This window comes from Ictalurus punctatus, chromosome 2, assembly GCF_001660625.3.
Source record: "Ictalurus punctatus breed USDA103 chromosome 2, Coco_2.0, whole genome shotgun sequence".
NCBI classification, from domain to species: domain Eukaryota; kingdom Metazoa; phylum Chordata; class Actinopteri; order Siluriformes; family Ictaluridae; genus Ictalurus; species Ictalurus punctatus.
Genome location: NC_030417.2, coordinates 26,586,498 through 26,730,676, shown reverse-complemented (window position 1 = coordinate 26,730,676; position 144,179 = coordinate 26,586,498). Strand labels below are relative to the sequence as shown.

The following is a 144,179-nucleotide window of genomic DNA, read 5'->3' as shown; positions in this document are numbered from 1 at the left end:
TTTCTGGCAGGACAGCCTCAAAAACTCATGCAATGAATTTGTGCTGTATTCATCACTGAATTTATTATTTACATAATCTGAGAAAAGATACTAAATTGTACCTTTCTTTGTCACTTGAGTGGTTCTCTTAAGGATGCGTGTTGTATGTTTCTGATACTAGGAAATGTAAATATAATGTTTTTTTGTTTTTTTTTAATATTTAGTTTCATAATGGGATGTTAAACATTGCTATACATTTTAATTATAATTGTACCACTCCAAGTTAAAGAGATGTACTAAAGGTACAAAATAAAGAATACCATCTCAGGAATGGTATAGTCAAGCAATTTCTTTTGAGAGTGTACTAGTAGAAGGACATTTAAGCATGTGTGTCGCCATTCCAGATCTTTCTGCTTGGTGTCACATGTCTTCACCATCTCAGACAGGGCATAATTACCTTCTGCCAATATGACAACACCTCCAGTGCCAACTAGGATAGGTCGTTTAGAGGTTGGTCCCATTGCCCAGAACACCACCATGTACACTATTCTCATGTCATTGTTTGCCTTTCACACTGTGCAAATCTGATGCTTTTCAATGCAAACTTGCAATGATGTCCTCACGTGGCCCTCTGTAATACGTATCAGTTGTATTATATTCAGCGTTGGTAAGTTCAGTTCAAAAGTTACTTCAGTTACAACTTCAACAAGTATAGCTCATTGTATTGAGTTCCCCTGCCTTGTACCCAGCATTACTGAGATCCTCTGCGACCCTGACCAGGATAAAGCACCTACTCAAGATGAATGAAATTCTTTGTATTCAGAGTCAGCTTATTCATAATGTTGGAATTACCTCCATGTGGTTCTCACATCAGCACGGTGGTTTAGTGGCTAGCATGTTTGCTTCACACCTCCAGGGTTGGGGATTCAATTTTCACCTCTGCCCTGGGTGCACGGAGTTTGCATGTTATCCCCGTGCTTCGGGGGTTTCCTCAGGGTACTCCGGTTTCCTCCCCCAGTCCCAAGACATGTGTTGTAGGCTGATTTGCATTTACAAAATAGTTTGTAGTGTGAGAATGGCTGTTTGTGTAATTGCGCCCTGCAATGGGGTGGCACCCCATCCAGGGTGTCCCCCTCCACGTGCCCCGGGTTTCCTGGGATAGGCTCCAGGCTCCCCGTGACCCTCTGTAGGATAAGCGGTCCAGAAAATTAATGGATGGATGGATGGATAGTTTTGACTTTTGACGGTCTACTACACCATCTCAACAAAAACATGGGATAGAAAATGCTGTCCACTGTGGTGGTGATGAACAGAAAAGAAAGAGATTTAAATATAAACAATTAAAAAGACTAACATGATGGATAAAGTCTAGTATATTGCCAATATATTATTTCATGAATAGTCATCATTGTAATCATCAAGTTGATCACTTAAATTTTGCCTTACTTTATCAATATGGCTCCATCCTTATTATAAATAGCACTCGCTACTCAGCTCTGCAACTACAACTACGCAACTACATTGTGGAAATGAAGGCGTCCTCTGAAAATCTGCAATGATAGCCAGTTAGAAAACTACGTAGTGGAAGTTATTGGAATTTCTTACTGAGAGGCTGAAGCCAGTACAGTTGAACTAAGGAACACATTGGTGAGTCATGTGACGACCGGCATCTATCTATTTTTATATCTTGCATATTTTATTGTGCTGTTAAAAGTCATCTGTGAATAGTTTGAGTAGAGAGATTTGCTTAACTTTTCTGATGGTCATTTATGAAAGCAAAAAAAAAAAGGGAAAAAATTTTATGATGAAGACCAGGATTTTTCTTTCTGTGCACATTGTTCTTACTGGTTCTTAATTATTTTTTTTCTAGGCTCATTTTTAATGGCTAGTGTTTTTTTTTATTCAAATGAGGACATTGGTATTTGCCTGTTTCTAGGAGAAAGCGGGTTGACAGGCTCTTCATTTATTTCTACACGTTCTCGCTCAGGAGGCTCACCATCATGCTGTAACACTGTTCACATTGCTCTCATTTTTTGTCAGAGTACATTTTGTCCTCGTAATTGGAATGTTCATTTTATTCCCATGGCATACATTAAACTGTCAGAGCCGTACCACACGGCTCCTGATTTATTTATTGACTATTGGAAGACTTCTCCCCTGTCCGGTGAAACCTAGACCTTAGACTCTGCACAGGGATGTGAACAGACTGTCCTTACACTAGCTTTCTACTTGTGTTGCTAGGACCCAATTAATTTCCCCTGCTAACAATGATGCTTTGCTCTTGCTGATTGAGCCCAAATGCATTGTGAGAGATCTCCTACAAGGGCAAGAGAATCTGTCCCCTTCCTGGCAAGTTGGATGATGCATCATGCATCCTAAAGAAGTGAGGGTGCGGTGCAGGAGGAGGGCTGTGACTAATTCCCTCTCTAATGGTGTGATTGAGCAGTGAGAGGTGAAAAGCCTGCACTCAACACTTTGTAAAACGAATGCCAAGCCTGCTTTGGTGTCCCTTAGAGAGTCAAGGACCCTGGAAGTCACCGATGATGCATTAATTCCTATCGATTGGTCGTGGCCTTTCTGCTCTCTGCTGGAGACTAGGATAGGGTGGGCTTTAGTGCTTAATTTATGTGGTGTGTGTGTCCAATGCTGAGCAACACTATGCTTTTAAGGAACTAGATAAACAACGGGTGGTATCTTTTGAAATAACAGCTGAGCTATACAATCAGTTATACAGTAGATATACAACTCTTAAATGTCCTTTGTATCTGTTTTTTTATTTTTTATTTATTTATCTGAATGTAGAAATGCGTTGAATGGGTATCACCTACAAAATAGAGCAGATTGTGATTCATTACCAAAAAAAATAATTTTCCAAATTATGGTTGAATTTGTGTAAGTATTTACTCTCCATGAACCTTTCCACATTTTATAGTGTTACAACCTGGAACTGAAATGGACTTGGGGGTTCGGTAATTGGAATTATATTTACATTTATTAATTTAGCAGACGCTTTTATCCAAAGTGACTTACAAGTGAGCAAATACAAGCAAAATTTCAATGTCACTTTTGTTTTGGTTTAGTTTATTCTTCCGTTTTGTACAGATCCCCCAGTGAAATAACAGAAACTAGCTGTGTGTGTTTGTTTTTTAATCGTTCAATGCAACTAAGTTCCATAAGACAGTTTCTTTTAGAACACAAATCCTAAATTGACTTTAATTAATTGGGGCTGTATGTTTGACCCTGGTTTGGGACGAAGTAGCAGGTTTTCACATGCTAACAACTCTATTCAGTTCCTGGTTATCAGTGCTAGGAGCAGTGTATTTGGGAGTTATCTCTTGTCAGTGTTTCTCGCAACAAAAATCAAGGTTTAAAGAGGACAGGCATTAACCCTGAATTCATGTGGCATAGCGACCGTCTGTCTGTTTCACACTGCACGTTCTAACAATATGATAATGTGCTTTATGTTTATTAAAGCATGGGGACAGTTGATGATGTGCCAGCTGTAATTACAAAGTAATGAGGCAATGAACAGGCAGTATTTGCATCATTTTCCTAGTTATCCATAAATATAATTTTTAGTTGATTTTAAATAAATTTTAAAGTTTAAAAAAAGCGGAAGTGTGGGATTTAAACACATCTTTATGGAGGTAGACTTCACTTATGAGCACAAGATGGCATGTAAAAAAAACAAACAAACAAAAAAAAAACCAGCACAGCAAGGTGCTCACGTTTTACAAGTATCTAATGGACTAGGTGTGGATTAAAACACATGATAAAATAGAACTGTATCTGGAGTGAATTGGCCTTACAATTATTTCCTTAAAAGTCTTTCTAGGAGCTTTGCAACCTTGTTGTCCCAAGACTAATTATCTTCACACTTTAGCTCATTATCCAAACTGGAGTCAATAAGCTTTTGACACAACTATTGCACGCGGCTTGATCTTGTTTTAGAGTGAAAACACTGACGTTTTGTTTTTGTAATGGTTATTTGTTGAAAACTTTAATCTTTTGCTGTTTAAAAAAAAAAAAAAAAAAGATTCTGACCACCTACTCATGATTGTGTAAAATAGTGCAGTCATGAATGGGGGGAAATGGGATCTCTGTGGCTTTGAGCATGGCATGGTTGTTGGTTGTAGACGTGATAGTTTGAGTATTTCAGAAACTCCTCGGATTTTCATACACAACAATCCCTAGAGTTTATGCAAAAAAAAAAAAAAAAAAAACCAGTTAGCTGCTGTATAGAGTGGAAATGTCTTGTTGATAAGAGAGATCAGAGGAGACTGGCCACTCTTGTTTGAGCTGACAGGAAGGGTATGGTAACAACCATGCTGAGCAGAAAAGCATCTCAGAATGCAGAACCTTGAGGCAGATGTTCTACAGCAGCAGAAGTCCATGTCAGATTTTACTGCTATCAGCCAAAAACAGGAATCTGAAGCTACATTGGGCACAGACTCCCCAAAACTGGTCAGTTGAAGATAGGAAAAAGACTAGGCGATGTTTTAGGGGCCACAGTCCAAGTCACTGAGATCATGTTTTCCGTTAATTTAAGCTCTTGAACTCTATCTGCTTGACTGTATTCATTGTGCTGCTGCATCATTGGCTGGTTGGATAATTGCATGAATGAGCAGGTGTACAGGTGTCCCTAATAAAGTAGTTCTTGAGTGTACATATACATATGATAATTACAATGTGTATAACACTGCATAAAAGACAGCCTTTTCAATCTGCGTTTATCTTTCAGCTTTCACCATGATGATAATCCTGGCGCTGATCCGCATCTCAAAGGGCCACGGTGAGGGCCATCCTCAGGTGGCGCAGCTCAGCGGAGTTCCCAACCTCTTTGGCGTGTGCGTGTACTCCTTCATGTGCCAGCACTCGCTGCCCTCGCTGATAACACCCATCTCAGACAAACGGCGGGTGACTGCACTGCTAACGGTGGACTACGTGCTCATCCTGGCCTTCTACAGTCTGCTTTCCTTTACAGCCATCTTCTGCTTCGACAGCTCGCTGCTGCGAGACATGTACACTCTCAACTTCAGCGATAACTGCGACGTGCTGGGTGTGGCCGCCCTCCGCTACTTTTTAGGACTATTCCCTGTCTTCACCCTCAGCACGAACTTCCCTATAATTGCAGTAACGCTGCGCAACAACTGGAAGACACTCTTCCATCGAGATGGAGGCACCTACCCATGGGTAGTGGACCGCATCGTGTTTCCCTTGATTACCTTGGTGCCACCCATTGTGGTAGCTTTTTGTACTCATGATCTAGAGTCTCTTGTGGGCATCACTGGTGCATACGCAGGCACAGGCATTCAGTACATCATTCCTGCTGCCCTCGTGTTCTTTAGTCGGCGCCACCTAGAGCCTGTGTTTGGAAGGGATGTGCAGAATAAGCACCGGTCTCCATTCCGCCACACATTCTGGGTCGTGTTTGTGGTGATCTGGGCTACTTCCTGTCTGATGTTTGTCACAGCTAATATCATTCTGACAGCAGAAAACAAGAACTAAGCAAGCGTTTGACATTTTATCAGTGTTTTCAGTATATATTTTTTCTTTTATACTGTAATTAAAGCCATACAGGTTTTTACAGGATTAATCACTATTTTACACAGTAAGAAGCAACTGGTTTCTGTTTAACTTGGTTGAATATGGAAAGGGAGGTTTTAAGATTGGGTTTAATTCAATGTAAGAATGAATACTTTTGTTGACTAGTCTGTGAGAGGACTTTTTAAAGTCCTTTTGGACTGTAGGTTCGTTTGAGCTTTGATCTGCTTAAGACACTCATTAAGTGGCAGTTCCATTTTCAGCTTTTACAAATCTCAGTCAGGTTTCTGACATCAACACTATTTTATTATTACTTTTCCCCCGTTCATATTTAATATTTTGTTCCTTGTGAGACCATTTTAGTCTTCTTTGGTCACAATTACAAACAAAATGTTAATTATAATGGTCAGGTGTGAAAAAAAATAATAATGCTAATCCTGAGAGTTGGGGTCTCTCTCTTTTTTTATTTATTTTTTTTTTGTTTGTTCCGCCCCATTCCTTTTTTTTTTTTTTTTAAACCAAAACGAAACAGCCACATGCACCTTAGCGTGGGCCGAGAGCTGTGGCAGGAGCAAAGCAAATCAGGGATAATTAGTCTTTCATGGCTGGCATTTTCAGCAATCCTACCTTGTGTGTCCTCAGCGGTGAATCATGATTTGAGTTCTGCAGCATGGCTGAAGGATTTACAGAGAGCTGCAGTTTAGTCTAGACTCCTAAAGCAGACTGCAGAGGCAGTGAGACGCTTCCACGCTCGCTTCGTGTTTATTTACTCTAAACTCAACCTGGGGTTCCTGATTGGAGCCTGTGTGTTTGGGTTCGAGCATGTGTAGAGGATGTGCATAGAGGACTGGGAAAGCTGTCTGCACCTTATGTCTCCAATTTTACTGTGTGGCTTAAGAGTTGTGTCAATTTATCGTTGTACCGCTTGCTTGAATACACAGCAAATCTAAATGTGTAGATGACATCTTTTAATCCTGCCTTGAACAAATTTTGTCTTTATCGTCTTTTTTGTCGTTATCAAATTTCTTATTCGTCCATATTCGCTACTCGTCAAATGTTTGGGGATGTCTTGTTTTTGTTTTTTCTCTTGAGCAATGTTTGATTTTCAGCTATCCTGAAACCCACCTCAGAACTGCATAAGAGATAGTTGGAGAGGAAAGAGGCTTCAATCAGGCTTCTCTGAGAGAAGTTGGATCAAAAGGTTTGAGAGATGCATGCAGTCAGCACTACAGACCTCCGGACTATACTGAAAGAGGCACAGCAGCGCATTCCTTTAAATGAAATGGTTAATCCTTACATTTTGAAGTCATTCCAACCCCTAAACTTTTGATGGGCAGTGGAGGTGGTACCTCAGGATTCCATCAGTTACTGAGCTTGTGTGCAATTACGTGTCGTAGCTGTTAACACATCACCATCTTATTACAGTTCTCATTAACTTTCCTTCCTTCCTTCGACAGCGCTCGATGGACTGATCATAGGGGTCATGTTTGGACCTGTAAAATGACTGCTGCTCTCTGTGAGAGTGCTCTCCTGCTCAAAGAAAAAGGCAAAGCAGCATCAAAAGCATGCTTCGGGTGTTAGACCCGTTGCCTTGAGCTCGTATTAATTCAGCTGAAGATGATTTTTGAAATTGTCCCCTGCACAGTTCGGTTTCTATTATGAAAAGAAGCCGGGACAGACAGGTGTTTTAATATCGCCGTCCTGATAGTGGACTTTCAGGTCAATCTTTGGAGTGCAATAAAAAGGGATTGCAGCTTATAACTCAAACGTTCACATCTAAGTTAACAAGTGAAGTTCATTAACAGATACGTGATGATTAATGCAAAGCATATAAAGGATTGAAGTGAATAAAAATGTGCCTTTCTCCCAGGGTTTTTATCCTCTCTTTCAAGGGATTATATTTGTCTTTGTGTCCTATAAAACCTGTCTGATAAAATGCATGTAAACTAATTAATGTAATAGACAATCGGTGTCTCTTCTAAATAAACTTCTAAATCCCTTCTTTCGAAATGTGTGCTGTTTGTTTATCCTCTCTTTATTTATTTCTGTAATAGCCTATTAAATAAAGATATTTAATTTGCTCGGGAAAGTTCACTGGGGTGCTGCATTTAATCTCGAATGTATTTTGAAACTTGCCAGTAAAGAAGTCAGTGAAGCATGTTGGTGGGCCTGTCTAAGTCTCTGTCTGATATATATATATATATATTATATATATATATATATATATATATATATATATATATATATATATATATATACACACACACACATATCTGTTATAGCTCTTTATCTAATTGATCATTCTATCCCTAATCTAGCACTTGCTATCTCTCTATCAAATCTATATGTCTGATTCATATCTCACTGATCGATCTAATCTCGTTCTAATCTATATATCTCTCTGATCAATATCTCTTTCTAATCTATATCTCAAATATAGCTATAAGCTATATAATATAGCTGTCTAATTCAAATCTAATCTTTATTTGTCTAGCTCAGGGGTGTCAAATCTTATCTGCAAAGGGCCGGTGTGGGTGCAGGTTTTCTTTCCAGTCAAGCAAGAGCCACAACTGACTCCATCTGTTTAATCTCGAGAGCTTGGCTTTCGTTAGACTCTTGGCTGGAATGAAAACCTGCCCCCACACCGGCCCTTTGCGGATAAGATTGGACACCCCTGAGTTAGACAAATATATCTCTAATCTATATCTATCTGTTGATCTAATATAGCAATCTGATCTATAAACGTATATTTACAGAAGTGCTTGAAAGTTTAAATTTTCTGCATTTCAGCATAAATATGACCTGAAACAACATCAGATTTACACACAAGTCCTAAAAGTAGGTAAAGAGAACACAAACATATGAGACAAAAATATTGTACTTTGTCATTTACTTATTGAGGAAAAATATTGTAAAAATTTTACATATCTGTGGCAAAAGTATGTGAACCTTTGCTGTCAGTATCCGGTGTGACCCACTTGTGCAGCAATAACTAAATGTTTTGGTAACTGTTGATCAGTCCTGCACATCGGCTTGGAGGAATTTTAGCCCATTCCTCAGTACAGAACTGCTTCAACTTTGGGATGTTGGTGGGTTTCCTCAAATGAGCTGCTTGCTTCAGGTCCTTTCACAACATTTCTATTGGATTAATTTCAGGACTTTGACTTGGTCATTCCAAAACATTAACTTTATTCTTCTTTAACCATTCTTTGGTAGAGCGACTTGGATCGTTGTCTTCCTGCATGACCCACTTTCTCTTGAGATTCAGTTCATGGACAGATGTCCTGATATATAGTTATATATAGTATAATTCAGAATTCATTGTTCCATCAATGATGTAACAATCCAGAAGTTGTTTGGCCCAGATGCTACAAAAAAGCCACCATGTTTCATACATGGGATAAGGTTCTTATGCTGGAATGCAATGTTTTCCTTTCTCCAAACATAACGCTTCTCATTTAAACCAAAACGTTCTATATTGGTCTCATCCATCCACAAAACATTTTTCTAATAGCCTTCTGGCTTGTCCATGTGATATTTAGGAAAGTGCAAATGACGGCAGTAATGTTCTTTTTTTTGGAGAGCAGTGACTTTCTCCTTGCAACCCTGCCATGCACACCATTATCATTCAGTGTTCTCCTGATGGTGAACTCATGAACGTTAACATCAGCCAATGTGAGAGAAGCCTTTAGTTGCTGAGAAGTTATCCTGGGTTCCTTTGTGACCTCGTGGACTATTACACCTCTTGCTCTTGGAGTGATCTTTGTTCGTTGACCACTCCTGGGGAGGGTAACAATGGTCTTGAATTTCCTCCAGTCTGTCTGACTGTGGATTGGTGGAGGCCAAACTCTTTAGAGATGGTTTTGTAGCCATTTCCAGCCTGATGAGCATCAACAACTCTGTTTCTGAGGTCCTCAGAAATCCCATTTGTTCATGCCATGATATGAAGATCAGACTTTGACAGATCCCTGTTTTTTAAATAAAACAGAGTGCTCACTCACACCTGATTGTCATCCCATTGATTGAAATCACCCGACTCTAATTTCACCTTCAAATTAAGTGCTAATCCTAGAGGTTCACATACTTTTGCCGCTCACAGATATGTAATATTGGATAATTTTCCGTAATAAATAAATGACTGAGTATAATATTTTTTGTCTCATTTGTTTAATTGGGTTCTCTTTGTCTTTGTTTTAGGACTTGTGTGAAAATCCAATGGTGTTTTAGGTCATATTTATGCAGAAATATAGAAAATTATTTTTCACAAATTTTTCAAACACCACTATCTATCTCTAATATATATGCGTCTAATCCGTATCTCAATCTAATATAGCCATTGTCTCTATATGTAATCTATATCTCAATCTAATATAGCCATCTAGTCTCTATATGTAATCTATATCTCAATCTAATATAGTCATCTAGTCTCTGTATGTAATCTATATCTCAATCTAATATAGCCATCGTCTCTATATGTAATCTATATCTCAATCTAATATAGCCATCGTCTCTATATGTAATCTATATGTAATCTATATCTTAATCTAATATAGCCATCATCTCTATATGTAATCTATATCTCAATCTAATATAGCCATCTAGTCTCTGTATGTAATCTGTATCTCAATCTAATATAGCCATCTAGTCTCTATATGTAATCTATATCTCAATCTAATATAGCCATCTAGTCTCTATATGTAATCTATATCTCAATCTAATATAGCCATCTAGTCTCTATATGTAATCTATATCTCAATCTAATATAGGCATCTAGTCTCTATATGTAATCTATATCTCAATCTAATATAGCCATCATCTCTATATGTAATCTATATCTCAATCTAATATAGCCATCTAGTCTCTACATGTAATCTATATCTCAATCTAATATAGCCATCTAGTCTCTATATGTAATCTATATCTCAATCTAATATAGGCATCATCTCTATATGTAATCTATATCTCAATCTAATATAGCCATCGTCTCTATATGTAATCTATATCTCAATCTAATATAGCCATCTAGTCTCTATATGTAATCTATATCTCAATCTAATATAGCCATCGTCTCTATATGTAATCTATATCTCAATCTAATATAGCCATCTAGTCTCTATATGTAATCTATATCTCAATCTAATATAGGCATCATCTCTATATGTAATCTATATCTCAATCTAATATAGCCATCGTCTCTATATGTAATCTATATCTCAATCTAATATAGCCATCTAGTCTCTATATGTAATCTATATCTCAATCTAATATAGCCATCGTCTCTATATGTAATCTATATCTCAATCTAATATAGCCATCTAGTCTCTATATGTAATCTATATCTCAATCTAATATAGGCATCATCTCTATATGTAATCTATATCTCAATCTAATATAGGCATCATCTCTATATGTAATCTATATCTCAATCTAATATAGCCATCTAGTCTCTATATGTAATCTATATCTCAATCTAATATAGGCATCATCTCTATATGTAATCTATATCTCAATCTAATATAGGCATCGTCTCTATATGTAATCTATATCTCAATCTAATATAGGCATCGTCTCTATATGTAATCTATATCTCAATCTAATATAGGCATCGTCTCTATATGTAATCTATATCTCAATCTAATATAGCCATCTAGTCTCTATATGTAATCTATATCTCAATCTAATATAGGCATCGTCTCTATATGTAATCTATATCTCAATCTAATATAGCCATCGTCTCTATATGTAATCTATATCTCAATCTAATATAGCCATCTAGTCTCTATATGTAATCTATATCTCAATCTAATATAGCCATCGTCTCTATATGTAATCTATATCTCAATCTAATATAGCCATCTAGTCTCTATATGTAATCTATATCTCAATCTAATATAGCCATCTAGTCTCTATATGTAATCTATATCTCTCTAGCTAATAAATCTAATACAGCTATCAAATCTATATCTATAACAATCTATCTCTATCTAATCTGTGTCACTCTATCTAATTTATATCTATTTAATCTCCCTCTCTCTCCCTCTCTTTATTTTTATATAACACAACCTCACAATGTGATCATTTGTTCATTTTGTAGGCTTCCTTTTTTGCTGTTGTTGCAAAATCTATATCTACACACCAAAATCATTTTACTACCCACTCAGTTTGAGTATTTTTATAGCATTTTTGAACTATGTTAAATGGCTGTTCAGATCCCATCCGTTCTTTTCATATTTATAACCCTCTGCTGTCTGTGCTCTTAGTCCAAAAGCTGTCTTTTGTCTTTTCCCCCCCTCTCCCCCTCTTCTTCTTCTTTTTTTTTTTTTTTTTTTTTGCATTAAGACATTGCCATCTCCCTTAAGCCTGTTACAAAGCTTCACTTTTTATGACTTCACACATCTTTCTTCTTGTTGTCAACATAAAACTCCCAGCTGAATTCCATTTCCGTCATGTCTGTGGCAGCATAATTTAATTCCCCCTCTGGCCTTTTGTGCATGTGGCTGTGTGTGTGGAGGCTTGTAATTGGAAATTAAAACTTTGTGCTGCTTAATTTATTCACAGCTGATTTAATTTGCTGTGATTTATGCTGTGTTTTGATAGAAGGCCGAATGGGAAGCCAGCACAACCCACATAGTCTTACTGGATTGGACTCTGCTTGTTTAATTGAATAAAATGGTTGTGCTTTTGTGGTTCTTTGTCACACTGTAGTATTCAGTCACATGATACAGTGAAATAAAGCTGCATTTGGGAACGCAGCAGCCGTCTATTGCGCCTCTATCGCTCCCTTTGGTCTACTCAGTTGTGCAGTTTGTCTCAATTAAGATACAAATGCCACAAGGACAAAACAGAGATATTTTACTTTACATGTTTTTGTGCACCATTGAGAACAGTCATTTTGCATACAAAGGGTAGGTAAAGGTCAACAAGACTTGGGGGAAAAATATACTCTGCTATGTTTCCTTTATCAAAGTAATTGACCTCTTAAATGGGCAATTTCTAAAAGGTCATTCTCTTAACACACACCTTCACCTGCTTTAATGCATGTCTTTCTTTTGTCGATTGGATGGGAATGGAATATTGATTTGTAGCTGCTACACAAACGAGATTTAATACAGTACAGCATGTACCCGTAACATTGCTTACTCAGTCAGGACTTTGTAAATGGTGTATGCAGCTCATGTGTCTTCATCATACATGTTGGTCCTTAGAAGCTTAATTTTGAGCTTATTAGTTTCTGAATAATTCATTTTGTTTTACTGATAACTGGGGGGGGCTTATCTTAAAGGCTTATCTTAAAAACCGTGTGGTGACAATGTTTTTATTTTGTGACTTGTCTTTACATGACAAAAAGAAAGAGGCATGACTGTTTGAGACTAATCATCTGTAATGTAATTAGTTTGCCTATACTACCATTACATTCATGAAGGTTTATGAAATATCCACCTGTTATCTTAACTTCATATCAGAGCATGTTGTTTAAAATTGGCAAAATCAACTTGGCAAATCTGCGCTTCTCGTCATTCCAGCCTGCCCCTCAATCGACTACAACCTCACTGTACAGCTCGGCTCAACCACACTCAAGCCAACCAGGAACCTTGGGGTGATTCTTGTTGACAGCTTGACCTTTACAGACCATATTTACAGACCGAACAGTCTACACAGCCACTAGTCCAGGCTCTAGTCATATCACAACTGGACTATTGCAACGCACTATTCTCAGGCCTCCCAGACAGCTCCATCAAACCCCTTCACTTGATTCACAATGAAGCAGCACACCTTGTCTTCAACCAGCCCAAAAGAACCCATGTCACACCCCTCTTCATCTCCCTCCACTGGCTTCCTGTAGCTTCCCGCATCAAATTCAAGGCCTTGATGTTCACGTACAAGACCTGGTCTGGAACAGCACCCTCCTACCTCAACTCTCTCCTGAAGTCTTTCCTTCCCTCACGCAACCTGCAATCAATTAACAACTGACACTTAATAGTGCCTACTCAGCGTGGCTCAAGGTCCCTTTCCAGAACCTTCACACTAACTGTTCCTCAGTGGTGGAATGAACTTCCAACCTCAATCCGGACCACAGAATCTGTCACTATCTTCAAAAAACAGCTAAAGACCCACCTCTTGCATGAACACCTAACTAACCCCTAACCTGCCAACCCCACATTATTTTTAAATAAATAAATAAATAACTCTGGCTCTCACACCTCTATTCTGCACTTTTTGCTTCTCTAGAACTCAATTATAAATCTTGTATGGTAGCACTACTTGTATTGTTCTCCGCTTGATACATCACTTTGCTTGTGTTTCCTCAATTGTAAGTCGCTTTGGATAAAAGTGTCTGCTAAATGAATAAATGTAAATGTATTAGTATATTGTTCCTAATAAAGTGAGTGTATATTGTACTCGGTCTGGGTACAAAAAAAATGAACTGCTACTAAGTTCAAACAAATTTCTTTCAAGGGAAGAATAAAAAAGAAAAACTATAAAAATCTGACAGCCTAACCATAAATCTCTTACTACAGAAAACCTCAAGTCGTCTCGTCACCACGGGAGTTTTGTGAGACAGAAGCCTTTCATAAATCAGTTTGTGCATTTCTTATCAATGCGTTATCAAATTGTGTGTTGCCAAGTATTCAACAGATCATTACTCTAGAATAATAGCAACATTACGAGTTTGATTTAGTGACTAAACCATGTATCTCATAGTTCTGATTGTCAAAGCTGGAGGTTTTACATGCTGGTCTCTGCTGTTTTATCCCTCTGGAGGCCTGTGAGTCTGTACTGTCTGATAACAGCACTGCTGAGGTCAGTAATCTCTACATGCTGAGCTGTGTGCATAAACGGGATGCTTTAATTCTCGTCCCCGGCGGCCACCCATGGCTCCATTAAGGGTGATTTGCGCTGGAGTGAGGGATCAGGGTGGCTCGGGTTTGTCCCATGGGGAGAGTGCTAATAGAGGCAACGCTTGCTCTGGGACCACGTTGCCCTTTTGTGCTGGTACAGGGCCAGTGTTCCATGACCAAACCCCATGCATAAAGGATGATGGACGTGCACTTGATTTTGTCTATTACTTATTACTAAGTTAAGTCCTTTGCACATCAAACCAGAAGCATTTATTTCTTTTGTGTAATAGATAAATACAATTCAATCGGTGTGCAAAAGTGCCTGTCCCCCCAATATTGTTTCTCTGTAAATGAACAATTTTACATCACAGATCGTTGAAAACACTAAGAATACATTCAGGAGTGGCAGTGGTATCTCAGTGGATAATACACTGGACCGCTGAGTGGAAGGTTGCAAGTTCAAATCCCAGCACTGCCACTGCTGGGCCCTTAAGCAAGGCCCTTAACCCTCAACTGCTCCAAATAATTAGATAACTGTAAGTCACTCTGGATAAGGGTGCCTGCCAAATGCAATAAATGTAAAATGAATTGTATAATATTATTCAAGAACTTAAAGCTGCAGTACTGAGCGTTTGCATCTCTATCGCCATCTCTGTTTGATACATAAAATAGCATGTTACTTGCAGAATTTTTGGACCTTTTTTTAAAAAATTGGACTTTGATTTTAAAAATGTCACACTATGGAAATGGACATTTTTGAGACATGTTCCTTATAGTACCATTGGGTTTATTTACATTTTTCATAGCATGATTTTTTTCTCCATCATTTATTCAACTTGTATATGATGGCCTTTAGCCTTCTTTGAGGTCTTGTTCATAGTCTGACTTACTGTTTTGTGACTACTGTTTGCAGCTCTTTTGAGTGCTGTCATTTACTCCATACCTCATGTTCTTTCTGTTTCTCCTACAACTATCTCATATTTATTTCTGGTCACTTGCAGTGCTTGTACTGCTGTCAGCTTTTTTAACAGAAGCTTGCTTAGCTCTACTGAATCTCCTCTGTCAGACTAATGGCACTTTAATTCTGATGGTATTAAAACACACTATGTATTCATTCATTCATCTTCACTAACCTCTTTATCCAGGGTCATAATGAATCTGGAGCCTATCCCAGAAACATCCTGGATGGGACACCAGTCAATCACAGGGTACCATGCATACACACACACACACACACACACGCACTCATTCACACCTACACTATGAGCAACTTAATCCCAATCTTAATCTTAAACCCACCTACTGGTATATTTTTAAAGATGGGAGAAAACCCACAAGGAGTACATGTGAAACCCTGAACAGACAGTGACCCAAGCTCTGGTGCTGTGAGACACCCCAAAACACACTTTTGCCAAACCTGATTACGTTCTTGTTGTTGTACACTAGTCCCACGTGTCCAGCTAGATCACCATGCAACGGTCTAAAATTCTACAAGTTATTCGTCATGTTTACATTGGACTTTAATAGGTTTTCTGAATAGCAGGGTTTGTTCAGTTATTAAATGATCCTTTCACTCAACCTCCTGTTTCTTTAACAGCCAATTCTCGCAGTTCAGACTTTGTGAACAGGGGAGATTATGCACAGATGCATGCTCATGTTGAGCTGTTGGAATTTAATGTGTAAATGAAGTTGGAGGTTGAGGCCAAATTGGTGCTACACTTTAAGAGAGTGCAGCAGAGCAGTTAATCACTCAGTGTTGGTTTGGCACTGACACTGCTGGCAGGCTGGAGATCCTGGCATGGCTTCTCAGTGGATGCTTCTGCTTACAAAATGGCATGTGGAATGTCCCCATTACAGTTTATGAACACATAAACCTTCATGTAAATTTATTTAAGCTTGTCAGCTGAGGAACGGAGTGATGGACATCTGATGTGAACAGTTAAAAAAGAACAATGGTTAATAGATGGAAAAAGAGGTTACAATTTGAGAATCCTTAAAGAACCATGGATAAAACATTGTGAGTCAATCACAGAGATTCAACAGCACCCTCGTAATTTATATGGGAAGTGTATATACTGTGCTAGCTATAAAGCAAATCACACCATGAATGTACAAAAATGGTGACGAAAGCACTAAAGAGGCAGTTTCAAAAGTTCAGGTTTCTAATATTTGTTGGAACAATAAGAGTATCAGGACCACCACAGGGCTTGTGAAAATTTATGCCCAGGTTTCTGCCCCTCTCATCCTTGCTTCAGTGGATGATCTTACCTAGATACTGTAGATTTGCAGCTAAGAACTGCTGCTTTAATCATAAAAACTATCCTGTGCCATCCTTTCAACACATTTAGTACTGTCTGGCTTTATAGTATACAGTTGTAGATGTATGATGATTTATAATCTCACTATCCAGAGTCACCCAGAAAAGGATGGGCTTGTTCTTGAATCTGGTTCATGGTTTATTCCTCTTCCTGTCCCTTGATCAATAGGGATCTAAATCTACATCCGGATTTCTTCTAGCAAAGGTTTGTAAAGTATAGGATACTAAATCCCTCATTTTCAGACTTGGGAAAAGTATAGAAATTCAAGAAATGTTTGGAAAAAGTATGCATGTAATGGATACTGATAATCTGTATGGCAAAATGTATATGGACACCTGACCAATCACACCCTTGTGTTTTTGTTAAACATCCCATTCTAGATTTAGTCCCCTTTGTTATAATAACCTCCACTTTTCTAGGAAGACTTTCCACTAGATTTTGAAGCATGGCTGTGGGGATTTGCTCATTCATCCACAAGAGCATTAGTGAGGTCAGGCACTGATATTGGGTGAGGAGGTCTGGAGCACAGACTGCATTCGAATTCATCCCAAAGTTGTTGAGGTCAGGACTCTATGCAGGCCTCTGGGGATCTTCTACTCCAATCTTGGTAAACCATGTCTTCATGGAGCTCGCAGGGGCATTGCCATGCTGGAACAGCTTTGCCTTAGTTCCAGCAAAGGGAAATTGTATGCTACAGCATACAAAAATATTCTAGACAATTGTGTGTTTTCAACTTTTAAGAAAGAAATGATCAAGAAAACTGAAAACGAACAGTTTGAAAAACTAAACCTCTAAAAAGTCTTGAATAGGTTTCATTTATTTTTCCTGAAATATATTTTCCAGAAATATAATATAATATTATATACATACACAAATATATGTATTTCTGCATGGTGCATTATTACAATTATTACAAGAATACAGTGACAGGCTCGAGGTCTCACTTTTCTCACCTCTCTATCTCTGACATGTGTCTCGTATAATTGTCCTGATGAGGAGGTGAGTAGGTCAGATCTGTCCAAGTGTATCTCATCTCACCTCCACAGTGAAATCATATTGTGATCATCTTGGCACATCTACAAGATCCTAAGCACCTCAGAAGAAATTAAGAAAGACACTCCAATGTTTATGACTGCTTGTAAATGGTCATTTACATTTTAAACATCTTGCTGAAGCTCATGCTTTATCCTAATGTGTAGGAACCAGAAAGAATGACCTAACAGTGACACTCTACTCGGCTTTTAGTGTCTACTCGCATTATCTATAGAAACAACTGTTGGATGAATATTCTCCTGATCTCTGCCAAATATTTGATTTATGTCCATCATTAGCTTAAATCTGGCATTAAAACTAAGTTTCAGTATCTCTTTGCAACAATGTAAAAAATGTGAGATAACAATGAGTGCACACATAGTACAACACCACACCAAAGACAATCGTAAAGTGCACACAGGTCCCATTTGTGTATGTGTGTTGTCCATGAGGTGGAAAATTAGAGAGAAAAAAAATGGGGTCAGGGAAAATGGCCCCCATTAAGAATTCAAATTGCTTGTGGAAAATAACACCTACTGAATCACTCTGTGTTTGTTCTCATGTTGTCATGGCAGAGAGAACAGACTTTGGTTTGTGTGAGATCTTTGATCATTTGTCTTGCCTTGTCATTTTACTGGCCGATGTAAATGTCCTGGAAGAGCTCCACCAGTACTATGTTCAACTCCCCTTTTTGCAATTTTGTTTGGCATTGCTTCCTGTCAGGATGCTCGCAGTAATACACTGATCAAACTTTATGAGGATGTGAGGAGACAACTGCAGAGGTAGTAAAGAAGCAGTTGTGCGGTTTTTATCAGTATATCAGTGTAGAGAGATATATATTTCATTTAATTAGGTGTTAATTAGTAATGTTTCTTTTTAAATAGTGTGTACTGGCTGATAAATATTTCATAGATATGAAAAATTGAATATCAACATCACACCTGCGATACATAAATTTAATATTTTTTAAAAAAATGGTAGCTACATAAGCTGCTTATAGAAAAGCACTTTTTTGGGAAATACTTTATTTTGCGTTACAGTATGTACCCAATACTTAGCAGATAATTATACACATTCCTATAGAATGCCTTTGTATGCTGCAGCATTACAATTTCTCTTCACTGGAACTAAGGGTCCCAAACCTGTTCCAGCAAGACAATGCCCTTGTGCACAAATTAAGATACATGAAGATATGGGGTGACTGTGGCTCAGTTGGTAGAGCGGGTTGTCCGCTAATCGTAGGGTTGGCGGTTCCTGGCCTGCATGACTCCACATGCCGAAGTGTCTGTGGAGACAAGGCAAGACACTGAACCCGATGGCAAGTTAATGCCTTGCAAGGCAGCTCTGCTACCATTGTTGTGTGAGTGTGTGAATGGGTGAATGAGACACAGTGTAAAGCGCTTTGGATAAAAGCGCTATATAAGTGCAGACCATTTACATGGTTGGGGTGGAGTAGAAGAATTCAAGTGGCCTGCACAAAGCCCTGACCTCAATCCCACTAAACACCTTTGGAATGAACTGGAACAATGAATATTGATTTCTTCTGTTTTTGTGTTTCAAATCTAAGATAAAGCAAAGGCAACCAGAGTACAGACAAAATACTGTTTTTAAATGATCATTTTATTTATTGAAGCAAAATATTATCCAATACCAACTTGGCCTGTGTGAAAATATACTTGCCCCTGTAGTTACTAATTTACCGCAAATCTATAAAACTGCATTCATAATGGGGTTCAGCTGGACTAGACACAACCAGGCTGATTACTGCAAACCCTGTTCAATCAAATCAACGCTTAAACAGAACTTTTCCAACAGCATGAAGTTGGTTAAAAGGTTTTACTCAGCAACACACTATGCCAAAATTGAAAGAAATTCCAGAAGTGATGAGGAAGAAATACATCAGTCTGGAAAGGGTTACAAAGCTATTTCAAAAGTTCTGGGACTCAAAAGGACCACAGTGAGGGCCATTATCTCCAAATGGAGAAACTCAGCACAGTAGCGAACTTTCCCAGAAGTGGCCGACCTTCCAACATTCCTCCAAGAGCACAGCAACAACTCACCCAGGAAGACTCAAAAGAACCAAGGACAACATCAAAGCACTTACAGGCCTCTTTTGCATCAATAAAGGTCACTGTTCATGACTCCACTATCAGAAAGATACTGGGCAAAAATGGCAACCATGGACGAGTTGTGAGGCGAAATCCACTGCTAACCCAGAAGAACATTAAGCTCAACTGAATTTTGCCAAAACACACCTTAATGATCCTCAAACCTTTTGGGAGAATGTTCTGTGGATTGATGAGTCCAAAGTGGAACTGTTTGGAAGACAGGGGTCCCGTTACATCTGGCATAAACCAAACACAGAATTCCACAAAAAGAACATCATACCTACAGTCAAGCATGATGGTGGAAGTGTAATGGTGTGGGGATGCTTTGTCTTCAGTCTGTAAGTTGAAACTTAAGCACAACTGGACTATGCAACAAGACAATGATCCAAAGCATTGGAGTAACTCCTAGTTCTAGAAGTAAGTGAAAGACTGATCTCTAGTTATCAGAAGCATTTGGTTGCAGTTATTGCTGCTTAAGGTGGTACAACAGGATTTTAATTAACAGGTGGGTAACAAATAAAAACTATATTGTGTGTTTACTCAGGTTGCCTTTGTTTCATGTTGTATTTTGTTTGAAGATCGAAAACTATTTAGTATGAGATATACACAAAAACAGAAAGAAAAAAAAATTCACAGCACTATATATGCCAAGCACATATGGAAGCAATTGTTCAGCTGTCCAAATACTTTTGGTAATTTTTTACCTTAGTTACCATGTAACTACATTTATAACAATTTTACAGTTAAATTTTAAATAATTATTGCACAGTAGCACCAATTGCTGTTGTAAATACATTTTCATTACATTTATGGCATTTGGTAGATGCCCTTATCCGGCGCGACTTACAGAAGTGCTTTGAAGTCTCTATCAATAAATACATCCCAATACTGGTTCACTATGTCACGGACTAAGAATACCATCAGTTTTAAAACTCTGTTGGGAGGTAATGTAGTGAGAGAAAAAAAGTACAGACAGCAATAATTTTTTAATGAAACATGCTAATTTAATTTCTGTAGAAAAATGTAGGTCTTTAGACACTGTTTACAACCATCAGTGACTCTGCTGTTCAGATATCTTCATACAAGTTCATTCCACCATCTAGGTGCCAGAACAAAGAAGAGTCTTGATGCATGCCTTGCTTGTACCCTGAGAGATGGTGGCACCAGTCTAGCGGTGCTAGAGCTTCGGAGGGAGTACAGTGCAGTGCGGGGGGTGATAACTGATTTGAGGTAAGTGGGTACTGGTCCATTGTTGGCTTTAAATCTGATGCAGGCAGCTACAGGAAGCCAGTGGAGGGAGTGTAGCAATGAGGTGTTGTGTGAGAGCTTAAATACACACAAATTTCACACACTTGAATATCTAACATGCAAATTATGTACCATAAACATTACTCTGAAATACTATACAATGATTAAATGATTACTAAGTTGTTACTCTACTCAAAAATAATGTACTTCCTTTATCTGTTTAATATTGGTGTACCTCATTATTATGTATCTACAAAATAACAACTTGCAATAACAACTTGATATATTTGGATACCGTTAATTTCAATAATTAATAAATTCAATAAAGTTTTTATTAAACAAGGATAGGATGTTTGCTATTTAATGCAGATGTACAATATGTTGGGTGATGCTGGGCCTTAGTATCCTTATACAGTATAAGGCCCAGCATCACCCAACATATCTGAGAAGCACTCAGAGCGCCATAAATCCAGAACCACAGACAGCGACCAAAATAAAATGCAGCAGGTCTTGGCTGGGCCCCACCTCGAGCAATCAGCGTCTGACTGGAGACCTCCCAGCTGGCTGTGTTGCAAGAAGGATGGATAAAAACTGCTCACAGAAGAAGAAGAGGATGACTATCAATAAGCTCCCATCTTCATTACATGAAGATGAGCAATTCCTGGATTTTCTTTACCTTTCTCAGATTCCCATGAGGAAAGCAGACCTTCATCTCATCAGTGAGACTCCAGCCCACCGGCACACTGCTATCTCATGAGGAAGAAAGCTCTCACACACTCTCACCTCTACCCACAACTTATAATTAAAATACCCATCTGAGGTCAACTAGCCAGAGCTTTCACAGTACACTGCTGTCTGGCACAGAATCTTCTCTCGCGCTTTCTCACCTAAATCAAAAATCAGCCACATACACGCTTCACTCTTTTAGGGTGTCACCCATGAGATCAGCATGTGAAGGACTGTTAGCACTACCCCACCCTAAACGTCCATCAAGTTAGATGTGTCATTTTTGCCATTGCATCAGTGGATAAAGGAGGTGTTGACCTTCACAATCCAATATATCGATCACACTTTGTTTTCTGTGCAGTATGTACGGTGATGAGAGGGACTTGGCTGGACTGAATGTATGGAGACTGTGTGCATGAAAGAGAGAGATGGAGAGAGCTGAATCTGAGCCCATGTGTTAAGGCTCCCTGTTGGGGTCGTAAGGCTGTCGAAATCTCTGTCCTTCATCCATCATGTGGCTCAGGAGCTCAGCTATGTATCCAGAAAGGCAGATTGACCAAAAACCGCAGAACATAAGATACACACCCAAGCCATCCTTACTGTGAAATAAATATATATGCCTCTGCCACAATTCTCCTTCTCACAGAACTTTCTTTGATGTATTCATTTTCATTGGCTTTTTTCCCATTGCTTATGATGCAGGAGGCTGTTATATAGTTCCAGTGGATTATATGCAGGAGAGGTTTAACACATAACCTTCAAGAAATGCCTGAAGGCCCAGCTCTCCTGTGAACTCACGAACAACAATAACAAAACACCATCAGCATTCTCGTGGTTACTGAGTATATGTTTATATAGGTGTGTTTGCCTTTTCCCTGTGTTGTTACCTATTCAAAAAATGGATGACCTGTGTTACACCCCATTATGTATATTACTCTATTGAAAGCCTGGTTCGGCTTGTAAGATTGTAGCATTGTATCATTCATACAGTGACTCAGGGCCCCCACACAGCACCTCAATGAGACAGAGTGCAATACTGACATGATATTGTAAGGTCAAAACCTATACAAATCAATTATCATTGCAAATTCTAAACAGGAAACTATTGTGACTGATCAGTTATTTTAGCCATTTTCCTAAATATTTCCATTCATCCATCCATTCATCCATTTTCCATACTGCTTATCCTACAGGGTCTCGGAGAACCTGAGCCTATCCCAGGGAGCATGGGGCACAAGGCGGGGTACACCCTGGAAGGTGTGCCAGTCACCAATTACAGGGCACTATCACATACACATTCATACACTATGGACACTTTGGACTGGGGAGGAAACTGGAGTACCTGAAGGAAACCCCTGCGGCACAGGACAACATGCAAACTCCTCACACACGTCCTGCCATGGTGGGAATCGAACCCCCAACCCTGGAGGTGTGAGGCTAACATACTAACCACTAACCACTGTATTGACAATACAGTCAATAATTTTAGGAACAGTAAAAAGTTACCCAATCAAGCATGATTACATAGACAAAAAACAAAAGCAAAAGTATGAAAATTATACTTTTGCTTTTGTTTTTTTGTCTATGTAATCATGCTTAATTGGGTAATAATTTTTACTTATTTATTTAAATTTAAACAGTTTTTAAACTAGCATTATGCCTATGTAACATTTGGACAACAAAACACAAATACACATGATATAACTTCCTTACAATAATGGAATTTAATTCAGTATTTCAATAACTGAAGCTGACTTCATTTCAGGGTAGACATCATTTTCATTTTCCCACACTGACTTGTGGAGTCGCTAAAACCATTCATTACTTGTATAGTTACCCCAGTCACGATAACATACTTATCTGATTGTCTCCAACATAGTCTATAGTCTTTCATAGATTGGCTGCCAAATTATTTGATTAGTCACAATTTATTTCAAAATTAAAACTGGTGCTGATGATCCAAACCTACTGAAAATGCTTAGTGCTGATTTCTTTGTTTATGCTGTTAGACTTGATTGTGAGTTAATGTACTAAAAAGCAAAACACTTTAACTAGCTCGATATCTGACTAGCTGGAAGAACTTGAGTGGCCTGCACAGAGCCCTGACCTCAACCCCACTGAACACCTTTGGTTTGAATTAAAATGCAGACTAGTTTCCAGGCCGCCTTACCTGATATCAGTGCCTGCCCTCACTAACGCCCTTTCTGGCTAAATGAGTAAAGATCCCCACAGTCACACTCCAAATCTATTGAACAGCCTTCCCAGAAGAATGCAGGTTATTGTAACAGTAAAGGGGGACTAAATGTGGAATGGAATTTTCAACAAGCACATATGTATATAGCTAGAACAAACCAATATTGTTGCTGGAGTTCAGCACAATTCATTTTTATAAACAAATACAGCCTGCACCCAATGAAAACCATTCCTATCAATATATCAACTAGATATTTTCTAATTTACCCATACTGGTAACATCTCTAATAGTATGTCTAGGCTCTTTGGTAGTATGTTTTGATGCACAGCAAATGTTGTGGCTTGTTTTTGTAATAAGTAGAAATGTGAATTAAAACAACTGTTAGAACATCAACTACCAAGATCTGTGGATGTATCCGGACTTATTTTCTTACTCTTATAACTAAGTATCTTTCCTATTAGTTTCAATGCAGTTATTAAATAGTTCGTAGCAGTTACTGAATAATGTGCTTTCTTAAGCCAGATGTGTAATTGGCTAAAAGATTTACAAGCCCCTTATTTCCTCAGTACATTTACAGTGTAATATTAAGAAAGCATCTATCTCTTTATTGCATTAGTCAGTAGGCTGCAGTATCTGATGCCAATGACTTTGGACGACAATATGCATGTGTCAGATATTTAAAGAGTAATGGGAAGAAAATGGGAAAGAGAGAACACTCAAACAGTGATTTATACTTCCCTGAAGATGCTTCAACATCTTTAATGGCAGCCCATAAAAACAGCTGCATTGAACAAGATTTGGCAAATTCGCACTGGGTGTGTGTTTGAGGATGTGTGTGACACATCATACCCAAAGGGCTCCCATCTGGGGAGATGCCTTGTGTGGCATGGATTAAGAGAGAACATTTGGATTGATATGCTCTCACAGAGTGCTAGACTCATCATGTGCATTATCTTGTGGGTGGAATGTGAAGTAAAGGACTGAGATGAGATACAGCTTCAACACTGGTCGACTCAAACACAAAAACACTCCATCTCCCACAACACAGACCTTAACTTTCCTTATATGTACGTTTTTTAAATTTCAGAATTTTTTAGACATCACACTGCCATGCTTAAACTTCTTAGAGGCAACAGTTGCTTAGTTTATCACATAGTTTACATAGTCGTGTTGTTAAAATAATTGTAGTTGTTGTCAGCCAACTTTGAAAACGGAGCAAAGAATGAAAGAATAATTTACAGCAGGAACTGTATTAATCAGTATTAAATATAATGTTTCTAGCAATAAAAAAAAGAAGTCAACAAAATTTTCTGACTTCTGAATCCTGGGCAGATGATTTTAAAGATCCACATATTAATATATCAATATGTACATCCTTATTGTAATAAAGCAATTTATTCTAACTCTATACTTGCTTAAAATATTACCATACTCCATAAGATTAGAATAAATCCTTGTACAATATTAATTAAAAGAATGTCTTGTGCACCTCCTTGTGAAATATCAGTAAAAGATGAGTCTGTAGACCCATGAGGATTTTCAGACCTTTTTGAGCCCTCACAGTACATCAACATTTTTTGCCTAACACAATCATTTAACATTTACACAATAATCCTGCACTGCAGAATCTTATCTTCCATTGTTACCACCTCTGAGCTTGTAAATATTCTGAGAAAGTAATGGAGAAGGTATTGCATGATATTCATGAAGAGTAATCAGCAGAACAATACACACATGTTGAATATGATCATCTAGGGTGACGAAATAATTGAGCATGTCATTGGTGATTGATTGGAATCCTGGTAGAGCATTAATCAGCCCGTATGGCATCACCAATAAATCATTGTGTCCTCCAACAGTAATTAAAGCTGTTTTTCACTTCATGGATTGTGGTAAGATTCTGAAATGTTCAATGTAGTAAAGACTTTGAAGAAAGGATTGCAAGTATTTTTATAATAATGAGAGCATTATGCCCTCAGTAGTCTGTACTTGGCAATTATTATTATTATTATTATTAATAATAATAATAATAATAATAATAATAATAATAATAATAATAATAATAATAATAATAATAATTAGAGATGGACCAATGTATCGGCCAATACAGGCAATTTTTCCCGTTAAAGGCCATCAGCCAATAGTTTAAAAACTATCCGATGATCAGGGCCAGTTATATCCTGTGAATAAAAATTTTATTTGTGCTGTGTGTAAAGAAGATGTCTCTTGTGTGGAGTTACTTTGAATTGGGTGACAATGATGACAAAACTGCAGTTTGTAAACTCTGCACTGCTAAAATTACGTGTTCATGGAAGAGGTGGGTCCATCCATCCATCCATCCATCTTCAACCGCTTACTCCTTTTCAGGGTCGCGGGGGAACCTGGAGCCTATCCCAGGAAGCGTCGGACACAAGGCAGGGGTACACCCTGGACAGGGTGCCAGTACATCGCAGAAGAGATGGATCTTTAGCTGTTTTTTGAAGATAGTGACAGATTCTGTGGTCCGGATTGAGGTTGGAAGTTCATTCCACCACTGAGGAACAGTTAGTGTGAAGGTTCTGGAAAGGGACCTTGAGCCACGCTGAGTAGGCACTATTAAGTGTCAGTCGTTGATTGATCGCAGATTGCGTGAGGGAACGTAAGCCTTCAGGAGAGAGTTGAGGTAGGAGGGTGCTGTTCCAGACCAGGTCTTATACGTGAGCATCAAGGCCTTGAATTTGATGCGGGCGGCTACAGGAAGCCAGTGGAGGGAGATTGAAGAGGGTGTGACATGGGTTCTTTTGGGCTGGCTGAAGACGAGGTGTGCTGCTTCATTCTGAATCATGTGAAGGGGTTTGATGGAGCTGGCCGGGAGGCCCGAGAGTAGTGCGTTGCAATAGTCCAGTTTTGATATGACTAGAGCCTGGACTTGTAGCCTGTTCGGTGAGGTAGGGTCTGATCTTCTTAATGTTGGACAGAATTAACTTACAGGATCGTGCAGTTGTTGAGATGTGGTCTGTAAAGGTCAAGCTGTCATCAAGAATCACCCCAAGGTTCCTGGCCGTCCTGGGTGGCTTGAGTGTAGTTGAGCTGAGCTGTACAGGGAGGTTGTGTTTAATTGGGGGGCAGGCTGGGATGACAAGAAGCTCAGATTTTGCCAAATTGAGCTTAAGGTGGTGTTCCCTCATCCAGTCCGAGATGTCAGTAAGGCAAGCAGAGATTTGTGTGGAGACAGTTGGATCGTCAGGCTGGAAGGACAAACAGAAAACTAATCTGATTACACACCTTAGATGCTGACATGCCAAGGAATATGACAAGTTCGTCAAAGCTAAAGCGGAGGCTGTTTCAGCTAAAAAATCTAAATGCCAAACAAAGGCTAGTGTGACTCCCTCTATCCCACAGAGCCCATGATTATGGGGTTAGAATTCGTTCATAATTCCAAATAAATAGATTACGATCCACAAATAAATGTAGTGAGATTTACAAAAATTAAACAAATGCAGATGAAATTTGATGATGAAAGCAGAGAAATGCACTGTTATACCTTTGGTTTTATCTTTGGAAATTTAGAGGCACAAAAAGTTTGTGGTGTTACATATTTACTCGTCTGGTATGGTGTTATCATGGCACATTACAACAAGTTGGTTCACATTTATCTGTCAAACAGAAGATGTATTACAGTCAGATTGTCACGTTTTAAGGTTGGAGTTAGGAAGCAATCGCAGAATTTCAAATAGTTTATTAAACGAACAACAAAACAAAGACACTAAGACAACTTGGCATAATACTGTGGCAAAACTAAACATAAACTAACAAGATCAAGAAACATGGTAACATGGAACACAGTGGTCTAAGGCAAACGAAAGACAGAGAAACAGTGCAGACAATGGCTATATACACAACAAGTGTGCTCATTAACAAATGTGAATCAGGTGCAGGTGGTCTTATGACATGTAGTGCAGTGCAGTGGTTGATGGGAACTGAAGCCCAGCGTTTCCTTGATATATAACACAGATGTAGAGTGTGCTGTCCATGAGATGGATGTTTAGAGAATATGTTCTCCAAGAGAATATGTTGCCATTTATAACTTCAAGAGATAGTTTTGGAAATTCAAATGACTCTGGAATGTTATTTCCAACAGTTGAGTGATACTTGAAATCTCACATAACGTAAACATTGATAATGCTAACTGTTGCTGAATCACAAAGCAGCATTTCAGTTTAACATGAAGATCAACATGATCTTTTCGAGTCAAGTGCATTTTTTTTTGTCATTCCTCCATAGAGCTGGAATGAAATGTCGTTTCTCCAGGACCATGGTGCAACACATAACAGTACAGTAGTACAGTACACAAGACTACATAAAGTCTAAACAGTGTGCGACAATAGCTAAACCAGGTGTGCCTGTGGAATTTAGCATCTCATCATAGCGTTATTTTTCGACAGAGATATTGCCAAAAATAAATGGCCCACCAAAAAAAACCTTCAAGAAACTCAGTAAAAATGCAGCAATTTATTGTAGCTATTCCAACTGCCGGAAATTTTTTTGGAGGTGGAAGAACCCAGATTAACCAGAGGAAGCCCATGTACTGTAGTATCCGCTGCTCTGAAAGCCCTTGTGCAGGTCATCTTGTAGAGTAGCCACTTGTCTTCATTTAGGCAAAGCTTATCTTGAGATGTTTTGTTAGACTTTGATGTGGCTAATGTTGTGTTAGGCTGAAATTGTACAGTTCCAAGCATGCACACAACCTGTGTGGTTCATTAGCTAGCGCATTGGTGGCTTCTTCACTTTGGTCGTAGTTATCACACATCAATGTAGATACTCTACATTTAACAATGTGTTTCTAGTCTTCATCTGCAGGCATGACTACCAAAGCCTAAAATGTGAAATGTGTCCTCAAGAGCATGACAGAAACAGAGACACCTGCATGATTCACAAAATCCTGCAGTGCATTTCTCACCAGCTTTTTGAATGAAAATCGTTCGATAAGATTTTCCGCCGCTGCATGTTGTGACAGGTTTTTTTACAGGCTGTAGCATACTGCAGTCCCTCCTGCTATGATTGCTTTGATTTTCTACACCAAAAAATGACTTTTTACTTCCAACACTCTCTGGACGACCTTTTAAGACTTATATTCACTGTCCAAGTATTGACTCTGGTGCAAGCATTTGACTGGATTTCTATCTGGCCCTTAAGGAAATGACCTTTAAGATGCAGACAGATATTTTGGGTCTTCCACTGAATTTGTTCTAGTCTCAACTTGCTCAGTTTCTTGAAAGTCTGCTTTGGTAGGCCATATCTGTGGTAGAAAAAAAAGACAAGAAAAAGCTATGATGAAATATTTGTCAATGTCAATATTTGTCAATGTCAATGCAGTTTAACTTTCTTAGTCATGTTTAGCCATTCCAATTTATGATTAACTGATAGATGCTAATAATAATTTCTTGCTTATGCATGTTTTGGATGAAAGTTTCGACTTGAATTGTGGAAGTTTACATTTTACAGGAACCCCCTATAGTGAAGTAACACTTGCAATTTTCTCCCAGGATAACTCTGAATGTATTTTCTTCACATCATTTAGCAAATGGAATAAAAGTAGAAACACACTGTAGTGAATACTGCAGACATATTTTGAGTGATTTAGATGTAGTACTTTTCATATTTACTGTCTTGAAAGACTTGTGAAACATTCCTATTTCAGACTTCTACTATAACTTTAGCGGCTGACTCGCTGGCACAGCAGATATTGCTGCTATCTTGCCCTTACCTTTCAGTTCCTAAATAAATCATAGCTTTCTTTTCATACTGTCACACCTTTCTGCACTTACAAACCATTTTCCCCCAACACTACCTGAATACACTTTAGCTTTCTCCTAGTAGATCCACAGAATGTCCATTGAGCAAATGACTTGGCAAAGTAACACCAGGAGGAATCTAATTAAGAGCAATCTTGCACTCTTCTGCAAACTCATATACAATTCTGCCCATGAATATGGAAATATTTTGTGGACAATATTCAAAAGCAATTGCAAACTGTATTTGCAATTGCATTTCCTACTTGTGGACGCATAAATTAGGACATAATTCAAATGAAAATGCAAATCATGTATTACAAATGTAATTCTATCGTATTCCATTTTTCCTATCAGAGAAACTCGATTTTGAAAATAATAATTTTTTTTTAATTGTTAAAAAAGAAAAATTAATAAAATTCAACAACTTTTTGATTGTACGAGTTACTCATGTAAAACACGCTTCTTTTTTTTAGGGTGATAAAATAATACAAACAGTATTTTGTATTTTGTATTGATAGCAACAATGAACTGTATCCTAGTATATTTGTTTTTACATGAGTAACTCCTGCAATGGAATACACTGTAATACAGTGTGAATCATAACATTGTTGAGTTTCATTTCAATTTGTTTGCAGAAAAAAATGTACCAATAAAAACCACTTGCTTTTATTTTATTTTATTTATTTATTTATTTATTTTACAGCATTTTGGTGTAGTTGCTAAGACTAACCCTGGGTTTTATGTGGCACAATGATGTTTATATAATAATAATTGTTTATATGTGTAATCACATTTAAAATGTATATAATTAATAATTATTAATAAAAATATATGTTACAAAAAAATAAATAAATACTGTACCCATCCATCCATCCATCTTCTATACTGCTTATCCATCCTTCAGGGTCACGGGAAAACCTGGAGCCTATCCCAGGGAGCATGCGGCACAAGGCGGGATACACCCTGGACAGGGTGCCAATCCATCACAGGGCACAATCACATACACACTCACACACCCATTCATACACTACAGACACTTTAGACATACCAATCAGCCTACCATGCATGTCTTTGGACTTGGGGAGGAAACCGGAGTACCCGGAGGAAACCCCCGCAGCACGAGGAGAACATGCAAACTCCGCACACACAGGGCTGTATCCATACTATATTATAAAACTGCAATATGTTCGATATCCTGTGAAGTAGATGACTATAATCTTCGTAGAATTTTACAGTTGTCCATGTTATGCAATTTTTACACGGTCCATTAGTGACTCCATTACTACAAAGCGCTGATGAGCTGCGTTTCTGAGAGATTCGCTTCAGGGAGAATTTAACGGGAGAAAAGTTACAAATATATCAACTGTACTTGGTTCTCGTTCTATGTGTTTATTGTTTGAGAAAGAGAATCTCAAATGTGCAGTGAATCTCCGGTGACAGCGAGGCAGTCTAAAATGCGGTCGACTGTGAGTGACGTCACTTCCAAATACAAACACGCCCCATAGTACTCTCCCACCTCCAACACTGATTGACAGGTTTCTGTGCAAGGCATGGGAAATGCAAATGCAAATGGATTTGCCGTTCTGTTTGAATATTGGCAGGGTCCATGTGCCACACTGAGGAAAGGAAATAGCAAACGGGGTACTTGCTATTGCTATTTCAATATGATAGGGTCATAACATGTAACACAAGCGGTAAATTTCCATTTGAAATTTGGCAGACGCTGTATGTTCGTGTAAATGATAATGCAAATGGTAATACATGATTTGAATTATCATTTGAATTATTTCACAATTTATGCGTCCACAAGTAGGAAACGCAATTGCAAATACAGTTTTGAATATTGTCCACAAAATACTTCCATATAATGAACATAGCCAATTTGCTGTTAACTTTTATTGATCCAAATGTCCCTGCTTAAAGGCATTTAACAGTCTGCTTTAATCGCTCTTTGTTTTGCTAACGTACTTAATGACCTGCTCATTTGAAGAGCTTTTGTTGAGATGACAAAGATGACCTGTGAAGCTATTTGGAGACCTTGAAGTTATAAGACTCAGTCTGACAATTCTGTAATGGTAAGATTTTGAGCAATAACATTTCAACCCTCATTAGAGTCGAAGCAGACACAACCTTACTATTTTGTATGGTTTTATATCATTTAGACCAGAGGTGCCAAACATACGGCCCACGAAGGTGTCCAATCTTCAAAATAACAATAATATAAAATACAAAAAAAAATAATTTATTTGTGTTGTTGTTACACCCCGGGACACCTAACACACATGCGCATTATAAAGCAGCCTGAAATTTAGTTGTTTGGAACTGATACATGTATGGCAAGCTACTTGGGATTTTGAACATGTCCAAAAAAAGAAAGAAATATTGAACTCAAAGGGTGAATATTTTAGAAGAAATGGAAAGAAAGCTTTTACTTCTGTGAGGTCAACAGCTATATTTAATCTGCTCACTACCCGTGTCTGTAGCAAAAGAGTACTATATTAAACGACACTATGAGATCCCCATGGATAAATATGATAAGTACACTGGACAGCTTAGGACAGAAAAAGTAAACAAGTTAGCATCAGCTTAAAAACAAACAAACAAACAAACAAACTCAGCAATATGTCATGTTTCAAAGGTAGATGCGGAAGCAATTGCAGATTTTAAACGTTTTTATTAAATAAACCAACAAAACACAAAAGATACTATGACTAATGCAAAACACTGTGACAAGGACTAAACATATACTGACAGGACCAACACACGTAACATGGACACCGATAGTCTAAGACAAACGTAAGACAGAGAAGCAGTGCAAACAATGGGTATATATAAGTGTGCTCGTTAACAAAAACGTGATTCAGGTGCAGGTGGTCATGTGACATATTGTAGTACAGTACAGTGGCTGATGGGAACTGAAGTCCAGAGTTACCTCCTTGATATATGACACAATAACTGTTTACCGGTTTTTAGTTATATTAGGAATATTAGGCAATGCATGACAAATGCAATCTTTAGCATATTCTTTACTTGGCTAACTAACTGTACTCATTACTAGTGCTGAAAATAACATGATGTTCATATGCAAAGGAAAATAAATGGTTTTGATTGCCATTATTGGGACATAATGATAATGATAGTTTTTGAAAAGTAAGCCTGTCACAATAAATACGTTATCAACTTATCGTACGATATATGAACACGAGCATGATAATTTTTTGCCAACCTCAATATTGCCCATTGAGTTTACATGCGTGTTTGTTTAAGAATGAATAAGAATGAATGTCGGTAACATTTTAACCATTCGTTCTGCTTCTGTTCTCTCGTCTGCTCTAGGGCTGTCAAATTAAAATTCGAACTTTGAATATTTGGTGAATTTGAGATAAAAATGTGCATTCGGATTCAATTGCAGTGCATTCGAATTTAATGCGTACAAGCATTAGCACAGATTTTAATTACAACATACTATTGAAAAAATGACACGCAAGATATTAACATTATGCATTAACAATGTTTTTTGATGCAGAAAAATGTTGTAAGAAGTTCTAGTGTTTCAGATAATTCAGTCATTGTCAGTAATGAACAGCGGTAAACTGAAGCGCTTTACTACCGGGTTAATTAACTCACCCAGACACGTCCTATATACATATGAGATTAATCAGACAAATACTGTACACAACATTAACATAATATTACAACTTGTTTCTGCACAAAATGACACGAATGCACACGTGAACTGAACTTAAGTGAGGAGCTAGGTAGAATGATAAGTCACGTTGTGAATACGCTCTTTCCGTAAAAACGCACTAACTAAAGCATAAAAAATTCACAATATTGTATTGCAGTGTCTGAATATTCTTAAGAGTTAAAAGTTCATTGCTCTTCAAAAGGGTGTACTTGCATTATTATGCTGTTACATTATCATTATATCCGTGACATAAAATGGTCTTAAAATGACAATAATATCATTTATCGCAATTATTTCTGAGACAATATATTGTCCAACAAAAGTAGTTATCGTGACAGGCCTATTCATAAGGCATAACTGTGTTAATGTTCAATTTCAGAGGAGTTATCAAAGTACTTAAATGCAGTTTTTCACTTAAGAGCAATGTGTTCTTGTTTTCTTGTCAATTATATTGTATGATTAATATTAATGTAATTGTCAGCACACTAAGGTTTCTATCCATCCATTCATTTCCTATACCACTTGTCCTACAGGTTTGCGGGGATCCTGGAGCCTATCCCATGGAGCATGGGGCACAAGGCAAGGTACCAATTCACCGCAGGGCATAATCACATACACATTCATACACTATGGACATGCCAATCAGCCTACCATGCATGTCTTTGGACTGGGGAAGGGGGTGGGGGTGGCAGTGGAGTTCCCGGAGGAAACCCCCGTAGTACAAGCAGAACATGCAAAACATACAAGCTGCAGGAATCAAACCCCAACCCTGGAGGTGTGAAGCGACCATCTTAACCACGAAGCCACCATACACCCCCACTAAGTTTAAACAAAAGGTCATTCACAAGTAACATTTTTCCCCCTGATTGAAACAATACTATTAGGAAACAATATATTTAGTGGCATATAAATAATATTTATAACTGAAACTCTTCCTAAAAAAAGTCAGACCCAATCATTACCCAGATGAGGATGGTTTCTCTTTTGATTCTGGTTCCTCTCAAGTTTTCTTCCTCATGTTGTCTCAGAGAGTTTTTCCTTGCCACTGTCGCCTCTGGCTTGCTCATTAGGGATAAACTTATAAATTAAACATTTATATCCGGAATTGATATATTTCTGCAAAGCTGCTTTGTGACATTGTTCGTTGATAAAAGCGCTATACAAATAAAAAATTGAAATATGTACTAAAAACGGACAGTTATATTTAGGTGATTTGTAATTATTTTGCCATTTTATACTGCAAATGGGGAAGAATAACAGTTGCTCCCTATTAAACCTTTACCTCTGTCTCTCCTCAAAGGCCCCATGTCCAATCTGTTCACGGCTCTTTGAAAGCTTTATTATGGCATGATTGGACGTCCGAGCCTCTCCGGTGCAGATGATTATATGTCTGAATGCTGTATTAAAAAGCCCCAGGCATGCACACACACACACACACACACACACATACACACACACACACACACACACACACACACCTTCTGTGCCTAAACCATCTGTCCCTCTTCTGCCTTTGCTCCTCACCCCTCCTCTGTGGTCAACAGCAGCAACCTGAAGTGTCATGAAGAATCATCCACATGCAATTTTATCACCCTGATATACCATCACAGACAGAAGGAGACAAAAATAAACCCGTGTGTGTATGTGTGTGTCTCACAGGCCTGTCCACGGTTGTTATCTTCCTTTTCTTTTCTTTTTTTGTACCTCATTTTGAAGTTGTCGTTTCAACATTCTCTTGTCTGCTCTGATTTGGCGAGATGTTAAAGCTGAAGGCTAAATTCATGCAGCACAGGTGTGACGGTGTGATAGCAACACAGGATCAGAACGTGAGATTTTTGCTTTTCATTGAGAGAGTAAATTTAACAGCAGAACATCTGCTCCTGCAGTTCGCTTGCTGTTTGAGCTTGTATGCTTTTGGGATCAATTTAATACACAGTAAATGAAACAGGGGTTAAAATGTTTTCCTATGAGGCTGTGCTAGAATTAGATTGAAAAGAGAAGCTCTAATCCTTCACTTAATTTGCAAAACCAATGGCTCATCATGAGGGACCTCTTAGCTGAATTTGTCATCACCTTCCCTGGTCTTCATTATCTCTGCACTTTCCTCATTAATACACACCTCCAGGGTTTTCTTTAGGGGAAGACAGATGTATGTGCTCTGTTTTTGTCACTTACATATAATCTTCGGAGCTCTTCCCTGTAACACCTTGACCTTCCTTTAGGTCAGACTACTACTGTCCACTGGCAGACTACAAATTGAAAACAGGTGTTTGTTGTCATATATAATCAGTCTTTATGTACTTCATGGTATCTGCAATGCTCCTTTGCAACTCTGTGTTATTAGCGTTGGCTCAGGGGTACCATTTGTTTTGCCTAAATGGCTTATCAATAAAATGGTTAAGCTCAGTCTCAAATGTCAAGGGACTGATGGCTGGCAAGCAAACAATTAGTCAAACCCATGACTTTGCTTGGTTCATTCACTCATTCTGTTTCAAAGCTCATTAAGGACTTATTTATAAATCTGTGGATTAAGCTGATGTTTTGTAGACCTCTCATTAATCATGACTTATAACATACTGCCTAGATTTTTGTGCACATTTATGAAAATACCAAGCTCTTATGAAAAAAAAAAATTCCCATTCAGGTATACTACAGAATTGTACAAGTTTACAGTAGAATAATTTAGGCGCCTCTTAGCTGAACTTGCCATCACCTTCCCTATGCATTTACTTACCTATTAATACACTGCAGTCATGTTCTTGGAGAGACATTAATTGTCGGTTGTACTTACAATATTGATGGATGATTATATACTATTATACATAGGCGATTGTGTCAAGAGTACTTGTGAACCCCAGGCTCCTCTAAAATTTCATTAAAATGCATAAATAATGTATTTTTGCCAGAGTCTCTATATTATTCATCACTCTTGGTGAAATTCAGTCTTTTTAAGAATCAAAATATCAAATTTCTCATTGCAATATTGAGCTGTTCTTTCATTTGATGAAAGCTGTTTTTGGTGGACAGGACAGCAGAACCTGTGTGAAAATCTCAAAGCAAAGATTAAGGCTCGTTGGACCACAGATTTTTAATACGTCTACCTGGATTTACGGCTACACTTCACAGTCTTTGAGTGTGTAGGAGGATGGGCTATACATAGAAAAATGCTTAATATTTATTGGACAATGTGCTTTTTTGGGAGAGCTCTCAAAGGGGTGGATCCTTGTAACCAGCTGTCAATCATTGAAACGGTAAAGAATATGAATAACATTTCAAACTTAAACAACTTGTAATTTTATTGTTGTAATCAGTAAATATTGTAAATAAAGTTGTAAATAAGTTCAGTTAGATTATTTGATTTTTTTTGGAAATTCGTTGTTTATTTATAGGTCTAGTTAGCTAGCTTTCAGTACTTTCTTCAGTGAAAGTTAGCTAGTTAGCTAGCTTGCAGCTTAGCGCTCTGTGACTACCACAGACAGACACTATAAATATAATAACCATTATGTTTATTCGACAGGTAGGGGTTGCTGGAGCCATGACAGGCCAAAATAAAAACAAACAAAAACAGCTAGGAAAAAACATACAAAATTTAACCTAACATAATAGAAATAAAAATACAAGAGAACTTCCCTAGCCTCCTATCATAAACAATACACAAACAATCATCTAAAATAAATGGCAGGTCACCCCTATGCTCCAAACATCTTTAACAAGAACCATAACAAGGAATAACCTGCAACATGAAATTAACTATCAAACAAAGGTTTGATATACAACTAGGATTCAATCTGCCGACAAGAGGAGATATCCATAGAGCTCCGCACACAACACGGATGACAAACCGGCCCTTTTATAGGGATACGCCATCACATCAGCCAATCTCATTCTCCCATCCCTCGTGTAAAATATATATATAGATATATTACACTTATTTGTCTCTAGGTAGACTAAATACGAGTAGTCCCCTCCGAAATTATTGGAACAGCAAAGCCAAGTCTGTTGTTTTCTCTATACAATGAAGACATTTGGGTTTGAGATCAAACAATGAATATGAGATGACAGATCAATTTCAGTTTTCATTTCCTCATGTTTACATCCAGATGTGTTAAAGAACTTGGAACATGCACCTTTTGCTTGAACCCACCCATTTCTCAAGTGATCAAAAATATTGGAACATGTGACTGATGTTTTTCTTGCTGCCCATGTGTGTTCTGTTCAATTGATTGCTTAGAGAATTAATAGCTCTGAATGTCTATGCTTCGTTTGGACCCCAGGTGTCACTTGTGAAGATTGCATTTGTTGTTAAAAAGGATAAACCAACATGAAGATCAGAGAGCTGTGTAACCAGACATGGAACAGGTTAACCAAGGAAAACAACAGCAGTTGATGACAGAAACATTGTGAGAGCTGTGAAGAAAATCCCCAAAACAACAGTCAGTGACATCATCAACAACCTCCACAGGGCAGGGGTGAAGGTATCACAATCCACTGTTTGAAGAAGACTTTGAGAGCAGAAATATAGAGGCCATACCACAAGATGCAAACCACTCATGAGAGGTAAGAATCAGAAAGCCAGATTGGAATTAACAAAGAAATACAGAGATGAGCCACAAAAGTTCTGGAACCAAGATTAACCTCTACCAAAGTGATGGAAGGGCCAAAGTGTGGAGAAAGAAAGGATGTGCTCACCATCCATAACATGCAATCTCAATTGTGAAACATGGTGGAGGTAGTGTCATGGTTTGGGCTCACATCTCTGCTTCTGGAACAGACTCACTAATCTTGATTGGTGATGTAACTCATGATGGTAGCAGCAGAATTAATTCAGATGTTTTCAAGGACATTTTTTCTGCCAGTTTACCAAGAAATGCATTAAATTATGTGAAATGCATTAAATTATGTGACAACACTGCCAACACAGCAAAGGACTTTATCAAGGGGAAAAAGTGGAAGGTTTTAGACTGGCCAAGTCACTCACCAGACCTTAAAGAAATTGAGCATGCATTTAATTCACCTCTGTGAAATGCATGCTAGCTCAGTGGTTAAGACTTTACCAAGTGGTAGCTCGGTGGTTGGACTTCTGATCGGAAGGTTGTGAGTTCAAATCCCAGCACCACCAAGCTGCCCCTGTTGGGCCCTTGAGCAAGCCCATTAACCCAACTGTTCATTGTATAAATGAGATAATTGTAAGTTGCTCTGGATAAGGGTACCTGCCAAAATGCCATAATTGTAAACGAGACTGACGGGAGAACAACCCCAGTTTGGTGTTGTCAGTGGTTACCAACCAAATATTTAAGTTTTCTTTACTTTAATTTATTTTAAGACAATTTTAAGACTATGTATTCCATTACTTTTGTTTGCCTAAAGATTTGGTGGTCTGCAACAAAAGGTGTCATGGTCTATGTTGTTTAACACATCTGGATGTAAATATCAGGAAATTAATCTTTTCAGCACACATTTTAAATTGTGTATAGAGCAAAAGACTTTTCAATCCACTTTTACTTAACATCATATTAACCAGATTTTTACTATACAATGCTTCTGCTGATACCTTCCAAATATGCTAAATAAAAGTGACAATAAAAGTGACCTGATTTGAAAAATGAAACTAAAATCCGATCAAAAATCATAGACCAGCTCCCAACTGGCACAGCTGTGTTTGGCTAAAATAAATCAGATTGAAATAAATTTACTGGGAACTATTTTTGTCTCAATTTAGTCCAAGGCAAATATAGAACTAGTACAGGGTAGTGTATAAAATGGTAAACTTATAGTAAACTTTAGAAATATACACACAGTATATACTATATTTTTATAATGGTGCTTCAAGCGTACAAGATAAGTAATGTTCAGTTTTTGTTTTATGTTATATATTATAATTTTCTTTCATATTTGGTAACTGCTGGAATTTAATAATATTCGCATGACACAAGATCTTCAATTATTTGATGAATGTTTGATATTTTAATAGCTAACATATCTAACCTAACACAGGGCTCAAGTAACAATAACAGAAACATCAACAACAACAACAGCAACAACAATAATAATAATACTAATACTACTACTACTACTAATAATAATAATAATAACAATAATAATAATAATAATAACTAGTATTGTTGTTGTTGTTGTTGTTGTTATTGTTGTTGTTGTTGTTATTATTATTATTATTATTATTATTAAGAAGACAAAGATGAAAAAAGAAAACGTTTACTTATACAGCATATCTTATATAGGGTCAACAGTGCTTCACACAGGGTTAAAACAACACAGTGATAAAACATTTATTGAAATTGACTGAGTTTATATGCTAATGTGCCCAGTATTGTAAAAAAAAAAGGGGGGGGGGGGGGGGTTAAATACAAATGAACTAAACATCAGACAATGAGTAATGACTCTGAAAGAAACTGTAAATGATGAAACTTGTGGCAAGAAAAAGTTCAGTACTAACTTTAAATGTTGTTCAGTCTGGCAAATTCTGACACTGTGAGTATCCCAGAAGAACATCCTCGCATACGAGAGCTTGCTGAGGTCTCGTTTTATTGTCACTATTTATGTCCATGGGGCGCAAGTTTGTCTGCTCCTGCTTTTCTTGCGTGTCTTCGTTTGCCTTTGTGTTGCAGAAAAGCAGACACTGGCTTACATCCGTCCTTCTCTCATGACTTCACACTCTCTTTTGTTGTGGAAACTGATTTGCAGGCTTCAGCCAGTTCACTTTCAGTGTGGCCTGCAATAGCAAAAATGTCACTTTAAAGTGTGTTATTGCTGGTCTGGAAACAGCCGTCTTTTAATATAATTGAAATATCTAGTTATGATATAATACATGTCAGATCACAAGACGCAATAACAATATTATCATGCTACCTAAAAGCCACTCTATTAGTTATAATATATAAAAAGTCATTGACCACTATGCAATGACCTGTAGCATTATTCATAATAAATTCATGTTTATCCACTGTCTCTTTATTTAAGTTGTGGCTATGTCTTTGTATGGTAGAAATGGGCATTTCTTTGAGACCAAATATGAACTTGAAGACACTATCCATCTAAACATTTATGAATGTGTGGTAAAAGTGTTCTCAGAAATTCTGTCAAATTAACAGAGTTGACTAGCACTGACCGTGCGGCTTACGCGCATTTATACATGTGACTTCAAAATCATCAAAATGAATATGATAAGCATTTATGAATATGCCTTAAAAACCCTGTGTGAAATCCTATCAGGATGTTAGCGATCTAGACTAGCAGTGAAGATGAGTATGAGTATTTATAAATATGACTTTAAAACACTGTATTAATAAAAAATCTTATGAGAAATCCTCTCAGGAAGTATGTAGTCTGTGAAGATGATGAGTATTAATTAATGTGACTTAAAATTCCTGTCAGAAACCTTGTCAGGATGTTAGCAGTCCAGGATAGCAGTTAAGATGATGAGTATTTATAAATATGACTTTAAAACCTTGTGAGAAATCCTGCCAAGGTGTTAGCCATCTATATTAGCAGTGAAGTTTATGAGCATTTATACATAAGGCTTAAAATCCAGCGAGAAATTCTGTCAGGATATTAGCAGTGTAGACTAGCAGTGAAGTATTTATAAATATGTTTTTTTTTTTCCTTCGTTTTTTTATTCCTGTCAGAAATCCTGTCAGGAGTTAGCCATCTAGATTAGCTGTGAACATGAGGAGCTTTTATAAATATGACTTAAAATTCCTGTCAGACATTCTTGGATACCTCATGTAAATAAGTTGGCTAGCATTAAGAGTGTATATGGATTCATATATATGACTTCAAATCCTGTCAGGATAGCTAGCTGGACTACCATGTATGGATGCTTATTCCTATTTAAAGACTTCCGTACTGGGACCCAGAAAAATGCCCACAATCCTGTCTAGGGACTCAAACCTCTGTGATCTGCAATCTGCAAACACACCTTATTGGAAACCCCAGTGCTCCACTAACATGGCCATTTAATTACAGGAGGTTTTCTCTGTTCAGCATTTTAGGAGGAACAGTGACTGGGGGATGTTTATGTTTTACAAATAATTGTTTACTTGCCAGGTCACTTAGAGGTGTTCAACATTTTCACATTTGAAAATAACAGCCAAGATGGGTCAAAATCTAAACGTAACTGCAGTGTGTCAGAATTTATCCAGAAAGTCATCAGTAATATCCTCCCTCTCTCTCCTGTAATATACATTGCTCAACACACACTTCCTCCACCTCTCTGACACCTCCTTCAGGAAAACACTAATCCATAAGATCTTTTACAGCACTATGACACACACCCCATAAATCCTGTACCTTATTTCTCTAATAATATGCTGAGCACACTGGTTAGGTCTGTGGAATGGGAGAGCATTGAGGCTCTACTGTGACCAAAGTCACCAAGAAAGAAAAACAACGCTGGACTGTTTTTTTTTTTTTTTTACTGCACTTTCTTATTATTTGACACATGAGCAATCAGAGAACCTGGTGGCAAATATATTTCTGCCTCTTTGCATTGTATTTATGTTTAAACAAATGAAATTTGAAGCAGACCTTAAAAGTGCCTTTCAAAGTCTCTGCTCTGGCCCAGCTGTTTAGTTGTGCTAAGCTCATGTCAAATACCTACTCGGCACAGGATTGTATGCACAATTTGGTTTTAATTGGATGAAGTTTCCACCTTCTTTAGACCAAACATTGGATATTAATAATGAAACATATACAGGCTCAATTATTAACTGCTGGCCTCAATAAGCACTCAAAACAGAATCGGTGATCAGGGCTAATGCTTGCATAGCTGTCAGTGAGTTATTAGGTTATGCTATTCCCAGGGGCAGCACTAGAAATGCTGCACATCCTGCCAGCATAATGCAATGACGACCCCCCCCCCCCACAACACACACACATATACACACACACGCACAGAAACACACACACATTCACACAACGCCCTTGAATGTCCTGTTACTACCCCTAGCCCTGTTCTTGTTCCCCATTAATGACAATGCACAGATGTTCCCATATCCTTCCTCAAAAATGTAACCATTCTTGTTTTTTCACATTTTTTTTGTCAGCTAGCCTTGTCAGCAGCAAATCTCTCTTCATCTGCACTGTTTAGTGATGAGAAATGGAGTTTGTCACATAAAGAGTGGGCTGCTTTTGATGTGCCAGAGTCAGGTTAAAATGTCTCTAAAACCAACATCTATGCACTTCTCTTTTCTGCTTCTTCAAGGCCTTTTTTCTATTTAGTTAATACTCTGTGTCTCTAATTCATTAATATCCCAAATAAAGAGTAGTAATTGCCGTGCACAATCTGATAAATCGCATGTGATGTAAGTGGGCATGTTCTGTGTGACTTACTAAGCTGTCATGTAAAATAGGGAGCGAGAGAGCAATATTAAAATGAGGGTTCATTTTAGGTTTACTCAAATTATTTCCTGCCCTTCGGTGATTTTTGCACACAGTGTCTATTCACGAAGTGGCTTACTGTTGAATTTCTGCCTACACTAGTAACACAAGGACCTGAATTAACACTAGCTACAGAATGTAGCTTTCTTCTTTAGGGAGCACTTGTTATTATGGTCTTTGAATGATTAATTGGGGTCTCTTAATGAGATGTCTGGGTGGATTGAGACAAATAAAATAATATTCAGAGGGAATATTATATAGGGTGTTTCAAAAGTTTTCATACATAGGGGATTATGCATGCTAGCACCGCTTCATATGCACGTCCGTCAGTGGATGTTCATGAACGCCCACTTCTTTGTCCGCAGCACTTCTTTTTGAATTGGTTAATAAGTTTGGCAACAGTGTGTGTGTGTGTGTGTGTGTGTGTGTGTGTGTGTGTGTGTGTGTGTGTGTGATGTGCTTGCCATGTTTCCTGTTAAAGGCTAACCCGGCTATGAGAAAGATTTCAATATCTTCTTCTTTTGTCCAAGGCATTCTTAAAGGCTTTCTGAAAAAAACCCCACATTGCTAAAAAAAATGCTAATTTCCCCTATGTATGGAGACGTTTGGGACACCCTGTACACTGTATATTCCTAATCTGACCTCTCTGGTCCGGTGTTTACACAAACCAAATTATGGTCATCATATCCAAGAGCATAAGACCAGAGCTGAAAAGGTTTCACAGTAAAGTGTGCAAGTTAGACAGTCTGGTGTTCAGTTTGCAGCAAAGCCGTTTCTCATGCCCTTTCACAGATTAAACTCACAGTGGTTTAATCTGCTAGCCTTTGATTGGCCTCAGTCTTCTCTATCCCACAGGTCTGTATATGTCCAGCATCTCAAACATTCACCCTTTGTGCTACACCATTGTACATCATTAGCCTTTCATTCCCCTCCTTCCGAGTCCAACTGCAATCGAATTAAAGCCATTTGTCAGTCTTTGACCACAGACATCTTAGGGAGCCAGGTGAGAGAGAGATAATGAGAGCGAGAGAGAATCAAAGTGGGTCAGTGTTTATTGGAGAGTTTATAACAGGAACAGAGGAGTGAAAACTGTTCACGCCATGCCACCTCTCACCTCTCTCCTGCAGGGGAAGCTTGGGACCGAACTGGACTAAAAATGTCCATCCAGACAACTGAAAGGAGCAAAGCTAAACTATTCTGGCATGTGAATTTGACACCTTGACAGCTTCTGAAAACTTCAAAATCTGGATAAGACTGCTTTCAGAGCATACTGTGTGCATCTGGAGACAACATCGATTCCAGTGAACCTTTGAATCTGAATCTTTTGTTAGTTCCCATATTATTGCTGCTCAAAATGTTTTTGAGTCATCATGACCTTTTTAAAATCTGTCTCTGGCCTTACTACACAATGAGCCAAATGTATTGATTGTTTGTTTTTTTTTCAGCTGAGTGGTTAAGTGCCTTGCCCCATTTTCTGTGCTCAACGGGTTAAATCGAGGCCATACATATGCATCCCACAATGGAGTTATAAAGAGTTAAGTGAGATCTTGTTGTGTGTTTGCTAAGTGAATATTGCATCTCTGTAACTACCAGGATAAAACAAATAACATCACACAGACACCTCTGCGAATTTTAAAAGGCTCTCTCGTCAAATCTTAGTGTAGTCAAAAAAGCTGGATGGTTTCTGTGATGTTCCTAAAAATAAAAAATACAGCATGAACAGTGTATAATGCGTCACAAGTCAAACACAATAAGTTGTCTAACTGTTCCTCAATATACCAGCATGTGCTTTGGATGTGTATGGTGCTGTGAATCTCAGCAGTGTGTGCTTAGAGACAGCAGGCAGTTTTGTTCTGTTCTTATGAGGCTTTATAGCTGAATGGTGGGGAGTACTGTAAGAGGATGGAGTCAGTAAGCTGCAGGGTCTGTTCGGTAATCTCTCCACACTCCTGATTACACACAGTGATTCATCTCTCATTTGTTTGTCACGGCAACATGCCGTGTTCCTGGATAACACTAATTCACTTCAGATTCTATCACTTAGTGAATGAAAAAGGCGATTTCAGATGTGCCAGGTGCAATTGATTAAGAGAATTGAATGGGTTGGCAAGCCAAGAGATATAAAGTACTGAGAAGGATTATCGGGGGTATCAGGATGCCCAAATGCAGACCATGTCTAAAGTCTAACACTATTTGTTGGTCCATGTCTTATAATGAAATGTACCAGGCTCTGTAGCAAAAGCTAGACGTCTGGCTCATGAAACTATTATTAAAAGAACTATTATATTGTGTGGTAGAAATGTTGGTTAACTAGCAAGTGTTAGCGCTCTCCATCCCAGAAAGGTTCCTCTCTAGATATTGGCATCGAGTGCAGTACGCATACTTATTTTCACCCAGGCATAAAATATTTGCTTTTATTTATGCACACAGAATTTTTTTTAAAAAACAACAACATTATATTTGAATACTGTTGGCTCTTTCACAAATTTCACACTCTAATTAGTTGGCACAAGCATGTGACTGGAGAATCCAACCATATAGTTCATATTTATGTGTATCGTTACACCCATCCTGTAGATGTGCTGCTCTATGGCATAGAGACGCTGATTTATAATGTTGAAACGTGTAACTCTGTAACATTACAGAACTGAATAAAGCAGATTTACAGGACTCTTTGTCATCTACTCACATTAAAAAAATGTCAAAGGCTTATAGAGGTTTTGTGCCGTTGAGTATTCACACACAAGTAGTTTCTTTGTGATGAGAAAACTGATGTATATTGGCTTTCATGGTTCCCTTGTGATAACAGTTTTGAACATTTTGTCATATCAAATGGCTTTTAATCAAAAATTTGATTTCACACTGGAGCTGGAGCACAGCACAGACCAGGATGTCCTGGTGTACAGTGCTAAATTTAATATGTTTCATGCTGTTGATGCTGGGGCTAACAGCAAAAGTCAGAACACAGAGCTTGACCTTGAAGTTCCTCAACAACATGTTATGAGACACAGTTTGCTAATTTAATTTAGATAAACAAATTGTATAAAATTACTTTTTTTCATACCTCTCGTCTACTGAGATCTGTGTAGTACATTTCTTTTTCAATTGTGTAGGGTGGCTGGGTAAAAGCTAGCTAGCTTGCTAACTAGCAGAACATTTTCTTATTCTACATTCAGATTTTAAAAAGAAAATTCCTCATTTTTAGGTTGAATTTCTCCACTGAGCTCCCATATTATTGAAATTGTCTTGATACTGACAATGCCGATTCCCCAAAAGATTAATGATGAGGTTAAAGATGTCTATCCTCCTGAGGCCCAAGGGGAAAAAGTTGTTTTGTTTTGTTTCATTTCCCACCTATTTTGGGTTTTTACACACAAACAATTTAACTGCTTTCAGAACTAAATATATTATTCCTGATACTTTAATAAAAATGAATATATGTGATAATCATAGTAAAAAAAATATGTATGAAAAATACAAGAATTTAGTTATCTTTCTTCTTTCCATAAATTGTGCTTGTTCCTATGCCGGCCATTTTGGATGCAGTGTAAGAAGTTGTTCCTAGCATCCCAGCCTATAACATGACATATCACTAGAAAGCTCAGGATGTCCTATTTATAGTATAGCAGGAATTGCTAGAGTAGCTCAAAAAAGTCAAAGGACATGCATGAAAACAAAATGTCCACTACAGGGGACACAAGTCAATGGGCAGGGTCTCAGGAGGTTATAAACTTTGTTGATTTTTGTTCTTCTTTTACCCAGACTAAAGACCGCCAGCTTCCCACCATATACAGTGAGGGAAAAAAGTATTTGATCCCCTGCTGATTTTGCACGTTTGCCCACTGACAAAGAAATGATCAGTCTATAATTTTAATGGTAGATTTATTTGAACAGTGAGAGACAGAATAACAACAAAAAAATCCAGAAGAACGCATGTCAAAAATGTTATAAATTGATTTGCATTTTAATGAGGGAAATAAGTATTTGACCCCTCTGCAAAACATGACTTAGTACTTGGTGGCAAAACCCTTGTTGGCAATCACAGAGGTCAGACGTTTCTTTTAGTTGGCCACCAGGTTTGCACACATCTCAGGAGGGATTTTGTCCCACTCCTCTTTGCAGATCTTCTCCAAGTCATTAAGGTTTCGAGGCTGACGTTTGGCAACTCGAACCTTCAGCTCCCTCCACAGATTTCCTATGGTATTAAGGTCTGGAGACTGGCTAGGCCACTCCAGGACCTTAATGTGCTTCTTCTTGAGCCACTCCTTTGTTGCCTCGGCCGTGTGTTTTGGGTCATTGTCATGCTAGAATACCCATCCACGACCCATTTTCAATGCCCTGGCTGAGGGAAGGAGGTTCTCACCCAAGATTTGACGGTACATGGCCCCGTCCATCGTCCCTTTGATGTGGTGAAGTTGTCCTGTCCCCTTAGCAGAAAAACACCCCCAAAGCATAGTGTTTCCACCTCCATGTTTGACGGTGGGGATGGTGTTCTTGGGGTCATAGGCAGCATTCCTCCTCCTCCAAACACGGCGAGTTGAGTTGATGCCAAAGATCTCCATTTTGGTCTGATCTGACCACAACACTTTCACCCAGTTGTCCTCTGAATCATTCAGATGTTCATTGGCAAACTTCAGCAGCCATGTATATGTGCTTTCTTGAGCAGGGAGACCTTGCGGGCGCTGCAGGATTTCAGTCTTTCACGGTGTAGTGTGTTACAAATTGTTTTCTTGGTGACTATGGTCCCAGCTATCTTGAGATCATTGACAAGATCCTCCCGTGTAGTTCTGGGCTGATTCCTCACTGTTCTCATGATCGTTGCAACTCCACGAGGTGAGATCTTGCATGGAGCCCCAGGCCGAGGGAGATTGACAGTTCTTTTGTGTTTCTTCCATTTGCGAATAATCGCACTAACTGTTGTCACCTTCTCACCAAGCTGCTTGGCAATGGTCTTGTAGCCCATTCCAGACTTGTGTAGGTCTACAATCTTGTCCCTGACATCCTTGGAGAGCTCTTTGGTCTTGGCCATGGTGGAGAGTTTCGAATCTGATTGATTGAGTGATTCTGTGGACAGGTGTCTTTTATACAGGCAACAAGCTGAGATTAGGAGCACTCCCTTTAAGAGTGTGCTCCTAATCTCAGCTCGTTACCTGTATAAAAGACACCTGGGAGCCAGAAATCTTTCTGATTGAGAGGGGTCAAATACTTATTTCCCTCATTAAAATGCAAATCAATTTATAACATTTTTGACGTGCGTTTTTCTGGATTTTCTTATTGTTATTCTGTCTCTCACTGTTCAAATAAATCTACCATTAAAATTATAGACTGGTCATTTCTTTGTCAATGGGCAAATGTACAAAATCAGCAGGGGATCAAATACTTTTTTTCCCTCACTGTACAAATAACAACTAATCTAAGTGACATGTTATGCTTGACAAAATAAATTGTGCCAAATTGACTGGACAAAGAAATCCTGCTCTACTGTATGTTAGTCAGAGCAGTAAGTGCAGGACGGAAGGGGAGCGGGGTACAGAGGCCCTGTTTCCAGTAGATTAAATATTCATTACAGCTTTAGTGACAGGCTTGTCATGTTTATTGCGTAATATAAAAATCTGGGAAAAGGTCTTTCAGGAAGCAGAGCGAAAGTAACTTTTTTTTATAGCCAGTCACATTTCTCTCCAGTCAGCCAGTAAGGTAATTTCTCTAGCACCTAAGACACCTCCCTCACCTTTATATATTCTCTCGCTTTACCCCAGTCCTCACTATCGTCATTGCTGGAATTACATCTGATCAATATTTTGTTATTTATCTGTGTCTGAATGTCAAAGTGTGCAATAAGGTCTTGTCAGAATAGAGCACAATGAAAACACTTTTCTCTGTGTCAGTGTCGTACAAAGTACGTTTGTGAGTTCAAAGAAATTTGAGCAGTAAAATAGAGCTTGGCTAGTGAAAGATGTGATGGATGGAAATATATAAATGGGATAATTAACCTTCAGCGTATTTAATGTTTGGCAGTGCTGCCAAGCATGAGCATCAGCCAAAATAGGCCAATCAAAGGTTAGTTTTGTTAAAGACTCATAACGACCTCAGATATTTAATGTACAAATCATATTATCATATCATATCACAAGGATTGTCCTTCTTGTCTGAATACAAACTTACAATTGCACAAATGACTTTTCTTATGAGGACATGTGTGAAGTTTCCAAGTACTGGACTTTTGTTTTGTTCCTTACCTTTACTGTGCTATAAAATCTCAGCTGGGAAGCCTTAAATAAGCTGTAGAACCAGAGCCAATGTGGATTCTCATAACCTGGGGCCATTTCCTTTAAACTAATCAATTGCTTAAGTAAATTAGGTTTCATTCCAGTGTGAGGATCTAATCCACTCATGACAGTGGTAAGCACAAGAGTCTCATTTCCTGTCTAAGATATTTGGCTGGTTTCCCTCACTTTCTTCTTTTGACTAAACATTGGTGTCTTTGGGGTTGGAAGTTGATCAATTCCAGTAAATCAATAAGGCCTTGGGTGAGACTGTGGTAATGTTCAAAACTACAGCAATAAGTAGACATAGGTAAGTGGAGAAGGAACTTTAATATCGGTGCTGCATGATTTTAAATTAAAAAAAAAAAAAGAAAAGAAAAGAAAAAGGAAGTACTGGAGATGATGAAAAAAACATTTTGATAAAATGTGTACTCTAAATCTACAATACTGCAAATTTTCTGTAAAAGAATGTACATAAACAGTTCAGTTTTTCTAATTGATAGGCTATTAACAAGTCCACCAAAGAGAAATATTATGAAATATATTTTTGCTCTAGTGGTATATTAAGATATTAAATACTGTACATGAAGGTATTTCTTAAAAGATGTAGTGGAAATAAAATACTGTGAAAAGCTGTTTGGCCAGATGATTAGCGTATGGACAGTAAATACTTTAATAGGAAAGGAAATCAGCCTGTCTGGTCCAGCATATGTGAGTTTAATTTCCCAGATCCATACACCAAAAAAAAACTGACTTATTTCATAGTGGCTCTTTTAACATGCACATATACACCATGCATCCCATTTCAAGCAAACTTGCTTTTTCTATTTGCATAAACCAAACAGTAAGGCAGCTCTGTATCTGGGTTACTTTATCTTCATTTCCTCCAGGGTATTTTTTGCTTCCGCTGCTTCTAGCTCCCTACTGTCTTGGAGAACTTGTGTAACCCAGAGATACATTATTCCTTACACATCTCTCTCATCCTCTTTATTCTCAGTTTAATTCTTCCTCCTGGATGGTTGTCCTTCTTTTTTTCCTCTTTCCTGTGTTTTTACACAGGAGCCTATAGTCAGTCTAGTGTGGCTGGGGAGCAGCAATACAAGGCTTGTTCGTATCTTAGTCAAAGCAAGAGATGTTATTAGTAAGGAGCGGGTGGTGCAACCTGGCTTACCCAAGGGTAATCAATTTGCAGTGGCAGATGCTCAGAGGGGGAAAAATCTGCACGCTGCACAACAGCTGCTCTCACTTTCTGCCTGCCACTCAGCCTGTTTTCTTTACCTTCATCAGTCAGTTGCTCTTTGATCTGGAGTCACCAAAACTATTTGCTTTTCCAATTAGAAATCAAGCACTTCAGGATGTGGTCGTGTACCAATGCTTGAAGATCTGAGCTCTCGGGCCTGCTTCCAACTCCATCTCTTGTGCTCCATCACTGAAAGTATGTATTGTATGTTAATTGATATTGTTCCAGTTGAGTAATGAATAAGCTGCCAGCTATAACAGGATTATTTAGACAACAAAGAAAGCCATTTTCTTTTCATTTCTTTCCCTGCTCTCTGGCCCTGGCACAGGTCTGGCATGTGGTAGATGCAGACAGTATCACATGGCACCAGCAGCTATCAAGAAAAGGCAGATGGCGCGATCTTGGCAACTGGACAAAAAAAAAGTTTTTTCAACAAGAGCTTGATGAATAGTAACTACATTAGTCAGTTTGTAGATAGATGAGCAGGATGGCAAAAAGCATTAAATGTGCAGATTGAACCAAGACGAAAAATAAAAGGATATGCATGTTGGGTGAGGGGTACAATGACTGGGGAATGAGGTGATATTCTTTTCCCCTGGATGTTGAGCAGCTGCTGTCTGATTCTTTGTGCCAAATGCTTTTTTTTTTTTTTTTTTACTGACCCAACTACAGACAACAAGTTCACAATCTGGCAATCTATACATCCAAGATATCTTACCTTGTCTCTCTGGAAATCTCTTATTATATTGGAAGGGCAGACAACTGTTTCAGTTTTACTTGTCAAGTGCAGCACAGGACTTTGACAGATGGCAGGTAGTTTGCCCATCCATTTTGTTTAAAGACCTGGGCTCCTGAAGTGGCCATTAAACTGGATAGAAGAAAGAAAGAAAGAGAGAGAGAGAGAGAGAGAGAGAGAGAGAGAGAGAGAGAGAGAGAGAGAGAGAGAGAGAGAGAGAGAGCAGGGACAGTGCACTTACCCAGAAAGGAGGAGGCAATAGCTAGAACAGATTGTTTCCATGTTCATCAAGTTTTGTCTGTTAGGAAACTGTAAAAGAACAAGATGTCTTTTCCTACTTTTCTACTACTTTTCTGTGCCATACTGTGATTGGGTATTGCGTGAATCTGGGAATAGAAGAAAAGGAGTTTGATGGGATGTAAAATGAACTGCATGTTTCAAGTTCTAATCCCATGCTTGAGTGAAAAAGAAGGAACTTTGAGACAACAAGCAGAAATAAGTTCTTCGTCTAAAGAACAGACTCAATAGGTAAACTGTAATGAACTGTCAATTGCTACCAAGCAGCTTTTAGTACACACTAAACCATGACATACAACATAATGTTTCCCTGGTGTCTTCAGTTCATGCTATGGTCATTTATGGACAGGAGGATTTAGATCAGGACTGCTAGATTGAAAAATAAACAGCATGAAGCAAAACAATCTACCGTGCCTTTAAATGTACAGTAGAGGCATGCACGTTTATGATGCTGATATAAAAATGACAGCAGGCCTGTGTTATTAATCTAAACTGAGACAGGTGCCATAACAGGGAATGAATGTGGTGATGAAAGGAGCGAGGGAGTCTCAGTTCTCATGAAGGTCTCGCTTAAAATGGCTAGATGGTAGTGTACAGGGGATTTAGATCTGATCATTTCCCTACAGTAGGGGAGAATTTGAATGTCTCCATTAAAATGATCTCTACTAAGTTGACACAGCCACAAGGACTCCTAAAACACACACACACACACACACACACACACACACACACACACACACACACACACACACACACACACACACACACACACACACACACACAGATACACTCTCTCTCTCTCTGTCTCTATCTGTCTCTCTCTCTCTATCTCTCTCTCAATATTGTCCTGCCTTTATTAGCTTATTGTCAGTCGAGTGCGCTTGAACTGGAAGATCAGAAAAACAGACGTAAAACAAATTGTCCCACAAACAGTGAGAAAATAGTGGGATAATTGTGGAGTTTTATTTCCTGCTCTTTTCTGTCTCGTTGCAGGGGGATTAATGTGTGTCCCTCTAGACCGGATTGGGCCACTTCCTGTAGGAGCACAGCGCTTTTCTCACACCTCTCTCTGCAGTAAGCAGAGGCTCAAGCACCATGTAATTAGAGGGACCCTGATAGCTCAAAGCTCATTTACAGAGCATCAGAGTGATAATGCTACTTTCTTCACTAAGAGGATGGAAGAGACATGGCTTGATTCTTTCATTCATTCTACTAAACCCTACATTTCTGCGCGGATATAGATAAGTAGCTTATCGATACACAGTATAATATATGTATTTATGTATAGTGATATGAAGATAACATGACAGAACATAACACAAGACATACATGCATACAGCCATGTTTGAGTGTTGACAGAAAAATATAGCATAGCACTGACTTTATGTTTGTCCAAATGTGCAAATTGCATAGTGATAGATGTAACAGTTACATCGTTTAATGCTGCGATGCCAAACGCTCTGCCTGATAGTTTATAGGTTCATTAAAAGAAGCCACACACTGGATCTGGTTTCATTTTTCAGTCCCAAGATCACACTGTGACCCCCTCATGCATTTGTCCTGATACCCTAACGTGCCATGTGAGCTTTATGATGTGGAACAGGGCTGTATGTATCGCAGTAGATTAATATGGCCATTTCTCCTGAGCATGCCACTGGCTGGATTTGGCCTTGTGTGAGAAATCGATGGCAAAAATGATCAGGAGTCAACCATCTGCAGTGTGTGTGTGTGTGTGTGTGTGGGGGGGGGGGGGGGGGGGGGGATGGGTGCAGGGGTTCAAGTCAATGTGCTGTGAACACAGAAGAGGCTCATTAACTGTGGTGTGAAAAACAATATGTGTATCAACACTGCTGAGAGATCTTACACAAAGAGAAAGACATAGAGTTTGTCTGTGTGCACACAAATGGAAGCATGAACCTGCATTCGTGCAGGTTGTGCCTGCACTTTCCATATGGTACACCAATTAATTGATGCATAGTAAGAATTAGCCTCAATGCAATTAATAGTGGCAATTCTTTTTTTCTTTTTTCTTTTTTTTTATCTGACAATATACTTAGCTGAAAGGGGATTAAGTGAATCTTGTACGTGAAGGTCAGTGTATCAGTGTATCAGTGCATTATTGGTGTCTCTGTCCTTTTCTATTTCATACTTGACACACACAGAACTGATAGAAACACAATGATTAAAGACAGTAGTTTAGTGAATATGATCAATCGTAAGCAGAATGTTGAGAATGTAATGTGTTTGTGGATTTCAATTTAGAGTTGGTCAATATTAAAGTTTCAACAGTGAAATCTGAAAAGCTTCAGAAATATATATATTAAAAAAAACAATGATTAATATAATATAATATATAATAATAAATCATAATAAATGTTTTGCATATATTATCGGATTTAGAAGTATTTGGCTTGCATAGCTGATGAAGGACCTTTCTCCGAAATGTCCTGTTTCTTTGGCTATACAGTATATTTAAGCAATATCACACAAGCAGGAATGTGCTTATAGTGAATATCAACACTGCTGTCATTAGGATTATAGGCATGCGCCCAAAGGCTGAGTGCAGTAGGTAATCACAGCATTTCTCAGTATTACTCGATATTCAGTATAACCACATAATTACGAGTGAAATATTGATTTTATACATCAGTTATATAAACAAAAATTTAATATTGAGTAAGTGACATTTTGAAAGTGTGTTATATTCCTGAAAAGTATTGTTTGCCATGTAAGCTGATGATGTCTCTAACACTAATGTAGTAATTGGCTGCTTCTCAATATGTGTTCTTATGCAATCTTGTGTCCTTGTGAACTTGTACTACGTCATCATCCACCGCCAAAGTTCAATTCCAATACTCAAGAACGCAAGTACCGGGGTCACTTGAAATCACCCGGATGTGTTCTTGATATCAAGGATGCATCGGATGTAGACCTGAGCGCACTGAACCCACTTGAAGTCCCAGAATTCACTGTGGCAAAACAATAGCAGATGACTGAAGCCTGACCCATACATGTAGTTTTAACCTCTTTTTAATGTCAGTAATCTAAATAAATCTAAAAAGAATGTTTTGAGATATATATATATATATATATATATATATATATATATATATATATATATATATATATATATATATATATATATATATATATGTGTGTGTGTGTGTGTGTGTGTGTGTGTGTATATATATATATATATATATATATATATATATATATATATATATATATATACACACACACATATATATATATATATATATATATATATATATATATATATATATATATATATATATATATATATATATATATGAGATTGTTTAAATGTCAAATCTATTAGCTTAGTTAATAAGCAAACTTGTTAGCTTAGTTTTTCGTTAACGTGAGCTTACTACATTAAAACATGCTTAATTAATTTTGGTTAATCAGCCGGTTAACAGTAAATCTATTAACCAGCTGAAACATATTACTTACTGAGCACTGAAGAGATGAGGACAATGTCCCTTAATAGAAACGTGCTGGGACGGTCCATTGTGCAACAGGAAGCTCACAGCCCATCTCAATTCTCACAAAGATGTGGACTTTTACCTGGTGAACACAGACAGGCGGAGTGATACAAACCGTGAAACAACCCAGTGTGTTTATAGTAAATATAAGCACTCTTCAAATGACCAGTCAAATTAGTGGAACTGTAGCATAATAACAATTTTTAAAATGTGTAGTACACTGTCAGGGACAGGGACAAAATGGCATTTTGGACAAAAGCCATGCAAGTGTTAGACGTAAAACTAGTTGATATTCAAAATGGCTGACGATAGAGTCCAGCGTGTAGCATGTAACTCTTTTTCCCTGAGTCCCTGTGTCTCCAATGTACACCTCATTGCATCTTCTGCAGGAAAGACAATAAACAACTCCTGTGGTGAACTGTTCACTGTTCAAGGAGTGATGATCCTGAAGGGCCTGTGATTTTACAGTGCAATTGGAGTTCTTTGTTCAATTGGAGTTCAATTGGTATTCTTTGAAATCTCTCAGACATTTATTTGAGTATGAACATATGTGTGGCGGTCTCTCCATCCCACTCTGCCATACAGCAGGAGAGAGAGAATCTGGGTCTTCCTTTGGTTTGACCTTGAATCTCCATCCTGCTAATGAGATAGGGAACAGCTCTCAGGAAGGACCAACTGGTGTGTGTGTGTGTGTGTATGTGTGTCCTGGAGGTAGATAGATTGATAGGAATGTAGTTTCTGACTTTACACTCCAGCCCAGTATCATCACACCACCCCATGCTCACATACACCACCAGCAGCAATACTGTTTCCTATAATTGTTGTCTAATTGCTTCCAACGCTCTCTACGAAAAAAAAAAAAATAAATAAAAAAGCTGCTCCTAATCCACTGTGATGACAAAAATATGGCAATTAGATTTTAGATTTTGGAGATATGCAGCAAATCAATCAATAATTTCATTACATTCATCTTCTGGAGCTCTTTTTAAGCCTTCCTTCGATCTCGGTGCAGTAATTTCATTAATTCTCCCTGTCAGTGTCCCTGCAGATACTACACATAGCAGTGTGGCCCCTGCTGGGACTATAGAGACGAGAGCTTATTTTCCCTCTGATGAGATACGGAGGAGGTAAATACAACAGTCATTAAGCACTGCACAGTGAATTATCATGGCCTTTTGGCATGAGAAATGAGGCTGATTGGATTTGGAACATGCCTGTTCCACGTCCAGTGAATCATCAGCCCTATTGGATGTGAGGCTACATTGAGTCTGTGTTTCGATCTTTTTAATGCGTCTAATCAAATGGTAAAATCTTTAGTTATAAATGATTAGGGAGAGATTAGTGTCCATATGTTTTGTTTTGTTTTTAGCTCAGGTGAAAGCCGTACTTCACTCTGGAATGCAGGTGTGTGAATAAATGTTTCAGAAGAATTGTTTTTCCTGAATCACAGGATCATTTGCTTCACCCTCTTTGCTTCTCTTTTCTGTCTATTCAATTCTTTTATTCTCTCTTTCTCCACCTTCTCCAGTGATGGCATCCAGAGTCCTATCCTCAAGGTGAATCTTCACATCTGGTTAAATTTATGGAGTGTGAGATAATTTATTCAGTGCAGCATTGTGCCCAGAATGCGCATGTAGTTTCATGATTCTGTGGTGGATAATATTAAGCTCTCTGTAGGATTGCACGCAATGGACCCTGGAATAAATGTTTGCAAGAGAAGATGGGAACATCAGGAACCTCTCAGATCCAAAACATTTAGATGACAGCTTCCTACCACCACGCCGGTTAATTGATGAAACTTCTGGATGATTGGTAGGAGGCCATTCCAGCGAAGGGTAATGATGGAGCAATTTGTCTGGTCAGAAAGTCCATTCGGTTTACCTTTGGAAAAATCAGGCTGATTATTAGGTTATATGGAGGTGTAAATCATCTGGCTTCTCGTTTCAAATGTTTCTCAGAGACAAGAATCTGAGAAGCTAAAAAAAGAGTATTAATTTATCCAGTATTCACTTCTATTATTACATTTTGCATGACTCCTGCATCATCTGGAATTCATGTTATTGCCAGACTTGACTATCTCTTTTATGTCATCATACTTTCTTGCTCATAACTGCTCTTTCTTTTCTATTTAACTGCTTTTCTTTCATGACTTTAAATGCCCATATTGAGCTTCAAACAGGCGATTGAGATCTCCTTCCTCAGGGGACTTTAGCCCATCTGCAGTCCAGCAATAATGGATGAGCAGAATCAGATGCCATCATGGCTCACAATCTGCCGCCACCACGGCGCCTCCACCCTCTCCGGCTTTAATGCCCTTGTGCCACACGCTGTTCCACATGCCCCAGATGTCAGGGCATCTGCCTGCAAGTCCAGAGCCATGCTTGTGTCTAGGAAGAAGACAAAGCCTTCAGTCTGATATGCTGTTAAAGCCGAAAAAATGGCAGACACTGTAAAGCCATATCTGCTCCTCTACTACATCTCTGGGCATTTGTTCCATCTGAAAGCTGTGGGGTAAAGAGGATTGGTGTATTTAATTACATTTCATTCATGATGCAAACCAGACTGAGGTGCTGGGATTTTTAGCTTTGGTGTGGATCAGCCTTAGAGTAAACTTAGAGGCTTAAAATATGAGTACATGAAAGACGATTTTAAAGACAACCCCAGATCAGCCTCAAATTGTATGTGTTTGCTTTCTGTATGTAATAATAGCATGTTTTAACATTTTCATACAGACATTTGAGTCTTGTGTTTTTTATGCTTTATGATATCGATATGCAATTGATATGTTCATTTGTTTTGTGCAAATCTTTTGTTCAAACTGTGCAATAAACAGTAAAAGTTTGAAAAATTATCCACACCAAAGCCAAACAAGCGCTACAGCCTGGTACAGCCGGAATTTATTGTAGTCAAATCCAATCTTCATTGATCATATATTTGATCAGTATTCAGTCTTTAGTTGTCATCTTTTACCATTTTTACTGGGTCTGTGTGTTTGAAAAACACTTTGTCAATAAACAAACAAACTGGGAAGTGATATAGATTTATGTATTTATCACATCCTGGGCAAAACATTTATCTCTAATATGTCAAGTGTGAATTAATCAAGTCCTGGAGCAGTCCATTCTCTTGATGTGTCATCATCCCTTCATAGCACGTGCAGAATTTAGAATTCTTGCCAAGTGGGAGACCTGGATCTGATTCCCAAATAATTCAGTTATTAATCTCACTTTCAGCTTGTTGACCTTCAGCCCCACCCTCACACTCTCTTCTGAGACACCATCAGAGTGAAGACTAATGAAACGGATCCATTATGGCCTAGTTATCATATGCTCATTCTCTCTCATACACACACACTTTGATTGTCCAGGCTTATTTAATTCTTCATATCAGCCCCAACATTTGTCTTGCTGTTACGCAATGATGTATGTTGTGTCTCAGAGGCTGACATTGGACAGGATATATCAAAGCATGGAGATTGCAGAGAAGCATTGGAGGATGGATTATCACACGACTTCTTGCTTTCCTTCCACTTGCGGATAGTATTTTCTCTTTGAGGTGACGAAATAAATAATGAGAAATCAGAGCAGAAATTTGGTCCAGTAATGAGACGACACTTATGGAAATGAACTTCACAAATCTCAACTATTTTTTCTTGGTCAGCATATTGGCTGTTTGAAGTTTTTTGAAAGTGTTACAGTTTAAACTTCTGGAATAGACAGAATCTTCACTTTTCTTTATTCCACTCTGTATGTCAACCGTCACTGCCGGCACTAGGAGAGTTCAAGGATTTGCCCCATTTAAACTTGGCTGAGTCAGATCTATGTGATGACTGTGCGCCTTCTTGGAGGGCTGAATGATCGGGGGCAGCACAGGTGTTTGCTGTGTCCAGGCTGTTTGACGCGGTGTCCCATCATACATCATTGTGAGTGACTGTGATTGAATAAGCTGCCCTTGGGGTTAATCAGCCCATTCAACTGCCCTTCAGCCTGCAGACCTCTGCACCTTCCTCCTTTTCCTCTTCATAGCAGTCCAGGACCAGAACTGGAGCCACTCCAGCCCTTCGTCAGGGGATGAGAGTGCCATAACACACACACACACACACACACACACACACACACACACACACACACACATACACAGAGTGAGGGACAGAGTGAAAGATAAGGATATACGAGTATGTTCTTCCACTGTGTAACCTCCATGCCTTCACCAGTAATCTAAACCCATTCACCATGCCTTCACTTCACACATGGACTGCTTCCAATTGGGGGTAAACACTTTTCTCAGCTCTCTGTGGCCAGCTTGTACTGTACATCAAAGGGACAGTTCTTTCAGCATAAGGAATTCATTTTCTACACTAGATTTGGTGAAGTGTATGAGGAAATCTTCTTCATTGTAGCATTGTAGTGGAACAAGTTTTACATCTAATGTATGGGTTTTATTCTTACATACAGTTGGGGGAAATGAGTATTCAGACACTTTTTTTTTTTGTTATTTAATAAACTTCCAGTGCATACTTTAATACATACTTTAAACATAATATAATTTGACTTTGTACTTAGATGTATGAACAAGAAAGTATGTTTTCATAAACATGAACAAAAGATACAGTCTTTTCATTTAAAATTGGAAATAAACAGAAAGTTTAGAATTTTGAAAATTTCAAGATATCAATATCTTGAATTTTTAATATTCAGTATTGTGTGCTATTTCAAGGTCCCCGTTTAAATGTAAGCAAACTTAACTGCTTTGTTCAAAACGTCAGGTTTCCTCATGCCTAATCTCTTGTGTAACACTCCAATGGGTTGTATCTAAAATGGATCATAAGGTTTTGCACAAACTTATAGAGTCCATGCCAGCTCGAGTGCACACTGCCATTAAATCAAAAAGGGGGAGACATGCCAAATACTAAGAAACTGTGAAATTCATTTAAATATATCAAAGATTCTACTTTTCACTCAGGTTGTTGTCTGTAATATCATTTGTAATGAAAAGTGTTGTATAAATTAGAGAAGAATGCGAAATAGAAGCATTTACACTAGACTTTTGGACCTCATTGTATGTTTAAAAAGCAGAATTGATAGGTGCATTCAGACATTAAGACTGGATAATAAAGATTGCATAAAAATAAAGTTCTAGATATAAAAGCTTTGTGTGCAAATTGCACCTGGTGTCATTATCAAAGACAGAGATTGGATTGGGAACAAGTAGCAATCATACTGAAGGTGAAGGAGTTCTCAGTGACAGCCTTATTAAACAACACTCATATGGAAAAAGTTACAGAGCCATAGCTATAGCAAAGACCTTAAACATCCCTGTCACGATTGTTTTGATAATATCCACGAGGAATTTTCATGGAATCACTCATTAAAAACTATGAAAACTAATAAAGAAAACCAAATTGTCTCTGAACAGGAGCACCTCACAAGATTTCACAACAAGAGACAGAAGGCATCAGTCACTCAAAAGGAGCAGGAACAACATTTACACTGAAAACAACAAGCAGTAAACTGCAGTGCAATCATCTCTGTTCCTACATCCCATGCAAAATTCCTCTTCTACCAAACAAGCACACAAAGGCACTTCAAAATTTTAAACCCAAGCATTTAGACAAATCAGAACTCTTTTGGAACAGTTTACTCTGGTCAGACGAAACAAAATTAGAACTTTTTGGCAATAATTCAGCTCATCATGTTTGGAAAAACTAAGAATGTGCATATGAACCCAAGAACACCATACCCACAGTAAAGTATGGAAGCTGGAGCATCATGATATGGGGCTGCTAGTCTGTAAATGGTACACATCATCGAAGGAAATATGAATGGAGTGATGGACTGGGACATATTAGAGACATTGTGAGTCCATCAGTGGGGCACATGTAACCTTGGGGAAAATTTAAGCACAATGCTGCAAAAAGCTAATTACTTCTTACTTTGTACACACCTCAACCCTGTAATTGCCAACAGCTTTGCAACAAAATACTAATGTTGGTCATTTGTGGTGTCCAAATACTTTTTCTCCCTTATCAATGTTTTTTTTTTAAACATAGCTTTGTTTAGATACATTTTTGTTCATATTTATAGGTTTAAATTCAGAAGATATTTTGTGTGTAAATTTGAAGTGTATATATGATAGGAAATATATTAAATAATAAAAACAACAGTGTCTGAATACTTATTTTCCCTTACTGTACTTGTGGTGCTTGAGAGTATATATTTCCAAAACTTGCCAGACTTTTGGTATTGATCCTAACCGATACTGAATGTAACTGCAGTATAATGTCGTATAACAGGATCTGAAAGTGAAATTCTTTCATGCAGCTCACTGACTGTGAATATCAATGCATGCAACACTGTTCAAGAGTGACTCAAGAGTAAAATGCTATTCATAATGTTTCCCCTAGTCATTTATAATCTCAGCCTACATTTCAAGTTTAGCAGGTATTGGGTTTGTTTTGTTTTTTTTTCTTTTTCAATCAAAACTTCAAGGAAGTAGGAAGCAGGAGAATGACGGAGTAGCCATCATTAATTAGAGTGTGAAATGAGTGAAATTGGTTTGGAGCTGCGTGTGGCACAGATTATTTTAAGATTCCATTTTAGGGTTTGATTAACTGGGAAGTTCTCACACTTCTTATGTGCCAAAGGCATTCATCTCTCTTTATTCTTTGGGAAATCATATTTTCAGAGATTATGGCATGGCTCCACAATCACTCATGTCTCAAGGACATCATGCAAAGCTCACAACATTCTGAGCAGGAGATAAAATGGCAATTTTCTATGTGTCCATCGTCATTTGAAGACCTTATGGAATATTGATCTAGGTTTTGTACCGTTTGTCTGGTCCGTTGCGAAATGGTCAGCGTGCTTTCAAACATGCAACGTTGACTGAATATATCTTCTTCATTGATGCTATATAGAATATTTGCCATATTCAAAACAATGCACATGTGACATTACTGTTTTTTAGAGGCACATGAGAAATAATAAGCTAAACCTAAAGTCAACGAAACACCATGTGTGAGGATTTGCTTCAAAAAAAGAAGAAGAATTTGTTATGGTGAATATTTCAATAAGTATAATTCAGTAGCAGTGCAGTCATAGCTGTTCCTTTAAGTGTTCGGGCACAGGAAAAGTCTTTTGGGGTAGACATGTGCTGTGTCACTGATGAATATATGAATTACACTTCTCATAATTCTCTGTACCTTAATGAACTACAAACTATGTCACATGAACACTCACATGATCAGTACCCAGACTTCTGAGTGCACTCACCTGTTCACAATCAACATCCATCCATCCATCTTCTATACCGCTTATCCTTCCTTCAGGGTCACGGGGAAACCTGGAGCCTATCCCAGGGAGCATCGGGCACAATGCGGTGTACACCCTGTACAGGGTGCCAATCCATCGCAGGGCACACAAACACATACATACTCACACACCAATTCATACACTACAGACACTTTAGACATACCAATCAGCCTACCATGCATGTCTTTGGACTGTGGAGGAAACCGGAGTACCCGGAGGAATCACAATCAACATGCTCATTAATAACTCAGACTCACTCACAGATGTCTTGGGCTGTGTCCGAAATTACATACTGTGACAGTACCTACTGCTTGGCCCTTGATACATTACGTACTGATCAGTATAAGTGGTAAGCACGAATTCAATCTGGACGTACTACACGGTGCAGATTCTGACATTTCTTCCATGCCAGTCCCATTGCATTATGGGATAGTGCAGTATCCCAGTGTCCAGTGGTTCCATACTGCAGAATCTCAGCGGAAGTAGTAGGTTATCCGGGGATTTCTCACCTACTGTTTTATGAATACTCAGAATTTAAACATACTTCTCCTTTGGTGTACTGCTTTTAACCTACTGTGTAGTAGGGTAGTAAGAATATTTGGAGGCAGCCAGGCTTTTGCTTTTGTCAGTGATTTGGTTTGTTTGCCTTGATTGTTCTACTAAAACCTGCAATCGCATCCAAGCTACTGGTTGTACCATCTGAATTGTTAATATTAGATGTTACTATAAATCTATTTTGTAGAATACTATAGACATTTGCAAATGCAAAATATTTACTTTTGGCTCATGTGAGGCAGCACCCAGTCAAATGCAATATAGCTGAGTGGTCCTCCCTCCAAATATTGCAACCTTCACCACTGAGATTGCAAAGTTAGCTGGTGTTGGTGTTCAGAATTTTTTTCCCCCATACTTCTAACCATTTACCAACTTAAGACCTGTGGTTAAGCATGGCTAACAAAGTTGAATGGGTCTTCCTAACTATATCTATATCTTTTTTCTTCTTCTTTTTTATTGCCTTTTTATGTTACTTGAATGTTGTAAGGCAGAATGTGTAAATAAAACTGGAACAAAAAATATATTTTAATGGGTTTTGATTTCAGACTGTAAGACAAAAATGTGATGATTTCAAAGGGGTATGATGATTTTCTATAGGCACTGTAGATCAGAATGATAAATTACGTGTTGATTTGTTGGTCTATGTGGTCGACATGTGCTGGTTTGTGTGGACTAGACTCTGATTGTCAGATACATCAATCACCAGGGAGGCACTATGTCGGCTCACTTTTTTCTCCTTGCAATCTCCTTTGGTGGCCATACAAATGGTTAGCCTCACTGTGAGCAACACACCTGATGGCACTGCAAATTGTTGCAGAGGATGCACGGTCAAGACATCACATACTCCCAGGTGAGTGACGTCTACACCCAGAAGTAGTGTCCCAGATCTGACCAAGGTTTTTGTAGGCACAGATGTACCCTTTCATCAATGCCAAAACAACTCTTTGTCAACTATGGTTCTTCCTGGCAGAGTCAGAAAGCCTGCTGGGACAGGACACACTGGCTCATGTCTGGCTTCACTATAATGTACACGCAAGTCCCCATCTAGAAGAAGAAGCCTTTATTTGTCACATATACATTACAGCACAGTGAAATTCTTTTCTTCGCATATCGGAGCTTGTTAAGAAGCTGGGGTCAGAAAACAGGACCAGCCATAATACAACACCCCAGGAGCAGATAGGGTTAAGGGCCTTGCTCAAGGGCCCAACAGTGTGAATTTGGCAGTGCTGGGGCTTAAACCCCTGATTCCTGGATCAGTAACCCAAAGCCTTAACCATTGAGACACCATTGTCCAATGCTAAAGGTGTACAGTATATGGCAGCCATTGCACTGTGTCACCACATCATGGGTGGAATCTCACTGGGGACTCATACACATATTACTTTTCTGAAAACTTTTCTGAGGAAGGTTCCTGGAAATGATGGTTGTATGTTGTATTCAGAGATCAGGTCAGGTAGTAAAATAAATCATCATACAGAGTAAGAACAGCTTAAGCAATGCAATATTTACTCATGTTACAATATAAATATAATAAGTACTCACTCACTTTCAGTAATTGCTTTATTCTTGTCAGGGCCATGGTGTATCTGGAGCCTACCTCTGGAAGGGATGCCAGTACATTTATCTTATCCAATCCACCCATTGTCATTTTTTGAGAGGTGGGAAGAAACCAAAGTACCCCCATATGGACACAGGGAACATGAACAGGAACTCCACACAAACAGTAACCCAAGCTCAGGACCAAACCACAGACCCTGGCATTGTGAGGTGGAAGTGCTTTCTACTGTACCACTCTCTGCTCAATATAATGATCAAATAATACTGATTTTCTGAAATCATAACATGTTATTTTGTCCAAATCCATAGGACAAGAATTTAGTAAGTAAGTAGCAATGGACAGAAAGAAAATGTAGTTCCAATAGGATAGAAATTGACTTTCTATCCTAAATATTTGCCAGAAATTAAATAATGGTATTCTTGTAAATACGCACTATATGGCCAAAAGTATGTGGACACCGGACTATGACACCCATATGTGCTTTTTGAAAATCCTATTCCAAACATTAATATGGAGTTGGCCAACCCTTTGCTGCCATAATAGCCTCCACTCTTCTGGGAAGGATTTCCACTAGATTTTGAAATATGGAATGTCAGGTGAGGACGACTGGAATCCAGTCAGCAGTCCAATTAATCCCAAAGGTGTTCAGTGGGATTGAGGTCAAGGCTCTGTGCAAGCCACTTCAGTTCTTCCAAATGAACCTTGCAAACCATGTCTTCATGGAACTATTTGTGCACTCAGGGACATTGTCATGCTGGAACAGGTTTGGCTAAATCCCTGAGTCCCAGTAAAGGGAAACTGTAATGTTACAGCAATCATCCACCTCCAACTTTATGGTTTGGGGAAGGCCCACATATGAGAGTGCTGGTCATGCATTCACATACTTTCGGCCATATAGTTTGTGTAGTTTAAATTGTTCTATGTAGGTTATAACTTCCTGATGTTTGGTGAAAGAAAACAATAACAATGATAATATATATATAATGCCAAGCAGGATACTTAAGTTAGGGTCCACCTATTTCCTCCCCTTGACTTTTAAACAGATGTACATATTCTGCTGGCTCTGTCTGAGGGTTGATGTATGGCTGTTTATCATCATATGCCCTCTCCATGTCATATTGTATCTGCATGCACTGAATCGTTTATCAGGAAAGGATCACCTGTTTCAGCATCAATATTACTGTCAAAACACAAAGATTGCTGTTTGCATGTAACAGCTTGATGATAAGACACAGTTTGTCTTAATAGTACAATCTCAGAAAGAAATTTTACTAGCAAAGTAAAGAGCTGTAACCACAATCATGTTAGAGGCTAATATTTTTTTAAAAATCTGTTCATTTTTATTTTGATAAGTAGAGGAACATTATTCTTTAATTATTATTATTATTACTTTTTCTTTTTTTTTTTTTTTTTTTTACATCTGACTGACTTAAGTTGCCCTCATCAAGGTTATGCTGTGCATATTGTGTGTATTGTGTGTACATATGCAATGATTTTAGAGAACAGGTGTATTTTATTTAATGCTTGTCTATTATCTTGATATTATCTTATAACACATTAGATCATTTTAACAGATGACAACAGAGCCCATTCCAAAAGGCTCTTAAAGCCACCAGTCATTTATTAAACAGTGAAACAATTGTGGAAATACAGACGGAAAAATCAATTGCAGTTCACCAGCCTTAAAATCTAAGCTACATCACTGGAGCAAATAAAAAGCCCCAAACAGACGGCTTTCTGAAAACTTGGAACTTACAAAAAAAATTTGGAAGACCTTTTTGTAGTAGTTGTTTTAGAAAATTTTGCAATGCCTTGCAGTTCACTCCAAAACTGTGGAATGCTGATTTGCCCAAAACCAAAAACCAAAGTTACGTAAGATTAATTCAACTGTTGTGGACTACCTGCTCCATCTGTTTGTTGAGAATGACCGTACTTATGCAACTGCATTTAAAAACTTTTTTTTAATAATAATGTATAGGCTCAGTTTTAATATGTAAGAAGTCAATTATTCAATATTATGTTTACTTCTTTTAGCATTTTAAAGTATACTGATGTCCCAGCAGTAATCACATAGTTGTGCCATTTCTCCTCTTCCTGCTGCCTTGCATATTATTGCACTGGGAATATTACTTCCAGTCCACTTCCACCTTCAGCACAGCTTTTATTTTTGCAATATTTAAAGCCTGGAAGTTCTGGAAGTTCACAAATTTCTTTCTCTAAGTTTATAATGGGGCAGGACTTTGAGCCTTTTAGACTTCAGACTCCAGACTAGATACTCTGCCCCAGGGCTTTGGCACATAGGGACTGTTAAGCCTCCGCGCCACCAAAACTTGCCTGCGGTCCCTGTTCTTAGATGAGGCTCGTAAACTGTGCAGTGGCTGTAGAGGTGGTTGTTCACGTGAGCATCCAACACCCCCATAGCCTCCAAAAGCAGTATTTTCATACATTACAGGCCTTCCACCTATCCGGGTTACCAGGGCAGCATCATTTGTGCAGTGGTTGATGCAGGGGAACAGGTGACACATGTCTTTGGAGTGATCATAGAAATGTGTAGGCCCCTGTGGCAGTGGGCCCATGTATACTGGCAAGTCAGTGTATGAGTTCAGGTAGGTGGAGTAATGTCTGTGCACAACTGTGGAAGACGACCGCCGCAGAGCTGCTGCATTCTGCAGAATTGCCTCACGGTACGAGGGAAGGCGGGTAGAATGAGAGTATTTGAGTTTCTGTGGCTTGTAGGGGTAGGATCCCATATGAGCTGGGTCAAGATAGGCTGGCTCAGCTGGCATATTGTAGCAAAAGTTGTTACTAGCACTGGCATACATCTTTGAAGGCTTTGGATTAGCTACCACTACACGAGGAAAGAGGTCAGGCATGTTGATGCGACTGGAAGAAGATGCAGAGGTTGAAGGCTTCTCATCTAGATGCCGCAACCTGTCACCACCCCATGTGGCCCTGAGGAAAGAGGCGCGACGGTTCAGTTTCTCTTTTCCCAGCAGTGGGACATCATCCATATCTGGCTCCAAATATGGTTTCATGCAGGAGTTGCAGCTGCCACTGGGCCTTTGGTAGTGGCTTCCCATGCAGGGTGAAGTATGGGCATGGTTTTCCAGGAGCTGATTAGCTCTAAGCTCAGCCAGGCAAGAGGTTGGTTCATTATAATCATTTCTACGCCGAGGTTCTGGTGATGGTGCCACATAGCTGTGGGACCTCTTCTTGTGCCCCAGCCCTTCAGTGTACAGTTTCCGGCTCTCGGGAGGTTTTTGGTGTTCCACATAGATGTCCGGAGCATGGAACTCACGGTAAGGGAGAAAGGAAGAGGCCATTTGATGGCAGCCCTGGCTGTCCATGAATAGCCTGGCGCTGTGGTGTGGCTTTGGGGCTGTGGGAGGTGGGGGGTCCCTCATAGCAATATGGGGACTGCTTAGACTAGAAATTGGTAGTGTCCGTTCATATATATGATGGTGACTCGTCCGTGCGGGAAGAGTGTAGCGTAATGGGGTAGGCCTTGACACTACCCGAGGCTTCTCTAGCAAGGTAGCACTGTCTCCATAATGCAGAGGGAATGTGGGAGTCAGTGCCCTCTGGGTGTAAGGTGTATGGTTACTGGTAACACTGGAGATATAGGGCAAACGGCCATGACTGGCATCAGTGCTAATCAGACGGGTCGGAAGACTAGGTTTTGAAGCTTCTGGAGCTCGGCGGCTCCAATTCTCAATCGTCTTAGTGGCATTGTCCAAGGAGTTCTCCACTCTGGCTGAGGATACAATATCCTTGGCTGTCTTAAGCATCTTCAGCATGTTGGCCTGGGTGTAACTGCTAGTGACATCTGGGCTCTGTATACTTCCATTGTGGTCTGTATCCTCCACGCCATTGAAGCAGCTGTAGATACCCTACAAGAAAAACAACAAAGAAAAAGATACAACAAAGAAAGAAAAAAGATGTTTTACAGTGTTCTAGCAAGCAAGACGTAAATCATGCATAAACTATGTGTTGTCATTAACTTATTAAATTATAGCTCCTGTGCTATTATATTTACTTTGATTATGTGAAAATTCTATGAGTTATTAGGTCAGTGTAAACAAATGTAGAATAGAATTTCGCATCATGAGAGAAGTCACATGCTCGACTCGTGAAAATGTACAAAAACGTTCACTACTGTTTATTGGCATATTGGTTTACTCTGAAAGCTCATGTGGATTATTAGCATTTAAAAATGAGTTAGAAGCTGACCATTCATTTGTGGTATTTATTCTTCTCCTATTTGATTCTACTTAATAGATTTTACTTTCAAACTGGATATTACCCTGGGATGCTTAAACAAACAACACGTCTGTCAGTATATCCAGATTTCATAATGAGGCTATTATGCAGGGTAGCCTAAATGAAATTAACATTAAGAAACATTTCAGATCTTTCATTTAATCAAATATTATTTAGATTGCCCTTGGGTTTTTTATGATTATATAACAGATCAATACATTTTTACAGAAGCAGCTAAATTTGGGATTCAAGACTAATGTTCATATCAGTATTTGTTATGTAAATATCTGCTGTTGCCAACACACAAATAGAGTGCTGTGAAAAAGTATTTTTCCTGATTTCTTCTGGTTTTGTGTATATGTCATACTAAATAGTTTTAGATCTTCAAACGAAATACAACATAAAGTAAAGGCAACCTGGATAAACACACAAAAGTTTGTTGTTTTTTTTTAAAACAAATAAAGGTATCCATCACCTATCACCAATATGAAAAACTAATTACCCCCTTAAACTTAAAATCTGGTTGTGCCACCTTTAGCAGCAATAACTGCAACCAAACACTTCTGATAACTAGAGGTCAGTCTTTCACTTACTTCTAGGACTAAAACTTACTCCTCAGTTTTGGTTCATTGTCTTGCTGCATAATCCAGTTGTGCTTGAGTGTCAATTTACGGAATGAAGACCGGATATTCTCCTTTAGGATTTTCTGGTAGAGAACAGAATTCATGTTTCCCTCAATTATTACAAGTTGCCCAGACCCTGAAGCAGCAAAGCATCCTCACACCATCACACTTGCACCACCATGCTTGACTGTAGGTATGATGTTCTTTTTGTGGAATTCTGTGTTTGGTTTACGACAGATATAACGGGACTCCTGTCTTCCAAACAGTTCCACATTTGACTCATCAGTCCACAGAACATTCTCCCAAAAGGTTTGAGGATCATCAAGGTGTTTTCACAAAATTCAGACGAGCCTTAATGTTCTTCTGGGTTAGCAGTGGTTTTTACCTCACCACTCTTCCATGGATATCATTTTTGCCCAGTGTCTTTCTGATAGTGGTATCATGAACAGTGACCTTTATTGATGAAAGTGAGGTCTGTAGCTCCTTTGATGTTGTCCTTGACTCTTTTGTGACTTCCTGGCCGAGTAGTTGCAGTGCTTTTGGAGGAATGTTGGAAGGTCGGCCACTTCTGGGAAAGTTCACTACTGTATCAAGTTTTTCCATTTGGAGATAATGGCTCTCACTGCGGTTCTATGGAATCCCAGAGCCTTTGAAATAGCTTTGTAACCCTTCCCAGACTGATGTATTTCACCTTCCTCCAAGTAATTTCTGGAATTTCTTTCATATTTGGCATAGTGTGTTATTGGCTAAGACCTTTTAACCAACTTCATGCTGTTGAAAAATATCTATTTAAATGATGATTTGATTGAACAGGCCTGGTTGCGTCTAGTCTAGCTGATCCCCAGGGTTTGACAATAAGCATTGTCATGTGATTATCCTTCAGACATATAAATTTGTCATTCACTTTTCCAAATAAAAGTTACTTGTCCAGAGAGAAAAAATGACTTTTTTTCAATTGTGTTGTAAATATAATTATTTAAAAGCAGTATACTTTCATCAGTATTCTTTCAGTTCATGACACCTTACCTACCAAACAGTGATGTGGTAACTGGCAACAGCACTGTTGCAGTCATGGAATGCAGTCATGGAATGCATAAACTTATTTTTTCAAATCATGTTTGCATGTTTTCCTTCATGTTGTACTGGCGGTGTTTGCTTTTGTCATGGTGTATACAGAAGTGTATCATGCCTGAAAGCACTTGTCCCCTTGACTAATGAACATGAGCTGTAATAGAGTAATACTTCTCACTTTCTTAAAATCGCTATATAAAAATATTGGCTACTTTTCTAGTTGTATAACAAGTTGCTTTATATTCACAAAGAGTTACATGCTCAAGCAACATGTCAAAGTTTCTATTTCTATGACAACTTAATAGTACATATGCTAGAAACTTGATTCTCTGTGGCAGCAAAGTAAACTTACACTGGGTAGCGATGTAGCTGGACAGTTTTACAGTAACATTACAGCAAGTGTAGGGAGCTGTGACCGTGACCTGTCAAATTCATCTCTCCAGGTAGGGTTAAATTTCCTCTCCCTTTTATTTTTATAATCTGTGTTAGATTCCGTGGTCCTTTTATTTATTTATTTTTTATGTTTTACCAGGTGCACGTTGTGGAGGCTTGAGAAACTTTGCTTTTTAGAAAATGATAACAACGCACTTCGCTGCTGTTGCCTGATAAAAGTGGCTCAGGCCGGGGCGGCTGAGGCTCTAGTGGTAGAACAGGTTGTCCACTAATCGTAGGGTTGGAGGTTCGATTTCTGGCCCACATGAGTCCACATACCGAAGTGTCCTTGGGCAAGACACTGAACCCCAAGTTGCTCCCGATGGCAAGTTAGCACCTTGCATGGCAGCTCTGCTACCGTTGGTGTGTGAGTGTGTGTGAATGGGTGAATGAGACACAGTGTAAAGCACTTTGGATAAAAGCGCTATATAAGTGCGCCATTTACCATAAAAAAAAAAAAGTTTAATTGAATTCTGATTGGTCAAGCTAGTTTCTAAGCAACTCTTGGTTTAAACCTGGACTTTCCTGGTTTCCTCTGTATGCGGCAACTATGCGCTCTAGATTATTTTCAGCAGCAGAAGAACATGAACTTGGTTATAATTTACTGTATCACAAATAAAGCCAGTTATTATTATTATTTTATTTTGTTACTGACATTTTCAGGCTACTTGTCCGGTCGGGCAAGTAAAATTCTCTTTCACTTGCCTGTTCAAAGAAATTCACTTGTGCAGACAAGTGTTAATGTCGAGCTTTGAACGCCATTATGAATGCAGTTTCATAGATTAGGGGAATTAGTAACTACGGGGGCAAATACATTTTCACATTCGTGGTCAGCACATTCGCCTCTAACTTCCAGGGTTGAGGGTTTCCCGCCCCGGCCCTGTGTGTGCGGAGTTTACATGTTCTCCCCATGCTGTGGGGGTTTCCTCCGGGTACTCGGTTTCCTCCACCAGTCCAGAGACATGCATGGTATGTGTGTGGGGGTATGTGGATGTGTGAATGTGCATTTGAGTGTGCCCTGCAATGGATTGCCACCCCGTCCAGGGTGTACCCCGCCTTGTGCCCCATGCTCTCTGGGATAGGCTCCAGGTTCCCTTAGACCCAGCAGGATAAGCGGTATAGAAAATGGATGGATGGATGTGTTTTGTGTTTACTCAGGTTACCTTTGTTTTATCTTTTATTGATTTTGTTTTAATTTCTCAAACAATTTGGTATGAGATATACATAAAAACAGAAGAAACCAGGATGGGGGGAAATCCTTTTTTGCAGCACTGTATTTAAACTGTATGTAAACTGGGATTCACCTTGATTGGTAAATTTATTTGTATAGCATTTTAGTTTTGTAAACTGACTATTAAAACAATCAAATAAAACCATGATTACATTTGGCTGGCTAACTGATCCTTAAATTGGCAGGCCATAACCTTAAAAACGAACCCTTTCACGACATCTTGGTAATACTGCTGACTAAATAAGTTCTAAATAATCTAAAACCTTCATATGTTCATTTATTACATAATGTAACTTAATGTAAACTTAAAAACAAAAGCTTGTGTTTTTACAGTGCCAGTAATTATTGCAGCATTGTGTGAGTTCAAGGATTTCAAGGATTTGCAGCAGTATGTTGTATTTTCAGTAATTGTTATAATGATGGAAACTAGATTCTAGCACTGGAAACAATCATTTAAGCATTAACAAAGAAGTTAAAACCCAAACTGAGGAAACACTTACCCTACTGATTGCCAGTAAGAAGTCGAGGCGTTCAGACTTGTGCACAGAGTGGCGTAATTTCCAGTAGAGCAGGTGCTCCCAAGCAAACACCAGCAGACTGAGACCCATGGCCACCAGCAACATGTAGAACACTCCAGCCATGTTGTCAATATCCAGCTTGGAGCTCATCACTTCTTTCTTTTCATTACGGCAGATTCCAGTCAGCCACACTGTCTGCAGCTTCTGAGTATCACCTTGAACACACAAAACACCTCTGTCAGGGAATGCTAAACACTACAACAAGGAGGTAGAGGTTAACTAAGCATATAGTTGTAGTATATTTATTTTATAAATATGAAAATCTCCCTGGCTTGTGGTCCACAACTGTTACAGTAAAAGAGTTCACTGAATGAAATATTCAGTACTTTGTATACACTTTATTTACAATAACAGTGTACTTTGTCTTTGTGTTACAAAGTTTGCAAGCATTAGTCAGCAAACTTGTAATGGCTTGGCGCTACCACTGCTTGTAAAAGAGTCAAACTTAGAGGTTATGCCACTCTCTGCAACTTCTTTGCAAACTGCTCAGAGAATTTTATGAGGTTACCATCAGCAAGAAACTGGAGGAGGGCAAGGTCAATGGGCCGTTTCCAGCGGGACTCCTTCTGTAAGGCAATGCCGTAACCTGTAGTTGCGAAAACCTTCCCACTGCCAATGGTCACCAGTTTACAGCCCTCATCTTTACCAGCCATGTAGTTCAGTACGGCGGCATCATAAATAAAGGCATCGAGTTTTCTGTTTAGAACAAAGATTAAAAATTAAATGAAGAAACTAACAGCGTTACTCGAATGATAAGTAAGTGTTTGGAGAAGAGAGTAGGGCTGCAACTAACAATTATTTTGATAATCGATTAATCTGTTGACTATTTATTCAATTAATTGATCGGTTGGATTAAAAAGACAAGTTTTATTTTCTGTTTTTTTTGTTTTGTTGTTTTTTTGTTTTTTATTACATTATTTCACATTCGGCCTGATGTTGTCCTTCAAACATTGAGCAAATTGAAGGCTATGAAAAAGGTATTAAATGTATCTATGTGGGCCATGTGCAAAGCATCTGACACGACAAGCCACGTTAATACACTTACCAGTTTGTTTGAATTTGAAGCGCTTAATATAAAACATTCTCATGTTTTGGACGACCTGGATCATGTTTCCCGCAGCAGCTCACTCTGTGACTTCCGCTGTTTTTCAGATGTATTTTATTCATAGAAATACGTTTTTCACCATTGTGAAGTGACGTCACTGACTGTGGTTATCCACAGTGACGTCACAGACCCGACTAATCCATAATGCCATTCATTGTCGATCATTTTAATTAGCGATTATTATCAATTTTATCGATTAGTTGTTGCAGCCCTAGAAGAGAGTCAAACTGTACCCTGTTTTGAGGCTATTTAGTGCATCTTCCACACCCTTCTGGTTGTACTTGACCATGTGGGAGTGCATCTCAGGATAGTTGCTCCTTATATTCCGCTCTGTGCTGCCGTTAGGCACTGTACCGAAGCGAAATGGTGGATACTGCTCCTGTGGCTTCTGGAACTGAGTCAGGCAAGATGTCACAAAATAAACAAAGAGGGACAGTAAGTTTAATTTGAACAAAGAGGGACAACTGTATGTTTCATTTGAAAGTTACTTTGGCTTTAAACCACACAATAGCCCCAGTGAAATGGTTTTAGTTGAGAAAGACGAGCTGTTTTTTTTTATTATCATTCTAAGCTGAATTTCTGTATGTGGATTCTTTTAAAATTTAGCCTTTGTCTTTGGTCTGAGAATCCAAGGATTCTCAGGATTCCGTATCTCTGAATTTAACATGTGAAGTGTGACTCTGTCACACCAGTCATGAGAACTGAAATAGGCTTAATATGAAACAAATTATAGATTAGAAAAAAGTAGTGATAAACATCAGCCTGAAGGCATTTGATCTCTAATTAGTCAGCTAAGGTTATGCACTCAATAATTTCCCTACTTGCTCATTTTAACTTCAAAATCTCTGATTAGCTGTACAATGAACTGATATTACCACTGTCACAGAACCATGGTTCCAAGACATTTCAATATAACCTTCTCCTTTTCACACTTGATAAATGGTATAATATCGTTTATTATTATTATAATATCGTTTATTCTCATTTGTTTTTGCGCAATTCCTACATTCATTAAAACATGGCAGTAAAGCAACACCAAGCAGTATTGTGTCTGAAATAATCTGTAGCATAAGCAGTGTTGTGGTTGAGGATTGCTATGAGTGTATGAGTGGAAGAGAATTTTAAGCTCGGTGGATAAAATTTGAGCAAATTTAAGGAGAGTCGCGTCAACAAGTGTCACTATTCAAGCCTACAGGATTTAGGAGGTGCTGTGTGGAGCTGTTCTAATATCTTCACTTATGTTTCCACTGTGCATGTCTAGCATGAGGATTAGTGTTACTTGAATGAATATTTCAAAGCTCAATATAGCAGCAGAGGAAATGTGTAAAAGCCCTTGCTAGAGACTAGAGAGCCAGTCAGTGTCAGTGTTCTCTCTAGGGCACTGCTCCTATATGCCTGTTTTGAATGTATAATGATATATGCATAAAACATACCTTTTCAGGTATTATGGGTTTGAGAGATATGACGAGGTCTTCTCCCAAATATTAAGAAAATTTCATATTCATGTAACCATGTAATGCAGTGTAGCTTGGAACCACATACACTACCAAGGTGCTCCACTAAGCTGCGATGCAATATGCATGTTTATATGTCTAAACCATACAGTAATGAGATACAAAATGCAAATGAAACAAACAGCCCTTGGCTGCCTTTTAATTTTGGCTCACAATACAACCCAGTATATGCAATATGCCAGTACAAATGTTGTCCAGAAGTAAACAAGTTTCTAGTTTAAACTAATTTCATATTTAATCGTTTTCTCCCAACCTATTTGGTGGCCCCGAGCCATTTATTTTTGAGGTCATGCTCATACGTATAGCTCATGTCCGAATACTTATCAGTGTACCAATCAAATCAATCTACTCATAGTTTGTAGTGCCATGATAAAAGCTCAGATCTTTTAGCTATCTCCTTGACTGCAGTATAAAACAAAATGTTCAGATGCTGTTTGTAATATTCAGAATGCATCTTCAGCACCACATATTTCTACTACTGATGAAGTGTGCTTTATAAAAAATATTTTTTTCAAAATTGATATCATTGCTGGATTTAATAGATTTTTTTTTTTTTTTACTGAGAATGAATATCATTAGGTACACTTTATAGTCCTGTGCTCATTTGTATGTGAGATTTTTCGTATTTAATAACTGCATTCGAATTAAATTGAATTGAATTAATAGGCTCTCTTTTGGGCTAAATATTATTTCACTGAGGATAGAAGGAGAATTGTTTCTTTCTGGCTAATTGGAATGTAATTCAGAAGAGAAATGCAGATGGAATGATAATGAGTTTGAAGGAGTTATAATGAAGATTGGCCATTTAATTTGAAAAGTCCTTAATCAGTTAGGTTCATGTACTCCTTTGAAAGATTTCTTATTGTTGGTGTGCCAAAGGCAAACAGGCTCAAATTTGATATGGTCTGTGATCTGCTTTTTTATTGTCGGTAATTTAGGGTCTGTAAACAATCGTGCAGTTTTTAATCAAATCGTATAACTCCTCCTTTGCAGGATGTCATACATTATTTATATGCAAACATATAAATATTTTATTTTCAATCATCTTGAAAATGAGGCGCATTTAATTACAAAATGCTCAGTATCATAAAACATGGACTTTCACCTTCACAGGTTGTCCATGGTGTCTCTAAAATCAATTTAGTGAATAAAAAAAACAGCAGCATCATTACTTACCTTTTTGTCGCTCAGTCCAGAAACAGTGTCAATGTACTGCTCCTGGATCATGAATGCTGCCAGGTTGGCTGTGTAACTGGCCAGGAAGATGACAGCGAAGAAGGCCCATACCAGCACCATGATCTTACTCGTGGTGCCCTTTGGGTTCTCAATCGGCACAGAATTGTTGAAGACAATCCCCCAAAGCAGCCACACTGACTTCCCAATGGTAAAGGTTGGCCCACCTGGATCTAAAACGGATATTTCTTTTTCAGGTTTCCATACTTAGTATTGTAGATCTTTACAACCTGATCAGGCCTACTGAATATATTTATTTTGCTCCATAAAATTTCTGTTGCTAAATGCTAAATACAAATTACAGTCAGCTTTCCATTGAACACTGGATGCTTTGACTAATTAACAGGGGTGGAAAAAGTACTGAGAAATTATAATTGTATGAAAGTTTAGATAATGTATAAAAATCTTACTCAATTAAAAGTGGAAGTACCTTATGGAAGCCTGTTTCTGCCACGGTGAAAACAAATAAAAAGGTAATTGCCACTTTATTTCTCACAATTGCGACTTTATATCTTGTAATTCTGACTTTCTTTCCCTCACTTTTGAGTCAGCATCTCACAATTCTGACGTTGTTTCTCAAAATTTTGAGTTAACATTTCACACTTTTTCACACTTTTTTCGGCCGCAATTTCATAATAAAGGCTCTGGATTTATTATAATACTGGACTTATCTCCAGTATTTTCTGACAAAGTTCAATCTAAACCATTTATCAAAGATCTCTGACGCTAGAACAAGTTTCCTGCAAAAGGAAGAAACCTAAATGTTTCATCATATCAGTCATTTCAGACTTATCAGGCTGCATTCGTTTGGGAGTACCTTGTACATTTGCCCTCATTCTGCTATCAGGTCTGCTCCACTTACCTTTCGCACTGACCAGGCTACGATTGTACCCTACAGGGCTGAAGTACTCAAACACAAACACAGTCACAGCCACCACTGTCAGGCACATCACAAACATCATCACCCACACAGCAGGGCTGTAGGGCTCTGTCACAGAGAAGGAGAACAAAAATTTGTCTAATCAGAAGACTAAAGGAAATCTATAGGGCAATTATTTACAATTTGTGTGCTAATAATGTTATATAAGGAAGTCGGCAATGAATAATACAAGACTTATACCCAAAAAGGCTGATGGAGACACAGTTCCATTGCTCCTGGCCACCATCACACTGATCCCTGTCTCCACAAACGGCACGGAGAAGTCAATGATCTCAGAGCGCTCCTCGTTTATAGTGAGAGACCCAATGGCCATGTCTGCCTTCTTATAGACCACCTTAAATAAACAGAATATATTTTACATACATATTTTTAAATATAAAAAAGAACTCTACAAAAGATATGTCTAAATGTCATATGCTTCCTTTAAGCCATTTTTCTAACAAATTGCTATGGCATTTGGTGCAATGCCAGCTCAGATCACTCCCACATGATTTCACTTCATCACCTAAAGCAACTGGATATGGAGAGGAAATTTAAAAAAAAAATTGTAATTCAATAGTTTTACCTATCGGCCAAACTAGACTGTCTGGTTTCTGTTTTGTGTGTGTATATTATGGAAGTTTGACTGTGATGTATGATATGACGTTAGATATAATGTATCACCCGAATAATACTTTTTATTTCTGTTCTTGTGTAAAAGCTGCAATACTTATAGTGCTCATTTGGCATTCGGTGAGTGTCCAGACAGAAAGGCTTGGGCTTGTACCACTATCTGGAATATCTTTGATTATCTCAGAAAACTCAGTTTAGTTCATGTATTCAATCTGAATAGGCCTGGTTAAGAAAATCAATGTAATAAGTAATAATATGACCTTAAAACACATCTATCTACCTACCTACAAATCCATCTGCCTGCCTTCTTTCTTTATTTTCTTTTGCTTACTCAAGAAGGAGTTTTCAGTTTAGTCTAGACCCAAAAATATTGGATGATAGAAAAGGAAGACTTAGAAAGCACATTATAATCTTTGCTGCGAATTTCAAAGTATTTATAATGTCCCAATGCAGTATAAAAGCACAGACTAAAAATGGTCTAATATGATTATATAAAAATGAGAAGGAAAAAAAGATTAATTAATAAACATCTAATACTTGTCAGATACAGTATGATATGAATACAGTGAGCTTGAAAAAATTCAACATCCACCGCTTTTGAGTGATGCTAAATACAACTGCGCAGTTTAGGTTTTAGAGTCTTGCTAAAACCTAAATTGGACAAAAGTATGGCAGCTTTGCAATGTTGGGATTTGAGCTCTTGAATTTCTGATCTGTAACTCAAATCCATAATCTTTAAAAACTTATCAGACACCAAAGCATAACAAAGGCAAAGCAGTGTATATATAAAGTAGCTGAAAGTTGCAGGTTTTGCTGTTCATGTCCACAAAGTTTTATTACTAAGTTAATAGCCTGTCCTGGTCCTGGTCCTGCTGCTGTGTAATGTGTCCTCAAGTGGGAACAAATAGAAAGTTTACAATTTAAAACTGCAATGTGGTATTTTAAACTTGGTGTAAACCCCCTAGACCAAGTGTTTCAAACACTGAAACATGGTTTACAGCCTAAACGCTATCTCACCTCTCCAATCATGCCATTCCAAACGCCTCGGACCAGCTTGCCATGCTTGCCATTGGTGACCAAATAGAGGTCATATGAGAACTTGATGTTACGGGAAAGTTTCTTTAGGATGTCAATGCAAAAGCCTTTACAGCACAGTTTGGTGTAGGGCTCAGTATCTCCAATGATCCTGTAGGTATAAGAACACACATTACTGCCTGCTGATTTATAAAAATATAGAAATGATAACAGTTTCTGAATTAATTTAGTGTATCAAACAGGTCAACCAGAAAATGAGACAACTTTCATCCATCATTCACAAATGCTAGTCAGTTTGTACATGCTGGTTTTGTAATTTGTCATTTTGCGCTTGCAGCTTTGTCATAACCGCTGGGGAGCAAGTGGGGAAAAAAAAAGGACATTTTAGTGTATAAATGGGAGAAAAACTCTGACTGTGTCTCATTAACAACACATCATTTTCTAGACTGGCTTCATGTTTTGTTGATTGTGAATCATTAGTGCAAGACTGATAGATGTTATCAATCAGATACATATTCTAGATATGAGGACTGAATAATAAGAGACTCAGTAAATCCAATCAGATGGCCTGTTGATGTCAGTGTGTGTTATTTGTAGAGGAATGGAGAATAGCATCATGTTCCAGTACTGCGATGGTGCAATTTCCAGTACAGTTTTAGCTCAGTTTTGGCTGCATTTCTCTCTCCAACCTTCAAGACTGCACACACACACATACACACATATACACACTGACACACACACACCAGTGCCAAAAATGTAGTCAGCAGTATAGAGAAGGGGAAAGAGGAAGATCAAGCAAATGGAAAAAATATGGTGAGATAGTCAAAGAGCATAAGAGAACAGGTGACGTCAGCAGTGGGCGGGTGGGTCCGGCTCGTCCCGGCAGGTCCTTGTGTTATGTCACAGCTATAACAGATGGAAGGACAGCCGGGCCCGGCCAAAACAAATCTGACGCAAACTAATCACCAGCAAACAAAGGCAGGAGAGCAACTCTGGATTTCTACACTGGCTAATGGATGGCTAATATTCACTGGATAAAAGCTGCTACAGTGGAGATTATATCCCAGTTTCTTTCCATTTGCTTTTTGTACCCTTCTATGCTGCTGATAGGCTACACATCAAACCACCTCAGGTGCTCCTGCTATACTGTTTTCTCTTACAGATGCTGGCAAAGGTGTCAGTCATATACCACATACATGCACTGGACCCACAATGCAAATATTGTATAGATGTTCTTCATGCACTTTGATTTGTCTCAATTTCTATTTGTATTTCCTAGTATAACCGCTTACTGCTTTTAAAACATAATATTGGGATCTGCATACATCATATATCATAATGTATTTCTATTAGGCCTACACTGGATTTATAATTTCCTTTCTAACAGACCACAAGTGGTAAAGGTGGGCAATGCATTATCGCCCATTATTGTTCTCAACACTGGTGCCCCTCAGGGGTGTGTACTTAGTCCACGTCTTTATATTCTCTATGCAAATGACTGTCAGAGTCAAGTCACCACCACTCATTACTTTAAATATGCAGACTATACTGCCATTGTGGCATTGCTTAATAAGGACAATGATTCTTTTTTGGACTATCAACGTTTTAGTACATGGTGTGTGTCATTTTCTCCACCTTAATATCAAAAAGACTAAGGAATTGGTTTTTTGCTCTTCCAAAACACTTACCCATCCTTCTAGTATTACCATTAACGGAGAGATGGTTGAAAGTGTGGAGCATTTCAGATATCTGGGCATTACATTGGATAAACATCTCAACTTCAATCAGCACATTCTAGGTATTTACAAGTGCTGTCAACAGAGACTCACAGTTATCCATAAACTTAAATATCTGTCTGTTCAGTCTAGTCTGCTTCTTCTTCTGTACCGAAGTATTATTGAACCAGTTTTTATGAATGGTGCCATTTGTTTTTTTCATATGCTAACAGTAACCAATAAGAACAAACTTTTGAAAATAACTAATTTAGCGAGAAAAATTATTGGCATTCCCATCCCTAATTTATCGGACTGTGTCATTTCATATACGCTTCGGAAGGCACCTAAAATTCTGAATGACCCAAACCACCCACTATATAAATATTTCAACCCCCTTCCTTCTGGCCACAGGTATAGACTACCCATGTGCAGAAAGGCCAGCTATGGTAGGAATTTTATTCCTATGGCTATACGAGCATTAAACACATAGGTACTCAGCCATTGTGATGTCAGATGCATTTGTTGTATGATGATCCTGATGTTTTTCTCCTTGTCCCCTTCTCCCCTCTAAGCCTGTGATTGTTTATGATGGTCTATATGTATGATATTGTTATGTTTTTGTATGCACCTACTGTGGAAACAAATTTCCTCTTTGAGGACCAATAAATTATCTATCTAGGCCTGTCAGAATGAATATAATTCAAATTTATATGTATTCAGAGACAACAAAAAATAACCCACATTCAAATGTTTTAAGATTCCATATTATACCTTTATTCACACAATGTATTGAAATTGTTTCCCCGCATAATCTCTTTATTACAGTTCACATAAACCTATATATAAACATTTATAAGGTTTATTCCAACAAGTATCAGCTGTCATAAAGACTGATTTTGTGAGTTCTAATGTCAAGTGACATCGATTTATACATAGTACATATGTTTTCTTTTTGATGATATTTTGATAAATTTGACATTATTTAAGGAAACCAGAATCCATGTAATTTAGCCTTCTTCATGCAAGAATAATTCACAAAAATACGAAATACCAAATGGTCTTCATGCTCATTTAGTATTCCCATGTTATTATATCTGATTAGAGCAAGGGTTCTGGTACTTCTAGTGTTTGTGGCTGTATAATATTACTGTATAGGATTTTTCAAGTCATTGACGTATTTAAATTTTTGAAAGTGTTTTTAAGGAATTAGACAGCCCTAGCCTATAGCATGTGTTTTTCATTAGAGGTATATGGTGCTGTTGAAATTTTTCCAATAAAAAAAGCCATTTATGTATAATTACATAACATTTTGTGCATTGATGCAAAATCATGTAACAACGAATTATGATGCATCAAAATGTCAATTATTTTTCTGTCTTTGGTCGGTACTTGCTCTTATTTTCCCTTCTCTCTTTGTGTTCCATATTTTACTTGCGTTAATGTTCTCTCGGTCACTCTTGCTCTAGCTCATTAGCGAATCGATAGAGAGAAACAAATGGTCTTTTTCATTACAAGAGAAATAGAATCTATACCAGAGCGAAAAGAAATCATGCTGGTGAAAAAAACCCTGAAATACTATACAGGAACAGTGTTCCTTTCAGTAGTAACATGCAGAAAACGTACCATACTGAAAAAAGAAATTTGATAACATAGTTCTTAGGTTCCAGACAGATATTAACACTTTTATTATGCTTTAGTAATCATTCTGAAAAAAACTTGTTGATTAAGGTCAGTGTAGTAGGAATGAAATAACAAAGTGCCAATAAGAAACTATAAAGAGTGTTCCTTTTTATTAATGGCAATACCTTTCTTCAATTCTCTGATTACAACCACACCCTGAGTACGGCTTAGGCCTGTGATTGGGCAGTGTTTGCATTTCAGTGTGGCACTACTGCAACATGGTGATGAAAGTGAAATGGAATGCTGTCGGGAATGAATTACCTTCCATTTTGACACAAAGTCAACGTTTATTCCTTAAAAAGCAATCCCTGTTAAATTTTCACTAAAGTGATCAAGCAGCAGAAGAGCAATGGATTGACAGTTTTGCTTTTCAGTGTAGCACGTTGTCTACATGTTACAAATGAATCGTTTGCGTTTTGTGTGTGAGTGCTGTCAGGGAATCTTCTAAAGAAAAGCTGATACATACTTTATACACAGTTGGATTCAACAGAACAAGGCAAGTGAACAGCCTTTACTTTGCCTTTCAGACAGTCAGAGAGAGTGGGATAAGGATCAACTCTAGAGGTTTAGTGTATGGATTACTGGGATGTGATGAGTAAAGTGTCTCTCCAAAGCAGGATTATGGGAGATCTAGCAGTGAGATAGAGCAGCACTCCATGGAGTTGGCACTGTGAGGAAAAAAAAAGAAAACGTCTATAGAACTTGAAGTCACTAGTCATGCTTGACTGCCTACTGTTAAGGATTATTATTGCTTTGTTGTGGCAGGTCTCAAGGTGAATATGTGAAGCATGTTCTGCAGCATACTCACATTCCCTAACTTCTTTTACTTAACTTTTCAGCTGATTTGCTTGACCTTGCCTACAGGTGAGTGGCGGCAGTGGGGTTCTGTATCTGGATCCTGTGGGAGAGGGTTCGCGCTGGTGCTGCAGGTTAATTGGCTTCCAGAATAGATAGCAGATGAGACAATGAGACGGTGTGTGTGTGTGTGTGTGTGTGTGTGTGTGTGTGTGTGTGTGTGTGTGTGTGTGTGTGTGTGTCACAGAAGAAAGTCTGTGAGCTGTAAAGAAGCAAAACCAGAACTCTAATGACAAATCACCTTGTAACCTCGCTCCAGACTAATGAACCATACAACCATTCCATGACAAAGAGGGGTTAAAGAGGTCAGCATAAACACACACACACACACACACACACACACACACACACACACACACACACACACACACACACACACACACAAGCACAAAAGATAACAAATAAACTGTTGGCTGCAAACAAGCCTCTCCCACAGATGATTCATGGTAAACACTCTGCTCCCCTGTCACACCACCTGGCAGCGTTCAGAGTTCAGCAATGATGCTTAACTCTGCTTCCAAAGGCATCTCAATGTGTTTACACACAATGTGTGAACGTTTTCGCTCCAGCTGTAGGAGACCACAGACAAGGTGATTTCAGTCCCTGGCAGAAAGCCCTGAGAGATCCACTCTCTGTTCAGGCTGCACTTTAATCAAATCTGCAGATTGTCACTCCACTCTGATCAGGCAGTGCTGTGAGTACAGTGGGCTCTTAGGAGATATCTGAGAGCTGTAGAGCACCACAAAGCTGTGAAAATACAATGACTAAAGGACCAAATGGGAATGCTTATTTGAGGAAGAACCTGGTCTGTAATGATTGACCTCACATTAGTGACCCCCAAAATTGAGGTACTTAGCATTGCTTTTTGGGCTGTTTTTGCTAGACAAGTGCAGCACAAGGCTGAAAAGACTGCTATGGAGTTGGCTTTAGTGCCATTGCAGTGTCTAGACTGGGAAAGAGTCAAGATTCAAAGATATAACTGATGCAACTAGATGGAACTCTGGTTTCTCTAGAACAGTACAGTAAGTAATGTGTAACTGGAATAAGTGTGCACCAAGCCCCTAACCCTGGAATGATCAGTTTAAGGTTGATGATTTAGAAATAATGCAATCCAAGTGTTTTTTTTTCCTCAAATATGTAGCTGATTCCTATTCTTTTTAACTAAAAGATGAGCTATTCTCTTCATTAGATTCATCTGGTTTAAGATTATGATTTCACTGCTTTAAAAATTAGATTTTAAGGTGGCTTCGTGGTTAGCAAGTCTTCTTCAAGCCTCTAGGGTTGGGGTTTCGATTCCTGCCTTCACACTGTGTGTGTGGAGTTTGCATATTCTCCCCATTCTTCAGGGGTTTCCTCCAGGTATTCCAGTTTTATCACCGAGTCCAAAGACATGTGCTGTAGGCTGATTGGCATCTAAAAATTATTATTACATTACAGTATTTGACAGATGCTCTTATCCAGAGCGATATACATTTATACAACTGAGCAGTTGAGGGTTAAGGGCCTCGCTCAAAGGCCCAACAGTGGCAGCTTGGTAGTGCTGGGACTTGAACTCACAACCTTCCGATCAGAAGTCCAATGTCTTAACCACCAAGCTACCACTTGCTGGCCTTGTGCCCAGAGTTCCCTAGGATCGGATCCTGGCTCCCTGCAACCCTGTGTAGGATAAATGGTATTGAAAATGAATGGATTTTATTCTAGTGTTGTTTTGAATCAGGATGTTTATTAGCCAGATGTTATATGATTGTAACCTTACAGCTGTTGATTGCTACAATTCCTTCACATTCTGAGACAAATTATCAACTAACACTGAATCTCCCAGCATGTGTACTTCACACCAAAATGCATTGATTTGTACCCAGTATAACCTTCTGCCAACTGACCAGTTGGCAGAGATCAAATAAATAAATAAATAAATAACCCATATCTTCCATAAATCAAGGTGTTACTGGGCTTTATCGTGGAGTGTTGCTGATCTTTAATGTAAAGTTCACAAAGGAATCTACTCAAAGCAAAAGTATGCTACGCAACACTAAACACTAAGAATAAAACTGTCCTTTTTGCTGCTTATAATGTTCTAGGTCAGTTTTCTAAATTTTACAACTTTACCAGTCAGGACTATGTTTCCCGACTCCCTCACAACACAGGGATCTCACCTTCACAAAACTAGGGCCTTGTCATTAAAAAAAGCTACGCACTTACTAGAATGAAGCAGCCCAGGAAGCAGCTAGTATTTCTAATTCAACTGTAAATAGGAATTGTGTGTCTGGATCTGTTAGAATCATGAAGCCAGGGAGAAAAAAAAGAAAAAAACAGTAACACGTCATCTCAATTTAGAGCCAGTCCTCTCAGTTTGCTAATGTTGTATAACTCAGAAACTGTTACTCTTGTAATGTTACATTGAGCATGCTCTCTAATGACCACTCTGTAATGGCCACTAATGCTAATGGCCACTACAGTTCAGTCAGTGTTAAAACTGAAGGCACTCAATATTACTAATTCTAATGTGTCTTTTTGCTCAAGAAGGAATTATTCACGAATGAGCTTATGCCTGTGATAGTCAACTTTCGTGTCTGAAGTAGAAAAGGGAAGATCAGTACACAGTTACTTACACCTCTGTCTTGTTTGATTGGCGTCTGCAGGGCACAGTGTTGCTGAGGCAGGTGCCAGTGTTTGGGTCTACAGCCTCCACTATCACAAATGGCCTCTCTTCAAGGGTGGCTACCGTTAGGTGGCGGTTATCAGACACCGGCTCCAAGTACGTTCCATACCGAGGCCAGACAGGATAGCGCATCTGCAGTATACCATACTCGTAATTTCCCACCTGGAGAACAGAAGAGAAATACTCATACATGTAAGAGACAGTAACCAGAACGATCCCATGATTGAACCTGTATCAAACGTCTTACACATTTCCAGGAGATCAGGTTGCAATATGGTGGTGTTCATGACACTTACATAAACCCTTAATGACAACTAGCGTAAACCTACATAAGTGTTTATAAAGAGTTATTGTAGCAGGTGTCAGTCGACACTTTTTAGGCAAACAGAATTGTTGTTGTCTTTACAGTGCAGTATACTTCTACTACATCCGAGTTATAAAAACAGGTGATATGATATGTCAAACATCAATACAAACTTTAGTGACAGAAAAATCTACAAATGTTAATTTAAAAATGTGTAAATATCCAAATTGTACTCACTTCATTTAAGGACCAGAAATTAATACATTTAACACTGTCATTACATAACAATATGTATTCATATTCAAAATCGGTAACACTTTACAATAACAGTACATGAATAAAACGTGCAACAGAATATTCATTAAATGTGCATCATTTCAAATTGTGTAAATAATTTGCCAATAATCATAATAATAATAATAATAATAATAATAATAATAATAATAATAATAATAATAAACACCCATAATTTACTCACAACCCATTTTGCATCATCCTTCATCCATTTATCTTCAAATCCCACTGTAGTACTAGTACGATATCTGGGTGGCTAGGGTCCGGGGCACTGCTCTTTTGCCCACAAGGGTGAAATTAATACAGTAACATTTATTCATTTATCAGATGCTATTATCTATTAACATTTAAAACCAGTGTTGTGGAAGTAATCCAGCGCCAACCAATGATGTTGTATATGCAGCTGCATATGGCAAATAATATAAACAATTTGAAATTCTGCACCTTTAATTCATATTCTTTCTTCTAGAGCATGTTCAATTTAATTTACCCTTCTGTGTTTATTAAAATGTTAACTAAGAAATGTACCAACATACTTAAGGGGGTCGTTATTTACGCATGAATTCATAAGCCTTATGGCACAGTTAAGGTTAGTGTGATTAGTATTGTATGTCCTTAACTCATCATTAGTTCATATTCAAGTAAGTATTATTTCAGGAATTAGTGAATAATTATTCATGTACATTTATTGTAAAGTGTTACCTCAAAATCTAATAAGCAGAATTATGAAATTCAGGTACATAATATAATAATTGTCACTGTCAAAATCTCCACTATGTAACAATGTTATACATCAAAATTTTATGTCAAAATCAGTCTAGCAATGCCTCTGCGTTCCCTGATTCAGGTTTTTGGTCAAATTGACATCAAAATTGATGAAAGTAGTCTTTATGAGACCACATGACACTTATTGATAACAGCTTTTAGAAATGTTTACAGTATCTCACAAAAGTGAGTACACCCCTCACATTTTTGTAAATATTTGATTATATCTTTTCACGTGATAACACTGAGCAAATGACACTTTGCTACAATCTAAAGTAGTGAGTGTACAGCTTGTGTAACAGTGAAAATATGCTGTACCCTCAAAATAACTCAACACACTGCCATTAATGTCTAAACCACTGGCAACAAAAGTGAGTACACCCCTAAGTGAAAATGTCCAAATTGGGCCCAATTAGCCATTTTCCACCCCTGGTGTCATGTGACTTGTTAGTGTTACAAGGTCTCAGGTGTGAATGTGGAGCAGGTGTGTTAAATTTGGTGTCATCGCTCTCACACTCCCTCATACTTGTCACTGGAAGTTCAAAATGGCACCTCATGGCAAAGAACTCTCTGAGGATCTGAAAAAAAGAATTGTTGCTCTACGTAAAGATGGCCTAGGCTACAAGAAGATTGCCGAGAAACCTGACACTGAGCTGTAGCACGGTGGCCAAGACCATACAGTGGTTTAACAGGACAGGTTCCACTCAGAACAGGCCTCGCCATGGTCGACCAAAGAAGTTGAGTGCACGTGCTCAGCGTCATATCCAGAGGTTGTCTTTGGGAAATAGACGTATGAGTGCTGCCAGCATTGCTGCAGAGGTTGAAGGGGTGGGGGGCCAGCCTGTCAGTGCTCAGACCATACGCCGCACACTGCATCAAACTGGTCTGCATGGCTGTCGTCCCAAAAGGTAGCCTCTTCTAAAGATGATGCACAAGAAAGGCCGCAAACAATTTGCTGAAGACAAGCAGACTAAGGACATGGATTACTGGAACCATGTCCTGTGGTCTGATGAGACCAAGATAAACTTATTTGGTTCAGATGGTGTCAAGCGTGTGTGGCAGCAACCAGGTGAGGAGTACAAAGACAAGTGTCTCTTGCCTACAGTCAAGCATGGTGGTGGGAGTGTCATGGTCTGGGGCTGCATGAGTGCTGCCGGCACTGGGGAGCTGCAGTTCATTGAGGGAACCACGAATGCCAACATGTACTGTGACATACTGAAGCAGAGCATGATCCCCCCCCCCTTCAGAGACTGGGCCGCAGGGCAGTATTCCAGCATGATAACGACCCCAAACACACCTCCAAGACGACCACTGCCTTGCTAAAGAAGCTGAGGGTGAAGGTGATGGACTGGCCAAGAATGTCTCCAGACCTAAACCCTATTGAGCATCTGTGGGGCATCCTCAAACAGAAGGTGGAGGTGCACAAGGTCTCTAATATACAGCAGCTCCGTGATATCGTCATGGTGGAGTGGAAGAGGACTCCAGTGGCAACCTGTGAAGCTCTGGTGGACTCCATGCCCAAGAGGGTTAAGGTAGTGCTGGAAAATAATGGTGGCCACACAAAATATTGACACTTTGGGCCCAATTTGGACATTTTCACTTAGGGGTGTATTCACTTTTGCTGCCAGCGGTTTAAACATTAATGGCTGTGTGTTGAGTTATTTTGAGGGGACAGCAAATTTACACAGTTACACAAGCTGTACACTCACTACTTTACATTGTAGCAAAGTGTCATTTCTTCAGTGTTGTCACATGAAAAGATATAATCAAATATTTACAAAAATGTGAGGGGTGTACTCACTTTTGTGAGATACTGTATGTGCTTTTAAAGTGCTTATATAGGTGCCATGTGGTCTTATGAAAGCTATCCTACACTAACACAAGTGTTAACCAATTTTCTAGGAATTCACATAAGCTGGTTAAAGGAAGCTGAAGGAAAAAGAGCAGAGTTAATAGTCACAACTGTTCTTAAATACATATAACTCATTAGATTTCCTGTGAATTTTACATGTATGTACAAAACTCTATCAGTGTGAAGCTGTAGCTCTGCCAATCACACCACATGCACCATCCTTGGATGGTTCAACTTTTTCCAAAATATATTCCCTTATTTAAAACATAATCAAATGTTTGTTTTTCATATTGTATACTAGCTCAAAGACCCATCTCTTTATCTACTTCTGCTTCAATTAATCCACTTCAATTAATGTTTACTCTTCAGCAGTTTGGTTTACAGTGCTTAAATTTGAGCCTACATGGACAGTTAATATCCTTTGGCAAAGAAAATTAATGGCATGTCTTCGCAGTACATCCTTATCCTTATCTTTACTTTCTTTTAAAAGTGGTCTTATTATTGTTTACTTCCAAAATAACGTTCTTATGTAATCAGGGCATTGAAACACGATAGAGTCTTCATGGTGTGAAAGAAATGATAGAACATATTTGGACAATGGTTTTGCTAATTACTTTGAGGCTAATTAAGCATCTTTTTCTATAATTGTATTCATTATATTTTGCTGTGCTTGGTCGAGGACATAATAGCATACATTGATTTGGCTTAACGTCTTCATTAATATGTAAAACAGTAGCCAGGAAAAACATACCAAAAAAGCCCAGAGGATAAAAGTAATTAGGCAGAAACTAATCACAATTCTTTTGAGAACTTGAGGACAGATATCTGAATGAATCTGATGCTTCCATTTTGTTGTCTGTTAACAAAATGGTTTATGAATGAACACAAGAAAACAGCTGCTTTTTAAGGATTTATAGCAATATAGTAGGTCACAGAAAATAAGTCCCATTGCAATTCCTGCTAACAACTAACTGTCTTTAGATAACTTTAGTGTTAAAATTTTGGCTTGTCTGGAAATGAGCGCTCAGGAGTCTTAACCTTATCCAAAGGCACTCAGATGAAACAGATCTGTGCTCTGTGGCTTGTTAGCAACCAGACTGCTAGCAGAATTAAGCTGCTCAGGATTCCTAGAACAAAAGTATCACACTTTCTGACTGACACACTGGTTATCTGTAGTGTGTAGCAAAGATTTGGGGAATACACAGATGCAGGGGGATTGCAAGGCTCATGTGCACTTGTCTGGTGCCTTTTGTGTTTGTTGTGTCAGAGAACAGTAAAATTGATTTTGCTTAAGGGTATATATCCATCCATCCCTCCATTTTCTGTAACACTTATCCTTACTGAGTCACAGGGAACCTGCAGCCTATCCCAGGAGGCATGGGGCACAAGGTGGGGGACACCCTGGACGGGGTGCCAATCCATCACAGGGCACAATCATACACACATTCATTTTTGAACATACCAATCAGCCTACAATGCATGTCTTTGGACTGCGGGAGGAAGCACGAGGAGAACATGCAAACTCCAGGCCGTGGGCACACAGGGCCACGGTGGGAATCGATACTTTTTTTGCAGTGTTATCTAGCTCATAAAACGTTCCATCTATGTAGCAGTCATTTTAAAAGACAAAGGCGCTTTTTTAACAGTTTTCTGTTAATTTTAAATCACAATGCAGGATGTGAGCCTTAACCCAAGTTCAACTTCTGGTGCTTTCTCCTTATCTGACTGTCCCTCACTCTCTGTTTAATATTATCCCACATGCCTGAGGTCACTTTTACGCCTTTTTTGAAAAGAGGTCTTTGGTGAAAAAGAGGTCACTACGTGAACGCCAATATGAAGAGCGAGTCATCGTCAGCCTTCAGCCAAAGAGCTTTTGAAAAGAGCTATCTGGTGATTTACCTGCCTAATAAATGACCTCTGCAGCACAACATGAGTGTGGAGTGAATTATCAGTCTGCAGCAAAGCTAAGAGATGGATCTGAGCGAGCAATATCAAGGACTCAGCATCTCTCAAGTGAATGAGAGAGAGAATGAGTCAAGAGAATGGACTCTGCCCCAAGGGACACAATGGAAATGAAAACTGAGAAAGTCAAAAAGTGGAGTAGATCTCCTGCTTCAACTTATCCATTTTTCTGGAAGTTATTGCTTTTTATGCTATAAAAGTTACTTTATGAAGTTTCAATATGCACACTGAAAGGAATGTTAGCCTCTTATTAGTGTGTAAAAGAAAAAACCTTGTGGGATTATTGGTTTAAATGAATAAATAAAGTGCCCTCCACTAATATTGGCACCCTTAGTAAATATGAGCAAGAAAGCTGTGAAAAACTGTCTGTATTGTTTAACCTTTAAATCTTTTGTTTAAAAAAAAATCCCTATGAGTTTGGAGAATACATGGCAAGGGATCTGAGACCATTCCTCCATACCGAATCTCTCCACATCCTTCACATTTCAAGGTCCACGCTGGTGGACTCTCCTCTTCAGTTCACCCCACAGGTTTTCAATGGTTTCAAGTCAGAGGACTGAGATGGCCATGGCATTTATATGCCTGTGAAATAGAAAGTCATGGTTGAACAATTTCCTGTTCCTACTCAACCAGGTGTACTTAAAATCTGTAAAATATAAATGGGAATATACTTCAAATATAGTTTTCTCATATGAATTCATAGGGGTGCCAATAATTGTTGTACACCTATATTTAACAAAGATTTTTTTTTTTTTTGAAATTGTTTGATATTCATGAGAGCAAAGTATTTTTGTGAATTTTTTTTTTTAACAAAACTGCAAAAGGTTAAACAATAAAGACAAATTTTTTCACAGTCTTCTTTGCTCATATTTACCAAAGGTGCCAATATTAGTGGAGGGCTCTGTATATTAGGTAGCAAGTCATCAGTAAGTTCTTGAAGTTGATGTGTTGGAAGCAGGAAAGATGGGCAAGCATAAGTATCTGAGCGACTTTGACCAGGGCCAAATTGTGATGGCTAGACATCTTGATGCCAGATACCACAGCACACCTTCAGAGGTCTTGTGCAGTCCATGTCTTGATGGGTCAGAGCTGTTTTGGCAGCACAAGGGGAACCTACACAATATTAGGCATGTGGTTTTACTGTGATAGCTGATCAGTGTATATGTTAAATATAAGTAATTTTTTTTAAATGGCAAGATTTAGACAGTTATGCTGAATACTGAAGCTTAATCAACCAAGGCACTCTAGCCAAAATGGCCTCTACAGGGGCCCTGAAAGTTTATAGATGCTGTCAGAATTGTGCAGACTTCTCACTCAAATAAACAACCCAATCAGAAACAGGCCTGATCTGAGTGCTGATTGATTCAGGTATCTTATTATAAATCACACAGCTTCATCTACAGACCGTTAAAACAGCTATATAAAGTTCAACTCAAGAAATGTACCTATCCGTCTGAAGTGTCTGGAGATAAACCTGTGTGTGGGTGATGCTGTAGCTCTGTGGCTGATGCTGAAATTGTAATGTGTGTAGGCTATTTTATCATGTGTTGCTATTTTGGGTTGTCATATTAATAAAATAATGCTTGATGGCTTTGTCTTAATTCAGTGAAAACATGAAAAGAATAAGCTAATCAAACACTCATCTGCTACTCTTACAATTCAGTTGTAGTTCATATTTCTTGTGTTTTTGATTGAAATGTTCCAGTGTCATCTGTGAAAAAAACTTTACATGCATTATACAATTCATTATTAGTGTAATATTTATGTATTTAATATAAATAGCGTAATATTTATGTATTTAATATTGCGAGTCTTACCTTGTCCCATTGCCTGTCCCGATCTAGTGTAATGATAATCATGGAAGGGTTGATGAGGTATCCATCACTGTTGAATGAGAAGTCTGTGTTATCCCACGACACATTCAACATGTGCCTGTGAAAAGAAATCAGTCAATTTTTTTAGCATTTTGGCCTGTCATGGTATGAAGTTGGATTAAAGTTATGACCAATTAATACTAACTTACATTTTTAGTGCTGCCACTGATTAACCTATGATAATGCAATAATATAAACCTATGAGTTGCTTTGCAGCCAGCACTATTGTCAGAACCATGATATAGAAAATTTATGAACATTGTCTAACTAACCAATCAGATTCAAGAATTCAACAGCCTTGAGGTATAAGGGCAAATAGAAGGTACTTCTGAGCACCCTTTGGAATAAAAAAAAGAGAAATGGGATACCCTACACTCTTGTGATTTGAAAAAAAAAAAACATAGTGAGAGTGTTAGCTCATCAATACAAATTCCAATACAGCAATACATTCAATATTTCCAGTAAAGGTGTTTCACTCTTTGAAAAATATCATCATATAATATTTTCATTTTATAAAAATAAAAGGGTGCTTTGTTTGGGTTGGATTCCTTCTTTTTGTCCTATGTAGAGCCATAAAACATGAGGTTTCACTGTGAAATAGGTTAAATAAGTAGGACCACTCGCCTTCTTCGAATCAATTACCATCCATAGAATGGTGCAACAATACAAGCACCTCTAGAATGCTAGAACAGGTTAGCTAGCTGCTGCAAACAGGTCTGCACTGGTTACTTTGGATAGTGGTTGTTAGGTCACAATCCAAGTGAGAGAGGAAAAAGCATCCTTCCATCCCTCCTCACGCCTGATTATCTTGTGTCCTGAGACATGCATGACACACCATATTCTGAGAATGACCATATATGAATAACTTCTGTTTTACTCTTTCAGAAAACAATGATACAGCCTAACTGATGAAGCCCACCAGATAACCCTTCCACATAGTAACTATTTAGAAAGTTGGATGGGGATTTGAGGCATACAAGATAAGCTGCACACACAGAGTGACATCAGCCTGCTGGCTACAGTATGTATGCTTATGTGTCATCTGTGTGAAAAGCCAGTGTAATCTCAATCTGATGTAAATTCATTAACAACTGAATTGACTTAATCGCAAGCTGACAATCACCAGGCTTAATTAAAATTGATTCAGCCCATGGCCTGTTGAAGAGGGTGACAATAATGCGATTATACTGTATGTTCATGCTCCAATTCCAATCAAACTAAATAAAAAATAAATAGATAAATGAATAAATAAATTAATAAAAACCTCATATATATCAGGCTCCAGATCTTAATACTTCAATGTTGTTTAATAAAGCACTTTTGTACAGGAAATTAATCAAGTAAAAATGGAGCTTGGAAAAATCAAAACAGTTGTATTAGAGCTTATTTTGATTATTTATATTTGTTTTTGAATAATATTTAGTATTTAAATTTAGTTATTCACCTGTCAGTGAATATGTTAAATTTGTTATATAGATTTTCCTGTTGTGACAGCAATGAGCATTGATTATATATTGATTAGTATTGTACTGCAGAGTTAAAGTGGAACTCACTGAGACTATGGAATAAAACTATGCTGCTCAATTTACACCCATGTAGACCAGTGTTACTGCTGAGTGTATTTAGTTTCCCTACAAACAATGAGTTGTTGTGTTTTCTGATTTTCTTTTGCGTTTTTTTGGTATGCTTATGTGTTTTGCACTTAAGGACTACTACAGCAACATCCTCTATTTATCCCTTTCCCCTTATCACCTCCCACGCTCAGTCCCTCCCTCTCCTGACTCACCTGAAAAGTGTGTCATTTTTTACTGGTTGCCCTGGACTGGACTGGCAGTCAGCATGTCCATCAGGAACAAATCCTCTGTGTTTGCGGAAGCTCTCCACCGCTTTCACTATGATGGCAACGCCGTCCCTCACTCTGTTTCTTAGACTCATCTTCCACCGGTCTGTGATGATGCTGATTAGGCCAACAGGGAAGCTTTCAGGTGGTGGCAGGTTGGGGTTGCCCACTGCCAGGCTGGGGATGATCCAAATATAACCAGGTCCAACCAGGCCCACCTCTCTGGCCATGCTGAAGAGATACTGAGCCTCTTCAAATGAACAGTAGACCAGCAATACCTGAGCATCGATCTGCTGTAGCAGACGCCGTGCACGCAGGTCATTCGTGCCATCAGCTGACATGTCAAAAGTCAGTACGTTCTGTAGCTCCCACAGAAAGTAGGAGGTGTCTGTGAAGGAGCGAATATAGTCCACAAAGGCCTCATAACCAGGGTACTGGCTAGTCACCACTGCAAAACTGTACCAGTTGTACTCCTCCATCACTTTGAACATGCCATTGATCTGCTGTTCAATGGAAGCGCCCAGCTGCAGGAAGTTGGAGCCGTCATCCTGAAAAAGAGATTTACATATCATGAGTAAAGACCACACCAAACCAATATAATAGCCATTCCAATATATATATATATATGCTACCTCACATATTCCCATGAACTGTATCAAGGACTTGATTGGTTTTAGCCTAATGAACAGACACATTACTATCTTCTATTACTTTCTTGGTCCTGTTACATATTTTACCTTTCATTAACACTTGAACTATACAATAATCCAGAAATAATGCTATAATATAAAAAAAATCCAAGTTATTTCAGAAGCTGTTTGTAGAAAGCTGAATGTACAGTAGATATTTAGTCCTGTGTTGTTTTCACTTCAGTTCCACATGACATGAGGTGATTTTCTTCACCTGATATTATGGCTGAACTTCTACAATTTTCACAATGCATCAAAGCATTACACATAATGCTGTTTTACTGCCATGGTGTCTGGTGTCCTTCAAAGAAAATGTTTGGAGCATTGTGAAAGTAGGCTAAGCCTGCTCATGTAACTGGAAATGAGAGATGTTCTGGTTTATTCCACACGGTATGCAATGACCCCTTTCAATGCTCTAAAAATCACAAAGCTTTTCTCACCGACTGATCTTTGGCCTAAATTTGAAAGACTTTAAGGGCATATTAGAAGACTGTTAAAATAACAGTTGCATTGTATCTGTAGTCATGCTCATACTCATTACATTTCCGTTATGTGAATTATTCTCTATGGTGTTTTAATATGCTAATCCTTCATTTAAATCATCAATTCAAGACCTTAAACTGATTTTAAATTGCTTTAACTGTACAAGAAATTAAGCATTATGTTATTATTGCATTATTTCCAGTCTTATTGCTTTGAAGCAACAATATTATTGCATTATTGCTTTGATAACTGCTTTGTTTAAAACAGTGATTTCTAAAAATCGGCCTCTATATTATAAAAGCATTACAGTATGATACAGAACGTACAACCACTTTGGAATTAATTTTATTAAAATTAACGTATTAAATGTATGTATTAATGTATTGTATTTAAATGTATATATATATATATATATATATATATATATATATATATATATATATATATATATATATATACAGAGAAAGAGAGAGAGAGAGATGTGAAACGTATTTCTTTCTAATGTCTTCTGTTTTGTGCATATCTCATACTAAAATTCTTCAGAAATTACAACACAATCTAAGATAAAACTGATAAAGTTAAAAATTGTAATGTTGTTGGTTGAAGCAAAAATGTTATCCAATACTAACTGGGCCTGTGTGAAAGATCCCTAAATGTATGAAACTGTATTCACAATGGGCATTAGCTGGACTAGACACAACCAGGCCTGATTACTGCAAACCCTGTTCAGTCAAATCAACAATTAAACAGAACTTTTCCAACAGCATGAAGTTGGTTAAAAGGCCTTACCCAGTAACACACTATGCCATAAATGAAAGAAATTCCAGAAATGTTGAAGAAGAAGGTGAATGAAATACATCAGTCTGGGAAGGGTTACAAAGCTATTTTAAAGTCTCTGGGACTCAAAAGGACCACAGGGAGGGCCATTATCTCCAAATGGAAAAACTAAGTAAAGTATTGAACCTTCCTAGAAGTGACCGAGCTTCCAACATTCCTCCAAGTGCACAGCAACTACTCATCCAGGAAGTCACAAAAGAAACAAGGACAACATCAAAAGAACTACAGGCCTCTCCTGCATCAATAAAGGTCACTGTTGACTTTTGTCAATGACTCCACTATCAGAAAGACACTGGAATCCATTGAAGAATGGAGAGGTAAAAACCACTGCTAACCCAGAAGAACATTAATGCTCGGTTTAATTTTTCCATAACACACATTTATGATCCTCAAATCTTTTGGGAGAATGTTTTGTGGATTGGTGAGTCGAAAGTGGACCTGTTTGGAAGACAAGAGCCCTGGATGCTTTGCTGCTTCAAGGCCCAAACTTGCAATAACTGAAGGAAACATGCTCCCTACCAGAAAATCCTAAAGGAGAATATCCAGTCTTCAGTCCATAAGTTGAAACTCAAATGCAACTGGATTATGCAGCATGACAATTATCCAGAACATAGGAGTAAGTCCACCTCTGAATGTCTCAAAAGCTAAATTAAAGTTTTGGAGTGGACTAGTCAAGTCCTGACTTGATGATGCTGTGACAGAACCTTAAACGGGTAGTTCATGCTCGAAAACCGTCCAGCGTGGCTGAACTAAAGCTGTTCTGCAAAGCTGAATGGGCCAAAATTCCACCACAGTGCTATGAAAGGACTGATCTCCAGTTATTGGAAGCGTTTGGTTGCAGTTATTGCCTGTAAAGGTAGCACAACCAGATTTTAAGTTTAATGGGGCAGTTAGTTATTCACATGGGTGATAGGTGTTGGAAAACGTTTTGTTTGTTTTTTGTCTTCAATAAATAAAGAAAAACTGTATTGTGTACTGGGTGGCATTGCTGCCTTACTATTCCAGGGTCCCTGGTTTGATCCTGTGCTTGAGTTGCAGTCTGTGTGGTGTTGAACAGTTTCTTCCCAGCTCACAAAAAAATGCCATTAGGTGGATTGGCTACTGTGAATTGCCCCTAGCTGTGAATGTGTGTGTGTGTGGGTGTGGGTGTGGGTGTGTGTACAAAACATTTTTTCATGTTTGTTGTTCTGAAGGTAAAGTTAGGAATACTTGAAGCTGAAGCTGTGGATGTCAGACCTCTATTTCCTTTACTCACAAGCTTTCCATGAACAATGCTTGTCCTGAAAGACCTGAACTTGAAGTCTGAGCAAAAATCCAATTAAATGAAAATTCAACTGGAATAGGCCAATGCTCAGAGATAATAGAATATGCAAAGAGATATTAATCTCTTTAAAGCATCAGGAAAGTTACAGTCTGCTGCAGTTTGATCAGAGTGAATACTGAGGAGAAAGAGTGAAGCTCAAATCTATTAGGTTCTCTCCATATGGAAATGCTAAAGATTTTTAAACAGGACAATAAAAGAAACTCAGGCAAACAAAGCCAAAAGGGCAATTCAGAAAATCATAAACCAAACTAAAACAAAAACCATACAATTATACATAGAAACCTAGAATCCATAGAATCTCTTTAGACAAATGTGCCAAGAACAAATGTTCTGTAAGTAAGTCTCAATCCTAAAAGGTTTAGGTGAGCAGAGAGAAGCAATGTTGTATAACTTTTTTTTGGTTGCATACATACTCACAAGAGAAAATTGTGGCGTGTTATACGTCATTCTCTTATATTGCTCTGCATTTACACTGCCCTATCCTCTATGTTGATATCCCCAGTGCCTGCTTCTCAAAAATTATTACTATCATTGATTTATTCCCTGTCAGTGCAGCCAGTGGCATGAGTAATGCATCAATCCATGATGGCCTGGCAATAGAGAATGTGCTTTGATTCATTCTCATTTCAGAGCAGACGTATGCACACTTGCTCTGATTAGATCCGATAGACAGAACAGTAATGTTCTAATGTTTCCTCACTAAACTGAACTGCAATGTACAAATAATTTTAAAAAAACATATTTTTAAGAACACTGTATGAAGCTTCATGTGTTGCATTCTCTTAAGAGACAACAGATGACTCTTCTTACTTTCCCTTCAGCTAAGCAGGAGATTAAACCTGGCAATGACGGCATATTGTAATTGCCCTAATCAGCATAGTAATTGAGCAAAATATCCCCAGGATAAAATGGGTTCGTGGGCTAATTTTGCTCAGCTTCTATTTACCGGGGCAGGTCTCAGAAATGGCAATGTTGTCAGACTAACATGGCTTCCTGCATGCCATCTAATCAGTGATACCTGTGAGGACACTGAAAACATGACTTTAGAACAACACAAATAAGATATAAGATGAATACAGCTTCACAGTGTTAATTCTGATTATCTGCTATTGACTGAACCAACACCTCAAGCATCCTTAATGATTTCATGAGCTAGATTTGGTGATATTTTGTAACTAATTTAAGTAATTGATCAACCTGATGCAGTGTAATTTGAGAATTTATTTGGAATTTCATTTCATTTCACTGCCTTTATCAATAAAATTATATATCATTTCTTTACATTATTTTCTTGTTACACACTATACAAGGGTGAATCAAATGAAAAACTTATTTTTTTAAAAACATTTCTAAAAACATTTTTCTATGTAATCTCCATTTCCTTTGTCAGTGTTCCAGCACTTAATAAGTGTCTGGATTCCTCTAGAAAACAACTATCGATTCACTCCTGATTTATGGCTCACTTCCAAGGTTTTCATCTGACTCACCCTCATACAATTTAGCGTTGAGGATGTTTACAGTAAAATAGTGGAAACTGCTATGCACACTGGGAATTAAAGCCACAAGGACATCTTCTACACTTAAAATTCATTTCATTTAGGAACAGCTAAGCACCAACATTAAGGCTCTCTATGTGATTTCAAAAGTCTTTGTCAGTAAGTTGTTGAAACTAACTAAAAATTCAAAAATTGAAATGTGTTCTTTTTAATGTGGGGTTTACATTAGGAGTGCTCTTCAGAATAATGAAGCTAAGTTAGCTAGCCACTCTCTTAACAGTGTTCACAGTATTTAATGTTTTATGGAGTTAGCTAGCTTAGCAGACAAACTTTTTTCTGTTAGATCTCTAATTCTTTTTTTTTTTCATAAGTATTATTAAATAATAACTTTCCCTGTTGAAAATGTATCAAACAAACATTGGTCCATGTCCTGTCAATTTAAGTCAGAAGACATGTGTCATGTAATGGAAGCGGAGATGGAAGCAAATGTAGGTATTGCAGCATTAATGAGATATTAAAGCCCAGGCAAAGACAGGCAAGGGTCAAACGATCAGGCAAATACAGTCAAGAGCAAAGCAGAATCAAAACCAGTATAATCAACACAATAGAACGACTTGGTAATGACCAGGGGCAGCTGTGGCTCAGGTGGTAGAGCGGGTTGTCCACTAATCGTAGGGTTGGTGGTCCGATTCCTGGCCCACATGACTCCACATACCGAGGTGTCCTTGGGCAAGACACTGAACCCCAAGTTGCTCCTGATGGCAAGTTAATGCCTTGCATGGCAGCTCTGCTACCATTGGTGTGTGACTGGGTGAATGAGAACCAGTGTAAAGCACTTTGTAGAACCCCTAAGGTTAAAAAAGTGCTATTTACCATTTTAATGGCAGAGACTAGAGCAACTAAGCGTTTACGTTACAAATGTGTAGCACGTGATCAGTCTCTTTTAAAGTGTGAGTGTGACTGGGAACAGGTGTGTCTAATGAGTATTCAGGAGAAGATGGACGTGTCTGTGTTATTATTTGGGAGATGAAGTCATTGTCAGCCATGTTTGTAGTTTGTGGTGCATTCTGGAAACTGGGGTCGCTGGTTTGCTGTGACTTGATAACATGTAAATGCATCAATGTAAATAACATTAACACATAGTAGTAGTAGTAGTAGTAGTAGTAGTAGTAGTAGTAACATAATTTTCGCCAAGAGATTGTAAGTTTGATTCTCGACTATGCCACACCCATCCATAACTGGGACCCAAGGAAGCAAAATTGTCTGTATTCTTTGAGTGGGTGGGATGGCATACTCTCTCTTCTTTGTCAATCACCGTGAAACTAGCCAACCTTGGGCCTCTCTGAGCTCATGTAAGTGGAAGAGGACAGATAGCAGATAGTGTGTTACGCTACCCTGTGACACAGCAAAAGCAGCAGTTTGAAAAATTTCAGCTGGGTGGCTTCACATGAAGCCTTCACCCTCCACGGTTAGTAGCTGTCATATGATACATGATAGATGTGGTAGAACTGGCTGGTGGGTGTGGAATAGCCAAAACCAATTTTGGGAGAAAATTGTAAAATCTAACTATTACAGTGAAACAGAATGTTTTTGGAAACAGTTGCCAGAAAATGAACACATATTTATAGTACCATACGGTACTGCCAGGACTGTAAATATATAGTGTGTGATTACTCAGTTAGCCAGTAGTTAAGGTTTTGCAGCAACTATAAGACTGTGAGTTTCTTTTAGCTTGTGTCATGGATAGCCCAGAGGCCACTCTGGACTACAGCTCCCAGCAGCCACTGCACTACATCACAGTCACATGACCACCTGCACCTGAATCATATTCAAGTTAACAAGCACTATGCTTATATATATAGCCACGGTTTGCACTGCACTTTTGTCTTGCTTTAATTGTCTCACCATGCCGTTGTTTCTGTTCTTGTCTTTATGTTGTTTATGCTCTTCTGAAGTGTTTTGCTGCGTGTTCATAGCTTCTTTTTGTGTTTGTTTTGGTTATTAAAATCTTTATCTGCACTTGCATCTGTCTCCGCCTACAATCTGTAACAGCCTGTCACACTGGAGTCCTTAACCACTAGTGTTCACTCGAGCTTTTTGCATACACATTCATGTCTTTCCTATATGGATGAGAATTTTATCTTCTGAAGACAATACAGTGTACATATTAAAAGGTGACCAACATTCCATTGAAGGTAAGATAAGTTTGACGCACCCAAAGATTCAATACAATCTTTTTCAATCACTGATGTCATACAATACAATATGATAGAGTGCTTTAGTATTGTGCAAAAAAAAAAAAAAGAAGTACTTTTACCAATAAAAGGGAACGCCTACTTTACTGGGACTGGCAAACAAAAGCCATGCCTTTGTCAAAGGGAATGACAAGCACAGAAAGGCAGATAATTTGGGCAAGGAAATATAACAACAGAGAAAACAGAGTAAGAAATGTCATTAACGTAACAACATTTATAAATAATATTATAAATAAATAATGAGCCCCACGCAGAAAGGTTAATCGCATCTGTGACGATATTCAATACAACAGCAATCTTGCTCTTGCTGTATTGCTTAAATTAAAAAAAGGAGATATTGCACATATGCATTACTCATACCGACTCATCCAATATTGATTCATAAATATTCAGAATAAATCCTTGTAGAAGGATGTCCTACGATACAGTAGAATCGAGATGAGTCTACAGAAGTGCTATGACGACAACTGAAGTGAAGGAAATTCATTGATTGGTTCATGATGTACTTGCACACAATTTGCAAGCTAAATTATACCAATTATAGGACTAAGTGAAATTTATTTATAAAGTCAAGGTTACTGTTTGTCACAAATCAGAATGGATTTTATTGTGTATTCTCCTCTTCCTTTGGCAGGCTGGGCAGCAGGGTGGCACTCTGTGAGAAAGGGTATTTAATCAGCCTGAACCTGAGAGAACTGTCATGGTGCCATGAGGCTCTGCCATGGCAGGCATTAATGAAGGCTGTGCCACATAAGCTGTATCTTTGAACACCGACCTTGGTTGCTCAAACACTTACAAACTCCGTCTATCTCTGCCAGCTCAATACAGTGTAAACTGTGTGCCGTCAGCACAGCATGAGTGAAGTCGTATTTCAAAGTTCTGCCAGGTCAGTCATGTGATTCATTGTTTGAATAATTATGTAATTATTACACTCTAAAAATGCTGGGTTATTTTTTCTTCTCAAACACTGGGTTGAGCCTTTTGGGTATTTAAATGGGTTGTTTTTTCAGTCTTGGGTAGTTTTTGGGTGGTTTTGTGTAACCCAACCGCTGGGTGAATGGCTGGGTCATTTTCACTGACAGTTCAATCAATGCACCCCACCCCCACCCCGACGCTTCACCAGCTCCTTGGGACAAATCAACTCAGTTGGAATTCGTCTCAGGTGAACGTAGTGGTTTTTGAGGTGAGGAAACCAAAATGAACACAGGTAAGTTAGCTTTCATCACTATTTAGTGTTAATGCTGCTGAAAAAGCCTGGCCGAGTTTGTGATATTTAAGCAGGGAGCTCTCGAAAATGTATTCACTGGAAAACAGTAACTCAGTGAGTGATATTAACTTCAATTATATCAAAGTGAATATCATGTACTGTAATGTTAGACATTCCCATTACCTTTTTGAGAGTTAGCGATAACCTAGCATTACAGCTGTTCACTATGATGTAATGCAGAGAGTGGGTTAATGTTAACTACATTTAGCAGGTGTTTTGGACAAGGCAAGCTTTAGTAATTAGCATTAGGAGGATGGGTTAGAGCCGTGATTCTTCATGTATTTGGTGAATGTTAATGCTGGTTAACAGGTGCAGACAGTCAGTGACTAACAGAACTTAGCTAGCTCAGTAATGTCGAGGGCACAAGTTCTTCACAAGGTTATCGTGACAAAAAGAGAGGATGGGGTTTAGGTTGTAATGCTTTCCACTATCTCTGTAATGTTGGTTGACGTAATAAGGTTTTGCAAAAATTGCCGTTGAGGTGCTAAAGGCTGGAAAATAAATATTCGCAAGTTAGCATTTCCTGGTGAGGCTACAGTGCCATTTTGTTCATTAGGAGATTTGAGGTCAGATTTCCAAAATTACACAATTTGGTATTCTGTAACGCAATTTCTCAGTTAAAGCCCAAAGGAATTTGTTCATATTTTGTAGCTAACAACTAACCAACACTCTTTTTGCTCTATTACAGCTTTTCACATGGAAGGGAGTGGGACTCCTGTCTTCCCAGATAGCAGAGAGATTTGTAAGAAGATGCATCAACTCCAATTCTTACATCTGTCAAATGTTTAAATGATTTTAATGAATTTCACCTGAAATTCATGCAATTGTTTGTTTATTATGTGAGCATTTTAGTTGAATTTTAGCATTTTATAAATAAATAGCATTTTAGGGTAATTGTACAGTAAAAAGTATAAACAACACATCTGTGTTATTGGGTGTTATTTTTAACACATCTTTGTGTGGAAATGTTTAACACACAGCATGTGTTAAGTGTACTAACACACTGATGGTGTTAAAAGTAGCACAAAATGTGTTTTCCTTAACTAGACATGCAGGTGTGTAAAAAATTACAACCCCAATTCCAAAAAAGTTGGGACGCTGTATAAAATGTAAATAAAAACAGAACACAATGTTTTGCAAATCTCATAAACCCACATGTTATAGAAGACATATCAAATGTTTAAACTGAGCTCTGTTTTAAGAGTGAAGGTACATATCAATATATTTATCTATAAAACTATTACTGTACACTAGTACAAAAAAATGTGTGTATATGTATATATGAATGTGTATATATATATATATATATATATATATATATATATATATATATATATATATATATATATATATATAAAAACCAAAAATGTGCGATATCAGTCTAGTTTGCATGACATTAAATTTGGCTTACTTGTTTGTAATGCCCACTAGATCATAAGTTGGTTACTCAGGTTTTTTTTTTTTTTAATATATTTTAAACATCTCTTTGATCAAAATCTGACATTTTCGTCTTAAATATATGTCTTATTTGAGTCATTTACTTCAAAGTGTATATATATATATATATATATATATATATATATATATATATATATATATATATATATATATATATATATATAAACACCACTTTAGCAGCTCTAGCCATACATTTCTGAACACCTTCTTGTGTATAAATAAAGGAGATACCATGTTGACATATTTGTTTATAATGTATATTTGAGGGTAAAAATAACCGTGAAAGTAGTAACCCATTTATGAAATAAAATTAACATAGCGTTTTTGTAAAAATTAAACCGTCCTTTGGCTTGAAAAACAACCCATTTACTGGGTCAAAATTAACAACCCAACTTGATGGGTTAGTTTAGCTCAAACTGTGTTCTGTCCTATATTTACCCAGCCATTGAGCTAAAAATAACCCAATTTGGCTTGTTTTTAACCCAGTGTTTTTTAAAATGTATGACAGTCATTTTAACTGTCAACTTTTAAAAATTTGTAGACTTTTTAGGCTGTGATGACAGTTAAGTAAAACTCAGGTGACAGGTCAGATAACATCATCTCCTGAGAATATACAATAAGTCACCCAAATTATTTTATTTCTGACTATGCAGCAGCCTTCACTAGGACTTTACAGGATTGACATGGCTGGCTACATTTCATAAACCACCAACACACCAAGCCTAGAAGCCCAGGTAACGTGTCAGCAGTAATCACAAATCAAAAACAACCAATCTGGCAGCAAAATATATACAACAAAGCCGCAGGCAGCAATGCTCTATTTACAGAAACTATAATAATTAATAAGCCTTCACAGTAGAACACAGTACCAGTTGAATTTGAATGTGACTAATGTTATTTTGGCTAACACTTTATATTCATTTTACGTAATGTTCTTACTGCATTAGTTCACATTAACATTATTAATAATGTTGTTAATACACATTAATAAGCCATAATATTGTTAGCAAATTGCAAAAGTAAGTAAATGCCTGTATTAAGCATTAAGTATATATCACTTCTGCACTTTTCAAACAATATTACTGTTTATTAATGTAATAATAAAGTGTGTGTGTGTGTGTGTGTGTGTGTGTGTGTGTGTGTGTGTGTGTGTGTGTGTGTGTGTGTGTGTGTGTATAAAGGTGCACCTCAAAAAATTTGAATATTGTGGAAAAGTTAATTTTTTTCCGTAATTTAATTCAGAAAGTGTAACTTTCATATATCCTAGATTCATTACACATAAAGTGAAATATTTTAACCGTTTTTTTGTTTTAATTTTGATGATTATGACTAACAGCTCATGGAAATCAAAACCCAGTATCTCAAAATATTAGAATAAATAATTTATAATATATAAATGTTGACCTGAGAAGAGCTCTAATCAGCTAATTAACTCAAAACACCTGCAAAGGTTTCCTGAGCGTCTAATCTCTCAGTCTGGTTCAGTACACACAACCACAATCATGGGGAACATGAAAGTATATTTTGCATTTTATTTGGAAATCAAGGTCCTAGAGTCTGGAGGAATATATACAAATTTATTTATTTGATAATGTGATGTTTCTCTTGGGAGACATTTATGTAAATTTCAGTAAATTTTCTGGCACATGATAGACTTTTGTCTTATTTAATTCAAGCAAGAGAGAAAAAAGAGAGGCTGGTGAATAAAGATTGTTTATAGCTCATATAACATATATGATAACAGAAATTTACTCTTCTCACTTATGTTACATAACAATAATTGTAACTATAAATTTTTTACAATTTTGTTTTAAACGTATCATTCTTTTATTTTACTACTGGACATCACTGATGGATGGATAATCTATATTAAATCATCAATTAATATAGCTTTTTTTAATGATATGATGTATTAGTGCTGAAAGTCATGGTTTGTACATGCTAACTAACATGTTCATTAATGTCAGTTAAGAAGACTTAATATAAAGTGTTAATTTGATGCACACCTTCAGATTGAGTTGTTGTTGATATATTTACCAGACGTGGTATTGATTCTGCCCCTATATAGAAGATCATATCTGTGATTTGGAAATAATTTTTTTTTTTTAATGTGACATTCCCTTACTTAGGTTACTTAGTAACTTTAGTCACCCCCTTCAGTTTTATAATCAGCTTATTTCTCACCAAAACTATTTTGTTTTTGTTATATATCACATAATCTGTTCTGCTGTCTCATACAGTAACCCACTGTTCTGACTAGTGACAAGAGAAACATAGAGGGCATGTGACACCGCTGGGATTCAAACCCAGAGAGTGCTTCTTTTAAGGGACCGGATACAGTGGCACAACACAATTAGAGACAATGCCCCTTTACATAACAAAGGGATAATTATTTATTTATAATTTGTAAGGTTATTAACTATTGTGGCTGTAAGAATTGGATAATTATAGGGCAAATGACCTCAGGGAGGGACATAACACTGCAAATGACACTTCATACCCTCAGAGAAACCTCACAGATGCCCAAATTCCCTTTCAAATCTCCAAAATCCATTTAGCTATTGGACAGGGGTGTAAACCTGAGTAACATATGGAGGAGAGTGGGGAGAGTGTTATTACCCGAGCAGCTGTTAGGATCTAATGAAGTTGTGGAGACCATAATGTCCAATTTCCACTTACTCCCATGTCTGGATATTTATCGGTTATTGTCCAACAAATCAGTCGAATTATGAATTCTTCTCACACTCTAAACCTTTTACATACCTTATACCCATTTAAATCTGTCCAGTACAAAACATATTTGTATTCCCCAAAGTTTGTTATTTATCTTATCTTATCTTATCTTATCTTATCTTATCTTAATCCTATTACATATATTTCCCTTCTCATAAAACTGAGCTTTGAATGACAATTGTCATATTGCTTATATTATACTGTCCTTGGATTGTTTTGATTGAATAAAAATCATCTGATACACAGATATAATACCTGGACCTTAGTTTAACAGACGGGCCTAAAAATCATGCTGCATTTGTGTTTGCATGTTCACAGTTATCAGTATGCATGTGCAGCATGTTTACAGTTATCAGTATGGAAGGCATCATATAATGTGTAGACTAGCGAGCATTTTCATTTTCTGCTCCATGTGGAGCTGGTAGAGTCGCTGTGTTTCACGCTGACTGCTCATATTCCACAGGGACATGCATTACCACTCAGAGGAATGTAATCTGTGAGTGTACTTATTTGATTGTAATTAAAATCTGGCCCTGAAGCTGAGACCTACAAGAAACTCATAATTTTCCATCCTGTGGGGTGCTGAAGACAATTCCACATTGGTCTGTTTTACAAATGTCTCCTTTTTCTGATCATTTTTGACATTTAAAATGAATTGTAAGCTGGTGTGCAATCACTTTTCTCTTAGTAGTGCTTCTGTGGGACGGAAACTGAATATATGTAGTACTATAAAGTATGAAGGGAGCTGAAGTTCTCATTAGGAGCTCCTCAATGGCCAAGTATTAATTTTCTTTTCTTTTTTTTTTTGGCATTCCTATTATGTACAGATGTTATAAGGTAGTCATAGTGGAATTTGTAGTTCTTAATTTGTCCCCATATCTGAGTTATCTGACTGATGTAAATGATAGGATTACAGTCTTGCTGTTAGCATATGATGCACCTCATTTGTGTAAATTATTTGTGCAAGTACACATAGTGAGAAACATCAGAGGGCATTTATCTGTATCTGTGTGAGTCCTAATCTCAGTGCCAAAAGTCACCAAAGATGGGCCCATCAACTGAGGATGTTAACGATTACGACAGTCCTGACTCTGTTAATTATCATTCTAATTACCCCAGCAATGTGCTGGATGGAGGGTTTTCTCAAATTGGACATTCTGCTTGCCTCACTGGGAGCCACGGACATCTTGGTATTTTGTGTTTATATTTGGCTTGTATTAGGGATATAAATGAGTATGATTACATTATTAGGAATGAACACAAAATTAGTTCTAAACAGATACAAATACAGATACAAATATTTGGGTTTTTCTATTTTTGAAAGCTTGGCAGAAAGGTTCATATTACATCTAGTTGAGACTACTGTAGAGGTGTCAAGACAGGGATGCCATGGAATGCAACAAAAAAAATTAATTAAATAAAAAAATTAAATTAAAGTGTAAAAACAGCAAAATATGAAACTTTTGAGACAAAGAATGTGCACCATAAGCATGTGGCAGCATCCTTAGTAACAGCCTGGTCAGGGTTGTGGTGGGTTAATTTAGGGAACTAGTATGATTGTATTTTGGGAAATAGCACCAATTAAATCCGCAAGTATATAACCGCACAGACTGGATTTAAAAAAAAAAAAAAAACACACATCTCTAGCTGTGACCGTAATTTATGTAGTTGCGTTTGAGGAGAATTTACAGTTAGAGTCAGAATTTACAAAGCATGCAGTGTTTTCTTGGGTTTCCAGGGGCTTGGATTTTCACGTCTAATTCAAAAAAGAAGATATTTTTGAAATAACCTTTGTTACAATGTGCACCATGTGAACACTGGGGCCTCTTTCTCAGAAATCTGACTTATACACATCTGACACAGTACCAAATGCACAGTGGAATCCGCACCCAATTCTGACCTTGTATGGCAAGACGACAGCAGAGCCTCCACTGATGCCTACAATTGGCACGGAAGTCTGCGTCGAGATGAAGTCCAGGATCTGTGTCACAGCCTCAGAGCCGATGTTGTCCTCGAAGACCACGCCATGCACGCGATTAGCAGCCAGTGTGTCACAGATGCGTGTCAACAGTGCCCGAGGATTGCTGTCATTCACCAGCACTGTGATGGGGTTCACTTCCAGAGGCAGGTCCAGGAAGTTCTCCCGGCTCAGGCGTCCTTTAATCTCCACCTGGTAGGCAGAGCCACTGAACACCACCGCTACATTCACAGTCGGATCAGGCATCGTAAATGGCCGGCCCCAGCAGCAGTGCCAGGCACAGAGAAACAGCAACAACAGCAGTGGCGGCCAGAGAGCATCGCTCAGGTGGCCTAGACGAACGCCCATCTCACTCGCCTACTGCCTGCAGGGAAAAGAAGCGGGAAAAAAGATAAGAGAGTTTTTGCCTCAGTGGGAACAATATGATTTCTTACCAGGGACAGTGACTTAAAAAACTGTCCAGTGGCTAGCTAATAGCTTGCTGACTAATTGTATAATTAGCATCATAGACAAAAGAACTTGACAGAGCACAGAAATACAGCCAATACACCATTCCGTTTTTTTTATTATTATTATTTAAAGATTTAGTATGCAAATTTATTTGAAAATTAATTAATTTATAATTACATAATAAAACAAACAGACCAACACATCACACTCTAAAAATCACAGAAGGTGAAAATAGTACCGTATCCATATACAGACAGAATCACTGGTAATATTGTAATTTTTTTCATAAACTCTAACATTTCAAATGAGTCACTGATACGTTGCTAGTTTTTATGTTTCTTGTGCTACCCAGGAGCCATATTATAATACAGTATACCATTTTCAACTCATATTCATGCAGACAAATTTGTTTCATTTTTTTTTTCTAAACCTCCAACACACAGGTTGAATACCAAATAGCTTGCTTTTTTATAAGTTTTATTGCTTCCTACAATGTTTACTATAATAAACATTTAGTATAGTTTAGTATAATCACTGTATATCCATACCATTACATATGATCATATAATTTATCATCATAAAATCATAAACCAAATTCACACAATATCTATTTTGCAAGTTGCAAAGGTCTACATTTAATAAATAAAACGTTTTTAACTTAAATGTAAGAATATACAGCATCCTATATATCAGAGGTTCTCGAATGTTTTGCAGTCAGGGCCACAATTAACTGTAAAACCCCTTCAGTATGGATTTATTTATTAGTATTAACATATTCCTATTCAAATATTAGCCTTATCATTATTTAATAAAACATATCATTTAATATATCTGGATATTGATCAGAACTCTTAGAGCTCTTTATTCCTCCAACAGAGGACAAAAGGAGAAAAAAGTCACTGAAGAGTTATAATGGGGTGTTTTTTATAACACGTTGTAACCTCAGCCTTCTTTTGTTTTGTAGTCAGTTTTTTATTTATCAACAACCTTTCCATCTCTGTTCTTCATCCAATGAATATATGAGAGGCCATTAGTGGCTTGGAGAGGAGATATTTTTAGACAGGCACGTGCAGACTGGGGCATTCGCCCTGTGCCCTGTCGGTGGACAGCAGCTGCACTCGCAGCCATCACTCTGTAACAGCACAGCTCAACAGATGGTGGACACCATGAAATAAAATCTCATTTTTCACTAAACAGCAAACATGGGGTTCTATGCCTCCTCTCCTTTTTTGTCTCAATTTTATAGGCCAGTCCGACCTAATCTTCCAAAATGAAAAGGTCATGGACTGTTTTATGGTGCCAAGAAATTTGTGTTGTCAGAATTATCCAGCTGTAGTGTTAATCTCGTTTAAGGCTTCTATATGCAATGCACTGCATAAGTATTCACAACCCTTCTCCACATTTTGTAGTGTTACAACCATAACTGGGTTTATACATTCACTGTCTGCTTTATTAGGAACACCTGTACCCTTGCTTATCCATGCAATTACTGACACAGAAACTGGACAGTGGAGGATTGGAAAAAATCTGTGGCCACTGTAGCCTCAGATTCCTGCTCTTGGCTGACAGGAGTGAAATCCATTGTGGTCTTCTACTATTGTAGCCCATCTAGCCCAGGTTTGACATGCCCTGCATTCTGAGTTGCTTTTCTGCTCAGCACAATTGTAAAGAGTAGTTGTTTGTTACCGCGGCTTTTCTGTTAAGTCTGACTCCTGTGAGTTTACCATTTTATATAAATTCTAGATGGCATGTTCAAAGTCAATGAGATCACATTTTCCCCATTCTTATGTTTGATGTGTCCATTAAAAATGTAAAGAATTTGACACACCTGTGACCTAGAAGAAGACGTCCACCAAAAGACATTGACCAGGTCATGAGGGCACAAGTTAGACAAGCAACTAAGAGGCCAAGGGGATGAATACTTATGCAAGCCAAAATAGTTTTCAACAAGGTTTTCACACTGATCTTATTTATACCTATTTATCCTTCTTACTCTTCTATAACCCCAGTACTGTTAAACTGTGTTAAACTGACATTGTGTGTCTGAAAATATATAATCATAATTCAGATCAAAGATGAACGTAGGGTATGTATATCTATCAGAATCCAAAGCAAGTGGTTAAAGAGATCCTGTTGCTTTAGTTTCAGATTGAGTGGAAGTGAGATTAATCTTATCATGCTGACCAAATTTACCATGTGTTAAGGGCCAGACACTGCATAATCCACCATAATCCCCTTCCTGTCATGGCCCATGGCCTAGTGGTATCACCTTATCAAGTGTGACAGAGAGGCCAAGCTTAACGCTCATATACTTATACCAGCTTTAAAATTAAATGAGAAGAACTTTCTAAAGTGAAGAATGTCTGATCCTGTTTTTTTCCCACAGGCTTGGTTCAATGTCCATGCAAACACATGTAGAAAGTTGCCCCATCAAAAATATTGTTTTATCTATGACTATGCGGTTGTTAAGGTTGTTGGGCGCCATGTTGATGCAGCAGGTAATATTGCCATGTCACAGTTCCAGGGTCCCTTGAGCTCATCCCCTGAACTCTATAAGGAGTTTTGCATGCTCTCAAATGTCCACAAAGCATTATTTTGGGTTCTTTGGTTTCCTCCCAACTTCCAAGCACATGCCAGTAGGTAGATTGCTAACTCTGAATTCACCCTAGGTGCAAATCAGTGTGTGCGTAATGCCTTGTTATGAACTGGTGTCCCATCCAGGGTGTGTCTCCACATCACACCCAGTGTTCACGTGTTAGGCTCCCAATCCATTGTTACCCTGACCAGGATAAAGTGTTTACTAAGATGAAGGAATAAAGGAATGAATGAAAGTCGTTGTTAATACAAGTAATTCTATTATTAATATTTCCATTGGGGGGCATGGTGGTTTAGTGGTTAGCATTTTTCTCACATCTCTGGGGTTGGGGGTTCGAATCCTGCCTCCACCTAGCATGTTCTCCCCATGCTTCAGGGGATTTTCCTCTGGGTACTCCAGTTTCCTCCCCCAGTCCAAAGACATGTGTTGTTGGCTGATTGGCATTTCCAAATTGTCCGTAGTGTGTGAATGTGTGTGCCCTGTGGTGGGTTGGCACCCTGTCCAGGGTGTCCCCAGCCTTGTGCCCTGAACTCCCTGGGATAGGCTCCAAGCTCCCCCGCGACCTTGTGTAGGATAAGCGGTACACAAAATGAGTGGATGGATGGATATATATTTCCATTGGATTGTTTAAAGGTAATGTTTCACTTAAAGATAGTGTTTATAGGCTACATGACACCTTTGTAGGTCTTTCGGGATAACTGGCATAAACCTACATATACATTCATAAAGGCTTATTCCAGCAGGTGTCCGCTATCATAAAGTCTGATTTGATCAATTTGGAATCAAGTAAAATAGATGTGTGTTGACATAAAGTTGTGTTAGGACACTTTCTGGGCTAGCTTATGTTATATTGTCAAGATAACTGACTGTAGCTCAGTGCAGAAGTGATATGTCAGAGCGATAATTGTTATGATACGGCATCGCTTGCCAAGTGAGGTATAATTCTGCTCATAAAATTTTTATGAATACTTACATCAATACAATGACATGTGATGACAGTTATGAATATTTTCCATATCTCTAAATTAGAGTGAGGTTGCTTTTGACGTTTCACATATCGTCACCATTATGTTACTCTAAGATAGCAGATGTGCACTGAGCTACAGTTATTAGTGGTCTGCACTTATACAGCACTTTTATCCAAAGTGCTTTACACTATGTCTCATTCACACACACACTCACACACCAATGGTAGCAGAGCTGCCATGCAAAGCGCTAACTTGCCATCGGGAGCAACTTGGGGTTCAGTGTCTTGCCCAAGGACACTTCGGCATGTGGAGTCACATGGGCCGGGAATCAAACCGCCAACCCTACAATTAGTGGACAACCCGCTCTACTAACTGAGCCACAGCTGCCCGTGCCAGTTATTATAGTTGTAATGTCAGCGCAAAGTCAGCAACTTAAGCATTTATTGTATGCCAACATACAATAAATCTGCCACTTGTCTCAGGTGTTATGTCAGCTTCACATCGAAAATAACTAAAGCAGTATTTATGTCAGCTGACACCTGTTGGACTAAGATTTGATCAATGTTTATGCAGGTTCATGTCAGGTTTTGTGTACAAGCACTTTCTTTAAGTAAATGTTACTAATATTTATTCATGATTGCATTACATTACTTTAAAAATTTGTATGTTACTCTAGCAACAAGTCATAATTAGTTGCTTGACATTTTGCAACTATAACATCTTTATAAGCTGCATGATTCTGCAGCAGTTTGGCATTGCCTGGCAATCCTGGGATCAGGTTACTGGCTGTATAATGCTGTATGTAGATCTAAATCCCTAGCGTGACAGTGGTAAGGTAAAACTCCCTGAGACAACTTGAGGAAAAACCCTCTAGAGGAACCAGTCTCAAAAGCGAATTCATCCTCTTTTGGGTAATAGTGGGATTATAAATCATTACTATTTTACAACTGTATACTATAAAGTTAAATAGTACAAAATGTGTTGAAAGTATGTTCAGTATGAGCATATTAGGAAAAGAAAGTCTTTATGATTACAGCAGAAGTAGATTTCTGGCTAATTGGATAATTAGCATCATATACAGGAGACCTTGACAGAGAACAGAAATATAGCCAATTTTACTCTAAATTACCCTTGGGTATGAATGTGTGTGCGCATGGTGAACTGCCACAGACTGGTGTCCCATCCATGGTGTATTAACTTCCTCGTGATAAACTCAGAATAGACTCTGACCCTCACCAGGAAAAAGCTTAAGATGAATGAATGAATCTTTATATAGGTTGACTTTGCAAACACTGTTAATAATGAAAAGACAAAAAGAGGGTTAATTTCTCCCTGGCTGGTGCTATGTGTCATACATTCTCCACACATTTAATCACGAGAGGAGAGTGGAGTGTAGGATAAATTCTGAAAGTCGACTAAGTGAAGAAATTACTCTATTATTAAACAGAGTGATAGAATGATTCATCAATGAATGAACTGAATACTTTGTCAGTATGTCTTATGTAATGTAAGGTAAACAGAAATGAGACATTCAGCAATAGAGATACTTTTTTATTATAATATCAATTCCAATGTCAGAAAATGGTTAAATGTTATTAGTTTTAAACAAAACTGATTGCCTTAAATGTCTTTTCAGCTTTTATTGTACTTTACTAGTACTGATACTAATTTTGACGGATACCACTGTGTGTATCTAGTGCTTAGTCGTAATTTTTATTTACCAAAAAGTAATTGTATCCATCAAAAATAAAAACGTTTTAAAATTGCATAATTTACAACCGGTCAAGAAGTTGTAGCTGAAGAGACATGACCTTTAACCAAACAAGTGAGGCTGGTACCAACCAAGACTAACTGTCATACAGTGTTCCTGAACCTTATAATCTTCTCCTCACTTTTAAATTGCATTCACATGCCACCATCTTAAATTTATTCGCCCTAGGCATGTAATCCAGTGTACAAATCTGCATGTATCCAATTCCTTCTCTCTCTCTCTCTCTCTCTCTCTCTCTCTCTCTCTCTCTCTCACTATCACCCTTAGAGCTTAAAACTGTGTCATTCTCTCTGCCTATCCCCAATTTCTGTCAGTAGCAATTTTCAAATGTGTGACCTCTCTCTGTGTGTGTGTGTGTGTGTGTGTGTGTGTGTGTGTGTGTGTGTGTGTGTGTGTGTGTGTGTGTGTGTGTGTGTGTGTGTGTGTCTTTCTCTCCTGCTCTTGGCTCTTTTGCAGTACGGCTTGGCCTGAGAGCACACAGCCCAGATTAGATCAAAGCAGGAGTCAAAGAACCAAGCTTGGCACCCAACATTCCACAAACTGCTCTCTGCAATGTCCGTCTCTCCTGCTCTAATATCAGTGCATATTTCAAAATGAAAGATACAAATCTTTTTACTCTCAAATTATGGGACAGGACAGGAACATTTTCTCCATTCAGACAGACAAATCTCAATTGCTCAGAACTACAGATTGAGTACTCTTCCTTAAGCTTGCTGGTTTACCACCCTCTAGTGGGAGAGTTGGAGATGAGAAGCAGACGTCAAGAGAAATCTCATTGAATACAGGTTCTGGGGTTTTTCATAAACTGGAGATACACATAAATGTTAAACCAGTGTATTAATGTAGCCAAAGTTCAAATAGTCACTGAGCCACAGTGGAAATGTAGTGACATGAATGTTTATACTTAATTATCATCCCAAGGAAAGTTTACTGTATTAATAATTCAGTAAAATACAGGTTAAATAATAACAATACCAATGCAAATAAAACTTAACCCTTAATCACTGGACTAATTTTTGGAAAGCAACAGTACAATTTTGTGTCACCTACCAACTGTTACTCTATTTACAGTCACCAACCTACTACACCACATACCTATTTTTCTCCTTATAATTATTTTCATTTTCTTCTTAGCATCTTACCTTAAGATTAGGTTAGCAATATATATATATATATATATATATATATATATATATATATATATATATATATATATATATATATATATATATATATATATATATATTAACATTATGGTTTAATAATGTTTTGATAATTCTAATAATGTCAATCTCTCAGATTATCTGCATCTGTAAATATGTTTGTTTTATATACTTTTTTACACTGTTGATGCACCACGTTTAGTTGTAGTTAACAGTAACACTTACGTTTCCAGATTTAATTTATATATGACTGACATTCCAAGAACATTTTGAAGCAAACAGGGGATGTTTTTTTTTAGAATAGGCCAGCATGGTGGGGAAGTGGGTAGTGTAGTATGGGTGAAACAATTGGATGATTTGGATCAAAGCAATCATTTAAAAGGCAGTGATTGTCAATTATTATTGCTTATAACTGATTGCCAAAGGAATGTTATCAAAAATGTCCAGACAAATGGTGTGTAAAAAATAATTCAGCTTTTTAAACTGATGTCTAATTAGGCTGGGTAAGATGATTTACCCATTACTCTGATGCTTAAAATAGCCCTTCTCTGTATCATTATCATTTGTGAATTGACAGTAAGCTTACCCCAGATTCTGAGCAAAGTTGGTTATATATTGATCAGAGGCTACTAAATTGAATCATATATAGTAATATCATATCAAATGCAGTGATACTGTCAAATAACAAATTGTTGCCTTAAGAATTGAAATTGTATCATGTGGAAGCCTGAGGTTTACATCCCTATATCATACAAATATTTGTAAACCTTATGCTTCAGTCTCCTTTCACAGCCCCCAAAAACACTGCAGTTGGTGGATTGTTGGGGTGGGGTAATGTTGCAGCAATGTTATTTTTTGTAAGATTAAACTCTAACCTCTAGACTAACTCTAACTCTAACCTCTAGAACCCATTGAATACTTTAACTGAGTATTTCAATAACTTGGGATGAATTAGCTGAATTGGGTTATTGCAAATTCGGTTCGATTTCGAATCACTTTCTCAAGGGTTTGACTTAAAGGGGTCATATTTTGCTTTTTAAACGTTTTTTAAAAGTTTGTTATTTTGTTTAGTGGGTGTAACAGAATAGGTTAACATGCTTTAATGTTCAAAAAACACATCATTTGTTGCATACTGTACATTATTGCAGGCTCAAGAAGCTGTCCTCCGTAAAACCTGCTGTGCACAAGCAAACTTTTGGGTTGTACTGCTTGGGAACAGCGTTATAAATAAACAGTAACCACAGACTCCTAATTTCGTCCGTTTTTGGAAGGCCAAACAAAGGGGTTTTGCTTTTGCAATGAAATACACAAGTTCTCCATGAAATGGTGTCAAACAATTAACTGAAGCCCCGCCTTCTTTCTTCGTGGCTGCCTTTGGGCGGGATTATGCTAATATTGCAAATAGTGACGTAGACATTTGCGGAAGTAATATCTGGACTTTTTGGGTATTTTGGACAGGTCTGGAGCAGTGTTCTCTGTTAGTTAGAATAAATCCCTTTGGGGGAGGCTATGAGCTTTTTAACTTTGCATATCTTATACATGCACAGACAGATACATTACACACTAAAGGAGAAGGAAAACATTAAAAAGCATAATATGACTCCTTTAACACTCAGATCGCATATCCACACATTTCAAATGTAATATCAATAAAACAAAACAAAAAAAGGAATGCAATATCTCCTCAATGCAATAATCCAGTAACTCAGAACCTCTACCTATATGTCTAACATCAAATGTATTGGTTTTATTGCACAAGAATGGCATCATATTAAATAAAGTTTCTGATACCTTTATGCATTACCAAGAATCTTAAGTTCTTATAGGTGTTTAAAATTTTATGCATTATGAATAATACAGAATATAGACAATATTTGGTACTTGGACAATGTCATGGCTTTTCGTGTTCAGAATACATATATGCCCAAAGTCAATTTAAAACTGTCATACAGGAGGGTGAGACGTGAGACAATAGTGTTGTTATGCTAATTACATTTTCAGTTATAGATTAGGCAAGCACAGTTTAATAGCTGGGTTTGGCCAACCTTCCAGAAGTAATGTAGACAGAGAAGGCCAAAACGTAATTTCTTGGCTTGGCATCTGAACAAAACATCCCAAAGCAGCATTATTATTGTCATATCCTATCACATCAGATCACCTCTATTTTTGAATCTAGGTTGTGGTTTGTGACACAGACAAATCTTTAAACCAAAACTTTTAAGTCTACTTGTCATCAGATCACCTCTGGCAATATGATGCAACTGTCCATCATTGCCTCTGACAAACCAGTTCAGATATGCTCCTAAAGCACTATTCTACCAGAATTAATTTTACATGGGTAAGCAGAGAAAGTAAATATTAGCAGTGTGTCAAAAAGTGGACAGATGGACACAGATGCAGGTTTTCTGATTTTATAAACACCATTGGAGGAGACGAGCCAAAGGATTAGTCAATACTCATATACCTGAGGCAGGTGAATAGCATAAACTAGACAAAGCTAAACCAGTAGTAAACATAACACAGGCACAATAATGGCACAAGATTTTGCAAAGTAACACTGAGAATCCAGGTTATTAGGTGTCATTAGTAATAAAGTGATTTTGAGTGGGGATAGAATCTTGACTTTGGTGATGTTGTGGCTGAGGATCATGAGAGTTGCAGACCTGGACATGACACATGACACATGACTAATGTTTTAACTACTGTAAAATAGTGCTGTAACTGAATACAAATGCATTATTTGGATTGAACAGATAATGTATTCTAAAGAAATGCTAATATGAATAGTGTGCACACCATTTTTTGTTTGTTTGTTTGTTTGTTTGAAAGTTTCATATCACATGTAGAGGTATGCCTGGGACTGGGAACCCTGCAGGATACAACGAAAAAAAGTCATGAGAGTGGGGGGTTTTTACTTTCATGCAGGCAAGCAGTCATATATGAAGATCCAAGAAAACCCCACATTCACTTACATAAACATGAGTGATGCATTTACAGCAGCACATTTACAGTGCTCATTCATTCATCCTTAGTAACCTGGTTAGGATAGTAGTGGTTTTAATTAGGGTACTAGTTTGTTTAGATTTTAGAAAATAGAACCAATAAATTCGCAGGCAGGTACTATCAGAAATACTATCACCTTGAGTAGGAATTAAAAAATCAGTCCTGGCACACCGTTATTTTGAAAAAAAAAAACCTTGTTGGTGTAAATCCATATACGAACATGAATATTTGAAGCACTTGACGGATACAGATATATATAGTGGCACTGTGTTACATCCCTATTGTAAAGTAAACTATAGAAATAACAGGTTAAAATCAATTACACACAAATTGACACGTTGGTAAATATTGTATATCTCACCCATTCCTCGTGCTACAATGGATCTTCCTGACATGATGAGAAGACCCAGCAGTGTTGAGGATACTGTAAAGGCAGGTTTGTTTCATTACAGTTCTATTTCATTTCTTATATCTACTATGTTGTTCTGTTGTATAATGATATCCTCTGAGCCAGAAAGTACTGTCATTATCATTTTTCTGCCATTTCAGCTTATATAGTGATATGTTGAATTTTGCTTAACCTAGCGTTAATGCTATTGAGAAAACACTGAATGATAAATGAAATTCTCCAGTGGTAGGGAGGGCAATACTGTCTAACAGTAAACAATGTGTAGTAAGTATTATAGTAACTGACTCCTCAGCTGAAAAATCCAGCTTGGTCTGACTACCAGCTACCAAAACAGAGGTCAAGCAGGTCAAACTGGTAGATGGAAACTACTAATAATTCAACATTATAGATAAGTTGTCTTTAGGAAAATAACAAAGTGGGGCAATTCTCAAACATTTATCTATCAATTTAGTCATAACATAGCTGGAAGATCATATAAAATTAAAAAAATTAAAAAATAAAAAAAAAAGTGCAACCTGTGTTTTGGCAGCTGGTAGCTGATCAGCCTGGATTTTTCATTAGAATTTTTCATTATAGAGTTGCAATGTTACTGTAGCAGGATGCAGCAAGACTGGGATTCCATGGAACCCAACAAAAAACAAGAGCAGGGTTTTTTTTCATGCTGGTAGAAGAGGGGAGTCAAAGATGAAGCTTGGGGGACAAAGAAAGACCATGTTCATTAACATGAGAACATATTAATGGTGCTTCTACAAATTACTGAAAACAGCTCTGAATCCTTATCTAAGTGAGATATTTAATGCATTGCAAACATGTTTTTTGTTTTTTTTTGTAAAAGTATATTCACACACAGAGATTTTATCGCTTCAAGTTACCAGTCACTGTACTATGAAGTCGCCAGTAGCTGTTCCTACTACTGGTTGGCAGTAGTAGCATTTATCAGTGGGTAGCGCAACTAGCATTCCACTGTTGATAACAAATCAAGTCTTCTTGCTGCTAAAATGAAACATTCTGGAGGGAGAGCATTTAAAATTCACCAATCTATATATTTGCATCATATCCTATGAAATGAAGGAGAAGCAGTGTGTGCTCTTTGCCATTGCAGCCATCTATCTGCGGCAAAAGCACAAGCGCTGGCATGGCTGGGTCAACAAAACAATTCGGACTCGCAGGCAGCATGGCGGTTCACTCATCACGTGCGCTCTACCGTCTTCACTCCCATTGGTAGTCGCTGCACCAAGTCGCTCCAAATTTGCATAAAGTTAAACTTTTCTCAACTTTGTCACTTCACTGGAAATGGCCACATCTAGTTGCCTGAAGTTGCCAGCTCTCATTGGAAATGAATGGTCTCCGGTTGCTTTGTCGCTGCGAGTCGCTGTATGTTTGAACATACCTTAATTATGGATTTGTGTAGATTGATGATTGAAAATTTTATTTAATTTGAAATGTAATCTTTGTTTTATTAAATCTCTTTAAAAAAATTATTTGCAAAAAGTATACAGGTCTAAATTCTTTCTGAATCCACTGTATATGTTGCTCACTCCAGTGCTGTGTGTTGCATTTACTGCTTTCATTCATTCATCATCAGTAAAGTTTATCACAAAATACTGTGTGAAGGTGCAAAAAGAAATATCAGCGGAAGCAGGAGAGAACGGTCCAACTTTCTACGAGAGAGGCCGGAACTCGTCAAGAGTGTCTGCAGAAGTGGGCGGGAATGGTCAGAAGCCCTTCGGGAGCAGGCAATAATGGGATTAAAATACAGTCTAGTGCACACTTCTAGATAACTGTATCATTATCTAAAACAATCATCTTAAAAGCTCTCTGTCTGTTTCATAGGAAGAGTTAAATCCACACTATTATTCCTGAAGTTCAACACAATTGGTGCCAAAACATTGACCATACCAGACTGAAGCACCGTACTGAAAATGCTATTTCCATAGGCTATTCCAGCCTCTGTTTAAGAGCCATCAGGTCCCATATTATTCATCTCTTCTCCCCTAAACTGTTCCATTAATCTTTCTGTCACCCAAGTAATTTGCATTTGTTTTGTAATCTCTTTTTCTAAGCGTGAAAGCTGACAAAAAAAAAAGATGGCACAGCAGTAAAGAATCCACAAACTGTCCACAGACTTCAAACCATCTCTGGCACTCATTTACTTCATTTTAGCTTTAGCTGAACTTTTCATGGCACCCAGAAGAACTTTGGCATGGACTACAGCTGAGTATTTATGTGAATGTGTTACGCTGGTCAGCGTAACACAGATCTAGGTAAATCTTCTCTAATTTTTGACGGATAATGCTGTGGTCTGTTCTAACATCAACCACAACATAAAACTGTCATGGACTCAGTGCTAGCTCACACAATCAGAGTGAGGGGAAAATGGATATATGTAGATTTTTATTTGTATTTTTTTTTCTAGTAAAGGGGTTGTAACTGGAACACCAACATCCTCTCATGCTGAGCAGGAAAACAAGGTCTGTAAAGCTGTCTATATGTGTTGCACATTATGTAAACATGATATGAGCAGAGCAAAAGGACAGCTAATGTACTTTGTATGGCACTGTAGCAGCTAAACCCATACAATGATAGTTAAGTTGTGCCTCCCCTTGACTAACAACACCAAACTATCCTTGTCTCATGTTAGACAACCAAACGGTTTTATATTTTATCGCTCTGGTAGTCCTGCAAACAGTGATAACACCCGAGAAAAGTTTTATTATAAATCCAACTTTTTGTACAGTTTTCACATTGTTTAAGCAATTAGCCCTCACATGCAAAAGCATGGAAACATTTTATTTAGAAGTATGTTTTGATAGAGAAGAATCTGGGCTCAGCCCCGGATGATTAACAGTCCAAGCTGTAAACTGGAAGAGTCCTAAAACTTTCATTCACTGTAACTCTCAACTTTTTTGTACTTACTAATATTATAAAACTGTCAGTGTTTGTCAGTATTATAATATTGTGCCTTTGTTGTGTGTTGCAGCCTTTAAGTCTGAGACAAAACAAGCGTGTCTACTGATATGGGGATGATGAAAATATTTTAATTTGAGTAAAATATCTCTTTAAATATTTTTACCTCATTGAATTATGTTGAATAGGTCCTAAACATTGAAAGCATAAGCCTGAAAATAACTGTTTGGATGAGGAATATTACTGACTACTGTTAGTTATGTGAAAAGGCACCGGAAGAAATAAACACTGGCTTCACAGAAAGTTTTTAAAAATGTGGTAACATCTAAATGAATAGAATTTATTCAAGTCAAAAATATTAATCATCACTGAATCAACCTAAATACATTAGGTTACACTAACAAAGTTAGATCAGGTTAGATTAGGATTAGCACCTTAAGGTAACATTCACAGTTTACCACCTTTTAATAGTGTACCATCAATGTTGCCATGTTTTTTCATAGTGCTCGTTTTTGTAACTCGTGCTCCCCCCGAGTTAGTTTTAGTCAACTAAAACTTGACAAAAAAAACAAAAACAGGATAACGTTGACTAAATATGATTTTTTTTTTTAAAAAAACCTATATTCTGTTGTTCATATAAAAATGTACTTTATAAAGTTCTATGGAAAATAAAAACAGGAGAGAAAATGAACAGGTGGTCAAAATACGAAGCAGTCGTCTGATACAGCACCTTTTTTGTGCACACTGATACGTGTTCATTTATTGCAATCCTTTTACTTCCCTTCCAGACAGATTTACTAGTAATGAGCTTAACTTTTCAGAATACAAAGGTCAGTGTGCAATTAAGTTATATGTGGATGTTAAATATATGGGCTATTCCAATGCAAAATGTCCCAGTAATTTAGTTTCCTTAGACAAAAAAGGGGGGGAAATGTCAGTTTGCTAGCGATGGTGCAAAAAGAGAAGTCTGGAGAGGCCACAAATGTAGTAGAGAGAGAGAGAGAGAGAGAGAGAGAGAGAGAGAGAGAGAGAGAGAGAGAGAGAGAGAAACAGCACTCAGTGAAAGATAGTCTCTCACCATGAACAGAATTTAAAACCCCAATTGACCCCCTTTCCATTGCAGTGGAGTGCCAGTGTTATTTGTTATATTTGAAGAAACTAACCTTATGGGTTTTTTTTTCTTTGAGGAACAATAATTGATTTCTAACCTACCATACCTACCATACCATTTTTCCTGAAGAGAGGTGATCTTCTCTATACAAGCATACACACACAAACACACACACAAACCCTTTTGTATTCAGCTGCAGAGCTCTTCCTGTTTCCTCATTGTTTTCACATCCTGCATTCTTACTGGCAGCTAAGTCTCCCAAAGGGTTAAACTATAGTTTCGTCCCAGGCTGTTAATCAGTTGTTGTTCTTTTTTTCCCCATCATCACATGGATAATGAGACTGCTTAAAATGCTCCATAAGACTAAAGTGTCTGTTTACTTCTTGGAAGATCTCCAGTGCAATCACACTTTAAACAAATACAGAGATCATGCTTGATTCCGAGTAAATTTTACACATTGTTTTCAAATCAAGACTGCAAACGTAATGAAAGAACAATGCGTCACCTGGGCTTCATAGCCTTTAATGTGGAAAGAGCTTTGAGGCATTATTATAGCATTACAACAACACTATTTTACATTTCTATTGAAGTTCTTACGTGGTGCAAGGTACAACCATCTTCTTTCCTGCAGCACAATGTTTTGCTGAACAGCAGAAACTGAGAACCGTTAATGATTGTGTAAGTCTTATTGTGTAAATATATGCAAAGTAATTATAAAGTGTGCCATTATGGCAGTCAGTAGGTGATCTATTACAATCTTAAAACTTACTATAAGATGAATATGTACCTGATCTATACACTAGGGAACCTGCTGATCTGTGCAAACAGTTAGAAGGCAATGTCTTATGACTTAATTAAATAAATACAGAATATACATTCACAGTGGGAGAAATAAGTATTGAAAGTGTTGAAAAAAAATTTCAGTAAATATATTTACAATGAGGCTATTCACATGAAATTTTCACCAGACATCAGTATTAACTCAAGATATTTGGAAATATAAAGAATTCACAACATTAAAGTCAATAAATAAAGTTATGTGTAATAAGGCGGAATGACACAGGAAAAAAGTATTGAACACACTAAGAAAAAGCAGTTCTCCGAGTTAAGGTAAGGCAAGGAGCCAGCTGAAATCAGTAAGTAGTTAGAAATAATTTTACCTCCTATCTGTGCAAATTAATATCAGCTGGGTTAGTAAATTGATGGTCTATAAAAAGGCTTTTTTTTACTATGGTGTTACCATCTCATGATGGGTAAAAGCAAAGAGCTCTCCCAACGATCCAAAGCATACAGCAAAGGAAACTCTCAATCAAGGCGTTAGAATGGCCCAGTCAATCACCTGAATTGAATCCAAGTGAACAAGATTTAAAGACAATGTGTTTAGAATGGGCCAAAATCACACCTGAATACTGCGGCCAATTAATTTCTTCATACAGGAAGCATCTTGAAGCTGTCATTACAAACAAAGGCTTCTGCACTAAGTATTAAATAAGTTTCAGTTAGCGTGTTCAATACTTTTTCCTGTGTCATTCCACTTTATCACACATAACATCATTTATGGACTTTAATGTTTGCATTTCTTTATATGTGTGGATTTCTTGAGTTAATAACAAAGTCTGGTGAAAATTTCATGTGAATAACCTCATTGGAAAAATATTTACTGACAAAAATGTTGATGTGTCCAATACTTATTTCCACCACTGTAAGTAGCTGTAGGCATTCAACCTTAAACCATTTACTGTCATGTTTTGTTGCTATTTCTTTTAATTGCTCATTGTTTGCAGTATAAAAACTTATTATTATTATTATTATTATTATTATTATTATTATTATTATTATTATTGTTGTTGTTATTGTTGTTGTTGTCATATTAAAAGACAGTAGATGGAAGCTGATTGAAGCCTTAACTCTCCCTTTTGCCGTGAAGAAATTTCAGAAATGTGAATGAGCATAAAACACAGAAACTACACCAAAAAATGAAACATTCATGCACGTGTTGTCTCTGCTATGTGTAAATAGATACACAAACATGGACCATCAAATGCATATGTATAATTTTGACTAGAGCAATTAACAGGAGAGGAAACATGGCCTTAAAACAAGATTAGGGTTTATAAACCTTTCATAAAGTGTCAAGCAGATAAAACAGTGTTGCATAAGTTTTCACAGTCTCCAGGGCCAGTAAATTAAGGGTTAAGTAAATTTATCAAGTCTACTACAGTGTAGGGGCAAAACATGTATTGTGTGTGTGTGTGTGTGTGTGTGTGTGTGTGTGTGTGTGTGTGTGTGTGTGTGTGTGTGTGTGTGTGTGTGTGTGTGTGTGCGTGCGCGTGTGCGCGTGCGTGTAGCAGAGGATCAGTATAAGACCCTGGTTAAGCTGTAGTTGTGGCACCCAGTACAGAATCCCTTCTCATCCAGATGACATCAAACTTCCCCATTTGTTGCACGCGCACACACACACACACACACACACACACACACACACACACACACACACACACACACACAAAGTCTCTTGGCAATCTGTATATTAACATAATACTTTGCTATTTAATCTATTTCACAGATGTCCTTGGCACCAGATTATTGTTTCTTTGCTGTACATTGAGTACGCAACTGAGCTGCATCTCAAACTGTATACAGCAGTGCTTAAACAAACTGATTGACATTCAGGGAATGATGGGGTTGCAGTTTACCATTTCAAAACAAATTCTTGATGGTGTACTGTAAGTTAGCTGGTACACAGATAAAGCATGTACCTACATATTCATCATATACATACTTTCCCCTCTGAAACTATTGGAAGGAAAGGCCAAAATCAATATGTTTTGCTGTAGACTGAAGACATATGGGTTTGAGATCAAAAGATGAATATGAGAAGAGAGATTAAAATTTCATCTTTTATTTCCTAGTATTTATGTGTAGATGTGTTAAACAACATAGAAAATAGCACATATTGTATCAGACCACCCAAATTGTAGGCAAGCAAAAATATTTGAACATGTGACTGACAGGTGTTTCTTGTTACTCAGGTGAGTCCTTTTAGAACAATTGTTTAAAACAATTGATCGAAATATAATAGCTATGAACATCTACTCTTTGTTTTAACCCTCGTTTTCACCTCTGAAGACTGCGTTTGTTGTTAAAAAAGGATATGCCAAAATGAAGATCATATAGATGTCTATAGGAGGAAAGCTAGCCATTTTGAAACTGAGAAAAGAGGGGAAATCAATCAGAGGCATTGTACAAACATCAGGCATAGCCAATACAACAATTAGGAATGAAACCACTGGTGTACTGAAAGAACAGACACCGAATGAGTCAGTAAAGGAAAACAACAACAGCCGATCACAGAAACGTTATGAGAGCTGTAAAGAAATACCCAAAAACAACAGTCAGTAACATCACCAACAACCTCCACAGGGCAGGGGTGAAGGTATCACAATCCACCATTTGAAAGACTTCAGAAGCAGAAATATACCACAAGATGCAAACCACTCATCAGCAGTAAGAATCAGAAAGCCCAACTGGAATTCACAAAGAAATATGGAGATGAGCCACAAAAGTTCTGGAACCAAGATTAACCTCTACCAAAGTGATGGAAAGGCCACAAAGAGTGTGGAGAAAGAAAGGATCTGCTCATGATCCATATCATACAAGCTCATCTGTGAAACATGGTGGAGGTAGTGTCATGGCTTGGGTTCGCATGACTGCTTCTGGAACAGGCTCACTAATCTTTATTGGTGATGGAACTCATGATGGTAGCATGTTTACAGGAACAGTTTGTCTGCCAATAACTGGAAGGAACTTCATCATGCAAGACAATGATCCAAAACAAACTGCCAACTCAACAAAGGCCTTTCATCAGGGGGAAAAGTGGAAGGTTTTAGACTGGCCGAGTCAATCACCAGACCTTAACCCAAGTGAGCATGCACTTCAACTCTGGAAGAGGAGACTGAAGGGAGAAACCCCCCAAAACAAACACCAACTGAAAGCGCCTGAATTAAAAGCCTGGAAAAGCTTCACAAAAGAAGAAACCAAGAATTTGGTGAAGGCAGTGAGCACCAGGCTTGATGCAATTATTGCAAGCAAAGGATATTCAACCAAATATAAGTGTTATTTACATTACGTTACTTCAAGACTTATCTGTTCCAATACTTTTGTTAACCTAAAAATTGTGTGGTCTGTTACAAAAGGTTCTGTATTTTATGTTTAACACATCTAGATGTAAATACCAGAAAACAAAAGCTGAAATCCTAAACTTATATCCATCTTTTGATCTCAAACCCAAATGTCTTTGGTGTATAGAACAAACAAATGAATTGCCATTGCTGTTCCAATAGTTCCGGATGGCGACATACTCATGTCAACCCAGATTCCCATCCCCTATAAGAAGCAACAGTATAGAAGAAATGTCTATAGACCTTAATTTCCCTATCCACCATGCAGTAGCATCTTTGAAAGAAAACGTGCAAAAATATGCTGCTTATATATATATACTTGCAATTAACTATTGAATGGATGGGATGGAATAGAAACTCTTTCAAAAAAGTAAAATAAAAATAAATAATAATAATAATAATAATAACTACACAACATGAATCAATACAAGCATCACACTATATATAGACTATAACAGTCTTAACAAAGCTGTTTTTGTGCCGTGCGTAATTTATACATTTATTATACAGTATTTTATTTAGAGCTTACTTTGCAAATAATTTTAAAAGATGATGATGACTCAAACATGAAAGGATTCACTTTGGGATGGAATGGGATGGAATAGGAACTCTTTCATTAAAGGTTTTTTTTCCTTTTTAAAACAAAAAAAGAACTACACAACATGCAACAAACTAACAAAGCTGTTCTTGTGTAATTTTATCCAAATTTCCAGAACTGTATTTCAAGTTCTTTACACTTTCCTTTTTGTGGATTTGTGGTGTCCAGGCATAATTGTTGATATGAGGACATTTTCTGTGAGATGTTTATTTAGCATCTTTGGAAGGAGTCTCCAGTGTCTGCACTTTGTAAAAGGATTTCACTTGAAATTTTCAGACAGGGAAAAGTCTTCAGGATGGATTTTGTCGATAACATGACAAGGTGTGTTTTCAAAAAAACGAGGAAGCAGCTGAAGTGATAACAGGAACTAACTTGTTTTGTGGATGTTCCACTGCATTAAATGTAAAAAAAAAAATGTTCAGTGTGCTGTTCTTTAATTTTATAAAATTATAACCGTTGACAAGTTTGCTTTGGACGATCACACCACCTTGTCGTTGATTCATTTCATATAACAGTACACCGTATTGTGTTTTATTTCTATCAGACATTTTTCTATTACATTTATTCATTGAGCAGACGCTTTTATCCAAAGTGACTTACAAATGAGGAAATACAAGCAAAGTGAAATATCAAGCGGAGAACAATACAAGTAGTGCTACCATACAAGATTGATAATTTTGTTCTAGAAAAGCAAAGGGTGCAGAGTAGAGGTGTAAGAGCCAGAGTAGGTGTTTTTTAGGATAGTGTGGGGTTGGCAGGTTAGGGGTTAGTTAGGTGTTCACGGAAGAGGTGGTTCCTTAGCTGTTTTTTCTTTTTCTGTTTTTAGTGACAGATTCTGCTGTCCGGAGACTGACCTAACCTGCTTGTTCCTAATGTTCCCTTGTTTCTATCCTTTTTTTTTTTTTTGGTCAACAGTCTGGCAGAGTTTTTCTTGTTTTCCTCAGTGGACAGAGCGGCAGACTTCGCTTGCCAGCCTGAATACAAATGGAGACATGTGGGACATTCCAGTCTCCGCACACACGCAAAAGGCGAGAATTAGTGCGCGAAAGGAGACGGTTTGTTGGAGCTCCTGCTTATGACGCTCTCGCACATCACACTGGAGAGACTCGGATATTCTCGCCTCTGTGGAAAGTTGCTATTTTCCCCTGTTTCACACCAGCTGATGATCAGTTAAAGAAAGAGAGAAAGAGATCTATGATGGCTGTGGAGCTGCTCATATGAGAGCACTCTCATGACCTTGATCCAATCTTTATTGGCTGTTTAGCTCTGTGTGTGTTCGTGTGTGTGTGTGTGTGTGTGTGTGTGTGTTTGGGTGTGTGTCTAAGGGTTGTCACCCAATCCAATCTTCATCTCATTTCTAATTAAATGTGTGTTTATTAGCCCGTACAGGCTAATTAAATGTTCTCGTTCCCTCTTTTGTGTCTTCTATATGATCGGCTTTGCTATATCGAACACTTCCTTATATAGGTGTAATATTTCTATTAGCTGATTGTGTATGTAAAGTGCTCTGCACTGGGACATTGGTTCTAAATTGTTTAAGCTTTCATTAGGACGATGGGCTCTTAGTGGCAGCTCGCTGACAAAGCATCAGCTAAAGCTGTGATGCAGAGCTGGAGGTCATTTTGTGGGGAAACAAGGAGACGGCTCTGAGATGAGCTGGAGCCGAGTAATATGTATCAGTCATTCATCTGGAAGTCAAACACAGGCGTGACAGCTTTTATAGGCAAGACTTGGAGCTGGTGTCAGAGTAGCCAGTAAAGTCGGCGAATCTTTAAATGGTTGTTTGTCGCCCTGTTTGTACACAGCAGTGGAATTTTTGTGCGGTCATATTGATGTCTGTTTGGCTTCATCACCGGCTTAACTGCTTTTACTTCCACAGCTAGAACTGTAACTCTACCACAAAGGCAATGTGCTTTAGGCCATTTTGAATCAATATTGTTCCCCAGTGCTATGTGCACTGTGTGTGTGTTTGTGTGTGTGTGTGTGTGTGTGTGTGTGTGTGTGTGTGTGTGTTGGCACGTACTGTATATTGCTGCATGTATATTCATAGTCAAGTGTCTGCTAGGATTAAACTAAAATCTGTTTAAACATCTGCACTTGACAGCTGATTTCATTTCTTGATTTTGTTCCTTCAGGTCAACGAACATAGAGTCAGCTGAGTTTTGGTCCTTTTCTCAGAGCTGTCACTCACAAAGTAGAGTCGAAAATGTAACCTGCACTCAGCACACCGTCTTCAGGTGAGACATGGATGTCAAGTGCAAATCGGGACGTTGTGAGAGTAAGACAAACGGAATTTGTCGGAATTTGGAAAGTGTACAGACATTTTCAGTGTTTTTATTATTATTATTATTATTATTATTATTATTTAAAAACCATTATTTTAAAAAAAAATCGTGTTTATATATGCATATAGTATATAGATGAAGAATCATCCAGTGTACTTGTGGATGGGGTGTGTGAAGCGTACATATCAGTTCTGATATACAGTAAAAGTGTAAAATATATGGAATATATAATCAAATACTGTATATATCTATGTATCTATATACACACACTTTATGTATGTGCTCTGTGTATCTACTGTATATATACATATACGCTTTATCTATAAAGTGTCACTTCATAACAAGAATAGTAATACCTGACAGTTTTGACCTCATGGGGACATTTGGCTGGTTCCCAAAAGGAAAATAGTTTTTATTTTTCCTTTTCTATTCTGTTTTTTTTTTTAGATATTCTGTCAGTGGAAAGTCCTCTGTGAGATAGTAAGACTGATGTGTGTGTGTGTGTGTGTGTGTGTGTGTGTGTGTGTGTGTGTGTGTGTGTGTGTATGTGTAAGCTCATCTGTAAGCACACCACATTTAGCTATGTGCATGCAAGAATGAGTAGAGAGTAGAAAGTGTGTTCTCCAATGTGTGTGTGTGTGTGTGTGTGTGTGTGTGTGTGTGTGTGTGTGTGTGTGTGTGTGTGTGTGTGTGTGTGTGTGTGTGAACCCTGCTGTGTGGTGCACCATTCTTTGCCATGTAGAGCCAGCATACCCTGGGCTCAATGCATCTGTTCCATCCACACACACACTGGGATGGTCAGACCTCTCTTTTTTAACTCTTTGCTGACATGCACCATCACCCGCAGCACACTCAAGGAGGCCAGAAACTTCATTCACTCTTACTCTTTACTGACATGTACACTCTACACACTCCACACACTCCCTCTACAACGAGTGTATTGGATCACTTTTCTTCAGAATGCCTTACTGATTTAGTGCTTTTCCATGTACATTACAACATCATCTGTAATGAAGAGCCTGGCCTTATGCTTTAACCGTTAATAGTGTTACAGGTCTGTTGATCCACTCAGTATGAACATTTTCTCACTAGATGCCTTTTGTTTGAGCTGTACTGGTCATTAACACACATCTATTGGCTCAAACATGTTATAATGCATACACTGGGCTTGGGATATCAGAGTAGGTGCATTCTGTGAAGATAAAAGAAGTGTAAAGTCATTTTCATCAAATCAATTCCATCTTGAGACGTGTTAATATATGAAGAATGAGCAGGAAAGGTAGACTTTATGGTTGGTGAGTAAGGATGAAATGGTTTTGATCAGCCTTATGAGAAATCTTTCCCCAAACTTTTTTCCTGCTGTGTCATTCATATGACCTTGGCTGATTTCGATGCCTACCAAAATAAACCTCACATTTTAAACTGACGCCTTGAAAGGATCAAATTTATGGACAGTTATGATGTGAAGATTCTGAGCTATAATATATATTTTTTTAAAGCCATAAAGTTTTGACCTCAAGGTCAAAGCAGATGCAACTTTTCAACTTTTTATTTGTATATATTTGATATATTTTAATTTTAAAAAATTATTTAAATATTCAACTTTATATATTTATTTATTTATTTATTTATTTCATTTATGTATACTTTTTATTTTATAATATTTTGTTGTAAAAATTCTGACATATATTCAGTGCCATGCATCTAACATTTATAGGATTAGCTTTTCTTTTTTTTTTTTTTTTTTTTTTTTTGGTTAGGTCATATAGAATATTATAATTCCAATATCATGAACTTGTTAATTCAGTAGTGTGGTACATCATCCTCACTAAACATACAGAATTTTAGTGAGTCCCGGTGTTGTTCCTCACCTTCTATCCATCATTCACCGCTTTTTTTTTCTCTGTCTCATCCCCTGTTATTTGTCCTGTTCTTATTAAAAGACAATAAAATGCTTTCAGCCATGGCGCACAGCCCCTTAGGTAAATTCACAACGGGTCACATCCTAAACGCATCGGGATGCATTCCCGCCTGAGTAATAAGTGGACCAGTGGTAATTACTGCAGCTTGTCAGCGCTTCAGTGTCTACGGAGCTCGGATCACTTCACTTTGCTTTTAGTCTCATTACAGCTACTTTATTCCATACAGCAGGTGTGCAAGGACAAATTGTCTCTTTTTGGCTACACGCCACTATATAAATATAGACATACTGTAAATAAGGCCATATTTTGTAACACCGTTAAGAGATAAAGACAAATCCGAAATCCTTTACAGTCCCAGTGAGCGTCCTACCTGTGGATGAACTCCCTCGCAAACATAGCACCTGTTTAACAAATCCAGCAGGGCACTTTCACGCACGTGTACACACACCTGAATGCATGGACCTTGTCGCACACTGGTTTCACACAGCACAGAACACACCGTCTAAAAATATACATGACAGCTTTGCACGCATCCCAAACACTCACACACTGAGCAGTAGTTAAATATTCACTCCACACATCCCAGCAGCATGAAAAGTGATCAGTTACCTGCAATGACAAACTGCATCCAGCCCAGGCTCCTGATAACACATTCCTCCTCTGTGACTCCAAATGTCCCGTTTTCTCTTTCTCTTTCTTTTTCTTTTTCTCTTTCTCTCACTCTCGCTCCCCACTCTGTCCCTCTGTACAGCTCACTCTCCGCTTCCCGCACTTGTTTGAGTCTATTTCAGAGTGGATGGAGGAGCCTGCTGTGTCGGTGGCATGGTTTCGAGCAGTTTGGCAGAAGGTCACATCATCTTGTTCTGTGAGGGGAGGGTGGGATGAGGAGGGGAGGGAGGGAGTGGAGGGATAGGTTGTGAGGGAGGGAGAGGAAAGGAGCGGACGGAGGAAAAGGAAAGGTAGAGTAAAATGAATACATATATAGAAAGATGTCTAGACAGTTGAGTACTACGTGGAGCGAGCGTGTGTATTTATATCACCTGTGATAATAAAACGAACATAATGTGTACATGTGTCCAAAGGATGTTCTCACCTTCCATCTGGAAGTCCAAAGAGGTGCAAAAACGGTCCACCATACAGAGCGAAGGAACGGCAAATTCTTCCGAACGAAAATGGAGCTCATGTGTAGTCCCTCAGGCGAATGCCAGAAAAGAACCCTGAAGTATTGCTGGAAGATCCTGGACCTCGACAACCTGTTCTCCAGTTGTGCGTCCACTGTGTTCTTGTCATTAAGGACAAGCTGAAATTACTCCAGATGCAGACGAGGTATGGAGGCTGGCAGGCAGATGGCACAGAGCAGTGGGCAGGGCTGAGACCATTTGTGTTCTTGTTGCAGGTTGTAACTTCTAAGCTGCCATCAGCTTTTAATCGTTACTTCTCTCAGAAATAAAAGCTCTGGTTTTGGTCAAGCTCTTAGGTTAGAGGTCATCTATAGTATCTACTAAACTGGTGTTTGTATGCAGAAAAGATTTGTCCTTGCAGAGGTGAGTGGTGTCTTGGCCCGCGGATTACTGTGTCCGGTCGTAATCCTGCGCCCTCGTCCACTCCGTGTCAGAGCAAGGGCTTGTGAGCTGTAATCATTATGTCGTAAGGATTTATCCTGCATGTCGCCTCCACTCCACCCCACCCCACCCCACCCCATCCTGCTCTGTTTCTCTCTCACTTATCCTATTCTCTCTTCTCCCAACACGTCTCCCTCCTTCGTAAAGTCCCACACTGTGGTTCTTATATTTCTGGAGCTCACACACATTCAGTGCATTGCTTCGTTTTTTTTAAGGGTTATCTGACATTCTATCGATATATATATCTGCTTTTTCTCCTCCTTGTCTTCAGCTGCCCTTGAGAGATGCAACTCAACAGGTCCAGGAGATGATGCTGTTAGATATGGATCAATACACACACACACACACACACACACACACACACACACACACACACACACACACACACACATACATACATACATACATACGTACATGCACACACTGAATACTTAAAGGATTACGGTGATTAATTGTAAAGACGAAACAGGATGATTGAACGATTAAGTTAATTATCAATGCTGAACAGGTCCTGTTTAATTCTACAAGCGTTCCATAGCTATTCCATACACACCAGAACTGATTCTCTTCATCCTGTAGATAGGACACTTTGCACATGGCTAAATTTGTGCATGCAGCAAGTGAAAATGCTTACAGCTATTGATTACATGTCAGAGATTTGGGCTAAGGGAAAAAAAAAAACAGGCTGGAGTAATGACACAAAGCAAAAGAACAATTTACTTTTTCAGGGAGAGCTATAAATATCAAGCCCTTGGCAAACGTACATCATCTATGGCCAAGATTTTTCATGTGACAGGAGCATAAAACCACAAGGTTGTTATTCAGATTCATCACCAAGACGTTGTTTAAGACAAGCACCAGATGGAGAAATGAGCTTGCACTTTATTGTCAGGGATGTCTCAGTGCTTTTAATTGAGTTGTGTGTAAATCATATTTTGGCAGAGAATCTGCAGTATTTTTTTTTTTTTTTTTTTTTAAGTACAATGTGTATCCTGTATTAACTTATGTTGATTTATACCTTTGAACTTCTGTTCTGCTCTTAATTGCAGTCAGCCAGGTTGCTTTACATGTGATTTCAGAGTCTAAATCCTTTTAGATCTGTCTTGGCTCTCGACAAAAACACACCTCAGAGAAGCAGGACTGTCACTGAGCAGGATAATTGAACCTTTATCTGTTTTCTCTTCTGTTTTTTGCGAGCTGAATATTTGAATATTTGCGTGCTGTGTTTTCAGGTGTGAAAGCGGTATGATGCCGGTACAAATGGGTGTCGAGAACTCGTGACAGCCTTCCCGTTTAGCTCTATTGCAGGTCTGACTTCTTTAAGGATGTGTTACGGATGGGCAGGTGATGCAGTTTTTCGAAGGAGGTGTTCAATTTTAGTGTGATAATCACTTTATTAAGCTTGTCGCTATTATAAGGAGTACTGATGCTGTTTTCTATACCAGTAACGACACCAAAGGCGAAAGGAAATTTAACGTATTCACCCGGTCTCCCCTCATATAAGAAAGAAAAGCGTCCATTATGTAGAACAATATGAGAAAAACGGTACTAATGAAATGCGTGTAGTGCTGATCTTCTGTGCAGTAACACAGCACTACTTAGGGTTTCACTTTGCTCCGTCCTCCCTTCACTTGGTAGATGTATTAAAAACCTGAGGGGCCTGCAAATGATTTCAACCCTCTGCTTCCCACACTACACACACACACGCAGAAGCATGAACAATCGCTCACGAACCCATTTTCTCTTCTTCACACAATGACACATGCTCACATAAATAGCCTTCACCTCACACATATTCTCACACTTGAAAATGGTACTTATGAAAAATAATTTTCAGCAATATTACTCTGAAAGCAAAAGGAAATTAAGGAGATCTACTGCTGCTGGACCTCTTATGCAGGCCAAGAGTTTAACGATCATCCAGGTACATAAAAATAAAACTGATCGTGCCTTTCCCATACAATGATTTCTCTCCACCTGGCGTTCGTCTGGTTTAAAGTCCCTCAGTCATGAATCAGATACACGCTCCTGCGATTTTGTGGTCCTGCTTTGTCTGCAATGGAAACTCATGATGTCCTCAATGACCTCATCAATGTCCTTGGTGATAAATATTTATGGTTCTGAATTTCAGTCTTCACCAGCAGGATTTGTGGAAATCCATAAAGTGCATGATTAATAAGAGAAACAGAGAAGGCTGTAATGTAGGAGGTAATTAAGTGCTGGAAGACACTTGGAAGACGTGTGGAGTTATTGAAAGGAAATTCGACCCTTAAACACATTAAATATGTTTATATTGAAATATGTGCGAGGTGTTTAGTGATTTTGGCGTTAATTTGTTTGGTTGGTGAAGTATTTTGCTAGTTCTGTGAGAAGTTAGCAGTAATTCATTGTTATTAATTAGTGGAGATGTTGGACTCGATGTTCTAGAATGCATTGCAGCTACTGTATACGACAAAGTTGAAAGTGCAGAGTTATGGCAAAAACTCGACTCGTCTAGTTAGAAACTATGAGCAGACAAGCATGATGTCATCGCCTTTGTTTCCATCCCAGTTGCAACTTTAAGTCGTTTAACTTTAACTTTAACTATCCCATGTGTTCAAGAGAACAAAATCGTCACTTCCGCGGATACCGGCACATTTCGCTCGCTGTCATTTTTACGTTTCTGAGCCAATTATCCAATCACATGATTTGTTGAGGCAAAGTCACAAGACTTTTTTTGATGCGAATCAACGAATTTATTCGGTAAACATGTTTCTATCGTAGTTTATGCCTAGTACATGTCTTTATATCAAATTTTACATGTACATGTAATACATGTCTTTATATCAAATTTTTAAAAATGATCAGCCTCAATTGAGCGCAGAAGTTTTTTATGCGCATTTATTTGCATCTGGTGTTTCCATCCAGCATTTTTTTTACGTGATATCCGAAAATTCGGAAAATAATATGTGGATGGAAACATACACAGTTATTGAGGATGGTACTAGCGTGAAAGCTATGTTTGAGCAATTTTTACAGATGAGGAGGCGAGAGAGATGGACAGACAGAAGGACTAAAAGGAAGACTAAAGGAATTGGTTTCGTTACAGGAACAGCGTTGTGGGTAATGTAGGAAAGTGCGGAAATAGACCAGCATGCAATAAAAGAAGTTTAAGTCGACTGAAAAGCTTGTGAACAATTGAAGAACGCATATTGATATGCAAGTCAGTTCAGGGTGGATTGTTTTCTTTAATATTGTATCTAAAAATGACTTTTTTAAAACAAATTTCTGGTTAAAAAATGAACAACTAATCAAGAAATGAAAGTTCTTGGTGAAAATTGTGGAAAATTTCCATGGAATATGGGATTTTAACAGGCCCTTTTGTAATATGGATCCATAAAATTACATAAATTCATACACATTTTAATCCATAAACAATCAGTCTATTAAATTAATACATCATGAAGATGTATAAATATGGATATGTGTTATCATTTGCAATATAGTCCAATCTGTACTGGGTTCTTATTATAGGTTAATCATTATTGACTGTGATGTTCATTCATGTCTTGAATAAAGTTCCTAAAGTGGCCTCTGAACTCCCATTGATAAGCAATAGGTTCCAGTGGGAATGCTATGGGAATTTCATGTTCTCAACTTCCACTAGTAAATACTAAATGGCACTTTTACTTTTACTTATATAGCGCTTTTATCCAAAGCACTTTACACTGTGTCTTATTCACCCATTCACACACACTCACACACCAATGGTAGCAGAGCTACCATGCAAGGCGCTAACTTGCCATCGGGAGCAACTTGGGGTTCAGTGTCTTGCCCAAGGACACTTTGGTATGTGGAGTCATGTGGGCTGGGAATCAAACCTCCATCCCTACAATTAGTGGACAACCTGCTCTACCACCAGAGCCACAGCCACACCGTACTTTCTATTGATCTGTGTTGCACTGCAAATTGCAGGCAAAAGAATTGAAATTTGTGGAAAATTCATTCTTTGCTCTGGTCCCATTATTCCGTTTCTCAGGAAAGCCATGCCTGTCTGCAGAGAGTGATACAATAGCTGATGTCAGTCATCAGTGTTGATTACAGCCGTTAGCACGTCAGCAGTAGCTGCTGGTGACTCTTAGCAGATTAGCACTAGTGTTAGTACCGGCCTTGCGGGAACAGGTGGGCACGAGGCAGAGGAAGCCACACATTTCAGGATGGCAAAGAGAGAGAGCAGCAACATATGTTCCCTCTCCACGGTGCTTCACATGCCAAAAGGCCGGACAAGCACATTAAACAGATAGCTAAAAGGAACCGAGTGGAAAGGATAGGAGAAAACAGTAAACAGAAAGCAAAAATAAGAGTGTGACAAGAAGACGGCAAGGTTGGCATGTGTGCCGAGGTGTTGATGTCTGAATACACACTCTTCCGCATGTGTGGGCTGACATTATTTTCTAGTTCTTCTGACAGAAACCGGGGGAAAGAGGGAAAAAGGCCAAACTCTGCACTAGGCAGACCTCAGGGGAGCCGCCAAATATAGCCAGACGTCTCGGTGTATTGACCAACAGCATCTCAGCTTACGTCCTCAAGCCTGTCTTTTCATCCAACTTACTCCACCTCTTCCTCTTTGTCTTCCTCTCTCTCTCTCTCTCTCTCTCTCTCTCTCTCTCTCTCACACACACACACACACCTCTTGCTCTTCCTAATTCTTAAAAAGATCAAACGGTGGGTTATTGCTTAAACTGAGCAATATAGAGTACTGCTTCATAACTTCAACCATCAACATGGTAATAGATTTGACTTTTAGCCCTTCTCTGTTAGGTCAGGTAAGGTACAATATGTCCCCCCACCCGTATCACGTGTATTATGACACAGAGTGGCCCAATGATTATATTTAGCTCACTGGGAACAGACTACTGTTCCTGTTGGCAATTACAACCAGAGAGGTTACTGCTTGATATCAGCTTTTTACTGGAATGTTTAAATGAGCTAACGTAATTATTTTTAAAAATCAATATTCCTCTGGAGATTTTTCTTTATCACTCACACATTTCTTTTTATTTGCAACTGTGTAAAAGCAGCAGAGTATAATCTGAGCTTATAGTACATGTTATACATATACAATTATTGTTACTGCCTATCTGTTGATATGACATTTATCAGCTGACCTCTACTCCTTAATGGTAAGGGCTCCCACTGACCAGATTTTAGTTTAGTGGTTCATCATTCTCTGAAGAGCAGTTAATGACATTGTCATGGTCGTGTATGTGTGTGTGTGGTTCTAGCGTGAGTGTATCAAGTACAGCACAATTGCTGAGCTTTGTAAACTGCTGGGTAGAGAAACAGTCCACCAACCAAAAATCTTCAGCCAGCAGCCAAAAGTTTGTGGACATCTGACTATTACACCCATATGTGCTTGTTGAACATAGCATTTCTGATTTAGTCCCCCTTTGCTGTTTTAATAACCTCCACTCCTCCGGGAAGGTTTTCCACTAGATTTTGGAGTATTGCTGTGAGGATTTGCATATTCAGCCACAAGAACATTAGTGAAGTTGTGCACTGATGTTGGGTGGAAATTCCTGGGACCTAGTCGGCGTTCCAATTCATCCCGAAGGTGTTCAGTGTGATTAAGGTCAGGGCTCTGTGAAGGCCACCCGAGTTCTTCCACTCCAACGTTTGTAAACCATGTCTTCATGGAGCTTTCTTTGTGCACGGTGGCATAGTTATGATGGATTAGGCTTTGGCCCCTTAGTTCTAGTGAAGGGAAATTGTAATACTATGGTGTAAAAAGACATTCTATACAGTTGTGTGCCTCCAACATTTTGGCAACAGGTACCAACAAGTACCATCACTCCCATATTTGGGATGTGATCACAGGTCAGGTGTTCACATACTTTTGGTCATATACTGTATGTAGTGTAGTCACACAGTACCATATAGAGGTGTGTGTAGAAGCGGTTTGTAATCCTACTCCCACTCACTCTTGCAAACATGTTTAACCAATCCTGCCCATTCCTGCAGTTGTCTGCAAGTACCTGCAATATTTTCTTCTGAACTTACTGTAGTTGGTTCTCTTTCTAAAATATAAACACATTAGTAGGACTGTACTCAAGACCACAATTGTCAAGTCCAAGACCAGGACTAGCCGAGATTGAGTCAAGAGTCTTAAGAGGGTCGAGGCCAAGTCCAAATGAAAGTGATAAAGAGTCAAGAGCGGGACCAAAAACCATCCAATCCTTTTCCATGTAAAAAAAACATTTACTTCAACTAGTTGGCTTTATTCATGCAGTGCACCAACAAGTTGAAGTAAAGGTTTGCATGGAAAAGTATTCGTTTTCGATCTCCATTTTGTCTCTTTCTCACTTTCATTTGGACTCAAGCTTGACTTGGCCTCGACACCCTTAAGACTCTTGACTCAATCTTGGCTAGTCCTGGTCTTGGGAACCATTAAATACTTTTCAATGCAAAACCTTTCCTTCAGCTAGTTGCCTTCTTTCATGCATTGCACCAATGATTAGGCTATGTTTTCTAGAAGAAGGGAATTTACTTATTGTCCAACTTTGTGCATGCAAAAAGAAAACAAGAACATTGTTTTTACAAACTCTCGTTCAAGACCAAAACCAGAACACATCTCATACAACCCTACAGATTAGTAAAGTAAAACCACCCTGACCCTGACAAGGATAAAGCAGTCACTATAGATGAGTGAGTGACTAAGTGAAGGAGTGTTGTAAATGCATGGCTCAAACACCAGATACACTCCCATGTTAATGAGTGGAAGCATCTCTTTACCCTTTATGAGCAAATCTGATGTCTTGTGTTTAATCATTTGGGCAAAAATAAGACTTGAATGCGGCACTGTTTAGAAATGAATGCTGATAGCATGTTTCGTTTTTAGATCATGTTTTCAGAAACAAAGAATACAAGGATATTTATAGTTCATTTATTTGAATTAGTGTCCTTATGTCACCAAGAAGTGTCACAGTAAATGGGAATTAGCATTTCAAATTTGGGTTCTTTTGATTACGAAAGACAGTATATAAAAAGGAAGCCCTTTTGTCAATAGAATCATACTGCTGATAGAAAGATGGGTGAAAAACAAAAATATATAAGACAAAATCTGAGAATGTTACAGAATATTTCAACAGACTTCGAAGTGTCAGAAACCAAGCTGAGTTTATAAGCGTCAAGAGAATGAATGACAGTCTTTTTTTATCTGTTTATGGTACATGTTGCTTGAGGGTAGTCATTTTAAATCATTTGATGGCTAGTGTTTGGACATGCAGCACTTATTATCAGGCCCAAAAGGAAGTGAAAGTTACAGATTGTGTGTGCTGCTACTGGGAGTAGTCATGTCAGGTTGACAGGCAGCAGATCTGATTCAGAGGTTTCTTATATTGTGTCATCCATGTGAATGTGTGTGGCTGGCAAAATGGCCCATTTTGTACTGATTCAGTCATGTGCTATTTCTAGTGTTTACACTAGCCGCAGATCAGAAAATTAATTAATCAATCAATCAATCAATCAATCAATCAATCAATTAATTAATTAATTACATTCCAAAAAACCCAGAGATGTCACAGATACTCAAAACTCATGTAAATCATGTGATCACCCCGTGTATTTTGCATGTAGTTTGCATAAGCATTCACCCCCCATGAACTTTCCCACATTTTGTAGTGGAAATGAAATGGATTTAATTGGGATTTAACATCATGTACTATCACAAAATAGCCCATAATATTGAAGTAAATATTGCTTGCAGAATTTGGTACAGATAAAATAATGTGACTGCATAAGTCACAATAAAGTGACTGCATAAGTATTCACCACTGTTGCTGTGAAACCCCTAAACGGTCTCTGTTGCAATCAGGTGACAACCGAAGTCACATAATTAGATAAATGGAGTTTAGTGAACGTGTCATGTCATCTCAGTATTAATACATCTGTTCTTGGAAGACCAAGGAGGAACGCCAGGATAAACACTGAACATCCGCTGTGCCCTTTCTAAAATCCAGAGTGTCTGGGTTATCTTATCTGTCAGATTCACCTGTTGGAGGTCAGAGAAACACCTATGAGCTAAGATCTGTATCTGTGTGTGTGTGTGTGTGTGTGTGTGTGTGTGTGTGTGTGTGTGTGTGTGTGTGTGTGTGTGTTTAGGCCTACAGTCATTTCTTCTGACAATAGACTACAGAAGACCACTAGGTGGCGCTTGTACATGTAAATGATATAAAATGTTCAATTTGGTCTATAAAACAATATGTAAAGAGCCTAATTGAAATTTAATCAGTGCTTTTGACTTGCAGTCAGAGAACAAATAAAAGTTGTACAATTATAAATCTCAGCTTAAGAAACTGTCTGTACATTTTATGCATCTCAGTAGTGCACTATAGACGCACGCTGCTTTGATTGCGTCTGCTTTGACAGCTGACTTCCAATGTAGCTTCACCTCCAACAGTGTCTTTCTTCTTGTCTTTCTGTCTGCTTCAGAGTTCATCACATCACACACAAAGGGCTACATCACGGTCTAAACACTTTTTATTGCCAGGCTTCTTTTCATTATTAGTGCTATACTGCCCTCTATAGGTGCCATGTGAACATCAACCTGAATTCATACTTAAAACACCAACTCCACCTTGTTCCTAGAGTTCCCTGGGGTAGGCTCTAGGCTTCCCCAAGAGCCTGTGTAGGATAAGCAGTATGGAAAGTGGATGGATGGATGAAGGGATAACACCAAATTCCTAGTACATCAAATGTAGTTGATAAGCCAATAGACATTGTGGTCTTCAAATTAACCTACCTAACTAATAAGCTATTAGGTAGAGGAAATCCTCAAAAACAGCATAGGCAAGTATAATTGAGCTTCACATACAACCGTTTTAGTTTAAACAAGTGTCATTCTTTAGCTTTGGCTAACAGTTTACTACATCACCCACAATGCCGTTCGACTACCTGCTGATAGTGATGCCAGTGGGAATTCATTTCTGCCTGAAGAGAGGCATTTATTCCTTTAGTCTGTCCAGCTTTCTCACCTCCTACTCAGTTTGATCTTCTCAAACAGATCAGGTTCCAAAGCGTCAAATTTCATCTCATAGATTGCTAAATAGCCGAGTCAAGTCTGTGCTGTAACTCAGCACAACTGTGTCATGTAGCTGCATTGCATTCTAAGTCAAATGTTTGCCATCTACACAACTTCTGCTTTAGATTTCTCATTAATATGTTACTGGAAAGTGAGAAAAGAACTTCTTGTGCGTTTGTTTTTAAGCGTTAAAAGCAAAACCAGACCTTTATCACTTATTCCTGGCATGATTGGAAACACGTTTAATGCATTTCCTTTCACGATTAAATGCTATGACGTGTAAATCAGGGAATGCATCATTTATGGTATACAGTATGTATTTTGATAATCAGTGGTAATGTGCTTACATTGTTAGCCTTGTAGCTACTGTGCAAAATTGAAGAAGTAGTCTTTCAATAAGAAAGGACACTGGCGGATCTGTGAATTGTGCTGAATTGTGAGGAAATTGTGGAAATGAGATTTTCCTGAAGGAACTCATCAATAAAACTTGTTTTAATTATCTGGTCTTCATGAAATAGAGTCTCTCTCTCTCTCTCTCTCTCTCTCTCTCTCTCTCTCTCTCTCTCTCTTTGTGTGTGAGCAAGAGTGAGTAGAGAGTAGAAAGTGTGTTCTCCAATGCGTGTGTGTGTGTGAGAGAGAGAGAGAGAGAGAGAGAGAGAGAGAGAGAGAGAGAGAGAGAGAGAGAGAGAGAGAGAGGAAAGGGTGTTATATGATAGTTCGTATTGTGGTCTGCAGTAGCAAACTGTCAGTAACAGAGGCTTCTGTTGGTTCCAAGCACAGCAGAAAGGTGTGTGTGTGTGTGTGTGTGTGTGTGTGTGTGCACGTGGATAGGTCCTAAAGCTCATCTGATTTTTTTCTTCTTC

General features: G+C 38.1%; 2 protein-coding genes across 2 annotated transcripts in view; one reads left to right on the top strand and one right to left on the bottom strand.

The window, feature by feature from the left end:
• Positions 1–7,533, top strand: part of tmem104 (transmembrane protein 104) — a 66,007-nt gene extending 58,474 nt beyond the window's left edge. The window contains exon 10 of the mRNA XM_047149965.2: positions 4,721–7,533. Coding sequence (XP_047005921.1) covers positions 4,721–5,487 — 767 coding nt within the window. The 3' untranslated portion in view covers positions 5,488–7,533. The remainder of the gene's footprint in view (positions 1–4,720) is intronic.
• A 58,157-nt stretch (positions 7,534–65,690) lies between these two features.
• grin2ca (glutamate receptor, ionotropic, N-methyl D-aspartate 2Ca) lies at positions 65,691–134,238 on the bottom strand. Its single transcript, XM_017485240.3, has 14 exons — positions 133,730–134,238; positions 133,246–133,499; positions 109,195–109,636; positions 94,699–95,300; positions 92,856–92,970; positions 85,812–86,023; positions 78,932–79,100; positions 77,483–77,636; positions 77,225–77,350; positions 76,306–76,535; positions 73,849–74,009; positions 73,019–73,206; positions 72,433–72,665; positions 65,691–68,205 (listed from the first exon to the last, which is right to left on the bottom strand). The coding sequence occupies exons 3-14, from the start codon at positions 109,618–109,620 to the stop codon at positions 66,565–66,567; spliced, it is 4,257 nt and encodes a 1,418-aa protein (XP_017340729.1). The 5' UTR covers positions 109,621–109,636; positions 133,246–133,499; positions 133,730–134,238; the 3' UTR covers positions 65,691–66,564.
• Between the last annotated feature and the right edge of the window lie 9,941 nt (positions 134,239–144,179).

What these genes read in the sequence shown, in the direction of transcription:
- grin2ca (XM_017485240.3), bottom strand. Translation starts at nt 109,620, where the DNA reads ATGGGCGTTCGTCTAGGCCACCTGAGCGATGCTCTCTGGCCGCCACTG. An exon ending in AAAAATGACACACTTTTCAG is followed by an intron (nt 92,971 to 94,698) that starts GTGAGTCAGGAG and finishes TTCTTTTCACAG; the next exon opens with GCACATGTTGAATGTGTCGT. An exon ending in CCTCCAGTTTCTTGCTGATG is followed by an intron (nt 72,666 to 73,018) that starts GTAACCTCATAA and finishes TGTGTGTTCAAG; the next exon opens with GTGATACTCAGAAGCTGCAG.